The sequence below is a fragment of the Musca domestica genome, unplaced genomic scaffold (genome assembly GCF_030504385.1).
Source record: "Musca domestica strain aabys unplaced genomic scaffold, Musca_domestica.polishedcontigs.V.1.1 13, whole genome shotgun sequence".
Classification (NCBI taxonomy): domain Eukaryota; kingdom Metazoa; phylum Arthropoda; class Insecta; order Diptera; family Muscidae; genus Musca; species Musca domestica.
Window position 1 is genome coordinate 6,530,150 of NW_026712172.1, and position 123,129 is coordinate 6,653,278.

The following is a 123,129-nucleotide window of genomic DNA, read 5'->3' on the forward strand; positions in this document are numbered from 1 at the left end:
TTTCCAAGCAGAATCACTACACATTGACCTACATTTCACGGCCCAGTATTCACCATTACGCAGTCCCTGGACATAGACGTACATGTCCCTGAAACAAGTCTGTGTTACATTCCACTCCTTGTCACTGAACTCAAAGAATCGAATGAGAGCATATGGACTAAATGTCTCGAATGCATAATTCACGCTAGTCACTATGGCTGCATTGCTATAGACGCCCAGCCTTGTTGTAGACGCGACCAGAAAACACACTGCCACAAGCTGAACTGGAAAGCGAGATACTAAACTACATTTGTTCATAACGAAAGCTAATAACAGACTACAACTACCACTCTGTGCCAAGGTCTTTGTTTAGTCTTCCAGTCATCTTCACCGAAAGGAAGAGTAACAGACATACATGAATATTTTCATTATTTGTTTTCCTCTTCTTTAATCTTTGGAACATTTTAAAATTAGTAACGTGAATAGAAGAGAAAAGCAAGATAAAATTGAAAAGTCTCATCGAAACAAATATGCATATTATCCAAAGTATAAATTACGTGCTAACGGCAGCACATACAAGCGGGATGATGTAGCAGAAATTAATCAAGAATGGTAATGGTTGAAGCCTCAAAAATAATAACTTTTCTAGTAAAATTTACTCAGTAAATATGTCAAGAAGTCATAGAATAATGTTCCGCAAAAATCCAGGAAAGAAACAGTTTATTTTCCCAAAGTGTATATGTTCAACTTATAAATGCCTGAGAAACTTTGTTCAAAATTGGAATTTTTGAAGTGGTGGTCATTCAATGGTACAATACACATCATGCTGCAAGGGTACACGCTCTAGGAATGTGGATAGATAGATCTTACGGACATGCCTGCGGGCTTCTCAAACTATCAAATTAGAAACTCTGATTCCTGCACATCAGGAATAAATTTTGATCAGCAAGCATAAAGAATGTATTAATAGAAAACCACGGGATCAAGGTGTACACGGAAGGCTCGAAAATGAACTATGGAGTCGGTTCTGGTGTCTTTTAAGTGCCATATATGACACATATATGTATATTCATTTAGGAGTCTTTTTGTCTTAAATTCGAGTCATTTATGAGTGTTTACGATTCTACGAATCACGTAGGTGATTCCTAAATATTTGGATGTACCGTGAAAAAAAAAGAATATGTTTATATAAAAGTTTATTTAAAATAAAAATAGTTCAGCTTTAGTTATTATAACTGTCCATGTTCATTTTCATGTGTGATATAAACAACGTTCTTAATTTCAAAAAATCCCTTTTTTACACTTGGTAAAAAACTTATAGTAAAAAAATTAAATAAAAAATTAAAAATCTAAAAATTAACAAGTTTAAAAGCAGTATATTCGGCCGGGTCGAACATTGAATACCATCCACCATTTAAAACGAATTGGGAATTTTCAAAAAATAAAATCCTTAAAAAAAATCTGTTAAAATTTTAAAAATACCGAATATAGCCGATATATTGGGGTCTATACGACGTGGACCTACATAGGCATTGTTTGTCATAAGTAATATTCAAATTCAAAACTTGAAATAAACGGTAAATAATGTAGCTAAAATCATCAAAATATCGTACATATGGAGGTACCGTTATATCAGAGCTGTGCGAAGACCTAGACCAGCACAGACAATTTTCTGTCATAGGCTGTAGCATCCATTACGAACTTTAAATACGACATCTCGAACAATTTCGGTGGGTATTATACCTAAACTCGTCAAAATACCGAATATAGGGAGGTACTAATATATGGGGCATATACGAAGACCTGAACCTGCATAGACAAGTTTCTGTCACAGACTGTAGTTCCCATTACGAACTCTAAATACGTAATTTAAAACAAATCCGGTGAATAATGACACTAAAATCATCCAAATACCGAATATTGGGAGGTACCGTTATATGGAGGCTATATGAAAACGTGAGCCTACGTGACCCATTTACGAACTTACTTAGCCATTTATCTCAATTCTTTCGAAAGATAGCGTGATTACAACAGACAGACGGACGGACTTTGTTGAGTCTGACATGAATATTTCGAGAAGTTACAAACGGAATGACTAAGTTTGGTGGAGGGTATAAAAATCAGGGACTGTAATTGGATCGTTTTTTTCGTAACTCGGTCTCTAGCGTGAACAAAATGTTTCTGAAGGATTGTGTTCATATCCTTGTCGTTGCTAGTGTATGTATATGTACAAGTCTGTCCATTTTACTAATTCTTTATATACGTGTTAAAAAGACAAACTTACTTTTGATTACTGTTGATCACCAAAATGACTCGAAGAAGACTCAGCAAAGTGATTTTTTCAAAACAATCTTCCAAATGCTAGCTGGGTAGCATTGAATTCAAACATATCACAACACTAATTTGAGTAGATAAAGTGGATATTGTTAAATACTATCTTGCACAAGCAGAACTCAGATGAGGCAAGACTGAAACTGTTAAATGGCTACATTACAAGTTCAAACTCACAAAGTTCCTGATTAGCCAAGACAACACTAATTGCGGTGCTAACCGGTAAGTTAATTAATGGTTTAATACAATTTTGAATGCTTATTATCTGAAAAATGATTTTAATAATTAAATTGTTGCCTCAAAATTTTAGCTTATCGATCACAAAACAGCTGATTTTCAATCAGCTACTGATACTGCATAATTTTGCAAACTCTCGGTAACTCAATTGTCAAATGTTCTCTTTACTCGCTCTCATTTAATGGGCATTTGTGTCGATAATAGGTGTGTCTGGTTCAGCGGTGCTCAAAACCGTGTTCTAGAACATGAACAGAAAAAAGAGATAATTTAAGAGAAAATTAAAAATCTGTTTTTCTTTATATTTTACGATTCAATTTAATTATTTTTAACATGAATGTTTGCCTAAATAATTTATAAAGCAAATGGATAAAAAATATTTGTATAAATAATGACTTAACACTGTTTTGTTCTTGATTTAAATAAGCAAAGAGAAATTTGACTGAAAAGAGATATTTCTTTTTGAGCACCCCTGGTCTGGTTACTTTTCCTGCAGGAATTGTCCAGCAACTTCTTTCTGAGAGAGTAAGGTAGTTTTATTCTCTTTTGCAAGCAAAATGCGAAAAGTAAACAGACGCTATTCCTGCAGAAGCTTGCAACTAATCAGCTGATTTGTCAAAACAAACCAATTTGTCCCCCATAAGGAGAATTAAAACAAAGGAAGCAATACTAATTTTAATTTTTTTTTAAATAAAAATGTTGGAAATAGTCTTTTATTTTCTTATTACATATTAACATTTACGTTTTTCACATTTTGTAAAGTTGTTCTCCAAAAACAATTAGTCTTGCTAATTCCAAAACAATATTTTCAAATTAAAATCACAAAAAGAAATAAATAAACAATAGAAAACATCTGATTAAATGTCGATGAATGAGAAGAAGAAGAGTTGCAAGAGATTGCAAGAAGAAATTTTTCCAGCAAGAATTTGCAAACTCTCACTGAAGGAACTGTCAAAATTTCTCTCTCCAACCGCTCTCTTTTGCAGAACTTTCGGGTTAACAGACGACTTTCAGTAACAATTTGTAACAATTGTTACAAGTTTTAGGGTAACCAGAAACACCTAATTTGAAGCGCGAGAAGAAAAAGGAAGATGATCCTGTTGTCTATGATGAATAGTATTAAATGTTATTTTGTTGAATACATGTGTTGAATAGTAAAAAAAACTAAAAATTTCCCAATGAGAAATTAGCTTTGTCCATTGCGTATAATCGCTTGTGCCTTGACTGTGCTACTGTAATTCCCATAACTGCATTACGGCAGATTATTTGATATTTAATTTTTTTATCAATGGGAGGGTCATCACAATGGAAATGGAAAGTTTCCAATGATAAATACTGTCTGTTCATCAATACTTACTGGACGTTTGGTTTATCGAACAGCAGGAAAGACTTAGAAATGCTGCCGAAAATTCTCCTTACAATATCATCGACCTACCGTGATAATTGAACGTTCGATTTTAAAGACATCTCCATTTTTTAATTAATCAAATCAAACTTGATGTTTGTCTATTTACGAATAGTACTGACACCGATAAGACATGGATTTCATGTTAATTTAGGGTTCCTATATTACGATATGGAATATGTTTTTATACCCTCCACCATACTATGGAGGGTATAATAATTTTGTCATTCCGTGTGTAACTCCTCGAAATACTCATGTCAGACCCAACAAAGTATATATATTCTTGATCAGCCATGTCCGTCTGTCTGTCTGTGTGTCTGTCTGTCTGTTGTAATCACGCTATCTTTCGAAAAAAATGAGATAGAAGGCTAAAATTTTGCACACATGTATATTTTGCCAGTGGGCAGGTTAAGTTCGTAAATGGGCCATGTAGGTCCTAATTATCATATAGCCCCCATATAACGGTACCTCCCGATATTCGGTATTTTGATGATTTTGGCGACATTATTCACCGGAATTGTTTCCAATTTGGCATTTGAAGTTCGTAATGGATACTACATATTAAGTCAAAAAAATGAGCCATGTAGGTCCACGTCTTCATATAGCCCCGATATAACGGTACCCCCCGATATTCGGCATTTTGATGATTTTAGCGACATTATTTAACGGAATCGCTCCAAATTTGTTATTTGAAGTTCCTAATAGATACTGCAGAAAATGGGCCATGTAGGTCCACGTCTTCGTATAGCCCCCATATACCGTACCCCCCAATATTCGGTATTTTGATGATTTTAGCGACATTATTTACCGGGATTGTTTCAAATTTCGCATATGAAGTTCGTAATGGATACTTCAGCCCATGTCAGAAAATTGTCTGTGCAGGTCCACGCCTTCGTATAGCCCCCATATAACGGTACCCCCTATATTCGGTATTTTGATGTTTTTAGCTACATTATTAACAGATTTTTCTTCAAGGTTCGCATTTAAATATTGCAAAAACTTATGACAAAATTTGCCTATGCAGGTCTACGTCGTCGTATAGGCATTCGGTATTTTTAAGATTTTAACAGAATTTTAAACGGATTTTATTATTATTATTATTTTTTTTTTTTTTGGAAATTGCCAAATTTGTACCAGATGGTGGAGGGTATTAAAAGTTCGGCCCGGTCGAACTTACAGCTTTTTTACTTGTTATAACTGTGTTTTTTATGTTAACATGCCTCTGTCATGATCTGTAATTCTAGATAGCAAAGCCATAAGCCATTGTCTCAGAATGCATTTTGCCTAGTCTTTACCATTTTAGGTCTTTGTGTAAAATTAATATCCAGTTTTGTGAGATTTGTGATCTCTTAATATCCAGTTTTGTGAGATCTTTTCCGGCAATAATTGTATAATGCTGCATCACCAACGTAGGCAAAAATTCATTTCGTGATCATTTTCAGGGGCCCAAATATATACGATTTTTCAAGTAAACTGTTCAAAAGAGCTAAAAACTTGTTTCGCTTGGCCGAAAGTGGTGAGCTGCCGAATTTGGTTTTCTCCGATCTGAAAACATTCGTTGTCCAGCAGTTTGTAAACAAACAAAATGATCGTGTTTACTTGCCAAAGAGGCCACCAGGGCCTCAATTCTGGTTCTATTAAAATGTTAAATGAAAACTTTTATAAAGTAAAGAAATGTCAAATGAAAAATTTTATAAAGGAAATATTTTTCATTTCATAACCAGCACCAGAACTCAAGCGCAGGCCATGGTGATGGTGTGGGCTGATGGTCGCACTCCGCTCGTATTAATCGACCATGGCTTCAGAATAAATGTCAAATATTATAGCGAAAATATTCTGAAGAGTTTATTAAAGCCTTGGCCTCGCAAACATTTTGGCCGCAGACCTTGGACATTCCAACAGGACTCAACACCATCGCACTCAGCACGCGCCACCCAAGAATAGTTAAAAAATTAGGTTCCTCGCTTCATTTCCAGCGCACATTGGCCACCAAAATCTCCGGATACCAATCCGGTGGACTATTGTGTCTGGAGTATTTTGGAAAGCAAGGTTGGCCCTAAAAAATACCAATGTGTCGATCACCTCAAGCAAGCGCTTCGCCAGAAATGAGCCAAAATACCGCAGGGCAACATTCGGGCAGCGAGTGACGGTTTCGTTGGCCGTTTGAAGACCGTAATTCGAACTAATCTAAACTTATTCTAAAATTTGATGCTATTTCCAAAATGTTTTGCTCTCATTAAATAAAATTAAAAAAAAAAATAATTAAAAATTATGGCGTTTGACTTCGTTGCAGTTATTTTATCTCACCCTGTATATGTTTGGAAAATGCGTCTGAAACCGAAAATAAATAGCGGGCCTTTATTGAATATTTTTGCAGCGAGAGAGTCTAAGAATCTTTAATGTCAATTAGAATACATTCGGAAAATTTCAATGACATATCTAAATCGAATCTAATGTGGGTCAGAAATATAAACTTTATGTGGTCTCAGAGACATTCTGTTAATTATCTTTTCAATTTGTCTATAAATTTCAATTATTTTTGAAAATAAAACATTTGCAGTTACTTTAAATATCATTTATTTCTTTTCAACACTGAATATTTATTTAATTCAATTGATTTATTGTTTTTCTTTTTTGTTTTGAGTACAATACACAATAAAATTCCGCAAATAGTACATATAAGAACGAAGTCCCAAATTTTGTTTTTTTATATCGTTTACATTCTATTTTTATATGGACTTACATATATATATGTGTGTATATATAATTCAATCGTAGTATATACTATTACTAATATAATAAAATGTAAATATGTAGCATGAATAATAAATATCGTTATTATCCAAAAAGGAAAAAGAAGAAGAATCAGTTAGAACTCCCATTTATATATTATCAGAATGCTGCTATGCTTTATAATAAAATCGCTAAAAATAAGTTTTAAATATAAATAACCCTATTTATTTAATGATTTAAAAAAGATTAAACAAAAAACATTTGAATACGAGTAGTTTTTAGAAAAACAGTTAACTCGATTTTAAAAGGATACCAAGTTATTAGATAAAGCGTTTATGTAGTTCGCGATTCGGAACTGCAATGGAATCGTTAAGTGAATATTAACTGCGATGTAAACGCCTTTCAATGTTCAGTTTTAGTTAGTTCATTGTTTTCTGTTTTGTTTTGTTTTTTTTTTTTTTTTTTTTTTAATTTTAACTTTTTATTATTGTCATTTTAATTAGTTAACATGTATGTTATTCAACATTTGTGTCTTTTCTTTTAACGTTTTTTTATAATATATTTTATTATTTAATTCCCATTCATAGCATACACACGGAGTAAAGACTTTCGTTCAGAGGAATCGTCCCACTGAATGTGTCAAGACTCTTAAGCTATATGACGAAAATGGTGAAACATGGAATATTAAAAAAATATGAATTTTTAAAGCTTTCAGAATATGAAAATTTGAATACATGATATTTGTGAGGTTTGTCCGAAGGACCTTCCCAATATCTGTCAGTCTCAATAGAATATTTTCTACCCAGTATTAGAAGCAGAAGCCCTAAATATGTGCTGAAATTGTTTGCCTTTGTCGTGGTTTGACTGAAGCTTTCGTTTTGAAGTTCATTAAATACCGAAACCACAAAATCAATAATTGGCGGCAAAACTTTATCTTGCCTTTGCCGAGTTTTGACCTTTAAGTCATGGGATGTGTAACTTGGCGCACTAACCCCTGTATTTAATAACAACTGTCTCATAGTTTCAAACCCTTTCTCTTGCGCTAATTCTGTGAAATTTATAGCATCCAAATTACGTTGTTATGGAATAAACGGTTCTGCTTACTTTACTCAGAAAACGATCCAAACTCATTCATAAAGTAGCTATGTATTCATCATAAACTACACTTGTCTGCAAGCAGCCCGAGGCTTCCAATACCTTCGCTCCTCAAGAAAATAGTTGTCAAAGGTGAATAAGCGTGAGCTGAACATATCGCAATATTACATTCGGCAAATATTAGTTGATTCGCCTGGCCGAAAGTGGTGAACTGCCGAATTTGGTTTTCTCCGATGAGAAAACATTCGTTGTCCAGCAGTTTGCAACCAACAAAATGATCGTGTTTACATGCCAAAGAGGTCAGCAGAAAATGTGCACCTTCGGTTGGCCACCAGAACTCAAGCGCCAGCCATGGCGATGGTGTGGGCCGCCATAACAGCCGATGGTCGCTTCGCTCGTATTAATTGACCTTGGCATCAGTATAAATGCCGAATATTATCGCGAAAATATTCTGGAGGGTGTATTAAAGCCTTGTACATGCAAACATTTTGGCCGCAGATCTTGGACATTCCAACAGGACTCAGCACCATCGAACTCAGCACACGCCACCCAAGAATGGTTACAAAATGAGGTTCCTCGCTTCATTTCCAGTGCACAATAGCCACCAAAATCTCCGGTTTCAAATCCGTTGGACTATTGTGTCTGGAGTATTTTGGAAACCAAGGTTGGCACTAAAAAATACAAAGTGTCGATCACCTCCAGCAAGCGCTTCGCCGGGAATGGGCCAAAATACCGCAGAGCAACATTCGGGCAGCGTGTGACTGTTTCATTGGCTGTTTGAAGGCCATAATTCGTGCCAAGCGTGACCAATTCAAACAAATCTAAACATATTCTAAAATTTGATAATATTTCCGAAATTTTTTGCTTTCATTCAATAAAATTTAAAAAAAAAAATCTAAAAATGATGGCGTATGACTTTGTTGCAGTTTTTTTATCTCACCCTGTATATGAAAAATGCATATAACTCGAAGAAGAAACCCGATACCCCACCCTGCGCTCATCACTGTTTTATTATTAGTTAGCTGAGCAGGTTGGACACCCTTGGTTTTAAATATGTTTATTATAGGCTCTATACCATTTTTCCACCGCAATAAGGGTAGACTAATGTTTCATCCCACTGGATCTAAAAATTCTACTGAAAAACAATCATTTAAATATTCTAAAATAAATATTCTAAAAAAATAATGTAGAGTGACTAGATTATTGAAGATTTTTTAGTAGGTAAAGAGCCGTGGCACGTGAGTTCCTTGGTGAAAAATTCACCCACAAATAAACTGTCTAAAGAAAATACTCAAATCTTATTATGGACATAAAATCTAAGATGGTTCTGGGTGTGCAATTAACTTAAAACAATAATATTTAGTAATAAATTTATTTGTTTTATTTATTTCCTGACAGAAAGAAAATTCTTTAGACAAAATCAAGTGAGAAAAAATTAAAACACACATTGGTTGAAGGAAATACTATTATTAAATAATAAAATATTTTTAAACAAAAAAACAATTTAATTAACATACAGCTGTACGAATAAAAGTAATAATAGTAATACATAATAATTAAAAATGTGTAATAGTAAGAACTGCAGAATTATAAATATGTAAAACTTAGTTTTGTTGTTGTTTTTATACATGCAAATAAATGTAGTTGGTTTATCATTAGCTTATTTTTAAACGGAGAAGAGGGTGGGTTTTTACAAGAAATAATACGGTAATCCTTAAATTATTTTAAAACTCAATTTTAAAATAACTAAGATTTTACAAACATAAGTGTGTGTGTGTGGTGGCGGGGTAGCTATGGGTTGGGCAAAGTTTAATGTTTATGCAAATAAAACTTATATAAATGACAAATAAAACGCTAAAACGACTAAACAATATTTTTTACAAATAAAAAAACAATCAAAGGGACTTTCTCAAAAGTATTTTTTTGTTCAACTTAAAAAAATAAGAGATTCATAAAATTCAGTTTAAATTATTATTATTATTTTTTAATCATCCTAACTAACCACGTGGCGTGTTGAAATCTAATTTTTTTTAAAACAGAGAAGAAAAAATTCTAATAATATTCGAGCATTTAGTTATCTTTGCACCAGAACAATTTATGACTTCTGGCAGTCACTCACTGTCTTGTAGGCTCTATGAGTTTCTGTCTTTAGAATTACAAGTTTACAAGTTTTATAAGTTTACTTCGATTTCGTAAAAGGATGAAAATGCAAAACAGATTAAATTAAGAAGCTACCATAAACACACATTCTTCGACCATACGAAAGAGAAGACAAGGCTTTCAAACATTCACAATTGAGAGAATATTTTTTTTAATAAATTACATAAATATTGTATTCTGTTTAACTCTATATTTAATATTTAATTAACACATATGTATGTATTTGAATTTGTTAAATTAACAAGTATTCTAGATAAGTATTTAAGTTGCTGCTGTGAATATGAACAAGCCTTTTTGTCTTAATAGAGAGATTCTATTTTCTGAGATTATTTTAAGACACTCTTTGTAATTGTATGTGTGTATGAAAATGGTAGTGGGATTCATTCCTCTGCTTTTGTATATATGTGTGTGTATGCTTTACAGTATTTAATTAAGTTTCGGGTTCTTTTTGTTTTAATTAATCGACATTTTTTCTAGATAATGACATTATATGGCATGTAGTTGTTGTTGTTGTGGACTTGGATGAGCAGGAGTAGTTTGGTTTTGTAATTTATATGGGTACATAGTTTCCTTTTGGCTTGTAAAACAATTGACCACGCATCAGTCGGCGACGTATTTCGGCAAGCAATAAACGTTTCTCCTTTTGGATTTTCTTCAGTACACCCTTGTTTTCTTGTGCTCTACGCGAGAGATATGGCAAGACTTCCTGTACGGGACCGTACGGTATGTACTTATAGGCCGAGTAACCAGCTTGACCTGCAAAGGAGATAATACAAAAGCGATTAGAATTATTTAAAACATGGATTCAAGTTAGAACTTTAATTTATAAAAAAAAAAAACATTTTAAAAAGTATCAACCGCACCATAAAGATTGATAGTACATATCCCATATGTACCCTAAACCATATGTTAGTACAAATATCGGAATGTGCATTCTTTGAATGGAACTGGGGAACATTTCCGGATTTTATAAACGGTAGCAGAAGGAGTGGTCCGATATATCCATTCTTCGCACCAGATCTGGTGTTCGTAAAAATATTGGGATGTGCCAAGTTTGTATTTCACGGCGGTTATGAGTATTCAAAATTTAGACCCGTTGTATGAGAAGAAGGTAACCGATCTATGCTATCTTCACCAAAAAGATATAAGACTGGTCGAAATATTTGGATATGCGAAATTTTAAGATACCAGGCTCTTCCTTCACTTATTATAAGCGTTGTGATTATAAAAATGTTTACCCTTTTTGGGAGAGGTACCAGAAGATATAAGCCGATATTGTACTTTTTCACACCAAGCTTAGGTCAAATTGTATACTTCGTCAATTTTTACCGCTTAACAAAAAAATATAAGGATGTGCCAAGTTTGGACCAGATCAGACACTCATTTCGAGAGTAATAGTGCGCACCAGCCAACCAGACATACATAATTGTTTTCCTTATCAAATGATATATACCATATAGCTGAGGGTATAACGAGAGGAAGTCCCTAATATAGATTTTGTAATTAAAATCATCTCATGAGTTGTTAGGATTAAATGAGCCCCAGAATGCCTCCTATAAACAGAACAGCTTCAGGGAGTGTTTTGCGATTTTTAGGTGTATTAAAGAAGTTCCTCTAGCTAAAGAATATCTCAGGAAAGAGTTTTATCTAGGGAAGTTCATCATAAATTTATTTCATATGTAGAATATGTAAGCAATGTCTAAAGAGTAACTCTGGATGATCTCCTATTTAACAAGTTCTACCATCTATAGCAAACCTGAGAAACATAGAAAATGTTCAAATTCAATCCCCAAGTTCATACGGCATAGTCTCCTCCAAAAAGAATGCTTCGAGATGTGTCGGTAAACGTCACACTTACTTATATTCCCATCATTGGGAACCAATGGGCACCAATTAATCAATATTGCTTCTTCTTAAAGAGAATCTGAGCCTTCTCAACTTCAAATTAAATCTGCGCTGTCGTGCTAAAGGACAGATCTGTCGTGACATAGAGAAACATATGGGAAATATATTTTTTAGATTAAAAAAATTATTTGGCTAGGAGCGCTTAGATTACTAGAATAACGAGTCTGATAGTGGTCAAACACTCGATAAAAACACCCCAATACCGATAACGATAAGTCTTAGAATGATGACTCAACGACTGAGAAGCAATTTGAACAAAAATCATTTTCGACGAGAAAACAAGTACCTACAAATAAACGGAATTAACTCACCTAATGGGAAAGTAATATAATCGCACATGCCCAACAATTGACCGAAACATATGACCTTATCCTCGGGTGAAATACCGATTTCCTTCATTTTCTCAATGGCATAACGAACAGTGTCCTCGTTGTGGGATGCTACCATAATACCGATCTTCTTTGCATCTTCACCATTATCTTTGAGTATCTAAAACAAAAGAAGAACTCTTTTATTAAAAACAAACGATCTCAATTCAAATTGTCCAAAACTCACTTTGATTCGTCTCAAACATTCAGTTAATGTTTTGTGGTACATTTCGGTTGTAGCTTCATAACTGGGATTCACTGGATCGGGATAGCCTAATGCTTGGGCTCGGGCACGCTCTTGTTCCATGTAAGCGCCGCGCACTAATTTAGCACCAAAATAGAAATCTTGGCGTTTGGCTTGTTCCAAATCGGTATTAACCTATAAAAGAATAAAAGATGTTGTTTAAAAGAAAGCCTTAAACAACAAAGGCTTTTCTTGTTCTAATGCTTACCTCGCGGAATGCTTCGCGCAAATAACACTGGTATGTATTGAATACAATTGCCTTTTCTTTATTGTATTTACGCATCATTTCAAGTGTAATACGGGAAATGGCCGGTTGGAAGTAAGTTTGTTCGGCATCAATCATAATGCGAACATCCAATTCAGCTGCAGTCTGCAATGGGAAAATGAAAAAACAACGTTTATCTTTCAAAAGTTCAAACGAAAGATGAAATTGAAATAGTGGAAACCTTAGTCATATGTAATGTGTCATTTTCATATAGTAGTATAGCATACTTTAAGGAGCTCCCAAAAATTTTAACAATTATACAACACTATACTTCCCTACAAAGATCTGTCACCTTTAATCTTTCTTAACTTATAATATATGTCAATGTAGTTCTTTGAAACGCTCGAATAATTTAATTAATACGTATGCTTTATTTATATTATTATATTTATATCCTCCATAGTATGGAGGGTATATAAAGTTTGTCGTTCCATTTGTAACACTTCGAAATATACATTTTCGCAAAGTATAAAATTATATGTCGATTTAGCGATGTCCGTCCGTCTGTGGAAATTACTCTAGCTTCCGAACGAATTGAAATAGATTGATAAAATTTTACTCAAATGTATATTATGTCTGCAGGACTTTTGGTATTGAAAATGAGCCATGTAGGTCCACGTTTTGGTATAGCCCCCATATAACGGTACCTCCTGATGTTCGGTATTTTGATGATTTTAGCGACATTATTCAGCGGAATTGTTTCAAATTTGGTATTTAAAGTTCGTAATGAATACTTCAGCCTAAGACAGAAAATTGTCTGTGCAGGACCACCTCTTCGTATAGCCCTCATATAACGGTACCTCCCGATATTCGGTGTTTTGATGATTTTAGCGATATTATTCACCGGAATTGTTTCAAATTTGTTATTTGAAGTTCGAAATGAATACTACAGCCCAAGACCGAAAATTGTCTGTGCAGGTTCACGTCTTCGTATAGCCCCCATATAACGGTACCTCTCGATATTCGGTATTTTGATGATTTTAGCTACATTATTCAGCGTTTTTTTTAGTTTCGCCTTTTTTATATTGTAATGGCTTATGACAAAAGTTACCTATGCAGGTCCATGTCGTCGTATAGACCCGAATATAACACCACACTCGGTATTTTTAAGATTTTAACAGAATTTTTAACGAATTTTATTGTTTTTGAGAATTGCCAAATTCGTTCCAAATGGTGGAGGGTATTCAAAATTCAGCCCGGCCGAACTTACAGCTTTTTACTTGTTTTTACATAAATATATTCATGTATTTCTCTTTATTAATTTATTCAATATCATAAAGCGTCTCCATTTAATTTAATAATTCTAGGGAACGTCTAATAGTATGCTAAAGAATAGTATTCTAAAGAAATGTGGAAAAAATAACTTTTCTCAACCTTGATTAGAATGTTGATAGTAACTAAGAAGTGTAATTAGTTAAAATTTCCAATGTCGGAAAGCCAAATTCTAATATGAATTCTAAGAAGGCATACCGAGAAGTAGTTCAAACCGTTACTTCAACAACCTGACCATTATGGAAGGAACAAATTTTCTAGATTTCTCCAATAATTAACACCGATGATTTGTCATGAGAATAACGATAACAATTTAAATCTAATCAATGCATATAACTATTTCCAAACTACATGAAAAAGCCTATCCCATGTCTACACAAGTCTTAATGAACAAATATCGCCACACGTGAGTACATACATACCTTAACAATAGTATTCAAACGACGAATCATATTTCTAAACATTTCTTCCTCTTTGGGCGGAATTTGTGAGATCAAACGACGCATTTGACCAGTTTTGGGATCGGGTACTCTGAAGGTGTCACTAAGCTGTGAGTCTTCATCTACAATACCGGACCAGGGGAACAAATGCAAAATACTGAAATAAAAAACAACAAATTCGAAACTTATTTCAAATTTCAAAACACAAATAATATCAGATTGTTTACCCTTCTTTGTCGGAGGTAACATTTTTCAAGAAATCCTGAACATTTTTATTGTCGCCCAAACTGGCATAATATTTTTCCAAATCCTTAATGGTCTTGTGATGGGTTAAGACATTGCCTTGACCACCCACCATATCTTCCATGTATTTACGTGTGCGCATAATAACCTCGGACAATTGCAGCTGAAACGAAACAAAAAACAACAACAGTAATATTAATAAAATGAAAACGCCTAACTAGCAGGACGACCAGGCATAAAATATGAAGACCATGGGTTTGCGTGCAGACCCATGTTTATTACATACCAAGAGTTGAGGACGACCCAGGGCGGTTAATTTGATGGCTGTAATACCAGTGCCAAAGGTAGCGCCTAAAAATAACAGACATCATAAAAATAAGAATACAATTAGAAATAATGATCATAAAGTGTGCAGAATATCGAGGGCAAACATGGCCAGAGAGACACTTAGCAAATTAAAAAAAGGAAAACAAGGGAATATTAAAATACCCAATGATGAATACATTTTAAGTAGCTGTATGTATGTTTCAGCATTACTGTACAATATTTCATTTCATGTTTCACATGATAAAGGCTTGTTCTTATACGTATATGTATGTACATATATAATACAAAAGTTATATATGGAATATATAATGCAAATATAGGTCAAGGTTCTCAAATGTATGCTTATCGAACTTTTTTAATCTCTGCCGACATGTTCTCGTCCATAGATCAACAATATTTTTGTTTGTTGCCTAAATTCTCCTATTTTTTATTGTTTATAATTTGCACGGGTACATGCGTGTGCGTGGTAGGCATTTAAATATAAATAATGCGGCCAAAAAAGAAATAAAACTAATAAAAAAGCATGAGAAAATTTTAAATTTAATTTTGTTTTAGTCGTAATATTTAGATTTAGACAGGCGACGGTCTATCCCATATAATTGCACCAAAGCAACCCTGAGTGGGTAATATATAATACATAAGAAAAATAATATACATATAAGAGTAGAATCTTGACATTTCGCACGAGGATTAGACTTGATGCCTCGTCATGTGAAAAAGCTGAGTTTTTGAAAATTCTTACTTAAAGGGAACGAAAAGTATTAAAATGTACTCAAATGTAATAGTTTGTTTTGAACATACGGAATGTGCTAGAATTCTGAAATTTGGAATGGAAGTCAATGATAGAGTGCGGGATAGATGTACCAAAGGGTTTTTGGAAATCCCAACTTAAAAATTACGACAAGTTCTAAAATAGAACTAAACTTCTTAAATAGTACCATTTAGTATTATGTGATAATTTATTTGGATATATCTTCAACCGATTTCGGGTTAATTGAGCACCAAATGGCCAATTTCAGTCCAATGGACCTGAATTTTGGCACATCCGACCGAATTCAGTCTTAAAGCAAGTAGATCAAATTTGGTGAAAATCGGTTGAGACGAATTATGGCCTTGAAACGGCCAATAAAACCGTCACATGCTGCCCGAATATTGCTATAGCTCCCATATGTATGTTTCATCCGATTTGGTGTTTAAGTCCCCCACATTAGTAACATGCACTCCACAAGAAAGATATTTGGTACCAAATATCAGATACAGCGCATAAATACCTCTGCCTGATTTTGGAAAAATCGGTTCAAATTTAGATATAGCTCCCATATATCCTCAACCGATTTCGAGTTAATTGAGCACCAAATGGCCAATCAGTCCAAAATTGGATATGCCTTCCATATATTAGTTCCCTCTGGCATCAAACTGCTCTTAAGCCAAAATGCTCTTAAGCCAAATGAGCAAACGAATGGTTTCTGAAACTGAAGACAGACCTATGTTGATTTATGTTAGGTATAATTTTAAGTGACCTTTTGTGTCATACTCTTTTCATACGTCTCAAACATTATCGAAACAAATTGATGTAAATATATAAGAAATCTCTTCCTAGTTGGAAACTTCGATAACTACTATATTATATTGCATACTTTGAGGCATAATCGTTATTTAAGCAGAGCTTAAATTCGTCAATAGGTAAGGCGTACTTAAATCTTGTTTACACAGGACCGTCCATATTTAATTGATTTCTTATTTCAGAACATTCTGGAATTTTTTAGAATATTGAAATTAACAACAATTAATTTTAATCCTTACATAAAAATATAGTCTAATGTTCCTATTCATAGTCCATCAATGTTATTTAATAAAATGCAAATGTCTACAACGTATATGTATAACACGGCAATGAGAACAACGCAGAAAGTTGTTATGTGTCACACCATCAGTCAGTCAAGCATGCATGATTGCCAAACTGTCATTTGAGGCATTTGTGATGTACCTATACTAATGCAGGTGAATTACCAAGCGTTGGTGTCTATGCTATTCTTTTTGAAAAGAAAAATTCCAAATGGATTTGGGTATTATATTTTCTATTTCAGCAAGTCAACGTAAAATGGCATACAAATCGCTGGGTAAAATATTCAACTCAAGGTTCTTCGTTTTAAATTTCTATTGTTTGTCTATAGTGCCAATGAACTTTAAATTCTTTGTTGGCAAATAACAATTTTTCAATTATTTCACATTATTTTTCCTGCAATTGCGTGGGATGTTTGAAAATATTTTGGACGTGTTAATTTCTTTTATTTCTTTTTTTTTTTCTTTTGTCTTGGCCAAATAATTAGAAAGAAAATTGCTAATAAATTTAAATTTTGTCAAAAAACCACACAATGGAACAAAAAATTTAAAATAAAACCACAAAAGAGCCGTTAATTACATTTTTGATCTACGTTGGGCGCCATGTTTGGGGTCTAAAGTCTTATCGTTTCGGTCTCATGTTTGCATGAGATTCGATATAGATATGATCACATGAGGAAATTGTTTTTAAATCAACAAAGCCTAGATAGTCCATCCACATATTAAAATATAAAATATATTTTGTTAAATGTTCTTCTGATGGAAATCACAAAAAGAACAAGTTAAAAAGCAGTAAGTTCGGCCGGGCCGAACTTTGAATACCTTCGAATTTGGAAATTTTCAAAAAATAAAATCCTTAAAAAATTTTGTTAAAATTTTTAGAGTACCGAATATAGCCGTTATATTAGGATCTATACGACGTGGACCTACATAGGCATTGTTTGTCATAAGCCATATTCAAATTCGAAACTTGAAATAAACGGTGAATAATGTAGCTAAAATCATCAAAATATGGTATAAAGGGAGGTACCGTTATATTTTCTGGCACAGGCTGTAGCATCCATTACGAACTTCAAATACGACATCTCAAACAAATTCGTTGGGTATTGTACCTAAAATCGTAAAATACCGAATATAGGGAGGTACTGATATATGTGGTCTATACGAAGACCTGGACCTGCACAGACAATTTTCTGTCATAGGCTGTAGTATTCATTACGAACTTAAAATACTAAATTTGAAACAATTCCGGTTAATAATGTCGCTAAAATCATGAACATATCTAATATAGGGAGGTGCCGTTATATGGGGGCTATACGAAGACGTGGACCTGCACAGACAATTTGCTGTCATAGGCTGTAGTATTCATTTTGAACTTGAAATACTAAATTTGAAACAATTCCGTTGAATAATGTCGCTAAAATAATCAAAATACCGAATATCGGGAGGTACCGTTTTTATGGGGGCTATATGAAAACGTGGACCTACATGACGCATTTACGAACTTAACTACTTACTGGGAAAATAAACATGTGTGCAAAATTTTAGCCTTCTATCTCAGTTCGTTCGAAAGATAGCGTAATTACAACAGACAGACAGACGGACATCGCTAAATCTACATAAATCTAATAAATCTAATTTTACGCTAATCAAGAATATATATACTTTGTTGGGTCTGACATGAGTATTTCGAGGAGTTACAAACTACAAACCCTCCATAGTATGGTAACTTTTGTCATAAGCCATTACAATATTCAAATGCGAAACTTAGAAAAAACGGTGAATAATGTAGCTAAAATCATCAAAATACCGAATATCAGGAGGTACCTTTATATGGGGACTATACGAAGACATGGACCTGCACAGACAATTTTCTGTCATAGGTTGTACTATCCATTACGAACTTCGAATACAAATTTGAAACTATTCCGGTGAATAATGTCGCTAAAATCATCAAATAAAAAGCGAATAGAACAATGACGGACAAGACTAAAAACAAACAAGTAAAAATCAGCTAACTTAGGTCGGGCCGAAATTTTAATACCCTACACCACTTGGAACGAACTTTCAAAATGAAAAAAAATTCGTTAAAAATATGTGTCTAAAATTATCAAAATACCGAATATCGATTGGTACAATCGTGAAAATGCCAAATATAGGGAGGTACAGTTACAGGGGATACACGAAGACGTGGATCTGCTTTGGCAAGTACCAAATTTTAAATAATTCCTGTAAAAAATTGGACTTAAACCTTGAAAATGCCGAATATCTGGGGTCTAAAATGCTTATATCGAGGAGTTAAAAACGGACTGCCAAACATAATATACCCTCCACACAATATATGATGGAGGGTATAAAAATGGTATATCAAAGGTGTTATATCCTTTGCTGTTGATTTGTCAGCAGGTTCCGCCTTCAGATTTTGAAATAGACCTTTCGAGTGATCTGCAGCACATGACGTATTTCGATGATAATTTCCCCCAAATGTCCAGGAAAATCATGTCTTTCTCCGTACCCCCAGAAAAGAGACTTTCGAAGGCGGCATACCTGGGGAAGAGTCTTATAAGAAGTAGTCTAAAACCGGTTTAGGTCTAAAACAAAGACTAGAGATTATTAAAAGAAGAACATGATGAGGTCACGAAATATCAAAAACATTTTTTAGAGTCGATTTGAAACAGTTAGCGCATGGTACAATGAAATAAAGGTAACCTCATTATACCCTCCACCTTGGAAAGGAGGATATATTAACATTGTTATTCCGTTTGTACAATCCCTAAATCTTCGTAGTAGGCCCAATAAAGTATATATTCATAATCAGCATAAAATTCTAAGTCGATTTAATGATGTCTTTCTGACGTAGAGCAAAATTTAGCAGAACAATTTGTATTGTGCCTAGGATGGTTGGTATTGAAAATGAGATATGTCGATCCACGTTGTGGTATAGCCTCCATAACGGTACCTCCCGATGTTCGGTATTTTGTTTCACTGATTTATCTGAAAATTGGTATTTTTAGATCATAATGGGTCCTAGTTCGTGTGGCGAAACATTGTATGTATAGGTCCACGCTTTGGTATAGCCCCCATATAACGGTACCTCCCGATTTTTGGTATTTTGATTATTTTTGGCACATTTTCCCATGAATATGTCTAAAAATTGGAATTTATGGGTCATAATGGCTTCTAATGTTTCCTTTACTGTAAGGTGGAGGGTATTAAAAGTTCGGCCTGTCTTAATGTTTATACCCTTCACCACAAGGCGGTCAGGGTATTATGTCTTTATGCATTTGTTTGTAACAGGCAAAAGGAAACGAGATAGACCCACAGTTCCTTTTGATGATCTGCATAGAATCACGTTCTGAGTTGATTTATACATGTCAGTCCGTCTGTCCGCCCGTCCGTCTGTCCATGTATTCTTGTGAACAAAATGCAGGTCGCATTTATTATCCGATTGAGATGAAATTTTCCAAACAATATTTGTTTGGCCCAAGGACGAACCCTATTGAAATTGGAGATAATCGGTAAAAATTTAGATATAGCTCCCATATATATCTTCGTCCGATTTGCCTTTTATTGTGCACCAAACGTGTAATATCAGCCCGAATAGTATGGAATTTTGCACATGCAACCAAATTAGGTCTGAAAATAAGTATGCCAAATTTGATCGAAATCGGTTCAGATATAGCTATAGCTCCCATATATTTTGTTCATCCGATTTGTAATTTTTGTCCTCCGCAGCCGTAATATGCACTCTGTAACAACAATATTTGGGGAAATGTATCAAATGCAGCTCAGAAATATCTTTGCCAAATTTTATCGAGATCGGTTCAGATTTGGATATAGCTCCCATATATAATTTCGTCCGATTTACCTTTTATTGTGCACCAAACGTCTAATATTTGCCCAAATGGGATGGAATTTGGCACATACGACCGAATTGAGTCTAGAAGCTTGTATGTCTGTTCATCCGATCATATTTGTTACCATACAGCCGTAGTATGCACTCCGTAACAACGATATTCAAGGAAATATATCAAATACAGCTCAGAAATATCTTTGTCAAATTTAATCGAGATCGGTTCAGATTTGGATATAGCTCCCATATATATCTTTATCTGATTTCAAATTAATTTTGCACCAAATGGGCAATACAAGTCCGAATTTAAAAGATAGAAATGCTTCGGCATATTTAGTCCTTTGAACTTTAAATTATAATTATAATCATAGCGTGTATGATTGCATTCTCTCATAAAAACATTTAATTGTTATGTGGAGCTCTACTAAATTAGCAAAGTGGTGTAGGGTATCATAAAGTCGGCCCCGACTTTAAAACTTTCTTTTTTTTTTTTAACTTGTCTTGACATAACATTGTTCCCAAGCGTTATGCATCTACCTGTATTCTTCTATCATGCTAAATGACGTTTCCCTTTAGATAACAAATTGTTTGAGAGCGCCTTAAAATATGTTATAAAAATGCTCAACATAAATTAAGAAAAAGTTGATTCACATATGACGCTGGCATTACGTGGAAAGCCTTTACAATAATGAATTTTAAACCAAAATGTTTTTGTCATTCTCATTCGAAATAAAAAATATACTAATATTTACAAGTCATCGTGCACCTTTTATATAATTTGACTTCAAACAAGAGCATTTCAATCAGTTTCAATATCACACCAAATTAAATGCTACACCTTTAACATCATAAGAGATAAATTTAATTACTTCACCTTTGGAAGTATGTATCTACCCTTTACCAACATTCTTACGGGATAACGTTTTATATGCAACTACAATTGTATACAGGCCACTAAGGAAGCAATAACAACTAGCAGAGACACGCGCGTATTCTAGATTACAAAAAAAAAATCAAGCGCAAAAAAAATTAAAAAAAAACTGCAATTGGATTAATGTTTACAAACAACTACAACACAAATGGTACATACGGAGGTCATACAATCAAGAAGTAGATGAACAACACTAGTCTACCAGGCCACACTTATTAACTTATTTCGCAACCGATCGTTTACACATATCTTTGCTTTTTGAACTACAGTATTAATTGAAATTATTTTCATATTTCGGAATCTAACAATTCAGTGATTTGCATAGGCTCTAGGTTCTCTAAGCTTTGGTATATATTTCATTTAGTATCGATGTGATCGGGTGCAAATGTCAATAATCAATCAACTAACATTGAAGTTGAGAACTCTTTTACACCATTCTTGTGCCACTTCTTTTGTGCGATACACAAACACTAGTTCGAGAGATTCCAACCAAAATTGTAAGATGTAAGTGGATGTACTGTCCCTATAATCTCCGAGAAGAGAACAAGATCGCTCATCTCCATGCCGCAACCTGACCTAAAACTTGTCATCACAAATCACGGTAGCGTGAGATCCAGAACTTCTAAATAGAGTAGTGACGATATTGATTGTTGTAGGATCTGCCAAGATGAGGAAGAAATTGAGACAGTCGAACATTTGCTCTGCCACCCTCCAACTCTCCTTCATGTGAGACACATACTTGTGGGTGTACAAATATCGCACGACCTGTTTGTCCTGTTCTCTAACATAGAGCCTGCAGTAATTCTACAAATAGCCAAAACATTTAAATGGCTAAAGACTACACGATAAATTATTAGTCATCGATTACTATTTATCTATTATATTCTTTCTCCAATTCCTCCGTTTTTAAACCCTCTACCATTCTGGATCAGTGTAAAATTCTAAGACGATCTAGCGATGCCCGTCTGTCTGTTGTAATCACGCTATCTTTCGAACGAATTGAGATATAAGGCTAAAATTTGGGATACATACATACAGTAGGCAGGTTAAGTTTGTAAATGGGCCATGTAGGTCCACGTTTTGGTATAGACCACATATAACGGTACCTCCCGATATTCGATCCTTTCATGATTTTAGCAACATTATTTACCAGAATTATTTCAAAGTTCATATTTAAAGTTCGTAATGGGTACTACACCCAATGACAACAATTTTTGTATGCAAGTCCTCGTATTCGTATAGACCCCATATAACGGTACCTCCCGATATTCGGTATTTTCATGATTTTAGCGACGTCATTTACCGAACTTATTTCAAATTTCGTATTGGAAGATCTTAATGGGCAGTACAACCTATGGCAAAATACTTCGTATGTCTTCGTATAGTCCCAATATAACGGGTTTCATTTATGTGGTAGTTTTTGGATTTTTGTTTTTTAAATTTTCAAGTTCCTTCCAATGGAGAGTATTAAAATTTCGGCCCGGCCGAAGATGCTGCTTTTTTACTTGTTCAAATTTAGGATGAACGAATGGACCCTGAGGCATCCATTGACCCAGCCTAACCAAACTACTTACAAAACAGCATCCTAACCCCTTATTTCAATATGGACATGTCATGTGAAGTAGGTACTAATTAACTACCACCAAGAGTCAATAAAAAGTTAAGATCCAAATAATAATTTAAAAAAGTGACATGTGAAATGTTTATGAGAAGATCATTGTTTGTTGAAACTTAAAATTAAATTATTTGGGAAGTTTCTGAATTCAGATTTTTATATTTTAAATATATTAATTATGTTATACTGAATTTTGAAAAGAAATCACATTAAATTGCGTAACTAAAGTAAACCGTAGTTCAAAAAACAAACCAAACTAAATGAATATATATATATATTTACATACTATTTAAAAATATAAATTAATTACATTTTAATTGTATTTGAATGCTCCTATTTCAAGTTAAATCTAATGATTTCCATAAAAACCGCCTCCATTACTTTCGTTAAATGATATCTCAAAACAGTGGCTGTAGACTAGTGTTTTAACAATGTACACAACACAAAACTAAATTAGTAGAAAAACATCTTTGTTGCTTACCCTCGGAAGTGCGTCGTGGGAAATACTTCCCATCATCGACTTTAAAGGGAGGTGTTTTTTTAATGAATTGACATTAAGTTACGTTAGAGGGTGGATGGGTTTGGTTGGTGGCAGCGTTCATTTAAAGATTAATTGCCAATGGTATGGTTGAAATGGAATGGTAAATTGATGATGGCCAGTCCAAAGCGTTGCAGTCGGTATTAAGGACACCAAGTGAATTTCGAAAAAAACAAAAACAAAGGATGGGCCGACGACGATTGTTGTTTTATTTATTTATTTTTAACCGCAACACCACAATTTGATAATTGACAGTGACGTGTTTCACCAACGCATACGTGCCAATTAATTTGAAATACATTGACGGGGAAATGACGCATGACACCAGGACCAGGACAAAGGATTACAATGGGAATAAGTTGTTGGGATGCGATGATAAAATTAAGGCAAATTGCGATATTGATCAGCCAGGATTTTCATGTGTTATTGAATGCATTTTGATGTCGTTTCAAAGGTTTCGTATTTAAATTTTCCATCAAATTATAATTGTTAGTAAATGTTCCAATTTCAGTGACACGGATTTTTTTTTTGTTAGTAAAGGTAAGTTTATGAAATGAAATAAAGAAATAGATAAAAATTAGTAAAATCAAAAGAATACAGATATGATTTAAAGATTTCTTAATATAAGGCAAAAGATTTACAAAAACATTTTATTTTCGCAGGCGTCTCTTGTCAGTGTTTATACCCTACACCACATAGTGGTAAGGGTATTATGTCTTTGTGCATTTGTTTCTAACATGGAGAAAGAAGCAAGATAGATCCATAGTTACTTTTGAGGATCTTCATATTCATATTCTTGTGAACAAAATGCAGGTCGCATATTTTATCCGAGTGAGATGAAATTTTGCAAACAACCGAACCCTATTGAAATTGGTGGTAATCGGATCAGATTTAGAAATAGCTCCCATATATCTTCAACCGATTTCGGGTTAATTGTGCACTAAATGGCTGATATAAGTCCAAATGACCTGTATTTTAGTACATCATACCGAATTCAGTCTAGAAGCAAGTAAACCAAATTTGGAGAAAATCGGTTAAAATATAGGTATAGCTTCCACATACATGTTTCATCCGATTTAGGTTTTTAAGTCCCTCACATCCGTAATTTGAACTGGATCAGATTTAGATACAGCTTCCACATATCTTAAACCGATTTCGGTTAATTCTGCACCAAATGGCTTATATTAAATGATTTATACTGGCAAATGGCTTATACTTCAATTTTGGTGTAAATCAGTTCAAATATAGCTGTAGATCCCGTATCCCACGTTTTACCATGTAATCCACTAGATTTCAAATGTCAATTCAATACGCCAAGTCTTAAATACAGTAGAATATATTTGACGTATACGCAATGAAATTATCAATTGAAGTCCACGTGATATATTAGGTGTGTCTGGTTACCATAAAAAATTGCAACAATTGTTGCAATTGTTACTGGAAGTCGTCTGATAGCACAAAAATTCTTTATAAGATACCGATTTGAGAGAAAATTGTTGAAAGTTCTTTCATTGAGAGTTTGCAACTTCTTGCCGGACAATTTTTTTCTTGCATTCGCTTACAACTTATCTTCTTCTCCATCTTCTTTTGAGATCTCAAGCCTAAGTGTTCTGTTAATTTTGCGTGCTTCGTTCTGACAATTCAGCTAATTGCTGACATGTTTATGTCTACTTTCCACAGTTTACTTGTAAAAGAGAAAACTACCTTAAAATACATTTGCACGCAAAATCTCTACCCGTATTTACCCTAATAATTGTCATAAGTCACAATAAATTTAGGGAAAGCTTTCTATTATCAAATTTATTGTGATTTATAAATCATCAGGATTCATCCGTGTAGAGATTTTGTATGTAAACGTACTTTTATTCTTTCAGAGTGAATCTGCTCGACAATTCCTATAGGAAAAGTATGGGTGGAAATACATAAAGCGCATATTTGGCTGGCTTAAGTCATCGTCTGGCTTCTTCGGAAATGGATAAAGAAGCCTAGGGGCAAAATCGAACTATGTCAACCTAAAACTCCTTGGTTCCTCTACGAAGAAGCCAGTCGATGACTTAAGCCAGTCAAATAAGCGGTTTATGTATTCTCCGCTTAAGCGTTGTTTGTTGTTTACTGTTTGTTTTTCTTTCGTTCTGTGATTTCAATCACAATAAGTTGATACCACGTTTAGATGATCAGCAGTGGTGAATAGAATACATATTTCTTGTATCAGTTCGTTCGCTGTCGAAATAAGTAATTCTTATTTGAAATTCAAAGAAACTTAAATCACAATAATATAAAGCCACTTAGTCTAAGTCCTAGTGAAAAGCATGGCCCATCCGATAAGGGAAAGTGAGTTCCGCTGAGTTGTCACCAGACATCCCAATTGTAAATAATCTATTGAAACGGTGAAAATTAAAAGAGAAAGACAACCGAATGGTTTGGCTGTTGATTCAATTCTCTATCCGGCTCGAAGGACCAAATGTTTACAGGAGAATACAATTATAAGACTTGTTGAATCGTTTGTCAGTCTAATTCTAATTTTATTGAGCAAAATGTATTACTTAAGTTCTAAGACACAACAGAAATCTTAGGGGGGGGTTTAGATTTTTGCATCTGCTTAAGACTACAAACACTTGACATTTCTAATTCCATGCATAGGCCTGACACAACACACAATTTTCGTGATCTATATTTAATCCCCAGCATGTTTATGGGATAATATTATTTATTATTGATATCCAGCAGCATGAAGTGTTATCATCACTTATGCTCTTATCATACAGGCACACACATCTACATGTACTCCAACATATTGGGCTAAAAATACATAAAACTGTATAGCCTAAATCACGTAAAGATCTAATTCATTACAATAGTCTATCGTATTCATAGTTTTATGAACAAACGGCTTTGGTTTTACACGACCTGTTTAACAGACCTTTGTCATAAATACTATTATTGTCCATTTATGCGGCTTGTACAAAATATAAAGATTCTACTGTAAAAGTCATTTTAATCTGTCAAGATTAAAAAAAAAATCTTCAGAAAAAAAGAAAAAATAAGACACATATTTCTAGTATATACCCAAAAAAAATTTGCATCTGTCACTACAATGACTAAATCAGACATCGATATTCAACACAATTTCGTATTTGCGTTTCAGATGCATGTATGTGTTTATAAATGCACTTTGGTCAAATTATATTAGCCAAAAATATAAAAAATGCATTTGTCATAAGAATATTATTTTATTCAGAATTATGTAGATAATTCAAAAATTGGAAATATATTTTTTTCTTTAGCCTAACATTATGTTTACATTAGAGCCTTTTACCGGGTTATAGGGATTTATTTGACCTTTTAGTGATGGAATTGGAATTTAAATTCACTAGGTTTACAAATCCAGTGGCAATTCGCTGTAAACGACCTATAAGCTTGTAGACCTTATTACTCAATATATAGATTGAGATGAAAAAACTGCAAACAACTTCAGACTGCTGGCATCGGTTCTTCTGGCTCCTCCCCACAAAACCTCAATAGTTTGAATCATAAATCATATAAAATGTGAAGAGAGTGTTGCCTTCAAATTTCGCACATCCCTTTATTTCTAGATGGGACGCAGCTCCGTCTGGAAAATTGTACGATGCCTGGCCCAAAAATTATAAGCGTCACATGCTTTAGACCACCATTTACGGTCTTCATCGAATTTGGGAACAATAAAAATATATCCATTCCGACTTGCTTGTTTTTTTTTTTTTTAATTCAAAAGTTTTGTTTTAATTTTGAATTTGAATTTACAAAACAAACTGCAACCAACTTCAGACTGCTGTAATTTCTAAGCCACTCGTCCGACAGCTGTTAAAATTAATCCAGTGACAGCTCATTATATTGTTTTCAAATAATACAAAAGCATTTTGGTGATAATTTTCCAGAAAATAAGTTATTCGTGATGGAATTCAAGCGTGATAGTGTGATTTCTTTATATTTGGCTGGAAAACCACAAGTGGCTATCGTTAGAGCACTCCAGCATTTAAACGTGAATAAATATTTTGTGTCTCGAAAACCCGCGTCGTCGGGCGTATATTTCGAACTTATTGCAAATTAGCATATGCGAATTATACACTAGAAACTCTCCAGGTTCGACTCAAGTTCTATTGGCAGATCATTTTCACAGCAAAGTTTTGTTTTTGTAGTGATGGATTTTTTTGTCCACAACAACTACATTGCTTCCAATGCATACGCTTGTTTTAGTGCTGCTTTAGGAAGACGGGTTAATGGCTCTGAACGTAGAGACGGCAACTTCTACTTGGCTGCACACCGAGGGCCGCGGTTCAAATCCCACAATTCGAAAAGTAAAGAAGCGACTTGATCGAAACCCGCGTCGCAGTGACAGAAAAATGGCTCGTGAGCTGAACATATCGCAATATTCAATTCGGCAAATATTGAAAAATGAGCTCGGGGTAAAGCCATTGAAATTCCAAAAAGTGCAAGAACTTACACCTCAACAGAAAGAAAATAGACTCAAAAGAGCAAAAGACCGAAAGTGGTGAAATGCCGAATTTTGTTTTCTCCGATGGGAAAGCTGTCCAGCAGTTTGTAAACAAACAAAATGATCGTGTTTACTTGCCAAAGACGTCAGCTGAAAATGTGCACCTTCGATTGGCCACCAGAACTCAAGCCCGGGCCATGGTGATGGTGTGGGCCCCCATAACAGTCTTCGTATAGTCCCCATATAACGGTATTTTGATGATTTTAGCTACATTATTCGCCGATTTTTGTTAAGTTTCTCATTTGAGTATTGTAATGGCTTATGACAAAAGTTACCTATGCAGGTACATGTCATCGTATAGACCCTAATATAACAGCTACATACGGTATTTTTAAGATTTTAACAGAATTTTAACGGATTTAATTGTTTTGAGAATTGCCAAATTCGTTCCAAATGGTGGAGGGTGTTTAAAGTTCGGCCCGGCCGAGCTTACAGCTTTTTAATTGTTTTTGCCAAATTTGTTTAGTAAAAAATGAACGCCACATTTCTTTATTGAAATCTTTGCATAATTTTGCACATATACCTTGGTAATGTGAATCAATATCCAAGATCCTAGGCGAGGATTTATAGCCATTGAAACTATTTTATTTTCCCCAATTAAATTGAAATTTTCCTCAAAATATATTCTCAGAAATGGAAACGAACAAACCTAATTCTATTTGTTTCACATACCTATTGTATTGATAAAGCCCAGTACAGTCTAGCACATACTTTCTGGCTTAGTGTGGACACTTTTGTCAATCAATGCCAAAAAATGTGAACAAACAAAAGTATAGCATAAAACAAATGCTTCTTTGGGTATTTTTTTTATTTCATTCCTTTTGCATTTCGATTTCATATCTTATTCGATTTTCGCTGTTGTCTTCTACTTTTACTATTTTTCGCCTTGTCAAATGGCCAAGATTACGAAATGAAAGGAAAAACAGATGACAATCGTCACACGAGTTCTGATGCCATTGGCATCGAGGTCTGGCAAAAATCGGCTGACAAGATTTTTTCCCACACACACACACACTGACATATGTGTCGAGCAAATGCAGACGACACTTGTACCTCAAACGAAAATAAATTATTTAAATATAGTATATTATATATATGTATATAGATGGGGGAGAACACACGCCCATATCGTATTGATATACATATATGTACGTATATAGAAATATATAAGGAATATGCGATGAATGAAATTAGTTGTGCGCCACGTAAATTTTAACAAAGTCCTAATAAATGTTCGCCAAATATTTTGTGGTTTATTTACGAGATTTTATTTGCCATTTGTTATTCGTATTTCTGTTTTGGCTAATTCGAGTTACATTGACAGCAGCATCACCCGGTGTGATGTTGAAACAATGTAAAATAAATTTCTTGGCAGCTTTCCTAGAAGTTTTTTCGCGCGGATAAATCAAAATTATGATAAGGGACTTTAAATAAGATAGGCAGGACTTGTCACTATGCTTGTTTTCTTAAACGATTTTGAAATAGTTTAGTTTTGAATGAGGGTTTTAAAAGGAAAGCTATTGTTATGAAGAATGTCAACCAAAAACCTTTAAGGGCTAAACAGAATGAGAGCCTTAAGCCATTTTAGATGCCAAGTATTTCCAATACTATAGTTATACCCTCCACCATTCTATGGATATATTAACTTTGTCATTTTGTTTGTAACTCCTTGAAATATTCATAATAGACCCTATATTCTGGATCAGCATAAAATTTTGTCCGTCTGTTGTAATCACGCTATCGTTCGAACGAATTGAGATAGGAGACTAAAATTTTGCATACATACCTAGTTTACCAGTAGGCAGGTTAAGTTCGTAAATGGTCCACGTTTTCGTATAGCCCCCATATAACGGTACCTCCCGATATTCGGTATTAGAGCGACATTATTTACCGAAATTATTTTAAATTTCGTATTTTAAGTTCGTAATGGGTACTACAGACTATGACAAAAATATTTGTATACAGGTCCACTTTTTCGTATAGCCCCCATATAACGGTACCTCCAGATAGTCAATATTTTGACGATTTCAGCAACATTATTCAGCGAAATCGTTTCAAATTTCGTAATGAAAGATCTTAATGGGTACTACACCTTATGGCAAAAAATCGCATACAGGTCCACATCTTCGTATATCCTCCATATATCTCTCGATACTCCGTATTTTCATGATTTTTGCGACATTATACACCGTAATTGTAACAAATTTCGTATTTGAAGTTCGTAAAGGGCACTACAGCCTATGACAAAAAATTTCGTATGCAGGTCCAAGTCTTCGTATAGTCCCCATTTATTTAAGTGGTAGTTTTCGGAACTTTTTTTTTGAAATGTTTCAATTCCCTTCGAAATGGTGGAGGGTATTAAAAGTTCAGCCCGGTTCAGTCTGTTTTTAATTTAAGATTTTTTATGGATTTGTTTTTGAAATTTAATATCAATTTTTCGTAAAACATTTTTCAATTTGTTAGCTATAAACATACATACATTCGAACTATTGCTACTCAAACAAAACAAATGTTTTGCTCCAAAAATGTTTAAAACCAACTTTCAATTCCCTTAATCGCAAACCAGTAAATATTTAACATTAAAACGTTAAATGCATGCAATTTCTAGAATGAGATTTTGAAAGCTAAACGAGCGCACACACAGCCACTCAACTGAAATTTCATTTATACTTTAATTGGCCCTAATTGATGAGGAGGGTCTGTTTTTGTACTGTGTGGGTTTTTTCCTATTATTATTTTCGTTAAAATGTGTTTTTTGTTATTTTTGTTTTCGGAAGGTTAGTTGGTGTTGATTTAATTTACCTGAAACAGCTTCCAAACATTTAATGAACGTTTCCATGTTACGCTCACATGTAGCTTCATTCAAATAGAAATAGGTTCTGGCACTGTTGACCTTGTAGCGACGATCTGCAAACGACTTATCGACATGGTATTGGGGCATGGCATCGTCTTCTTTAACATCGCCGGCACTTGAAACTGAGGATCTATTAACAAGAAATAGCGTATATTATTTTTAGGATTAACATTTTTTAACGTAATAAATTTATATTCCTAAGAAACATAAGCTCCAATTTCTGAAAGTGACTTCTCAAAATGTAATAATAAAGGTTGATTAGTCGTTATAGAGAGAAGGAATTACAATGGAATTACCAACGGGCTGTCAATTCAATTAACAATTCACCAAAAGGAGGGTCTAAACTAGGTCACATCAAAATAGCTCATTGTCACTTACTAAAGAGTGACTAATATTTGCTTTACACCGACACCTAAACTACACGCTTTACGAAGATTCGTCATACATTCAACGTTTAGTCAAAGAAATCGGTAATTTATATCAAGCTTTTTTGAGCGGCATTGCTCGAAAAGTGGGAGTTTTATATACAGGTTGAGATGAAAAAACTGCAACCAACTGCAGACTACTGTCATTTCTTATCCACTCGACCAACAGCTGTTAAAATTATTCCAGTGACAGCTCATTATATTTGGTGTGTCTGGTTACTTTTCCTGCAGGAATTGTCCAGCAACATCTTTCTGAGAGAGTAAGCTAGTTTTATTCTCTTTTGCAAGCAAAATGCGAAAAGTAAACAGACGGTATTCCTGTAGAAGCTTGCAACCAATCAGCTGATTTGTCAAAACAAACCAATATGTCCCCCATTAAAAGAATTAAAAGAAAAGAAGATCACCAATTTTACAAGTTTTATAAATAAAAAGGAAATTAGCAATAAAATAAAAATACGAAAATGTTGGAAATAGTCTTTTATTTTCTTATTACATATTAATATTTTCGTTTTTCACATTTTGTGAAGTTGTTCTCCAAAAGCAATTAGTCTTGCCAATTCCAAAAAGATATTTTCAAATTAAAATCACAAAAAGAAATAAACAAACATTAGAAAAAATCTGATTGAGTGTCGATAAATGAGAAGAAGAATAGTTGTAAGTGATTATTAGAAGAAATTTGTCCAGCAAGAATTTGCAAACTCTCACTGAAACATTTGTCAAAATTTCTCTCTCCAACCGCCCTCTTTTGCAGAACTTTTGGGTTAACAGACGACTTCCAGTAACAATTTGTAACAATTGTTACAAATTTTAGGGTAACCAGACACACCTATTGTTTACAAGCGTACAAAAGCATTTTGGTGAGAATTTTGCAGAAAAAAAAAAACAGTTATTCGGGACAAAATTCAAGCGTGCATCCGCTCGACTTGAGGCAATTTTCACTCTTTTCTCGAATTCGTGCGAGTTTTCGGAAGTCTGATTTCGAATGAAATCTACACGATTTCGATTTCACTTGACAGTGTAACCAAATGAAATAAAAAATCATATTCAAGTGTGTGATAGCAAGAATTATGAGTCATATGTAAAATAGTAAATTTGACATACGCACGGAAATACACATGGATAATAAAAGTGACAGCACATATGTAAAACCCTGAGGGCTAAAAAATGTTTTCACCAATTAGTGTTTAAAGAGGAGTGAAGGTAAAGTGATTGTTTGATACCAGATTTTAATAAAATTTCCGCAAATGTTCGTCTTTCTATTACATGGACAATATTCGATGTGTATTTATACACATTTCGCAGTTATTCCTGAAGAATATTCGACATGCTCTTGTCATTACGTTATGAAAGTTGTCATTAATATGTACATCAGAACTTTACAAAAAAAAAAAAAACAAAAAAATAGAAATGCATATTACTTCGATCCGACAGCACTAATTTCCCCTTCCGAATTTCCCATGGGTATCCATGCGAATTCGGTTCGAAATTCGGCTAAAACTTCCGACTTTTATTCGACGCTTTGGTCTGACAACACGTCAACCACTCTATATAACGTTCGGTCAGACGTCGGACCTAATTCGCATCCGACTTTCGGTTCGAAGTTTAAGCGAACTCGGATAATTTGGTTCTGTCATAAACAAACATAGATTCTCAACTGAATTCTTGCTTCCCATTGCTATTATTGATTGTCCATAAAGATGATTTCGTTTTAGGGATACATAAGTCGACTTTTGATTGATCGATTAATAAAGTTTTGATCTAAAAGTCGTAGTCCACATTTGACAGTGGTAAAAATCTATGGTAGAAGAATAGAGATAGTCGCATCGACACAGCTGCTGGGACAATGAACTGTATCTGTCATATACAAATCTACTTATTTTTAAGAAACATTTAAAGATTTTTGACATATTAATGTTCCCAAGTGTTGATCCATCTAGCCGTATTATTCTGCCATGTATAAATCTCAAAGTTAACATTGAGTAATAGATTTTGGATTTTCAGATTATAGAGTTTCGATCGACTTTTCGTGTGAGACAAATTAAATTCAAAATTCGATCTTATTATCTGTTGGCAGCACAACAAACTAAAATATCGACTTTTGTCGACATTGATTTGAAAAGTTAAAACGGAAAATCAATTTTTATTGGGTTAAAAAGAATCTACATGTCGAGCTATGTGCCCTCTCGACGAGTTCAGGGGCAGTAAATTTAGGTTTTCACTATGTTTTATACTTAACATATTGCAGGCAAATCTTTTTCTTCTGTTTTATATATTAGTATTAATGTTGCCAATAACTAATTTAGTATAGTAGTTAAAGAGAGATTACCAAGAGAGAGAGAGAGAGATTACCAATAATTTAACGAAAACATAAAAACAAAACTTATGAGAGGTCACAGAGCTCGAAGCTTTGAACTAATTACACACTGCCTAACGACAAAGGTTTATGGAGAGATCTTTCATAGAGCTGAACATTTTCGACGCATCTAAGTCGTCGCCTGTAAAATTTTCAAAATAATAGATACTTACTCAACTTCACGTTTCTCCGCCTCTTCCTGGGACAAATCCTCTTCAACGGAATAATCCAAAATTGGTTTAACACCAAATGAACGCAGCCTGTAATTTTCATTTGCCAAAAAAATAAATAAATATTAGTATATTTGTTGGAAATTGTTAATCATGATATTATTAATGTCAACATGCTTTAATATAAACAAAATATAATTATGTGGGTATGTAATTGAATGGAAAAGTGTTTGTGTTAAAACTATGACTCAATGAGTATCGATGAACTCTAATGGAGATATTCGATCATGCTGAAAAAGGTTACGGTTTTTTTTAGTTGTGAAATGTATTTGCTATCGCTTACTTGAACATTAAGATGGAGAGATTTAGTTGGAATTGATAACGAATTGAACTTTTAATAAACATTTTAATTTTTCCAAAACAAATCTAAAGCAATTTTCGTGTTTGTTGTGCTCCACTTTTCAAGCAGATAGAATTGTGCCATCTAGTTCAATGATAGGAACTAGGAAGTTCACCTAGTTGCTTAGTTCATTTCAATTCAATTTTACCATTTTCTTTTATTTTCCCGTTTCGTGTGAAAAGAGTGAAATAAAATAAACAAACTAAAATACATAATACAAATTTAGATTCGTTTTGTAAACCATCGGTAAATCTACGTTTAAACATTGTTTTACATATAAATTTCAATAATTTATTGTTACTAATATTGGACAATATTGATAAGTTTTAATTATCTATTTTCCTATAAAAATATAAAAAATGAACTACATGAACTAAAGGAAGTAGATCAACGGAAGCGTTGGTGTAGTTTCGATTGTACATTTCACAGAATAGTTTATCTAAGCTAGTTCTTTTCGCAACTGCACAACTCTGCAACTCGATCATCATCCGCTGATAATACTATTAGTTCGAACTATTAGAACGGTTCAACCAGCTAAACAACTTCATCCCTTTTTCTATTCTGATCAAAAGAACTAGATCAGCGAAAGAGTTGGTTATAGTTTCGATTGTACCATTCTTCGAAACACAACTCTGCTATCCGATCATCATAACACTTCTTTTATGGAAAAGGCATTACTTTTCTCACAGATGGTCATCAATGTGAATTAGCTTAAACAGGGTGAGATGAAAAAAACTGCAACCAAATTTAGACTGCTGTCATATCTAAGCCAATCGTCCGACTGCTGTTAAAATTATTCCAGTGACAGCTCATAATATTGTTTACAAGCGTACAAAAGCATTTTGGTGATAATTTTCTAGAAAAAAAAGTTATTCGTGATGGAATTAGAGCGTAATAGTGTGATTTCTTTATATTTGGCTGGAAACCACAAGTGGCTATCGTTAGAGCACTCCAGGATTTAAATGTGAATAAGTATTTTATGTCTCGTACCATCGCTCGTTACCGTGATACTGGTAGCGTAGCCCGATGTCAAAGAAATGGACGGAAGAAAACAGCAACATCAGCAGAAATGGTTGGAAAAGTAAAGAAGCGACTTACTCGAAACCCACGCCACATTGCCAAAAAAGGCTCGTGAGCTGAACATATCGCAAAATCCATTCGGCAAATATTGAAAAATGAGCTCGGGGTAAAGGTACTGAAATTCCAAAAAGTGCAAGAACTTACCCCGCAACTATGAGAAAATAGACTCAAAAGAGCCAAGGCGTTGCTCGCTTAATCGACCGTGGCATCAGAATATATGCCAAATATTATGGCGAAAATTTTCTAGAGGGTGTATTAAAGCCTTGAGCACGCAAACATTTTGGCCGCAGACCTTGGAAATTCCAACAGGGCTAAGCACCATCGCACTCAGCACGCGCCACCCAAGAATAGTTAAAAAATTAGGTTCCTCGCTTCATTTCCAGCGCACATTGGCCACCAAAATCTACGGATACCAATCCGTTGGTCGTTCGAAGGTCATAATTGGTGCCAAAGGTGACCAGTTCGAACAAATCTAAACTTATTCTAAAATTTGATGCTATTTCCGACATATTTGCTTTCATTCAATAAAATTAAAAACATGTAAAAATTATGGCGTTTGACTTTGTTGCAGTTTTTTAATCTCACCTTGTATATAAAATAAAATCCCCTGGATTCGAGTGGTTTATATAAACAAGCATGGTAGAAGAATACAGGTAGTCGCATCGACACGGCTGTCAAAAAATTTTGGAAGCGAAAATTTTGAATGAATAAGTACTCAAATTTATAAGAACCTCCGATTGGCATCGTATAGGAAAACATATTCAAATCTACTTATTTTTGAAAAAAAGAAATAAATTTTTAAAATATCAATGCGTTGATGCATCTACCTGTATTCTTCTACCACGTAAAGAAGCAAGGTTAACCCACTAGATCTATTAAACCCAGTGGGTTAATCTTTAATCGTCTAAATGCGCTATAAAATACTTAAATGTATGTACTTCATTTAGCTATTTTATCTCAGCTCAGATTTTTCTTATTATTTTCTACGATATTATTCAAAATTCACAATGAACATTTATCTCAATCCGGCGAACGATTGGAGAAAAATAATCAAAGGAACGCTTGAACTATTGATGCTATGGTGTGAACTAAATGGAGCAAAGAAACTAGTTCCACTTAAGGAAAGGAAGGACGTGAAGAATATAAAAAGCTCGATCCGTCCGACTTTCAAATTTTGTTAGGTAGTTTTTTTAAGGTGAGAATACATAAAACGGTTTTTACTGACTTAAGTCATCGGCTAAACATTATCTGCAGGAGCCAAAGCAGTTGCAGAAAAAGGTAATATTCGTTTAATTACCACTAAGTGTGGCCAAAACATTATGTGATTGTAAGGTAAATTTCTTTACAACGTAGATCCGGAACTTAATTAATGTTTTTAGTGACTGGACGAAGTCAAATATTCAAGGTTTCCATTATAGGTTCTTCATTATAAAACTGTATGACATTCCAAGTTGGTCTATAGTCTCTGACTTGCAGAAACCCGATGAGCCGCTTCATCAATTTCTTTCTAAAGTATTGGTAAATATGATTTTACTTAGTTAGAGAAAAGCAATTCCTCTACCTTAAATCCATTGACATATGTATAACAATAGGCTATAATTTTGACTCAAACTAATAATTTTCCGCAATATTCAATATAAATCGCCTCATCTTATTGTGCAACATAAGCGGTAGCTTCTCAGGTATGCATGTGTGTGTGTGTCTAAATGTGAATGTGTCAACGTGTTATTTTTTTGTCGAAATGTTTATTAAACAAATTGAATAACAATTGAAACGCCGGGGTGCCACATACACTTGGATTTAAATGAGCATGGGGTGATGATATACATTCATTGCCACATAAAAAGTATGATTTCTCTTGATGCTGGATGATGGTGATGATGTTGGGTAACAGGAAGAGCGAGAGAGAGATGTCATAACATCTGTCACCGTGACATAATAATAAACCAAAGAAACGTACAACATATACATACACAGGAATATTAGTTGTGTTCCAGAACCTGCAAATTAGTACTAATTAGCACTAATTCTGCTACAACGCGTTCCCGTACTCCAAAAACTAGCAAAACTTGCAGCTCTCTCGAGAAAAAAATGGCGCTGAGTGGTGCACATTTCTGCTTGTTTTAGCTACATGAATTTGGCCGAGCAGAAATGTGCATATTGTAAATTTGACATTTAATTCACAGGGCTAACAAGGTTGAAAAATGTATTGATACATTTCAATAAAGAAAATGATCAACTTGAAAACTAAAGGAAAAACTAATATTTGTCGTGCAAAAAACAAAAAGAGAAAATATGGAGCAACTGATGTATTCACTTTTGGATGATTCCAGCAGTGAAGAGGACTGGCTGAATGAGGAATCAGATTATTAATTATTATTATAAATTATTAATTTTAACCTATCGTCTTCAATACTCATTTTTTAAATGTTGGCGATCTTTTCAGTAAGGTTTCACCAGTCCGATTTAGGCTGTTTACTTTTGGAATTTTGAATTTTGACATTTTATCGCATTTCTGCTAATTTTCCGTTCCCTTATTTTTTGAGCAAACCTAAATGAGAATGACATTTCGAACTGTTCTCTCTTCTGCTAGTTTTACTACTAAAAAAGTACTGGAACACAACTATTATTAGAGAGAAAGAGACACATTTTACAAATTATGCACGTCCTTGACAGCGAAAAGTTAGATAGACGAAGAGATTGATTGACGCACACAACGGAAAGAATGGAAGAAGAAGAAGAATGTGGAGAGTGTTGCTGATGAATCGTTTAAATTTTGATCAAATTCAATTTGAATTTATGGATCCACACACAAAAAGTTTTGAAATTTTGTGGAAAATAACGCCACCAACAGTTCACCAATTCAAGTCAAATTTGTTTGCCAATTTTTTTTTTCATTCTGAAAATAATTGAATTTGATTGTTTGTTGTCCGAATAATAGAATTTTTGAAGTTTGTAGATAAACTTTGGATAGTTAATTTAGAATATAATGCTGCAATTTGGAAGTGTAGAAGATAGGGATGATAACCATTGTGTGATTTAATTTAGGAGAGATTTGATTGTCATCAGGTGGTCAGCAATTTTGTGGAATATTCCTTGGTGCTTTTAGCCCTTGGCGAGTATATTATTCACTCGAAAGAACAATGTATAAAAGAGATTTTGAAAATGAAAAAATATTATAGTAAGTTCACTTTACCCTTCGAATAGACATTGATCTTCGCCCTAACACGGTGGCTAAGAATAACATATCTCAATTGCTGCGACGGTACCACCACCAGTCATATTTTTTTTTTTTTTTTTTTTTGTTAAAATCAAGTTTAGAGCGCCGATTAACTCAATTCCTACCACGGTACCATGAGATACAACCTTCAGTCATATGTATTTTCATCATGAAAAAATCTAAAGCAAGAGTCTAAACAGCGGATGGGTTAAAGATTTAAGACTAGCTGGATAGAAGCTAAAGTGGTAAACCAAAATTAGAAGTACTCAAAGTTTGTGAAACTTTTAAGTTTTAGCAAGTGAGGAAGCGGTAAGTTCGGTAAGTTTAATACCCTCCACCATTTTGGAACGATTTTATTATCAAAAAAAATAAATCCGCTAAAAATTCTGTTAAAATCTTAAATATACCGAATGTAGCCGATATATGAGGGTCTATACGACGACGTGGACCTTCATAGGCAACTTTTATCATAAACCATTACAATATTCAAGTGCGAAACTTGAATAAAAAAATCGGTTAATAATGTAGCTAAAATCGTTTATTGGGACTATACGAAGACGTGGACCTGCACAAACAATTTTCTGTCATAGGCTCTAGTATTCATTACGAACTTCAAATACGAAATTTGTTACAACTACAGTGAATAAAGTCGGAAAAATCTTGAAAATACCGAGTATCGGGAGGTACAGTCATATCGGGGCTACACGAAGACGTGGACCTGCATACGAAATTGTTTGCCATATGTTGTAGTACCCATTAAAATATTCCAGTTCGAAATTTGAAACGAATCAGGCGAATAATGTTGATGAAATCATCAAAATACCCAATATCGGGGGGTACCGTTATATGGGGGCTAAACGAAGTCGCGGACCTGCATACAAAAAATGATGTCATAGGCTGTATTAGCCATTGCGAACTTTAAATATGAAATTTAAAATAATCATGAAAATACCGAATATCGGGAGGTACCGTTATATGGAGGCTATACGAGAACGTGGACCGACATGGCCCGTTTTCGAACTTACCCTGCATACTGGTAAACTATGCATGTATGCAAAATTTTAGCCTTCTATCTCAATTCGCTCGAAAGAAAATGTGATTACAACAAGACAGACGGACAACGCTAGATTGTCTTCAAAATTTTACTGTGATCCAGAATATATATACTTTGTAGGGTCCATTATGAATATTTCGAGGAGTTACCCTCCATAAAATGGTGGACGCTAGAAAAAATTGCGTAATTTGTTGAAACACATTGTCAGTCCCCGAACGAAAACATACCGAGGTCATGCTACTCTCTTTTAAATCAAGGGGTGTCTATTTAAAATTGGGTAGCATAATCACCTAGCAGTCCCTAACAATGAGGAGGTCAACACGATGGCTGAAGAAGCAAATGAACGCATTGCAAAGTCCACCAAAAAACTAAAGACACAAACTGTCCGAAACGGAAACTAAAATCGATTACGAAAAGTCGATATAGATTTTTAATCTTTTCAGAGACCCAAGATAATTAAAACTATAAACAATCGAAATTCGATTAACCTTAGACGACTTTGCATGTTTTCCCACTATCAAAAGTTACCAATTGATTGATGGATCAATCGAAGGACGACTTACGTATCTTACATAGGACGGTACCAAATTAAAGCTGTTCTAAATCTTTAAAGCTGTTCAAAGTTTGTTGGCCTCCAAAATAACGCGTCGAACATGAGAAGATGGGAGGTCCACCCCAGGGAGGATCAGCTGCATGGCAACTCTTCTTAAACGATCAGACAAAGACTTAGGGTACAGCTTTCTATGTTTCGAACGCATTGTTCTTACGTTCATGTCAAAAAAAAATTAATGTTGAAATCATACTGCGTTGAACAATAAAAGATACCCAACAACTAATTGTCCTTCACAGAACTCAGACGGCAAATGGTGTTCTGGGCAATAAATTCGGCGTCTTACACTTATATGGGGGCTCCTATGTATGATATGTCACAAAGCTTTCTATGAACATTTCAATATGTAACATTTCTCAATAACTCTGTCCAGTTATTTGAAAGAAGTCGAACGAAATCAAATTAAAATGAGTAGAAAATGACAAATCGATCTTTCGTTCATTTTGCCTGTATAATAAGGAGTCTTGAAAATCTCATGAAGAGTTTGGGGCATCAAAATGGTCACGTTCATATTTTGGTTTTCAGGTGGTATTAATCCTCCTTACAAAAAGGTTTCCACCTCTGTTGTAGGTACATTGTAAGTTGAATCCAAATTTATAGTCGTTTTTGATCATCAGAAGGTAATTCTAAAAAAATCTGCAACAAAATGTGTTCCGAATTTAGAAAATTTCAACTATCTTCCGTGAATTAATTGTCAACATCAAGATTACGTGATACTCAACTATTTGATACATTTTTTTTTCAAATTTACCCATCTTCTCTTCCAAATTGACAGCTTAAATCGAAAAAAAAAACTTCACAGCATGCATGGGGGAGTAGGTCACATAGATGTATATGCAAATGGACATTTACAAAACATATGGTAATGTAAATAAAAATCAATATAAGGAAGAAAAGAAAAAAACCTCTCAAGTGTTGGCACAATTTTATGACGATCCTCGCCAGCGACGAAATGGCCATAGAATGAGGACTTCATTAAAAGGTCGAAGAGAGTGCCACCCAGGACAGTTTTGGCAAGTTTCATCAACTGTGGTTCAAATTGACAACGACAACAACAGCAGCAATGACATGTCATTGCCCCCGCAAAAGTGCAATTGATGTTGCAGGACATAGTAGATAGATGTTTGTACGTGTGTTTGTGTATGTGGACGCGTATGTATTGTAATGGCATAAGCGGGCGGGGTCAAATCAATAAATAAATAGAATCCAAAATATCAAAAGCATTGGAAATGGAGTAGATGTTGATAAATCAGCCCCAGGTTTTCAAAAACAAAACATTATCCCGAGCATCAAAAAATATAAAATAAAAAAGAAGAAAAGATAGAAAAAAAGCGTTAATCAGTTTCTGTAAAAGCTTTTAAAATTACCTTTCGAGTGTTGGTATGATTTTGATTTGATCTTCGCCAGCAACAAAGTGTCCATAGAATGTTGCCTTCATCAGAGCTGTAAACAATTTTTCTCCCAGTATTGTATTTGCCACTTTCATAAGCTATACAATATTTCAATTTCAAAATTCATTTCAATTTGCGTTTTACGTAATAGCATTTTCGTTTTGTTTACAAGGGATGAAATACGAGCAAGCAGAAGAAGAAAAGAGAAGGATTTGTGTTTTTTTTGGAAAAGAAAAAATTACAATTTTGAATAGTTATTTATTGAAAAAAAAATACATATTTTTTATTCAATCGTTCACACAGGTTCACACATTAAACCAATTTTAATATTTTTGTTTTTTTAAAAGAAAACTCATATTAAACAGAACGAAAATGAAAAGTTAATAATTATAAAAGAAAATCAATTAAGGGCAGAAATGAATAAATTAATACAAATTATGTTGATCAACTGACACTTAAAAATGCAAATGAAGTCAATTGATAAATTGTTAAAATCATACATAGACATGTATGTTTGTTGGTTTTCATAGAATAAAAAAATACTCCCATACAAGCAACATTTGTTGGTGGTTTCACATTCAGAGGGGGGTTTATGAATATAGAGTTTTTATATAGAATATAGAAAATGTTTCTACAAACAATTGCTCTGTTTCATAAAGAAACCAGTAAGGAAAAGTTAAAAGCCGGGCGGGCCGACTATATGATACCCTGCACCACAATGCATATTTCGTAGAGCTCCCGAAACAAAATAATTTATTTGAAGTAGTTCATACCAACAACATTTGGTTAAGAGGGAACTAATATGTATATGGTAAGCATATACAATTCTGAATCGATTTTTACTAAATTTGACGGAGACATTTTAATCTTTTATACCAAATAACATTGCCATAGAGTGCACGATATCACTTCGGTAAGGAATATATTAAACAAGTAAAAAAGCCGGGCCGAACTTTGAATACCCTCCGCCATTTGGTACAAATTTGGCAATTTAAAAAAAATAAAATCCGTTAAAATCTTAACAATACCGAATGTAGCCGTATATTAGGTTCTATAAGACGACATGGACCTGCATAGGCAACTTTTGTCACAAGCTATTACAATATTCAAATGCGAAACTTGAAAAAAAATCTGTTTATAATGTAGCTAAAATCATCAAAATACCGAATATAGGAAGGTACCATGGGGGTTATAAAACGTGGACCTGCACAGACAATTTTCTGGCATAGGCTGTAGTATCCATTACGAAATTCAAATGCGAAATTTGAAAAAATTCCGGTAAATAATGTCGCTAAAATCTATATGGGGGCTACATGAAGACGTGGACCTACATGACCAATTTTCAATACCAAAAGTCCTGCAGACATAATACACATTTGAGTAAAATTTTATCAACCTACTTCATTTCGTTCGGAAGCTAGAGTGATTCCCACAGACGGACACTGCTAAATCGGCATATAATTTTATGCTGATCAAAAATATATATACTTTGTGGGGTCTAAAATGTATATTTCGAGGTGTTACAAACGGAATGACAAACTTAATATACCCTCCATACTATGGTGGAGGGTATAAAAATTTGTATCGGAGCCGAGTTCCACAAAATACGAACGTACGTCCCGAAATTCACTCCATATGGGCCGATATTAGCCATTATTTGCACAATAATCCTGAAACCGGATTAAGGATATATATGAGAGCTATATCCAAATGTTAAGGTATTTCCGAGATCTATAAGATATCTGATATCAAATATCATTGTTGTCGAATGCATTTTACGAATGTGGGGGACTTAACCAAATCGGATGAAACATATATATGGAAGCTATAGCTAAATCTGAACCAACCCATTGCAAAGTCCCCAAAAACTAAAGACGAAAGGTCGATACAGATTTTTAGACTCTTCAGGGACCCAATATAATTAAAACTAAAAACAACTCTATCTTTGTGATCAGTTTGACTTGTGCAAAAATGAAAAGACGATCAACAAATCGAAATTCGATTAACTAAGTCGACTTTGCAATTTTACTCACTGTCAGAAGTCGGCTAATTGATTGATCGATCAATCGAAAGGCGACTTACGTAATTTACATAGGAAGGTACCAAATTAAAGTTGTTTTAACTCTTTAAAGCGGTCCTAAATTTGTTGGACTCCAAAAAAAGCGCTGAGTATGAGGAAATGGGAAGTCCACCACAGGGAGGATCAGCTGCATAACAATTCTTCTTCTTAAACGATAGCCAATCAAAAAAGACTTAGGGTAAGGCTTTCTATGTTTCGAACGCATTGTTCTTACGTTCTGAAATCATATTGCGTCGAACAATAAAAGACACCCAACAACTAATTGTCCAGGTGATATAAAACAACCTTCACAGAAGTCAGGCCAACAAACACGTGGACCTGCATTAGGAACTTCAAATACAAAATTTGAAGCAATTCCAGTGAATAATGCCTATTAAATCCTCAAAATACCGTATGTAGGGAGGTGCCATTATATGGGGGATATACAAAGACGTGGACCTGCATAGACAATTTTCTATCACAGATGGTAGTGCCCATTAGGAACTTCAAATACGAAACATGATACAATGCCCATGAATAATGTCGCTAAAATCATCGAAGTACCGAATATTTAGGGTACAAAAATGTATGGGTGCTTTACAAAGACCTGGACCTGCATGTGAAATTTTCTGTGAACGAGACGAGAAGCTTTACAGGCGATTTTCAGTCATAGGCTGTAGTACCCACTACGAATTTTGAAACAATTCCGGTGAATAATGTCGCTAAAATCATCAAAATATCGAATGTAGGGAGGTACCGCTATATGAGGGGGCGTGGACGTGGACCTATATGTGCAATTTTCTGTCATATGATGTAGTATCCATTAGGAACTTTAAATTGCAATTTTGAAACATACCGAATATTTGGAAGTACATTTATATGGGGACTATATCAAAACTTCGACTTACATTGACAGTTCTATGCAAGAAAATTTCTTACATAAATGGTACATATTCTGCCAAATTATAGCAAATTTGGGTAACAATTGTGACTTAAGCAGCCATATACAGTTATATAGCGGCTATATCAAAACGTGGAACTACATGGCCCATTTTAAATACCAAACGTCCTGCAGACATAATATAAATTTGAGAAAAAATTTATCAATCTACTTCATTTCGTGCGGAATTTAGAGTGATTTCCACAGAATATATACACTTTGTGGGGTCTTAAATTTATATTTCCAGGTATTACAAACGGAATGATGGAGGGTATAAAAAGAAACGCTCAATAGTGCAGTTTATGCACTACAGTTTCAAGTTTAAAATTAGGTGGGAGCTCCATAAAATATGCTATATAAATGTAAAATATAAAATACGAATAAAACATTTTACATATGACTCTAACATAATGTGTAATCAGGCCTTAACTAATACATTATCATACATATTGTTTGGTCTTAATTTGTTCGACCATGTTCTATACTTTTTTATTGACGTCCATATAATAAGGAATTACTATGACAATATTTTACAAAAACAAAAAAAAAACATATTTTGTCAGCCAAAAGTTTGTCCACAGCGCTTATGAAATATGAATCTGCGCCAAATTGAATCCATTTAGGGGCAGCCAAAACTATAACTTCAATTTCACAAACAATTAAATATGGAATTGCAGATTTATCGACATATTTGTAAGACGTCAACGTGTCTGCCACCACCCTCTATTTTAGATATGCCAATGCACCAAGAAATGGGCGTTTTCACCAATATCGTGTCGTTATGTAAGAAACTGGTAATGGATTTGCCTCCTCTTTTTATTGTCGAACCTATCTGCCAGACAGGTTTTTGGCAAATAAATGAAGCATCTTTTTCAAATCCGAGAAAATAAATTTGTGAAAAAAAAAAAACAAATTTATCCCTGATTCTTTACTTCTTCGAAACATTTGACTGACAAGCGACAGCTGAATTGTAATGTGTGGCGAAATAAATGTGCCGGCTGCAATTGCTTAATGTCACGAGCGACATACTAAAAATAATACACCCCCTTCTTTCACATCTCTCAGACATAACCCACCCATCTGTCCAACCACCTCACTTCCTCCCAGTCAGCCAGCAGCGCTGAAACGCTGTTCACCTGATCGAAAGCCATTAAAATTAAAACAGCCCAAACAACAACAACAATTCTGGTCATTTACAAATTACCAAACAAACGGAACAAATTGACACAGACACACTCACATCTGAGAGAGACATTTCATGCCAGTAATGACGATAATAAAAATAACAAACAAACAAACAAAACAATTTCAAAATTTGTTTGAATTTTAAAAATAGTAGTCTATATATTTCAGAGATACGTCGTGCTGTATACGTACAGCTGTCATCCATTTACATACAAACATAAACAGAGAGATACATACATATATAGTACATCGGATGAGTGTTGTGTTCTTGGCAGCAATTATCCAATACATTGTATTTGTCGTTTACGAACGAAAAAAAAATCATGTACGAACGATTGCATACTCATCTATATACGTGGGTAGTAAGCGAATTGTGACAGGTTTTAAGTTGAGGATATAGGAGGGCATCTTAAGAGGTTTCCAAAGCTAGATGTTCGACATTGTGCTTGGAGAACGCCAGATATTTTATACATAAATCCCCGTAGATGCTAAGGAATAGAGAGCTGTTCAAAGAATCATTTGTGTGATTTGTATACCCTCAGCCATATGGCTACGGCCAAAACGTGCCTTATCGAAATAACGGTTTTAGACCCTAGATCTCTTTGGACCGTTTCAGAATATTTGGAGTCCATCCGTCCGTCTGTCTGGCTGGTGCGCACAATAACTCTCAAAAGAAATATACGATTTAGTCCAAACTTGGTACATCTTAATTATTATTATCAAACTTGGATCGAGTTCGGAATCCTTATATTTGCATCAGTGCTAGGTCAGGTGTGAGAATGGACATTACCGGTCCACTTCATCAAGTACCTCTCCCACAAAGCGTCAAAGTTTTGAATATTCATGAAGCTCGCACAACGTGAAGTTAACATCCGGTTCCATTCAGACTTGGCACATCTCAATATTTCTATCAACACAAGACGTGTTATAAAGATGGCAGAGATTGAGCCATTCCTTCTGGTACCTTCCCACAAAGGCTCACAGACAATTTTCTGTATAAACTTGAAACAATTCCGGTGAATAATGTCGCTAAAATCATCAAAATACCGAATATAGGGAGGTACCTTTATATGGAGGCTATACCAAAACGTGGACCTACAATACCAAAAGTCCTGCAGACATAATATACATTTGAGTAAAATTTTATCAATCTACTGAAAACTCAAATTAAAGTCAAATCAATTGTCCTCAGTATTCCTAAAATTTGGGGTAGCATTGCGAGGCAATAAGTTTCAATAACTGTAAAAACTGATTATTTTAGCCAAATAGTTTTCTACCAGTTACAAGCCGTAATAACCAATTTTATCACTATATGTTCAAAATACTTATAAATGCGGCATACATTTTTTGCGAACCTGTATTCTACCTAATAATATTACAAAATATCATATGAAGCCACTTCGACAGATTATGTGACCTCTTTACCAAACTTTAGTCAACACTTTTCGTAGGTCAGGTTTCAGTTTGAATCCAATATGCCAAAATAAATCAATTCTGTTTAAAACGACAGCTGACATGTGAGCTAAATGAGAGTTAAATGAGAGCTTTACCAAAAAGGACCTATGATAAACATTCTATAAATGGAGAGTTTATTTTTTCTAAGAACTTGAAATACCATCTTATTTGCAAGGAAAAAGGGTCTGAGAACTTCGAGGTACGGAAAATTGTTTGCTCCCAAAATGGGATTTTTGATTTCGAGTTGAGCGGCCACCGTAATATTAAGAACACCCTTTAGATCTATCGCGATTTCTTTTTTTCTCGCATTTTCAGATAATGATACATAAGCAGCTTGGCAACATGGCATGACATATTAATATTCCTGACAACCCTTTCGTGTCATGTAAACAATTATGTTATCCAAAGCTGCTTCTGTACATCACCTTTATTATGGCCTTGCGACAAATTTTCCAACTTCACAGTATCCCTTGCGGGGACTTTACATTTCGATGAGTGGAAAAAATCATTTGGAAGTGGCTTCTTCAATTCAATCAATTAATTCTCATTGCTTCGCAGGCATCATCAATTGTTTACGCGTTTTTCTATGGCTACCTGTGGAGATGCGGCAGTTCGTTGACCTCTGGTGTACTCACAATTTCCCCACTAATGGTTATCAGTGTGTGATTCTTTATTAGTTCAATCACCCAGTTTGTCACACAAAAAAACGTGTCAACATCTTCCTCGATCTCCTGCCGACAATATTTCCTTCCTTCAGAGCCTCGGTTGCTCAAATGATCCTCTTTATTGAGGCAAATGCAGGTGAATCATGTCCAACTTCGTTCTCGGTCACTTTTCCGGTTCGAATAACTAATGTAAAATGAGATCATATTCCTTCATAAAAAAGACAATACGTTTTTCTTGGTTGGCTGATTTTGAGCCACTGTGTTTGAATAAATCACTGTTAAACTAAAGTCTATCTCTTTATTTTCTACTTATTTTCAAATCAAGTTCATATATCCGTGACCAGAGACTAAAATATAATACATAATAATAATACAAATAAATAACAGGTATTGGCACAACGATCAATTAACACAATTCTCAAGGGTTAGTAATTTTGAGGACAAACGAACTTAACACTGTTTTTAATTTTTCAATACTAATCAATAGGTTTTTAAGTTAAATTTAGCGCTATCTTCTAAATACAATGTATATGTTCACTGATTGTTTTGCCTATGTTGAGCATGGTCTTCCCTGCAAACCCTGTCTATTTGTCTTAATATACAATGTTAAAAGGCCTTACAATGGTAAAATGTCATTAAACCAAATCGAAATACACAATATAAAACTCCCATAGCGGCCCTCGTCTACATTATGTGCAAAAATACACAATATAAATTCAATTTATCGATTTTGTTTAAATCGTTTCTCCTCCCTAACATCTCGTCTCTTAAAAAAAGAAAACGCCAGCCATAAATCCATGAGACATACATATAGGTGGTATTCAGTACTAACGTTAGGCACACAAAACTGTAGAAGATCATACATACATACATACATATAAATCTCGATATAGGTACATGTGTAAGTCTAAACTTTCAAGTACATATGTCGGAATATACATACATATATATCTATAACGATGTAGAGCAGTCAATAAGCAGCATTGGGGGATCAGCTCTTCCCAAGTAAAACATTCGCTGAACCTACCCAACAATAGCTGCGAATGTTGCCACTCACATGATGTTCCATCTTGCCAAAGAAGAAAGAGCGGTGGGGGACTGTGGGCTTCGGAAAACTTAAACGTATATATGAATAGACTCTCAGAGAGTAAGAGCGAGGCACTATCAGAGTAGTCGTGAGTGCGTGCTGGCCTGTTGGTTCATTTCTGGGGGCTTGTCACTAACCTTTGACTGTATGTGTGTGTATTAGCTGTTCGTGTGCGCCGGATAAATGGGGGTTTGAGTTGTAGTCTTGCACATTCGGTTTGGCGTTGTTGTTATTCTCTTGTGTTTTCTTATTCATGCAACACCGCCGCAACAACACATTCGCATACAACAACCCTGCATTATACATGTCGAGAGCATCTTAAATGGCTATTATAAGACCGAGAAAAAAGCACACTTGCCGGTCGTTTGGTCAATTGTCTCAGAACGAGACCCGGCAATTCGCACACTGCCAAACTATACACTTGGTAGGTGTATGTTTGCATGAAGATATGCACATTTATACCTTTTACGTATCCGTGTCTTGTTTTATAAGAGAAAAATCTTGTTGCCAAATTGTTTTCCGACATTTTTCTTGGAAAAACGTGAGACCTTGTTGTTGGCCTTCCTTATTCAACCAGTCAGTCACCCGAGTTTATGTGTAAGATGAACAGAGCCAAAGGAAACAGTGGGCTCATGGCCTTTCTATTAGGTCATCCGATTTCATTCGTATTTTCAAAATAAATGCGAATAAAACGTAAACAAAAATGTTGAAAGAATGACACAATGTTAGTATTTCGTTGGGACTTGCACGGGCTCGTGGACTTGTGTTAATATTGAAACAGACACCAAGGGGTTTCAAATGTGTATGATCAAGACAGTTCTTGGTCGACTATGGTTTAAAACAGCGTCGGACATACAGGTGAGATGAAAAAAATTGCAACCAACTTCAGACTACTGTCATTTCTAAGCTACTCGTCCGACAGTTGTTAAAATTATTCCAGTGACAGCTCATTATATTTTTTACAAGCGTACAAAAGAATTTTGGTGAGAATTTTCCAAAAAAAAAGTTATTCGCGATGGAATTAAAGCGTGATAGTGTGATTTCTTTATATTTGGCTGGAAAACCACAAGTGGCTATCGTTAGAGCACTCCAGGATTTAAATGTGAATAAATCTTTCTTGCCTCGTACCATCGCTCGTTACCGTGATATTGGTAGCGTAGCCCAACGTCAAGGAAGTAGACGGAAGAAAACACCAAAATCAGCAGAAATGGTTCGAAAAGTAAAGAAGTGACGAAACCCGCGTCGCAGTGCCCGAAAAATGGCTCGTGAGCTTAACATATCACAATATTCCATTCGGCAAATATTGAAAAATGAACTCGGGGAAAGCCATTGAAATACCAAAAAGTGCAAGAACTTACACCGCAACAGAAAGAAAATAGACTCAAAAGAGCTAAAGAGTTGCTTCGCTTGGCCGAAAGTGGTGAACTGCCGAATTTGGTTTTCTCTGATGAGAAGACATTCGTTGTCCAGCAGTGTGTAAACAAATAAAATGATCGTGTTTACTTGCCAAAGAGGTCAGCTGAAAATGTGCACCTTCGGTTGGTCACCAGAAATCAAGCGCCGGCGTGAGGTGTGGGCCGCCATAACAGCCGATGGTCGCTCTCCGTTCGTATTAATCGACTGTGGCATCAGAATAAATGCCGAATATTATCGCGAAAATATTCTGGAGGGTGTATTATAGCCTTGAGCACACAAACATTTTGGCCGCAGACCTTGGATGCGCCAGCCAAGAATGGTTACAAATGAGGTTCCTCGCTTCATTTTCAGCGCACAATTGCCACTAAAATCTCCGGAAACCAAACCGTTGGACTATTGTGTCCGGAGTATTTTGGAAAGCAAGGTTGACACTAAAAAATACCAAAGTGTCGATCACCTCAAGCAAGCGCTTCGCCGTGAATGGGCCAAAATACCGCAGAGCAACATTCGGGCAGCGTGCGACGGTTTCATTGGCCGTTTGAAGGCCATAATTCGTGCCAAAAGTGACCAATTCAAACAAATCTAAACTTATTCTAAAATTTGATTCTATTACCGATATTTTTTGCTTTCATTCAATAAAATTTAAAAAAAGTGTAAGAATGACTTTGTTGCAATTTTTTCATCTCACACTGCATATGCTATATATCTCACCCTGCATATGCATATGCTATATCTCCAATTTCAAGTGGAATTTAAAAAATTTATATAGCCTATGTTTCTTTCAGGCAATGTTGTACTATACTTGGAAATTTGGAGGAAAATCTCTACAGTGGTTTTCAAGTCCATAAATTACAAACAAACAAACATTTTCCTCTTTTAAAGATATAGGAAATCAGCCCAAAATTAACAGATTTCTTATATTCAACCGAATTTTTCCATTTGTTGAAACTCGGTCCGGTATATCTATTGCTACAATAAATATGTTTTAATATAATCCTTATGAAAGTCATGCCATGCACTCTACAGCAATTTTATTTGGTCCATAGTTGGTATAATCTATTTCACATAAATTCGCAATATAATCTTGTTTGTTATTTGAGCTCTACTAAATAAGCATAGTGGTATCCGATCGACTTTTGACGTTTCCTAACTGGTTCTCACTGTTCCGCATCGTCGATTTCAATCACAATAAGTATTTTAACAACTAATCCAAAACTAATCAACTGTGATAAATGGTATAAATATTTGTAGCGTAATTATCCATGGTTCACCTCGTTATATGTACTTATTTCCAAATAAATTGCAGAATCTTTATTCCCATGCAATCGAAATTTCTTGTAAGTTGGTGTATTTCCGTTGTCACATCTTTCCAAGTTAATGTCTGAAATCACTGTGCTCTAAAAAACCTCAAATCTCCTACTCTTGTTTTTTTTTTTAACAACAGCAAAGTCAACATGCGCGACCAGCAGCAACTGGTTTCTATAATGTTTTGTGTCACGTGAGATTGCTGAAATGAAAAACGAGTTCTCATCATGGCAAATGTTCCGATGCAATACGGCAGAGCGACTGATTTATTAACTTTTACCGGTTTTATTGCTTTGCGAACAGTAGAATCCAAATAAATGCAAATGGAAGTGAAATAGAAATAATTGAATTAATGCATTTTGGAAGAATCCTTAAATCTTAGTAATTGAAATTCCAGAGACGTCATTTCACTTAGCTGAATACCAAAAACGCAGTTAATGGAAATTACGAAATGATAGGCGTTAATTTTCTTCAAATAGAAATTGCCTTACATTTAAGTAGATTCGACTGTCAATAAGTCTCATCATCTGTATTGTCTGTCAATAATTAGCAATAATAATGCGAAAGAGAGAAGGGTAATAACGATAAAGGGTGGGTAAAGTGGGTAGTAGTTCTTCTAGTTTTTGTTGAGAGTCTGACTTTTGGTCTATCTCTCTCTTTCGATAGTTTCACATGTTTATGCGTTAAATTAGTTTCGTTTTTAATACATAATATTTAAAACAACAACAACAATGTCAAAAATTTTAAAAGAGTTGCCCTATAGAAAAATAATGCCAAAACTCGGTTTCTGCCAAATATTTGAAGAATTTTAGTAGATCTAAGGGAAGCCTCTTGATGGCTGAAACTTTTCAGAATGCAATAAAAGAAATATAAAACCGAGTTATAATCTTGAAATATTGTTAGAAATTCTGAAATACTCGCTTCGTCCCGGTCTACACCCACGTAATTTCGTGAAATAGAATTTCATGAAGTTTTGTTTTTTGGATTGTTAAGGCGAACATTATATATTTATGATTTATTTATTCCTCTCTCGAGAAGAGCTTACTGATTTGAAATTTGCAGTAAAAATCATAATAAAAAACTAAAGAAATCACCTACTTTGAAATTATTCATGCGTCGACCATTAATTATTATTCAAATTAATTCAATACCGAACTTCCTGGCTAGCCTCCAACTCACTCGTATTTACAGGTCCTCATATACAGGGTGAGATAAAAAAAAATTGCAACCAACTTCAGTCTGCTGTCATTTCTAAGCCACTCGTCCGACAGCCGCTAAAATTATTCCAGTGACAGCTCATTATATTATATAATTTTGGTGAGAATTTTCCAGAAAAAAGTTATTCGTGATGGAATTAAAGCGTGATAGTGTGATTTCTTTATATTTGGCTGGAAAACCACAAATGGCTATCGGTAGAGCACTTCAGCATTTAAATGTGAATAAATCTTTTGTTGGTCGTACCATCGCCCGTTATCGTGATACTGGTAGCATAGCCCGACGTCAAGGAAGAAAACAGCAACATCAGCAGAAATGGTTCGAAAAGTAAAGAAGCGACTTGATCGAAACCGGCGTCGCAGTGCCCGAAAAATGGCTCGTGAGCTGAACATATCGCAATATTCCATTCGGCAAATATTGAAAAATGAATCGGGGTAAAGCCATAGAGATTCCAAAAAGTACAAGAACTTACACCGCAACAAAAAGAAAATAGACTCAAAAGTGCTAAAGAGTTGCTTCGCGTGGCCGAAAGTGATGAACTGCCGAATTTGGTTTTCTCCGATGAAAAAACATTCGTTGTCCTGCAGTTTGTAAACAAACAAAATGATCGTGTTTACTTGCCAAAGAGGTCAGCTGAAAATGTGCACCTTCGGTTGGGCACCAGAACTTAAGCGCCGGTCATGGTGATGGTGTGGGCCGCCATAACAGTCGATGGTCGCTCTCCGCTCGTATTAATCAACCGTGGCATCAGAATAAATACCGAATATTATTGCGAAAATATTTTGTAGGGTGTATTAAAGCCTTGGGCACGTAAACATTTTGGCCGCAGACCTTCGCCATTCCAACAGTACTCAGCACCATCGCACTCAGCAAGCGCCACCTAAGAATGATTACAAAATGAGGTTCTTCGCTTCATTTCCAGCGCACAATGGCCACTAAAATCTCCGGATACCAATACGTTGGACTATTGTGTCCGGAGTATTTTGGAAAGTAAGGTTGGCACTAAAAATACCAAAGTGTCGAACACCTCAAGCAAGTGATTCGCCGAGAATGGGCCAAAATACCGCAGAGCAACATTCGGGCAGCGTGTGACGGTTTCGTTGGCTGTTTGAAGGCCATAGTTCGTGCCAAAGGTGACCAATTCGAACAAATCTAAACTTATTCTAAAATTTGATACTATTTCCGACATTTGTTGCTTTCATTTAATAAATTTGAAAAAAAAATGTAAAATTATGGCGTTTGACTTTGCTGCACTTTTTTATCTCACCCTGTATATATGAGGACCTATAAATACGAGTGAGTTGGAGGCTAGCCAGGAAGCTCAGTATTGAATTGCGATTTCTAAACATTGATGCAAATCGCTTTGGTGAAATAAAACAGATTCTGGGGTAAAATCTGAATTTGGTAACATTAGTAGTGAACCATTTTTGCTCAAATGTCGTTTGTTTATAGTTAAGCATCTCAATTCTCACAGACATCAGGCAAACACAAACATTTTTGTGGGGAGCAGCACAAATGGTAGTAAAATTTCAAAACTTAGATGTACCAGACCTGGCAATATTGTTCATATATAGCATACATTGTATATAGGTGAAGAACCGCATATAATTACACACATATGTATATATGTATGTAGTAACACCACCACATTACAAATGACTATTGTCTGGCCTTAATGAGGGCTATTTAAACTTTTTTCACTTTTCAATTGTCATTTTTGTCGTTTTAGGTTTGTAAAACGGCGAAAGCATTTGTTGAAATGCAAGGTTAATTGTTGTTGTTGTTGTTGTTGGTAAAATGTTACAGCATAACAAAATATTCTGTCATTATCTAGTGGAAAAATTATAATTTTGCTTTGCAATTCATTGAAAACTGGGATTTTAAATGAATCATTCGATAAAGTGGATATTAGGTTAGATTTGAGGGGGAGGAGGGGTTAAGTGGTAACTATGTATTCTTTGAAAGTGGAATTTAAGTCCACTTTCGTTTGGAAAAATAGTAACTACGGCTTATTGTCCATTCGAAAATTGAAGTCATAATAGCATCCAAACAAACAGTGAAAATAGAGTATGATCTGAATGTCAAGTCGTAGAGAACAGAAAAAGTTGGATTTTGAGATTTAAGCTCTGTAGGATAAAGGGAAAGCAATTATTGGACAAAAAATACAAAACTTGGTTCAGGACTTGGTTGAAATATGTGCTTCGTTGGGGAGGGCTAAAATGCGGCAAGAAGTTTCACAAGAACCCATTATACCTAAATACATCCAGGTTGTTTTAAAATTGTGATAATCATAAGTTATCGTTATATGAGAGGTCACACCAATAAGTTTACCGAAATTTAAATTTTTTTGCTGCAACGTTTCATTTTTTCGGAGAAAATTCCTGAGAAAGAATGTTCTGAGCAAGCCCTCAAAATACGTCAAATATGTGTGTGTCAAATGGAAGGGGACCGCTATAGCAAATAGCGAACAGTTGCTAGAATGTGAAATTGCAGCTGATTCTGTTGAAAAATACCTTGAATCGGGCGGTACGTTATATTGGACCTGTATCAAAACGTTGACCTATGTGGACAGTTCTTTGCAAGGATATCAGATGCAGAGTATTACGACTTTTTGGCAGGTTTTGGCGCTCTCCAATCGTAGTAGCGACCAAATTACAAGCACAGGTTCTTAAACCTAATACTAAACACTTATTTGGCGGATCTGAACCCCATTTCAAAAGTAATTTCAAAAGCTTTTTCTTTAATGGATTCCTTACTAACACATCCGGATTCTTTGTGATAGCATCTAGAAAATCTGAAATAAATCGTATTTCAACCACCATCAAATGTTGCAGTATTGGGTAAATTACAAAAAAAAAACTAAAACTTTAAATAAACAATTTCCGACAACATTCATTCATTTCGTTTCGGTGGGAAAAAATAATTTTGTCACTGAAAGGAAGATCATCAATCATTCGCAGGACTTGAACTCAGACCACTTACCTTCATATTGTGTTCGACCAACTTCTCGCTGGAGCAGATCATGTAGACCAAATAAGCTCGCACTAACTCCCATGTTGTTTTGCTCTTGAATGCTGCAACTGGATCGTTGAAACTTACATCCAACGGATCCCGTTGGGGATTCTCGGGTACATTCGGTGTGGGGGGAGTACGACGTAACTGAGATTTTGAATAGACAGATGATTTCTGCTCATCCCCGATGGTTTGGGTCGCGGCTACCGTCTGCGATTTAGTGGCATTGGTGTGGACGCCACGTTGTTGCTGGCCATAGATGGAGGCGAACAAAGTCTGGGGAAAAACACGTTTCGATTGATACAAAGCCGTCGAATAATTCAATTCATCGTTAGACCAGCTATTCGATGCTGCTGCTGCTACTCCAGTCGTTGGTTTATTGGAGCCAAATTGACGTTTGCCCGCGCCAAGACTGCTGGAACCACTAACGCTACAGCTATAAACTAAATTGGTACGTTGAGCACAGATGAAACGCAAAAACGCCATTACACACGCGCACTAGCTTGGATTCACTGAAATATGGATGGTTGTTGTTGGTCTTTTGGCGGCGTTTCCCAGAGGATACAATTTTCTTTTCAAAACTTTTCGTTTTTTTTTCTTTATTGTTGTGATTTGTTTCACTAGTTTCCGTTTTGTGGGGAACGTTTATTTTTCAACACTTTTATGTGATATTTTCTTTTTCTCTTATGAATGAAACAGGACACAAATTTTCTGTCACAAGAAAATGTTAACACTGCAAAAAAAAAAATAAATAGATAAAAAATTTAACAATTTTAAAATGGGAAAACTAGAGAATGGAAGAGTAATATTAAGGGGTATTGATAGCGTAATAATTTGTAAGAATTACTTGAAATTGTTACGGGATGTTGTCCGATAGTTGAAAAGTTAGCTAAAAGAGAGCGATTTTGGGAGAGATTGTTGTTACTCAGCATGGCCTACATAGGGTCGGCCAGGAAAACTATTTGATTTGACTATTTTTGAATTTCAAATCACAATTTTGTTTTTGACAGCAAACTTAGTTGTCAGATGGACTTTCTGGCCCATCTTATGTAGGCCTCATTCCTGAGAATTTGCAAATTCTCAGATCTTTTTTGTTTGATCGGCTGATAATTCATCAACTGTTTTGTGGCCGATGCGAAAATCTTTTAAAGTTTCCGGCAATAATCTAAATATGTAAGACTGAATTCAGCCAGATGTGCCAAAATTCAGGTCATTTGGACTTATAATGGCCTTTGGTGCACAATTAACCCGAAATCGGTTGAAGATATATATGGGAGCCATATCCAAAAGGTATTTCTGGGCTGTATCTGATATCTAATAATAATATCATTCTTGTGGGGTGCATATTACGAATGTGGGGGACTTAACTACCAAATCGGATGAAAGCTATATATGGGAGCTTTAGCTATTTCTGAACCGATTCTCTCCGAATTCGATGTACTTGCGTCTAGTCTAATTTCGGCGGATCTGATCCAATTATCACCAATTTCAATAGGATACGTCCTTGGGTGAAACACATATTGTTTGGAAAATTACATCTCGATCGGATGATAAATGCGACCTGCATTTTGTTCACAAGAATACATGGACGGACGGAGGTCAGACGGACTGACATGCATAAACAGACTCAGAAAGTGATTATGTGAAGATCCTCAAAAGTAACTATGGGTCAATCTCGCTTCCTTCTCCATGTTACCCTTACCACTATGTGGTAAAAAGACAAGTAAGAAAGCAGCTAAGTTTGGCCGGGCCGAACTTTTTATACCCTCCGCCATTTGGAAGAAACTTGAAAAATTTTAAGAAAGTTCCCCTCAAATGAAATTCGTTATATGGGGGCCATACGAAGAAGTTCAGAACAGTTACTACAGCCTCTGACACAAATAACTTATGCAGGACCACATAAGTAATTTGTGTTAGAGGCTGTAGTAACTGTTCCGAACTTTATATACGAAATTTGAAACAATTCCGGTGAATAACGTCGCAAAACTCAAAAAATCAAAATATCGGGAGAAACCGTATAGGGAATATATGATATCGTGGACCTATATAGACAATTCTCTTCCAGGGGATAATGTACTCACAAGGAACTCCTTTTGTGGATTTTAATACAATTCCATTGAAAATTTTGCCTGAAATGATCAAAATACTGAATATGGGGGGTAGCTTTATATGGGAGGATACCTATATATACGTGGATCTATTTAGACAATTCTCTTCTAGAGGATAAATTTCTCACAAGGAACTTCTTGTGAGAATCTTCAGACAATTCCATTGAAAAATCTGGCTAAAATCATCAAAATACCGAATATCGAGAGTTGCTGTTGTATGGGTGATATACGATTTCGTGAACCTATATAGACAATTCTCTTTCAGGGGATAAAGTACTCACAAGGAACTTCTTATGAGAATTTTCAGACCATTCCATTGAAAAATCTGGCTAAAATCATCCAAATGCCGAATATAGGGGGGTACCGTTATATGGAGGCTATACGATATCGTGGACCTATATAGACAATTCTCTTCCAGAGGTAATGTACTTACAAGGAACTCCTTTTATGGATTTAAAGACAAATCCATTGAAAATTTTGGCTGAAATTGTCAAAATACCGAATATCGGGGGCACCGCTATATGGGGACTATACGATGTACATATATAGCCCATCTTCGAACTTGAATTGCCTGCAGAACTGCGCAACATTTTAGCTTCCTAATCTTAATTTCCACAAATTGGAGTTTTAGATAGAAGGTAAATATTGATGCAACATAAAACTAGATAATTAGTTACAATGATTTTAAATTGTCTACTTTATTATTCAAAACATATATAAAAAACTGTGTATATGTTTTAACAGAATAGGAGCAGCAAAAGAAAAAAATGTTTCCTTTATTATTACACCATGATAGGATTTAAATCAGAATGGTTATGAAAATGTTAAAAATTCACCCACATATCGCCGCCTTTAAACATCTACTCACAAATGAAACTTCTACTTTAAATCAAATCATAGGAAGTCTGTTATGTATCAATCGGTCGATAACTTAATAATTGCACTTTTAATTCAAAATTAATTGCATGGACAGTTTTTGTTCTCCTCCATTCTAAAGAGACCCGACTCATAAAAATGCACTTTTAAAAACATCGTTTTAATTATAGCAATTTAAAATTCCACAGAATATGTCATTGGATAATTGTTTGTTATTTAACTGTAGAACGGTTATTATATTTATAATAGAACTTTCAGAATCTTCATTTTAAAGCCAGTAGAGTGCTACAGTAAAGTCCGTAATAATGTAAAATAACCAAAACTAACGGATAGCTGCTCATCGACGGTGCAACTCATAAGGAGCACCGGCGGCATCAACTGCGTTCATAACCAGTAAGGAAAGCTCAAAAGTCGGGCGGGGCCGACTATATGATACCCTACACCACTATGCATATTTAGTAGAGCTCTCGTAAAAAGGTTTATACAGGGCATTTCAGAGCTCTATTAGATATTTGGTACAAAATCAAAATCTATCTAATTCTATCGTGCATTTTACGAACTATAGCTATCTCTGAACCGGGTTTCTCCAAATTTTACGTATTAGCTTCCAGACTGAATTCGGTCTTATTTACGAAAATGCAGGTGATTTGGGCTGATATTGACCATTTAGTGCACATTTAACCCGAAATCGGATGAAGACATATATGGGAGCTATATCCACATCTGAACCGATTTCGATAAAGTTTAAAACAGCTATTCCTGTGCTCCATCTAATACCTGGTACCAAATATCACGGTTGTGGAGTGAATATTACGAATGTATGGGACTAAAACACTAAATCGGATGAAACATATATATGGTTGCTATATCTATATCTGAACCGATTTTCACTAAATTTGATATACTTGCTTCTAGGCTGAATTTGGTCCGATGTACTAAAATTCAGTCCATTTGGACTTATATCGGCCATTTGGTGCACAATTAACCCGAAATCGGATGAAGACATATATGGGAGCTATATCCACATCTGAACCGATTTCGATAAAGTTTAAAACAGCTATTCCTGTGCTCCATCTAATAGCTGGTACCAAATATCACGGTTGTGGAGTGAATATTACGAATGTATGGGACTAAAACACTAAATCGGATGAAACATATATATGGTTGCTATATCTATATCTGAACCGATTTTCACTAAATTTGATATACTTGCTTCTAGGCTGAATTTGGTCCGATGTACTAAAATTCAGTCCATTTGGACTTATATCGGCCATTTGGTGCACAATTAACCCGAAATCGGATGAAGATATATATGGGAGCTATATCCAAATCTGAACCGATTTCGATAAAATTTAAAACACCTATTTCTGTGCTCCATCTAATACCTGGTACCAAATATCACGGTTGTGGAGTGCATAGTAGGAATGTGAGGGACTTAAACACCAAATCGGATGAAAGATATATATGGGAGCTATAGCTATATCTGAACCGATTTTCTCCAAATTTGATATACTTGTTTCTAGGCCGAACTCGGTTGGGTGTGCCAAAATTCAGGTAATTTGGGCTGATATTGGCCATTTGGTGGTCAATTAACCCGAAATCGGATGAAGATATATATGAGAGCTATAGCTGTTTCTGAACCGATTTTCTCCAAATTTGTTGTATTTGCTTTAAGGCTAATCTCGGTCACATGTGCCAAAATTCGGGCCATTTGGGCTGATATTGGCCATTTGGTGGTCAATTAACCCGAAATCGGATGAAGATATATATGGGAGCTATATCCAAATCTGAACCGATTTCGATAAAATTTAAAACACCTATTTCTGTGCTCCATCTAATACCTGGTACCAAATATCACGGTTGTGGAGTGCATAGTAGGAATGTGAGGGACTTAAAGATCAAATCGGATGAAAGATATATATGCTAGCTATAGCTATATCTGAACCGATTTTCTCCAAATTTAATATACTTGCTTCTAGGCCGAACTCGGTTGGGTGTGCCAAAATTCAGGTAATTTGGACTGATAGTGGACATTTGGTGCACATTTAACCCGAAATCGGATGAAGATATATATGGGAGCTATATCTAAATTTGATCCGATTCTCACCAATTTCAATAGGGTTCGTCCTTGGGCCAAAAAAATATTGTTTGGAAAATTTTATCTCAATCGGATAATAAATGCGACCTGCATTTTGTTCACAAGAATACATGGACAGACGGACGGACGGACGGACAGACGGACGGACATGCATAAATCGACTCAGAAAGTGATTCTATGAAGGTTCTCAAAAGTAACTATGGGTCTATCTCGTATCCTTCTCCATGTTACAAACAAATGCACAAAGACATAATACCCTTACCACTATGTGGTGTAGGGTATAAAAACTGTGAACGTACTATAACCTTACAATTGTGTCTTAATTTACCAAATGTTAGGCAACAATGATTATAAAATTTTTGTCGTAATTATATAGGTTTAAATAAGGTAGTCGCATCAACACAACTGCTGGGACAATGAACTTTCAAAGCAATTTTGTAATTAACAATTTTGAATGAGAAATTTTTCAAATTTGTAAAAGTTGTTAAAAAAATGTATATCATAGCAACCTCCGTTTGGTGTCTTATAAGAAAACTTATAACTGTCAAAAATTAAAAAAAATAATTTTTGACATATCAAGGTTCTTAAGCGTTGATGCATCTACCCGTATTCTTCTACCATGGTACCCTACTATTTGACACAATAATATCCGCGGATTGTCCGATTTATAATTAAAATTTACTGAAAAACTTGATCTGTATATAGAAACGAAATGTTAAAATGTATTTAACCTTTTAGAAATTAGAGTCAACCTGTTCACGTTAAAGGCTGCTGGAAATTATATCGTTCTATGCATTGAACGTCTCGTTCTAACATCGGAAGATCCATTGGAAGATCAATAAATTTTAAAAATATAGAATTTTATCGGATTTTCAGACTGCTGCCACTCCTAAGCCACTCGTCCGAGAGCTGTTAAAATTATTCCAGTGTCAGCTCATTATATTGTTTACAAGCATATAAAAGCATTTTGGAGAGAATTTATCAGAAAATAAGTCAAAAAGCAGTAAGTTCGGCCGGGCCGAACTTTTAATACCCTCCACCATTTGGTACAAATTTGGCAATTTCCAAACAAAAAATAAAATCCGTTAACAATTTTGTTAAAATCTTAAAAATACCGAATGTCTATACGACGACTTGGACCTGCATAGGCCACTTTTGTCATAAGTTATTACAATATTTAAATGTGAAACTTGAAGAAAATCTGTTTATAATGTAGCTAAAATCATCAAAATACCTAATATAGGGGGTACAATTTATATGGGGACTATACGAAGACGTGGACCTGCACAGACAATTTTCTGGCATGGGCTGAAGTATCCATTACGAACTTCAAATGTGAAATTTGAAACAATCCCGGTAAATAATGTCGCTAAAATCATAAAAATACCGAATATCGGGGGGTATGGTATATGGGAGCTATACGAAGACGTGGACCTATTTTCTGTTTTATGCTGCAGTATCTACTACGAACTTCTAATACCAAATTTGGAACGATTCCGTTAAATAATGTCGCTAAAATCATTAAAATACCGAATATCGGGGGGTACCGTTATATGGGGGCTATATGAAGACGTGGACCTACACAGATTATTTTCTGTCTTAGGCTGTAGTATCCATTACGAACTTCAAATGCAAAATTTGAAACAATTCCGGTAAATAATGTCGCTAAAATCATCAAAATACCGAATATCGGGAGGTACCATTATATGAGGGTTATATGATAACTTGAACCTACATGACCCATTTACGAACATAACCTGCCTACTGGCAAAACATACATGTGTGCAAAATTTTAGCCTTCTATCTCAATTTGTTCGAAAGATAGCGTGATTGCAACAGACAGACAGGCGGACAGACACACAGACAGACAGACGGACATGGCTAAATCGTCTTAGAATTTTAGGCTGGTCAAGAATATATATACTTTGTTGGGTCTGACATGAGTATTTCGAGGAGTTACAAACGGAATGACAAAATTAATATACCCTCCATAGTATGGTGGAGGGTATAAAAGTTATTCGTGAATTGAAGCGTGATATTGTGATTTCTTTATATTTGGCTGGAAAACCTCAAGTGGCTATCAATAGAGCACTCCAGCATTTAAATGTGAATAAATCTTTTGTGTCTCGTACCATCGCCCGTTAGCCCGAAAATGACGGCAAGATAATAATGCGGCCCTGGCATTCCTTTACGATATGTCATAAAATATACCATGCGAAGACCTTAAGCTGCTTATGCACACATACCTAAAAGGTGAGAATACATTACACGCTTTTTTGACTGGCTAAAGCCATTGGCTGGCCTATTCGTAGAGGAACAACGTAATTCTAGGTTGAATTAGTTCGATTTTGGCCCTACGCTCCTTTGTTCTTCTCCGAAGAAGCCAGCCGATATTTAAGCCAGCCAAAAAAGCGTTTTATGTATTCTCACCTTAAGTTTACAACTTCCATTGTATAATCGATCACTCTTACCATAAATACTTCAATAGAAATAATAGACGAATGCGAGTAATATTTGGGAAAAGTTACAATGGACCATCGTCATTATTTTGGAAGTTTTTAACCAAAAAATAAAAAAGTGACATAACCATTAATATTTGTCCGGTTAGTCGAGGAAATCACTGCACATTCTTGGATCTTTTTCAAGAATCAATAATTACTTCGTGTTAAGGGATTTTATAAACCAATTTCGGATTTTCTGTTCGTTTCCGACATATCCCACATGATTTCTTTTTGTGAAAATTCGCTTTTGACAAGCTGTTTAATAAGACCAATAACATTACGCAAGCGGCCATAAACAAAAATTTTGTTTTGAAAATTTTGAGCGACATTTGAAACAGCTGGTTTATGTACTCGCCGCTGCGAGTCATCGACGTCATGACTGAAACAAAAAAAAAATAGAATATAAATGAGTTGAAAGTACGGCCAAATCCCTTCAACCCCTTTTATTTGATAACTGCCAACAGAGTGGCAGACAGGCGGCAGCCAACAAGGCACCCTGTATTTTTGGGGCAGCAAACTTGTGGTGTTTCGTTCTTCTTGTGTGGGAAAAAAGAGAGTACACGTCTGAATTTCGGTATGTATTTGTGTGTATGCGTGTGTCTTTGCTTGGCATCGCATGTGTATGCGAATTGTTGGTCTGATTCAATGGATTTCTGTCGGCACCGAGGAATCTGGTTGGTAATGCTCCTATAACTTCTGCCATCGACAATTGCTCTTTTTTTTTGAAGCGTTTTTCTCGCTGCTTGTTATGTTATATAACGACCATTATGTGGGCATTTAAGTCCTTATACGTGAATAAATTTTCACCACACTCATTTCTTTTTTTGTTTTGTATTTTAAATGCAACTAAATGAACAAATTATGAATTCACATTCAGGCATTTCTCTGAAATTCGTTTCAAAATCAAAGACATTTCCCCCAAAACCATAGCCATGGGGTTATTTATAGATGAGACTTTTCGCTACGAAAGTGGAAGTTGGATGTGTTTTGTTTTGTAGTGCAAAAATTCGCATGGCCATAAATTCTTTTTTTGAGAAATTTTCAAATTTAACAATTCTCAACTGGACGACATGTGCTGATGAATAATTACAAAGTAATTTAATTTATTTTTCGATTTTCAAACTTATTTCGCAGAATTTGGATAGGTATAAAATTCATTTCTTCGTTTTGCCAATTCAGCTAATTTTTGTTATTTTTTGTGCAATTATTGTCGAACACACATCAAGTTTTATTGTTGTTATTTCGATTCGAATTGAAAAAAAATATATATATATATATTTGTTATAGTTGCTGTTTCTGTTGTTATTGTTGTACAACAGAGTACAAAATGTATGGATACCCAATACAAAATGTTTTAGAAAAGAAGCAAGAAAAAGTATACCTAAACCGTTTTCGGGTCTGTTTTCACACTTTTTTTATTTTTATATCACAAACACACACCACTGTACACGGGCAAAAGGAAGAATGAATTCAAGAATCACGTCGCGGCGTTCAACGTCAAACGACAACTGACAGAACAAGTCTAAGGAATCGAGTACCAGAGCAATGAGTGCCGTCGCCGCCACATCCACATACCAGTCGAACGGAACGAAACGAACGAGAACCAACCGTACCACACAATAGAGGCGGTGGTGGGGTCGATGATGATGATATTTTTCTCTGAGAGACAATATGTTTGGTTGGCTTTTGTGCTCTTCATTTGTCTCAGCTTTCTCTCTGACAAATTATCCCCCAAAACAAGGTGTATGGTGAATGCATCCAAAAGCAATTGTTTAGGCGAAAACGAGATGTTCCGAACTCTCAGCAGTATGTTCGCATGTACGAATGTGTTGTTTTAATCATCATGTGCTTTCAGAAAGTAAAATACAACAGCGAAAAGGGCAAGACCAGAGTTGGGATTGTAAAAAAGGTTAACTTTGCAATCAAACAGTGGCAGGTGGATACGGAAGACTTTTGAAAAGATTTGACTCTATTTTCAGTGTACCAATCGTTCAAGAATAGTAAAATAATTTATTTATTTTTGTATAAGAGCATTACAGGATGATGTCAAACGCCATAATTTTTACATTTCTTTTAAATTTTATTCAATGAAAGCAAAAAATGTCGGAAATAGCATCAAATGTTAGAATAAATTTAGATTTGTTCGAATTGGTCACCTTTGGCACGAATTGTGGCCTTCAAACGGCCAATGAAACCGTCACACGCTGCCCGAATTTTGCTCTGCGGTATAGGTGCACATTTTCAGCTTACCTCTTTGGCAAGTAAACACAATCATTTTGTTTGTTTACAAACTGCTGGACAACGAAGAAACCCATCTCATCGGAGAAAACCAAATTCGGCAGTTCACCATCTTTTGAGTCTATTTTCTTTCTGTTGTGGTGTAAGTTCTTGCACTTTTTGGAATTTCAATGGCTTTACCCCGAGCTCATTTTTCAATATTTGCCGAATGGAATATTGCGATATGTTCAGCTCACGAGCCATTTTTCGTCCACTGCGACGCGGGCTTCGATTAAGTCTTCTCTTCACTTTTCGAACCATTTCTGCCGATGTTGCTGTTTTCTTCCGTCGAGCGATGGTACGAGACACAAAAGATTTATTCATTTATTCAGTGCTCTAACGATAGCCACTCCAGCCAAATATAAAGAAATAACACTATCACGCTTGAATTCCATCACGAATAACTTTTGTTCTGTAAAATTCTCACCAAAATGCTTTTATACGCTTGTAAACAATATAATGACACGTCACTGTCGGACGAGTGGCTTAGAAGTGACAGCAGTCTGAAGTTGGTTGCAGTTTTTCCATCTCACCCTGTATGGACATTCAAAAATTTGACCTCTTGTTGTTGACCTTGGATTAAAAATATTGGGGTGTGTGAAATTGAAAGACAATCGAACTCTTACATTACATTTTATATGCATTATAATTTTTTAAAATGTTGACCATTTGTAGGGTAGGTACTTGTTAAAATGGACCGATATTGTCCATTTACGCACCTGACCTAGCACTGATGCAAATATTAGGATTTTTCTGTGCAGAAAATATTTTTCTTTTTTTGAAAATTTCGACCTTTTGTGGTATCTACAAGGAGTGGACCGATATTGTGCATCTCCGAACTCGATCTAAGTTTGATAATAACATTACGATGTACCAAGTTTGGACCAAATCGGATACTCCCTTCGAGAGTTATCGTGCGCACCAGCCAGCCAGACAGACGGACGGACATTGCTAGATCGACTCCAAATGTCCTGAAACGGATTTGCTTCAAACCGTTATTTCGACTAGGCACGTTTTGACCGTATCAAATGATATATATAAATGAGGGTATAAAAATAAAACGAAATTGCAATTAATTTCGTGAAATAAATCTTTAATTCAGTTCTTCAATATAAAACAAGTAAAAAGCATTAAGTTCGGTCGGGTCGAACTTTTAATACCCTCCACCTTAGGGTAATGGAAACACTAGAACCAATTATGACCCACAAATACCAATTTTTAAACATATTCGTGGAAAAATGTGGCAAAAATCATCAAAATACCGAATATCGGGAGGTACCGCTATATAGGGCTATACAAAAGCGTGGACCTATACATACAATATTTCGCCAACGGAGCTAGAACTCTTTATGACCAACAAATTCCAATTTTTAGACAAATCCGCGATAAAATATGACAAAACCATCAAAATACCGAATATCGGAAGATACCGTTATATGGGGACTATACCAAAGCGTACAATGTTTTGGCGCACGAACATACAATGTTTTGGCGACGAAATAGGACCCATTATGATCTACAAATACCGATTTTTAGACAAATCCGTGAAAAAATGTGGTAAAAATCATCAAAATACCGAATATCGGAAGGTACCGTTATATGGGGGCTATACCAAAACGTGGACCTATACATGCAAAGTTTCGCCACCGGTGCAAGAACTCATTATGAACTTCGAATACCAATTTTTAGACATATCCATGAAAAAATGTGGCAAAAATCATCAAAATACCGAATATCGGGAGGTACCGTTATATGGGGGCTATACCAAAGCGTGGACCTATACATGCAAAGTTTCGCCACCGGAGCTAGAACCCATAATGACCTACAAATACCAATTTTCAGACAAATCCATGAGAAAATGTGGCAAAAATCATCAAAATACCGAATATCGGGAGGTACCGTTATATGGGGGCTATACCAAAGCGTGGACCTATACATGCAAAGTTTCGCCACCGGAGCTAGAACCCATAATGACCTACAAATACCAATTTTCAGACAAATCCATGAAAAAATGTGTCAAAAATCATCAAAATACCGAATATCGGGAGGTACCGTTTATGGGGGCTATACCAAAGCGTGGACCTATACATGCAAAGTTTCGCCACCGGAGCTAGAACCCATAATGACCTACAAATACCAATTTTCAGACAAATCCATGAAAAAATGTGGCAAAAATCATCAAAATACCGAATATCGGGAGGTACCGTTATATGGGGACTATACCAAAACGTGGACCTATACATGCAAAGTTTCGCCACCGGAGCTAGAACCCATAATGACCTACAAATACCAATTTTCAGACAAATCCATGAAAAAATGTGGCATAAATCATCAAAATACTGAATATCGGGAGGTACCGTTATATGGGGACTATACCAAAACGTGGACCGATATATCTCATTTTTAATACCAACCATCCTAGACACAATGAAAATTATTCTGCTAAATTTTGACGCTCTACGTCAAATAATGTGGTATCGTGATTTCAACAGACAGACAAACAGACGGACACACAGACAGACAGACGGACATCGTTAAATCGTCTTAGAATTTTATGCTGATTATGAATATATATATACATTATGGGGTCTACGACGAATATTTAGGGATGTTACAAACGGAATGACAAAGTTAATACACCCTTCTTTCCAAGGTGGAGGGTATAAAAACATGATTTACGTTATTCATATTTTTATTTGAACAAATTTCGAACAAATGAATATAATACATGTTGACCTTTTATGGGTCCGAATTTATACCCCTTTCAGAGGCATGCCCAATATACTTATTAGCATACGTCAATGACATTTCGATTGCAGCCAAATCAAAACAACAGATAAATGAAAATTCTGAAATAAAATGTTGAAATTAAAAATCTTGGAGAAGTTGATCACTACTTGGGTCTTAAAGTTAGGAAAGTCAATGGTAATTTTTACATTCGTCAGAAATATTGTATTAACAAACTTCCAAAAGAATATGGTCTTCAAGAAGCCAAGATAGCAAAGTTTCCAGTTGATTCAGTCCTTGGAAAAAAACGATCTCATAGAAATAAGGTAATAATAACTAGTATCGGAAACTAATGGGATCTTTACATTGCAGCAAATTGTAGACCAGGAAGTATTTCAATCCTGTCTCGAAAAAATGAAACTCTAACAAAAATATTGGAATGAATTGAAGCGGTTAATAAGGTGTCCAAAATGAACGAGCGAACTTTATCTAAAGTTAAGTTCTGATAATTCCCAAGATAACTCTCCTATAGGATATACTGGTGCGAATAGGGCCGAAAACGAAACAGATCTAAAATCCAACACAGGATTCATTTTTCAATTTAACAGTGAATCTATATCATGGCGTTGTCGGAAGCAAACTCATGTATCTCTATCATCTACAAAGTCCGAATTTATATATATTTCAGAGGCATATAGAGAAGCAATCTAGATACGAAAACTCCACAACTAAATGCCACAAAATTTGCGAACATAATCAAGGATGTCTTTTTATGATTGAAGAAGTGAAAATCAGTAATAGAAGGGACACATATTGACATCAAAATCTATTTTATAGAGCAATATATCGCGAATCGTGGCATAATATGTGAATCTAGATGAAACATCTCAGTATTAAAACAGGAATACTAGCCATTTGAGGACTGATATTATACTCTACCAAATTCGACTTGTGATACGAATCATACAATTATATCATAATAGGCTTCCGTAGTTGGATTTAGCAACTAAGCCTACCTTCTCTTCATTGTACCATGGTTTTTATATAATCTTCAATAAACCGTACAACACAACGTATCCAAGATTTCTTCGGAGACAGCGAGGTCCCAAGGTCAAATTTTCAAAGTCATCATTGTCCATTTTCACACTCCTCTTCACTATAGATCTATGGTTGACAAAAATATTGATATACGTGAAGTTTGAAGTAATTTTCGATTTGTTTCGCATTTTATGATATAATTATTCAGAATTTTCACCCATTCTGGAGGAGTGGGAAGCTAATAATACGATAATAACCAAATTTCATTTTTTTATAATTACAGGAAAAACCCAGTGCTATGAATATGCTAAATGCTTTTCATTATATGAGAACATGTTTTTTTTTTTTGCAAAAAAAAGCAAGCAAGCTGGAATGGATACATTTTTTGTTCCCAAATTCGAAGAAGGCTGTAAATGATGGTCCACAGCAAGTGACTCTTATAATTTTTGGGACAGACATCGTAAAATTTTCCCATCTAGAAATATTGGGATGTACGAAATTTGAAGACAACTCCCTCTCCACATTTTATATGATATACAGGGTGAGATGAAAAAACTGCAACCAACTTCAGACTGCTGTCATTTCTAAACCACTCGTCCGATAGTTGTTAAAATTATTCCAGTGACAGCTCACTGTATTGTTTACAAGCGAACACAAGCACTTTGGTGAGAATTTTCCAGAAAAAAAGTTATTCGTGATGGCTGGAAAACCACATGTGGCTATCCAGCATTTAAATGTGAATAAATCTTCCATCTTAAAACCATCGCTCGTTACCGTGATACTGGTAGCGTAGCCCGACGTCAAGGAAGTTGACGGAAGAAAACAACAACATCGGCAGAAATGGTTCGAAAAGTAAAGAAGCGACTTGATCGAAACCCACGTCGCAGTGGCCGAAAAAAGGCTTGTGAGCTGAACCTATCGCAATATTCCATTCGGCAAATATTGAAAAATGAGCTCGGGGTAAAACCATTGAAATTCCAAAAAGTCCAAGAACATACACCGCAACAGAAAAAAATAGACTTAAAAGAGCTAAGAGTTGCTTCGCTTGGCCGAAAGTGGCGAACTGCAGAGTTTGGTTTTCTCCGATGAGAAAACATTCGTTGTCCAGCAGTTTGTAAACAAACAAAATTATTGCCAAAGAGGTCAGCTGAAAATGTGCACCTTCGGTTGGCCACCAAAACTCAAGCGCCGGCCATGGTGATGGTGTGGGCCGCCATAACAGCCGATGGTCGCTCTCCGCTCCTATTAATCGACCGTGGCATCAGAATAAATGCCGAATATTATCGCGAAAATATTCTGGAGGGTGTATTTGTCACGCAAACATTTTGGCCGCAGACGCTGGACATTCCAACAGACTCAGCACCATCGCACACACCACGCGCCACCCAAGAATAGTTACAAAATGAGGTTCCTCGCTTAATTTCCAGCGCACAATGGCCACCAAAATCTCCGGATACCAATCCGTTGGACTATTGTGTCTGGAGTATTTTGGAAAGCAAGGTCGGCTCTAAAAAATACGAAAGCTTCGATCACCTCAAGCAAGCGATTCGCCAGGAATGAGCAAAATACCGCAGAGCAACATTCGAGCAGCGTGTGACGGTTTCTTTCGCCGTTTGAACGCCATAATTCTCGAACAAATCTAAACTTATTCTAAAATTTGATGCTATTTCCGACATGTTTAGCTTTCATTCAATAAAATTAAAAAAATGTAAAAATTATGGCGTATGACTTTGTTGCAGTATGATTATTCAAACTGTTGAGGTTTTGTGGGGGAGGAGCCAGAAGGAAATTATCCCAACTCGCACTAGGTCCTCTATTTTCGGAATCCCTTTCAGAGCTTGCAAGCTGGTCAGCTGATTTATGCAAACAAAACAAGTTGCCCCTCATAAAGGGAAACAAAACACCTACAAATGTTTCATTATATAAAAATTGAAAAGAAAAGTTTTCAACAATAAATCGACGTATATCCAAGAAGAAGGAAGAGGAAGAGATGCAAGTGATTGCAAAAAGAAATTTGTCCGACAAGGATTTGCAAACTCTCAGTACAAGAACAGTTAAAATGTTTCTCTCTCGAATCGCTCTTGTTTGCAGAACTTTGGTGTTAACAGACTTCTTCCACAATCAATTGACAACAATTGTTTCAATTGTAACCAGACAGACCTAATATGCCTTAATGTTTAAAGGTGGGAATACATCGGCTGGCTTCTTCGAAATGAACAAAAGAGCCTAGGGCCAAAATCGAACTAAGTCAACCTAAAATATCTTTGTTCATCTACGAAGAAGCCAGCCGATGACTTAAGCACCCAAATATGGGCTTTATGTATTTCCATCTTTAACTAGTATGATAGATGTACAGAATAATGAAAGAGAAATTCATAAAAAAATTAAATGTATGTGTTTATTTCTCCTTCGAGATGAAGTTAATGAACTGAAATTTGCACTGAAAAGTAAAGTCAGATAGACACTTGGTAATATTTTTCAAACTAAAAAATAATCCGTGCGTTTATTGATGTTTCAATCATGACGGAGGAATGTTGTACACCTTTCTGCATAAAATCATCTTGACAAGTACATTACATACGTTACATGGTAGAAGAATACAGGTAGATGCATCAACACTTGAGAACATTGATATATCAATAATTTTAAAATGTTTTGTCAGCACTAAGTGGAGTTTTATGCGTTTTCTTATACGACGTCAATAGGAGGTTATTATAATACGCGTATTTCAACAATTTTTACAAATTTGAAAAAATTTGCATTCAAAAATTTCAATTTCAAAATTTGTTTGACAGTTCATTGTCCCAGCAGCTGTGTCGATGCGTCTACCCGTATTATTTTACCATGATACGTTCCACCTTATTTACACAACATATTTATTTTAAAAATTTAAAGTATTTCCCGCTGCCAAAAGATTTTATATGTAAACAATTTAATATGTTTTTATATTTTTTATAACAGATCATAAAATTGCCGTAATGGACTGACTGACTGACTGACTGTCTGGATCCCTAAACCATATGCTTACAACTGATAAGAGTCCAATATTCTCTTGCGCGAGTACTTCAACTAGATTATTGCAAGTGCATTTTTGAGTTTCATCGAGTTGCAAAAAGTTAATTTTTATTTAAGCAGACGAATTCAGACGTTAACCTTAGCTTACGAAAGACAAGAAACCCGAGTTCATGTATTGGCATCCATATAGTTACAAAAACAATAAAAATGCTCTGCTCCATAACCTGCAAGTATCTACTTGTTTTGCAATTATTTTTTCTATATCGCAAAGGAAATATTAGTTGTCCTAGAACCAAATTATAATCGGGAATTCATTGTACAAAACTTTACAAGTTAAGCCATATGAATCACCAAAACACCCTACGCATTACCAGACGTACTCCTTTGACGTTTTCACCTCCAGATTTGAATGCATGTATTCACATGAATGCTATGGAAATACGCCGAGCGCACATAAATTTCAAAGTTAAACAAGCTGACAGAATTTATTTTTCTATGATCAAAATAAAATCTATTAAAACCAGTAAAAAGAGTCCTAAAGTCGGTCGGGGCCGACTTTATGATACCCTACACCACACAAAATCTGTTCAGATTTGGATATACCTCCCGTTTATATCTTCATCCGATTTCGGGTTAATTGTGCACCAAATGGCCAATATCAATTCAAATGGCACGAATTTTGGCAAATCCAACCGAATTCAGCCTAGAAGCAAGTACACCAATTTTAGTAAAAATCGGTTCAGATATAGCTATAGCTCCCATATATATGTTTCATCCGATTTGGTCTTTAAGTACCTCACATTCGTAATATGCACTCCACAGGAATGATATTTGGTACCAGATATCAGATAAAGCCCAAAAATAGTTGTTTTGATTTTATTAAAATCTGTTCAGATTTGGATATACCTCCCATATATATCTTCATCCGATTTCGGGTTAATTGTGCATCAAATGGCCAATATTAGCCCAAATGGCATGAATTTTGACAAATCCGGCCGAATTCAGCCTAGAAGAAAGTACAGCAATTTTAGTAAAAATCGGTTCAGATATAGCTATAGCTCCCATATATATGTTTCATCCGATTTGGGCTTTAAGTACCTCACATTCGTAATATGCACTCCACAGGAATGATATTTGGTACCAGATATCAGATAAAGCCCAAAAATAGTTGTTTTGATTTTATTAAAATCTGTTCAGATTTGGATATACCTCCAATATATATCTTCATCCGATTTCGTGTTAATTGTGCACCAAATGACCAATATCAGCCCAAATGGCATGAATTTTGGCACATGATATAAATTTTCACTGTAGGGAAATGTGAACATAGTTTTTGCCTAAGAATACAAAAAATTGTCGTTGTACCTAACAAAACGCCAAAAGCGATGGTTCGGATTTTTTTTCGGTTAAGGAACAGCGACACCACGTTCGATAATATATTCGTATATTTCATGTTTCCTAAAATTGCAAAATGTAGAATACTTTATGTATGTATGCTGTTTGGTTTAATTTGAAAGGGATGTTGCATTTTCCACAATTATCTAGCGATTGCTTGAAGTGTTGAGAGATTAGGACCAACAGCTAACAACTATACATTCAGGGGAATGATGTGAAAGCATTAAAATTAAATATTTTAGGAAGTATTCTTTTGCATTTTTAATTAAATAAAACAAATTCCAAAAATGTATATTTTTGAAATTAAGATAATTTATTGAAAATTGTTTGTTTACATTTTTGGACATATAACTATGACACTTGTATTACGTACAAAAACAAATTTGGATGTGGTTGTTGTTACGATTGTTGTATCACAACAATTGCTGTTACCTGTATTTTTCTACCATGAGTGTGTCTGGTTACGTTAAAATTTGTAACAATTGTGGCAAATTGTTACTGGAAGTCGTCTGTTAACACAAAATATCTTCAAAAGAGAGCGATTTGAGAGAGCAATTTTGACAATTGACAAATTTCTTCTTGCAATCACTTGCAACTCTTCTGCTTTCGGCGATATATATTTTGACAAGAAATTTTAAAAAATATTTATTTAAAAACAAGTAAAAAAGCTGTACGTTCGGCCGGGCCGAACTTTGAAAACGCTCTACCATTTGGAACGAATTTGGCAATTCTCAAAAACAAAAAAAAATCCGTTGAAAATTGTGTTAAAATCGTAAAAATACCGAATGTATCTGTTATTTTAGGGTCTATACGACGACATGGACCTGCATTGGTAACTTTTGTCATAAGCCATCACAATATTCAAATGCGAAACTTAAAACAAAATTGGTGAATAGTGTAGCTAAAATCATCAAAATACCGAATATCGGTAGGTACCGTTATATGGGGACTATACGAAGACGTGGACCTGCACAGACAATTTTCTGTCTTCCGAACTTCAAATAACAAATTATACGAAGACGTGGACCTACACAGATTATTTTCTGTCTTAGGCTGTAGTATCCATTACGAACTTCAAATGCCAAATTTGCCGTTATATGCGGGCTATACCAAAACGTAGACCTACATGACCCATTTTCAATACCAATATATAGGGAGGTACCGTTACATCGGAGCTATACGAAGACCTGGACTTGCATAGATAATTTTCTCTCACAGCCTGTAGCATCCATTACGAACTTCAAATACGACATCTCAAACAATTTCAGTGAGTATTGTATCTAAAATCGTCAAAATACCGAATATAGGGAGCTACTGATATATTGGAACGAAAACCTGGACCCGCATAGACAACTTTCTGTCATAGGCTGTAGTATCCATAAAGAACCTCAAATACTAAATTTGAAACAATTCCGGTGAATAATGTCGCTATAATCATAAAAATACCGAATATCGGGAGGAACCGTTATATGGGGGCTATATGAAAATGTGGAGCTACATGGCCTATTTACGAACCTGCCTCTGCAAAATTGAAGCCTTCTATCTCGATTCGTTCGAAAGATAGCGTGATTCCAATAAAGAGACGGAAATTGCTAAATCGACATAGAATTTTACGCTGATCAAGGATATATATACTTTGCTGGGTCTTACATGAGTATTTCGAGGAGTTACAAACGGAATAACAGAGTTAATATACCCTCCATAGTATGGCGGAGGTTATAAAATATTGCCTATTAGTGGGCGACGCCAACAAGGAGCAACATATTACAAAATCGTCAGTTTACACAAAATAGCAATAAACGGTTGTAACTAAATTGAAATTAGCCCCAACATCAAAATAACTCAGCACCAATAAAGCTGCACGGCAGCTGGTGCTAAGCTCGGTTTTAGACCAACAACAACAAAGACAAGCATTCATTTTTGAGTTCAATGTTGGTTATAAAAATTTCACAAGGTATGAAATGCGAAAAAATGCGTTTTTATACATTTGACATTTTTATATACAGTTGCTCTGTTTCAGAACCTGCAAGAATCTACTGTGTTTGCATTTTTTCGATGTCATGAAGGAAAATTTGTTAATCGAAGTAATTTTTTTTTATATTTCTTATTCCTTAAGATTTTAGATCTTTTAGAACCGGCAAGAGTCTACTATGTTTGAATTTTTCGATATCATAAAGGCAAAATCGGTTATAGTAGTAAATATTTGTACATTCTTGCAGTTCTTGAACAGGCCATTGAATTTTTTTATGAATAAAACACTAAATTACAACAAAAATTAAAATTACTATAATTTTCAGGTGTCACAAACTACTTTACACAAATCATATGTTTTCGTCGATATAAACGGGTAGTTCCGGGAAGAACTAGTTCAAATGAACTACTCTGTGAAAGGAACAATCGGAAATAGATCCAGCGCTTTAGCATTTCAAGTTCCTTTTGTCTATATCCTTATGACGATCTCTTTTCGTCCGTCTATATTGTTCTTTTGACTGCCCATTTTGCATATTTCAGCATCATCATACATCAATTTATTTTAATATCGTTATTTACTTGTATTTTAAGATGCCGCATTGCAAGATGTGGTCTGTTCCAGAACTGCAATGTAAAAGTTTTTACTATGATAACCGATTTTCCCTTTATGCAGCGCTGTCCAAGAAAAATATCTCTTTCCAGTCAAATTTCTCTATGCTTATTTAAATCAAGAACATAACACTGTTACTATTTTCACTATTTATACAAATATTTTTTATCCATTTGCTTTTTAAATTATTTTGGCAAACATTAATGTTTAAAAACACCATTTGGAACGAATTTGGCAATTCTCAAAAACAATAAAATCCGTTAAAAATTCTGTTAAAATCTTAAAAATACCGAATGTAGCTGTTACATTAGGGTTTATACGACGACATGGACCTGCATAGGTATATTTTGTCATAAGCCATTACAATATTCAAGTGCGAAACTAAACAAAAAAAATCGGCGAATAATGTAGCTAAAATCATCAAAATACCGAATATCGGGAGGTACCGTTATATGGGGGCTATATGAAGACGTGGACCAGCACAAACAATTTTCTGTCATAGGCTGTAGTATTCATTTCAAATACCAAATTTGAAAGAATTCCGATGAATATTGTCGAAAAAATCATCAAAATACCGAACATCGGGAGGTGCCGTCATATGGTCCAAAACGTGGACCTACATGGCCCATTTTCAATACCAAATCTATTTCAATTCGTTCGGAAGCTAGAGTGATTTCAACAGACGGACGGACATCGCTAAATCGACATAGAATTTTATACTGATCAAGGATATATATACTTTGTGGGGTGTAAAATGTATATTTCGAGGTGTTACAAACGGAATGACTAACTTAATATACCCTCCAAACTATGGTGGAGGGTATAAAAACAGAATTTTAATTTTCTCTTAAATTATCTCTTTTTTTGGCTCATTTTCTAGAACACGGTTTTGAGCAGGGTCGCTTTATGATATCGAAAAAAAATTGCAAAACTAGGAGATCCTTGCAGGTTCTGGAACATCCCTATAAATGAATGTATGTATGTCAACACACTATTTTTACTGTAGATGGAAAATTAATTTTAATTAGAAACAAAAAACTACGATAGAGATAAAATGAACTATGAAAGAGAATGGTTCTAATCAGACCTCCGAGAAACTCCCTCGATTTTGCTCAAAGAGTGAAACTCACTAAAAATTCGAGCGAGTGTGGTCCTGGGAGCAGAAAAAAACTTGAGCAAACTTTATTTTTTCGATGTCACCTGAATAGGAGTGTGCATGTTTTCCTCGTTTTTGAGTGGAAGAAAAAATTCGTTTAAAATCGGGCAGATCTCTTGCCGAGCAAGGAGTTGTGTTTGTATGTGTGTGTATTTTCGCAACCACCAGTTGCAAACGTAACAAAAATAATCGAATCTGCTGTTTTCTTTAATTTTGTACACGAACAACCGAAGCCCCGCCTCCCTCGCTTTAAAATTCACAGCATCATCAAAATTGTTACAAATTATTACTGGAAGTCGTCTGTTAACCCGAAAGTTCTGCAAAAGAGAGTGAAATTTTGACAGTTCGTTCCTGCTGGACAAATTTCTTCCTGCAATCACTTGCAACTCTTCTTCTTCTCATTCATTGACATTCAATCAGATGTTTTCTATTGTTTGTTTCCATGGTAGAAGAATACAGGTAGATGCATCAACGCTTGGGAACATTAGTTGTGTCCCAGTACTTTTTTAGTAGTAAAACTAGCAGAAGAGAGAACAGTACGGAATGCCATTCTCATTTAGGTGTGCTCAAAAAATAAGGGAACGGAAAATTAGCGAAATGCGATAAAATGTCAACATTCAAAATTCCAAAGGAAAACAGTCTAAATCGGACTGGTGAAACATTACTGAAATGGACGCCAAAATTTAAATAAAATAAAAAAGATGAGTATTGAAAATAAGTTAAAATTAATAATTATTTTTGAATGCTGTTTATTTAGAAAGTTTTGTTTTCAGAATGCGTTGAAGAGTATTTAGAGGTGGAGCTTTCTCAAATCCCAACCCCGGAGATACTGACATGGTTAGAGGCGCCGGTTAAATTAATGTTAAATCTGCTAGAAGACTTAATGCCACAAGTTGGGAAGACAGCCAACCAAAAAAATAAAAAGAAAATGTTCGCAGTAATAAGCGAACATCTTTGATTTTAAGCTTAATTTTTCAATTTACCTTTCACTAATTTTGCACTGTTTTCCAATACGTTTTCTTCATCTGATCCTCATTCAGCCAGTCCTCTTCACTCCTGAAATCATTCAAAAGTGAATACATCAGTTGCTCCATATTTTCTCTTTTTGTTTTTTGCACGACAAAGTTTTTCTTTAGTTTTTAAGTTTATATTTTTTCTTTACATTTGTTGTGACGCGCGAACATTGAAATGTATCAATACATCTTTCAACCTTGTTAGCCCTAACAATTAAATGTCAAATTTAAAATTTGCACATTTCTGCTCAGCCAAATTCATGTAGCTAAAGCAAGCAGAAATGTGCACTACTCAGCGCCATTTTTTTCTCGAGAGAGCTGCAAGTTTTGCTAGTTTTTGGAGTACGGGAACGCGTTGTAGCAGAATTATCACTAATTACCCGCTAGCAATGAAAATTCCAATTAACTAAATTTCGTCAGTCTTGTACTAGTTATAAGCCGTACTAGTACCAAATGTGTCCCCAAGTAATGCGAATGGAACCAATTGACACCTTTTCGTCCCCATGTAAACGAAGAGGCGACAGTTGTGCATAAATAAAAAACCACCACCAAAAAACCAACCAACAGACAAGTTAAACGAACATTTGAATGAGATCTCTACGAACAAGAATCACTTTGAATAGTTAGGGGTTAGTCTTTTGTCTCTGGTATATGACTGTAAACCTGGAACTAGTACAATACCATCTACAGGTAATGCAAAAGGAGTCAATTGGTTACCTCGTATGACATCCCCATGTTAAAGTTTACAGTTGTTTGCACTGTGAGGGGTCTTAAGTGGAACTAGTTACTGTAATCCTAAGAATCGACGAGTATACGGTGCCGAACTAGTCCACATTGCTAGCGGGTAGTACTAATTTGTAGGTTCCGGAACACAACTATTGATATGTCAAAAATTTTTAATGATTTTTGTATAAATAAATAGATTTTTATATGTTTTCTTATACGACGTCATTCGGAAGTTATTATAATTCGCATTTTTCAAGAATTTTTAAAAATTTCAATAATTTTTCATTCAACATCCCAGCAAACATCCCCATTGTCCCAGCAGCTGTGTCAGTGCGTCTACTTATATTCTTCTACCATGGGTAGAACTAAGAAGGTAATGTCATGTAATCATATGTTTACAATTTTTCCAAATTTATTCATTTGACAACATCAAATTGCTATGTTCATAAATCCATTGAATACAAACAAAATCAGAGATGGAATCTGTTTTTATGTATTGAAATTTGACAAGCCAGATTACATTGTACCACGTTTATTTCTTTTTGTGCTTTGAATTTAATTTTTTTTTGGAATCAGCAAGACTAAAGCTGGGAATACATAAAGTGCTTAGGGTGAAAATACATAAAGCGCTTATCTGGCTGGCTTAAGTCATCGGCTTGCTTCTTCGTAGATGAACAAAGGAGTTTTAGGTTTACCTAGCTCTATTTTGGCCCTAGGCTCCTTTGTTCATTTCCGAAGAATCCAGCCGATGACTTAAGCCAGCCAAATAAGCGCTTTATGTATTCCCAGCTTTATTTGGCTGGCTTAAGTCATTGGCTGGCTTCTTCGGAAATGAACAAAGAAGCCTAGGGCCAAAATCGAACTAGGTCAACCTAAAACTCCTTTGTTCATTTACGAAGAAGCCAGCCGATGACTTAAGCCAGCCAAATAAGCGCTTTATGTATTCCCAGCTTAAGGGCGCAAGTACATAAGAAGCTTGAAGTCATGACTGGGCATATTTTGTGACATTTCATAAAGGAATTACAGAGCCGCACTAAAATTCTGCCGTCGTTTTCCTTTATAATTTGACATTAATATGCCTAGCCATGACTTCAAGCTTTTTATGTACTTGCTCCTTAATTGTTTTTGGAGAACAACTTTACAAAATGCGAACAACGTAAATATTAACATGTAATAAGAAAATTAAAGACTATTTCCAATTTTTTAAACAAACGCCACGTTTAAAGCATTCCGGGGAACACATCAAAACTATCTTTCTTATATTGCTCATATTTTTATTTTAGTGCTAATTTCCTTTAAATTAATAAAACTTGTAAAATTGGTGGTGCTTATTTTGACAAATCAGCTGATTAGTTGCAAGCTTCTGCAGGAATACCGTCTGTTTACTTTTCGCATTTCCCTTGCAAAAGATAATAAAACTACCTTACTCTCTCAGAAAAATGTTTCTGGACAATTCCTGCAGGAAAAAGTAACCAGACACACCTTAAATATTAGGTGTGTCTGGTTACTACAATGTTTCTAATCATAAGTTTTGTTTTGATTTCTCATCCATTCATAGTCATAGTCAGATTGGCTTACTGGCCGACGTTATGTTGGCCATGACTAAGATGGTCTGTTCCAGAACTGCAAGAATATAAAAGTTCTTACTACGATAACTGATTTTCCCTTTATGATATCTTAGAAAATGGCAAAATTAGTAGATTTTTGCAGGTACTGTAACAGAGCAAGAGTTTGCAAGTTCTTACTTTGAAAATTCCCCAAGAATTATCCATCATAGCAAGTATGAACGCTAGCGTTAATGTCTCTTATTTTCCGTCTTGAGTAGATCATCAATAAACAAACATATAACAATATTTATCATTAATTGCGTTCAATAATTATTAAATTAGTAAAAATTCAACTACAATTCATTTTTTGCCGTGATCGAAGTCGAGCGAACTTTACTTCAAATCGAGTGACATCGAAAAAAAGAGTATGCTGATCTTTTTCTATTGCAAGGAGGGCTCCCTCAAGAAAAGTTCACTCTCCAATCGAATGCGGCCGAGCATTTCAGAGATATGCCTAGTCCTTACCTTACTTAAATACACATACATACATACAAAACAAAATAGTTTATTGAAAATAAAATAATAATTTATTGAAAATAAATTATTTTGATTTCAAAAATATGCATTTTTGGAATTCGGATTCTTAAATTTAAAATCCAGAAGAATAGTTTCTCAATTATTTAATTTGAATGCTTTCATATCATTCCCCTGAGTGTATAGTTGTTAGCTGTAGGTCCTAATCTCTCAACACTTCAAGCAATCGCTATAAAGTCGTGGAAAATTCAACATCCCTTTCAAGTTGAAACCAAACAGCATACATATATAATGTACTAGCTGACCCTGTCCGCGTTGCCGGCCCGTATTTTTAGTCTATTATGCATATTTGTCAAAGCATAATTATTCAAAGATATGACTGTTATAAGTGTTCATGTACTGGTCGATTAATTTTTAGTTTTTAGTCAAATGAGCAGTAATTTGGAATTTACTGTATTTTGTACACCTCATAATTGAGGGCTGAATGATTTAAGAATAGCCAAAGTTAATTACTTTTTTAAACCCATTAACACCTCAGATTGTGCATTAGAGTTCTCATAAGTCCGCCAAAAGGTGGACTTGTGGGGGTACTATTACATGGAGAAAATTCTAAAATTTGTAGATATGTTGAAATTTTTGTGTACGATTTTCACAACCCCCCCAAATACACATTTTTAGCCAAATCCTTTGAAATAAGGTAAAATCAGAAAGTACCTTCATATGGGCACTACTGCGAAACATCGACCTACATTGAAAACTTTCTTCACTCCTTATAATCCAAGATGACAAATAGAGGCCAAATCGAAAATATAGCAGAACAACATAGCATGTCAAACTGAAAAAAATTCACGTGATTTAAATAAGTAAAAATATTTTTATCCATCTCATAATTGAGGGCAGACTGATTTCAGGATAATCAAATATAATTACTATTTTACTCCAATTACCGTAAGATGGGAACTAATTTTATTTGTCATTTAAATTGTAAATTGGAGACGCCATAAAGTCCATATTTTTCATCATAGTATAATTCAATGACGATTCAACAAATATTCGGTCCCGTGCTACTTTCTTATATTTATAATTTGTTCTTGTTTTTCACAATTTATTTGATTTGGGATGTACATCTATATCTACGTTCCCAACCAATATTCTCTTGGGGGTTACAAATTCAATAGAATACAAAATTTTCTTTTCTGACCACACATTATATGTGAAAGTGGACTTGGGATACTCCAATGTGGGGACTTTACATGAATAAATTTCTATGTGGCAATTATCTGTACGATGGTTCCTTACGCCAGGGTAGCATAAATACAATTTTTTAGTGGTCAAGACCAATATGAGCCCTACTCCGAGAATTTTCTACTCCCTTAGAAACAAAGATGCCAAATAAGGTCCCAAAAATAGAAGAAAATGACGAAGACTCCAAAAATAGCTTAAATCATACAATGGTTATTTATGATCGATATCATATATCATATTGCAGGTCATGCAAAAGCGATTTAAGGTATCTTAAATGTTCGGGAAGAATTTTTGGAAGGATAGAAATCCTTTTCTTACTAAAAGTCCCATTCGCTCTACTATTTTGCACCCTTTATATTTGGTACTTTACTGATTGTAGTTCCCAAAATTTTTGCATTTTGAGCTCTCATTGGACGGATTATTGTCACATGAAAGAAGTAGGTCCACGCTTTGAAATGAGCCCCATTAGTATTTTTCGGTCATTTTTGTTTGTTTAAATGTCTGCGCATCTTCCAGCTGAAGCACGATGTAGGCCCTGGAGTTAAAAGGTAGATGTTAGTTACAATCGTATTTCGCACTTATTTCATTTTTTGGTGAAAAATTGTATATAGTGAAAAATTATTCTTTATTTCGTTCACAAAAAATCCACTGAATTCAATATGATAATACAAATTGAAAAAAAAAAAAAATGACAAAAGAATAATTGAAAAAATCTTCAACTTGTTCGCTGATTTTTTACAGCAACTGTTTAAAGATCCTTACAAAGTTTGTCAATAGAATGTACTTTTATTTTAAAATTCAATTCCATTGGACATTTTTTCGATATTTTCCCGTTTTGAGAATTTTTGTAATGAGATCTCTTTTTTTCGTAATTTTTTTAGCGATTTTGAAAAGGTTATTATCTTCTAACTTTGGTGTGACCGCGTTAAATTATTTCGATATCATCTATTCCGTTTCGCCACCACATAATTCGGTACTACACTTCCATGTAACCCGTCATCAATTTCAGTTCTCAAGAAATCAAGTCAATTAAATAAATTGATATTAATATTCGAATTCAAAAATAAAATATAAAAAACACTACAAATGTACATTAGAAAAAAGTAAGTCAAAATGGAAAAAAATCATGCAAAATAAAACATTACTATTGTACATTTCAAAAGTCAAAATGAAAATGTTAATATATCACATTTTTATGTGATTTTTTTTGTATATTATCCTTTTCGGATAGGAGACAATTCCGAATTTGTATGAATCATTAAAATCAGTTCAGCGGTTCTTAAGTTATAAGCGTAGTAACTAACACAACTTTCATTTATATATATAAGATTCTACATTTTGCAATTTTAGGAAACATAAAATATACGAATATGTCGCTGCTTTTTAACCGCGAAATTAGTTTTCGCACCATCACCGTTGGCGGTTTGTTAAGTTCAACGGCAATTTTTTTTCTATTATTTGGCAAAAATATGTTCCCATTGCCCAGCAGTGAAATTTTATATCAAAAAAGGGTATACCTATTGTATTTAATTTAAATTTAATTTTTTGATTTAATAATTTAAATCAAAAAACGTCATATCGAGTTTGACTTGCTGCTACCAGTAATAATTATACCATGAATATTTCTATCAAAATTTCAATTTTTAGCAATCTAAAATGAGCATACAGAAATTAATTTCTATCGATTTTTTTTCAATATCGAATGTAAGACTTTGGTCTTTGGGTTCAATTGAAAATTTTGGTAGAATAGAACAAAAATCCGATTTGGTCCAAACTTGGAAAATGGACAATATCGGTCCACTCCATAAAGTACCTCCCCCACAAATGGTCAAAGTTTTGAATAATCGGCCCTATTACGGTTGTCGTCGTCGTCGCAAAATGAATTCGAGGCGACAATAATGATATTAGGGTTGTCGTTTTTTGTCGATAGCAACAAATGATTGCTATTATCATTGTCGATACAACAGGCGACGTGAAGTCGATTTTTGAGAATATCTGTCGCCGTAAAAAATTGTGACGACATTGTATTTTTTAGGCGACGTTGATATTGTAACCATTTTGTATTTGATATTTAACCATGAAAATAACAACAGCAAAACAATTTGAAATGTTGTTTTCCGAATTGGAAAAAAACATGTTTGGCAAAAGGTAATGTTTCAGCTAATTTTATACCAGATTGGGGATCTATTGCTACAAAATTAAATGTAAACGGGCTTCCGATTAGAGACTCCGATTGCTGCAAAAAGTATGTTAAAATTAAAATTATTTTTGTATGTTTTTATTATTTAGTTTTCTAAATTCTTTTAGGTTTGAAAAGATTTTAAATTTAAAACTTAAAAAACTTTGCCCAATAAGGGTGAAGCCAGCAGCACTGGAGGTGGCATTTTTAAGCAAATGACTTTGTCGCCTTGGGAGGAGTCTGTTGCGAATGTAATGCAGTTTCAAAACTTACTGAATCCACCAGGTCGTGCACTTGGAAGAGAAAATACGAAAAAAATAAGTGTATCAGACGTTATAGTTCATGAAAATGAGCAAGTGGACAATGCTAATCACTAGACTGATGTAACTACTATTGAAGCTTCTGGGTCGCCTACTAAAAATCGTTAGGGAAAGAAGAAACTATTGAACTCTTAAACGATCAGTATAAACTTTTGGAACAACACAATCAAGAGTGGGACAAAGCAAATATATTTGTTTGCTGCCTTAGCACTCGCCACTGCACTATTAATACATTCTCCACTTCATCCTCACTTGAACTTAAGATTTGTAATGCATTTATGATATTTATTTTTTCACTATTTTTATTTTTCCGAAAAAGACAGAGATACAAACAAATGTTTATCTTTTTTGTCAATAACAAGGGAGTGTTGTCAACGATTTTTAATTGTTGCCAACTTTTATTTTAAATTGTCGATGTCGCTTCTATGCTTTACAGTAATAATATTTTTTAATCGAAGCAACGCCGAGGGCGTCTTGCACATAAAGTCGACGATTATAGAAACGACAACCGTAATTGGGCCGAATATAATAATATCCGATTCCATTCCCGAATTGGTACATCTCTATATTTCCATCAACACAAGATCTGTAAAAGAGATGGTAGTGATCGGACAATTTTTTTTGCTACCTGTCCTACATAGGGTTCAAGATTTTGAAAAGCAAAATGCTCAAAAAAAGCGAAATAAGCATCCAACTCTCCTCAAATTCCACACATACTAACTTTTTTGCTAATACAATATCTGTTGTGAAGATAAAGATATATCTGCGAACCTCTTCTGGTACCTCACCCACAAAGGGTCACAATTTTCAATACTTTTATCTGTTATTATGAGGTTTTTACCAATTATTTCCGTAAATTAGAAACTCCCAAAATAAAACAGCTGATTATTTTAGAGTACACAATAATTAATTTAATTTGTCCGTTAAATGTTACTTCCGATTTGTTTATTTTTGTTTGCTTTTCTATAACAAAACTAAAACTATTAATGTGTTTTGTGTTTTTCTTTCTTTTTGTATTGAAACTTAAAATTTACAACATCATTCCTAATTTGTTACAATGATTATAGTCAAGTATGATTATAATGGTCATATTGATGTGGATGCAATTGAATATGTATTTGTATGGGCTAATTTGTAATTATTTTACAATCGATCTAAACTACATTTATGATATTTGTTGTATTAAATTAGTTAGTGTATATCTATGTCTAGTTTAATTTTCTTCGTACTTGTAATATAACAAATAATTGGTCGTATAATGAAAATTTAAATCAACATAAATCCAATAATACTAATAAAATTGGGTAAAGTTTGCAATAAAAACATTTGTATATAGAGTTTTAGGATAGCAAATATTAAGTATAACAGAAACAGAATTTGTAAAATTGTAAAGAATGTAACAATTCTTCGAGTTTCAGTGTGGAGGTGAAAGGGGCCTTCATTGTTGAAGACACAATTAGTTTTCTTAACAAGGACATGCATAAAAAAGTATTGGCATGGTCAGCAGTTTAATCAAAGCTACAACTAATCAATTCGCCATAAAATAATGCAAAATATGTGTACACAGACGTTGTACCAAGGGGCAAATGTAGTGCAAAAGAAATTGAAAGACTGGACGCAACGAAGGAAACAGCGAACACAAATGATGCTGCACTGTCTCCACCAGTGCAGTGAGTAAATGTCAGTTATTCGAATCTACATTCAGTTGTATGTAATAGTTTTGCTGAGAGCCAAATGGTCGACTGCAACTGCTGCTGTCGTCGTCGTCATCATCATCATCACTGTCGTCATCTTTGCGTTTGCTCTTGTCCGGTTGTTCATCTTCCTCATACGCCCATTGCATTTCCTCGCCAAATTTATTTAAATGTGCTAGATTTTTGTATACATGTAGTTGTCTATTGTCAATGTACGATTCACAAGGATAACACCACACGGATAAATCACTAAAGCTCAAAGCCATCGGATGGGATGTTTCTATATTGTGGAACATCATATGTTCCATTACATAACGACCGCACAACACTTTGTGGCAACTGAGACACATCCAGTTTTCTGCCACCGAGGAACATTCATTACATGGTTGGTTTGTATTTATTGCTGTGGTTAAAGAGAAAAAGGAGAGAATTTAAATGTATTATTGAAAAATATTCTTTAAAAAAATCCAAAATAATAAACACATAGAAAGAATATTTGGGCACATTTACAGAGCACAAAAATAATAATTAATAATATTAAAATAAAGTAGATAAGTGCGAATTGCAGCAATGAAATCCTGATATGAAGCGATGAAAAATTTGAATAATGAAAATAAAGAAAATATGTTTCTATGGACTCTAGTGCGATTTTTTCTTTACTTGCTCTTTCCAAGGATTCAAATGATACGGAACCTATTCAAATGATGCGGATCCTATTGACCCTCCTTATCTGTAACTTACCAAATTATTTTATTATTATTTTACTTTTATTAACTTCTTAATGTAGTATTTTTGTCATGCTCGGATGTGTTCCAATTTTGTAAAGGAGTATATATATAAGCCGTTGTAGTTACAAACTAAACCTACCTTCCAACCTTATATATATATTTTCTAGATGACTACCAACAATCTTGTTTTCCTACAGTATAATTGCAGCATAATTGAAACAGTATAATTGATCGATAAACAATAATTTTAATACCCTCCACCTGAGGGTATAGGAAACATTTTTATATAAAAATAAAAACCATAAAGTGAGTGGGCCGTTATATGGGGCCATTTCAAAACGGGAACCTCTATGGAAAATTATATATACTTGAAGGATTGTCATCTATCAAATTGTCTAAAATACCAAATATGAAATAATTTTGTGGGTAAATGTGACTAGGATACCAAAATACGGCGGGTATCGTTATATGTGCGCTATAGGAAAACGTGGGACTAAATATTCAATGTTCTGTCACCGGGCTAGAACCCATTGTGAACTACAAATACCAATTTTTATCACAATATTGAATATCGGCAGGTGCCATTTTATGGGACGTGAACCTATACATACAATGTTTCGCCACGCGATATAGAACCCATTATGATCGCAAAAAAAATGTGGCAAAAATAATCAAAACATCGAATATCGTTATATGGGACTATACAAAACGTGGACCTATACATACAAAGTTTCGCCATACGATCTTGAACCCAATATAACCTACTAATACCAATTTTTAGACAAATCCGTGGAAAAATGTGGCAATAATCATCAAAATATCGAATATCGACAATTACCGTTTTATGGGGGGTATACCAAAACGTGGGTTTTCAAACCCAACCATCCTAGACACAATACAAATTGTTCTGGTAAGTTTTGACGCTCTACGTCAAATAATGTGGGCTGTATCGTGATTTCAACAGACAGACAGACGGACATCGTTAAATCGACTTACAATTTTATGCTGATTTATGGGGTCTACGACGAATGTTTAGGGATGTTACAAACGGAATGACAAAGTTAATAAAGCCTCCTTTTCAAGATGGAGGGTATAAAATCGAAAGAAATAGAAGACAAATGATTGAAAAATTAACAAAACAAAAGGTTCCAATTCTGCAAGAGAATAAAAAAACTTCATGTAAGCAAAGAAAATGTATTAAAATTAGTATGAGTCCACCAAAACACAAATTTTGAAGCTCTACCTTATGAAAAATATGGAAGTTAGAAGCATAATACATATATAGGAACTATGAATGCGTAATGAATGAAATTATAATTACAATAATCCGATAAACACAGAACCAAATTAAAAAAGAACACATTAACGTTTATCATGTCGATATATCTTGCTTACATTTTGGCGCATCCTCAGGATGCAGCTGTGACAAATGAGGACAATGCTTTAAGGGCACAACAGCAAACATTTCATTATTTTCAAATGCCTATTGGAATGACGTTGTGTTGGTTTAAATTGTCAAGTAAGTAATTGTAGGCGATGCATTGCAAGAAATGAAACAGACAAATGTTATATTTGGGATTAGACAATCAAGTTTGAATCTGACATAGACGTTAGAAGTTAATTACCTGCATGTGCTCTGTGAGAAATTCTGTTAGGGTTTTAACTTTTACCTTCGGTTTACTGCCACTTGCCTCTAAAGATATATCCTGTTGGGCGTCGCCAGAACCACCAGCAGCACCCTGAACATCATCCCTTGTAATATCTAAATTTTGTAAAGTAGCAGAAAGAAAATCCTCGTTGTTGTTTTCGCCCGACACCTGGGGTAACCGTTTTCCAAAGGCTAGACTTTTCCAATAGCGCTCCTGAACACTTATGCAGTTCTGTAACGTTTCGATGCAACTTAAATAGGCCGCCGTAGGTGGACGTATATAACTGCCATTTAACTGCACCGGAGGTATGGGATCTCCCAACAATGACTTTGTGCACATAGTCATGGCATATGATATTGAATTGACATTATAACCGCCTTCCAGGCAGACTATTATCCGGCCATTAGCCAGTGCCGATAACCAGTGTGTAAAAAGCCCATAAGCTTCCGGCGTTACCTTGCAACCGCCAAGTGGATCTCCAATGGCAGCATCGAAACCGGCCGACACCAAAACTAATTGCGGATCAAATTCATATGCAATTGGCATGATTATGTGCTGGAAGGCCATTATGTATTCCAAATCGCCCATGCCTTTCTGTTAGTAGCAAAAAAAGAATGATTTATTATAATTGCAATGACATTGCCTACAAAGCTAACCTTATTCCATGGAATGTTTACATTGAATCCAATGCCAGCGCCCTTGCCAACACAATCAAAGTCGCCATCTTTACTCTTGGGGAAGAAGGAGGCATTGTCGTAACGATGTATACTTATGTATAAAACATTCGGATTCGACTCGAATATATGCTGTGTACCATTGCCATGATGAACATCCCAGTCAACAATAAGAACTCTTTTCAGGCCATGATCACGAATTGCGTATTGGGCAGCAATAGCCACGTTATTGAAAATACAAAAACCATGTGGTACATCAGATTCGGCATGATGGCCCGGGGGTCTTACAATGCAAACACCACTACGTGCCTCTCCCTTAACCACCTTGTCCACAACTTGCAATACTGAGCCCGCTGCCAGTGTGGCGCACTCGAATGTTTTAGGATGGAAGTAAACTGAATTAAACTTGGCACCCATATTCTGGAGCTCATCCTTTTCCCCAATACGTCGAATCGAGTTCAAATGCGACCTCGTATGGGCCAAACAAACTTCATCTGTTGTTGCTGAGCGAGATGGCAGCTTCTGCATGCGTTCTAATAATTTGTAATCTTGATGCATTTCGTAGATTTTTTGTATGCGTGCAGGTTGCTCGGGATGTCCCTCTTCGTAAGTGTTGGCATGTTGTAACATAAGTTCATCATAGACATAGCAGACCCGAACCTTAGGCGAAAACAATTTGGTTTCTAATAGAGTTGAGAAGAGGGGAAAGCGAGAATTCAATATAAATACGTTTTTGTTATCTAAATTCACATCATACCTGCTTTAAGTCTTTTTAAACGTTGTGCATTGCGCTCAATCACATCCAGTGGAATTTTGGGAGCCGTATCTCTTGTCGGAAAACGTTCTGGCAGAGGTGAACCTCCGACAAACAACCGGCTTACTTTGTGTAAATTATTTTGTGGATTAACATTGTTGATGTCTTCCATGGTATAGGTACCTTGTGCTTGCAAGCACTTCCAGTACGGTCGATGGGCATAAATGCAATTAAAAATGGACTCTTGTATGGAGGGACACGGTGGCTCCAGTTTCTCTACCAAGGCCGGACAAGGTTCCCCCAAAAGAGCTCTCAGTGTTAAGGCAGCACCTTCGGCTAAAGATTCCAAACAGTAACCTCCCTCTAAAACTACGGCCAGGCGGGAATTAGCCAACTTTAAAAGAGGATTTATTAGATGACTGTAAAAGGCAGGTGTAACTTCCATTTCGCCCTCGGGGCAACCCAGGGCTGCATCATAGCCAGCAGAAACAATTATTAATTCCGGTTGAAATTCACAGGCCACTGGTATTAAAATTTGTTGAAATATGGCTAGGTAATCGCCGTTTGTCATGCCGGTTTTATTCAGTGGTAGATTGAAATTATAACCTAAACCAGGACCATAACCGATGGCATCGAAATCGGACTCCTTGAGATTCGGCCAAAAGGTGCCGTGTTCAAAACGATGAATCGAAAAATATAAGACTCTGCAGTTACAAATACATTTTTTTAAATTTTTATTTAGATTTAATTTGATTTCGTGAGACTTACCGTGGATCGTGATAGAAAAAACGCTGTGTTCCCTGGCCGTGGTGCACGTCCCAATCAATAATCAAAATCTTATTTACTTTAAGTATATCCAAGGCATATTGTGTAGCAATGGCCACATTATTGAAAAAGCAATATCTTTAAAGACAAGACGAAACGTGATTAAGTGTAGATCCTTTTTTATTTTGCATTTTCTTCGAACTTACCCATGGTAGAATAATACAGGTAACAGCAAGTGTTGTTGTACAACAATCGTAACAACAACCACATACAAATTTGTTTTTGTACGTAATACAAGTGTCAGAGTTATATGTCCAGAAATGTAAACAAAATAACTAATTTTCAATAGATTATTTTGATTTCAAAAATATACATTTTTGGAATTTTGTATTATTTAATTTAAAATGCAATCAATTATTCATCAATTATTTAATTTGAATGCTTTCATATCATTCCCCTGAATGTATAGTTGTTAGCTGCAGGTCCTAATCTCTCAACACTTCGAGCTATCTCTAGAAAATCGTGTAAAACAGCAACACCCCCTTTTAAATTGAAACCAAACTGCATACACACATAAAGTGTTCTACATTTTGAAATTTTAGGAAACATGAAATATACGACTATATTATCTAATGTAGCGTCGCCGCTTTTTAACCTTGAAAAAAAAAAGCTTTCACACGATCACCATTAGCGTTTTGTTAAGTACAACGGCAATTTTTTCTATTATTATGCAAAAAATATGTTCATATTTCCCTGCAGTGAAATTTTATATCAAAAAAGCGTATACCTATTGTATATCAAAAAAAAAAAAAAATAAATTATATCACAAAACGTCATATCGTGTTTGACACTAGTATTACTATAGAGTCAAATCAGCGGGGAATTGCTGCTACCTGTAATTATTATACCATGGAACTTACCCATTAAATTCGGCTTTCATGGCATGATGTCCCGGTGGCCTTATTATGGCCATGCCATTTTGTATCGTACCGCTTACAACATTTTCTACTAAATCTATGGTTGAACCAGCTGCCAGTAGTGACAAATCAAATGTGGTCTGCAAAAGCAAAAAGAGCAATTTAAAACCATACATGCTTTGCATTTTAAATGTGTATTGCAGAAACTTACTGGATGTATATAAACTGAGTCATAATGTGAACTAAAATCTTCCATTTTCTCATCGTCATGTACCCCTGATGTCTTTTCCAAAAGTTTGTAATGTTCCTCACTGTGCAAAAGCATGATTTCATCTTTTGTTGCTCGTCTCGATGATATGAGCTGACATCGTTCTACCAAATTCAATTCTCGGCAACTAAAAATTGAGAAGTAAAATTGCTTTAAATCAAGGCTAGGCAAAGAGTATCCCTTGGGATATCTGTGTGTTCACCAACACAATTGTAAAAAATAAATTGTTTTGAATTTCCTGTCAAATTGGTTTTGGGAGAATATTTAGTTTTGTTCGAGCAGTCGTTGATGAAGGTGCTGTCGGATATTTTTATGAATACACCGTAAGAAATATTGGAGCACGAATATATCTTACTACATATTCGGAACAAATATTTCCGAATTTGTAAAAATTATAAATTTTAAGATTTATCTTTTTTAATTGAATTCTATTTGACAAAATTTGCATACGAATTCACATATTAGGAATAGAAATTTATTTCACATTGTTAGTCAAATTTATTGTCCTTCCAAATTACTAGACATTTTCATATCCCTTGATTTCTCTGAAATTATATGTACGTTCTTAGTCAATATTAGGAAAATAACAGAATGTGATGTTTGTCATTCTGTTTGTAATTCACGGACATAATATTTTAGGACCCAACGCAGGATATGCGTTTCTGGTCAGCATAAAATTTTTCAACTATTTGCGTATGTAAGCCTGTGGTAATCGGTATTAATTTTTAAAGGATCAACTTAGATGGTTAGGATGTTAAGTCCGAAATTATTATTTGTGTTTAATAAATTTTTTTTTTAATTTTTTTTAATAAAAATTATATAAATTTTTTTTATTTCAAAATGAAACATAATTGAAATAACTGTGCAAATATATCTCCGAATTGTCTGATCAAAATATTAATTTTTAACAACGAAGTTGTTTTTAAAACAGAAAATTTTAAATTGAAAATATAAAGAGAAACAATTATTTCTCACTCTGTAAAGAGAGGCAAAAAACACTTGCAATATTTTCCCTGCAGCGAGCAGCTTTAGTAAAATTGTAGTGTTTTACTGGTGACATTGTCGCTAGTACTAGTGAAAAAGTATACCACAACCAATGTAATTTCCTATGGACATTTAACATAGGCTTGTCATAGGAGAAGTACCAGTAGACCTTGACTATATTGACTAAGTAGTTCTTTTGGGACTATATGGTGACATTTGAACCAAATAGTCACTAGAAAAAGATTATATCTTTTGAGATTATGTGATGACGTGTATACCAAATAATCACTACATTATATTGGGTTTCCTGAGCTATATGTAGACATTTGAACCAAATAATCACTAGAAAAAGATTAGATCTTTTAAGTTTATATGGTGACGTTTGAACCAAATAATCACTGCATTTTATTGGGTATCCTGAGCTATATGTAGACATTTGAACCAAATAAACACTAGAAGACCATTAGTCCTTTCGAGATCATATGGAGGCATTCGAACCAAATAGTCATTTGAGATTTTTAGGAAAATGCTTGTAATAGAATAAGTATTTAACAACGTTACATTTTTAACGCAGTTATTAAGTAACAAAAACAAAAGTAAAGCACAGTTCAATCTACACACAATATATTTAATTAATCTAAAACAGTCTGCGAATTTTAGGCAAGGTAATAAATTAAGAAATGGATTACATATATAGCTCACTTTTTTCAAGGCTGGCCAAACCTTGTCTTATTTTAATAAAACTGAATAGTGTTAGAACTAGGATTTTAAAATTATATAGTATAACATAAAAACATTCAGTTAAATTTGTGGTTCTTCATCATTTTCATCTTGTTCCTTTTCTTCGGTGCGCCTGCTTCGTTTGTTGATCTTAAAATACTTTTTCTTTTGGCGTTGGAACGCTGCTCGTAAAGTCTTGTCAGGTAATTTATTAAATGTTGATATAACTTCTGTTTTATAAACTATATTTTAGCATTACTTATTTGAAACAAAAACAAACACGTTTTACCTATTATGGCGGCAAGTACATTACCAAAATCTCGTAGACCTTTTTTCCCGAAAGTTCCGTCAACATTAAAATCCATAATAATATTTCTTCCAAATACTTTATGCAAATTACGTTCAGCGTTACCTGCAATGAGATTTTTCATTTGTCGAGTCTGCAATTGTAAAAATTGTTTTAGTTATGAATTTGTTATTCCCAAAACGCAGATACGTACATATAGATCTGCTTGTGTTGCGAGAATTCGATCAAATTCTCGAAGTTTTTCTTCCGATTCAATTGGAAAAATTGTCATAATATTGTCCACAAATGCGTTCTGAGAAATAACACGATCCAGTAAAACTTTATGCTCCGCCAAAATATCAATAATCGTGTCTAGTTTTCTGGCATTTTCTTGGCAGGAAGAACATTTTGCATTAGCTATCAAAAATATGAACTCAATTTTGTTATACTGTTAAAAATTTAGTGATAATCTTTGGAGATTACCTTGTGGAGCAAAATATTTCATTTTTCCTTTGGAAGGGTTGGCATTTTCGTTCGACATGTTTATGTGCGGGAGTTGTGTACTTAGGAGGTAAAAATTTGTGCTTGATATTTCTCTGGAAAGCAGGAATGTAAAATGGGCACGATTACAAAATCAGAATCAATTGGCAAGCATACAAATTTGAACTGAATGTCTTTAATACAAAATGTCTCTTTTTCCCCTAGAGTCAGATTCGTTTTGAAAATACCAATCTCACAAGAATTCACCGGTTCTTCGTAGAAACTTTCTAATGCCAAAATTCGACTGCCTTCAATATATATTTCGCCCTTTTTCTTTATATTATCAATTTTTATTGGAATGCATGAATTCACCGCGCAAATATTATTTGGTTCTTTGCAGGATATGTAGCAATCATTTACAAAAGCTCCAACGATAACACCTTTTTCATATTTTAACCCATCCTGAATAGTGTTGACAATCATGCAATTTTTTTCCTTTTGAATAATTTGTTGAAAGATATGTGATGGTTTTCGAACATGTTTTTTCAGTGTTTGCAGTTTATTTTCAAATGCATATGCAGAAAACGAAATAAGGGGACCATACTTTTCTGCGCAAGAAGCCAAATGAAGCAGATTATGAACGTTAAAAGAAATGCTGTTCGAACCAAATACAGTTGAGAAGTTCTCGACAAATAATTGAAGCAAATTATTAGCTTGAACAATATTTTGATCCATATGTCGTGCATTGTTAAGAAGTCGATAAGCACAATGTAAAGTTAAAAATTCATAATAAATATCTTCGTGTACATTATTATAAAGAGCAATAATTCCTGTATAAGCAAGGAACTGGTGAAATTCAGTCGCTTTCCAATGACAAAGATCATCTAAAGGCCTGGGTTTTCTTGGGAATTCCCTTGGAATGTATTTTTTAAATTTCACCAATTCAGAAGATATTTTTGAAATATTTTGTTTTGAGGTTTTCTTTTCAGTTTTATTATGCATTATTCTGGTTAGCATTTTTTTGGTGACTCCGAGGTCAATGAGATGCATGCTATCTAAAGGAGTCTGATTTATCATACCAAATCCAATTTCTTCGAGAGGAGTTTTTTCTTCTTTGAACATTTGGGAATGGTGGCATGGATACTTTCGCACAGCAAAGTCCTCATCGGAGATTAGGGAACCACTCTCGCTACTATAAGTCAAGACATTGTTTACCTTCTTCGCAATTTGAGTACACTTGGTGCAGCCATGTGTTGATGTATGTCCAGGAACTCCACAAACGAAAGCTTTTGCTGGTGCGTCACATATTAAGCAACGAAACTTCAATTTTAAATGTTTTTGTTGTATGATAAACTGACCTTTTAGTAGAATCACTTCATCAATGAAGTCTTTCAAATACACATTCACACTACCCGGCTTGGTGTTTCCCAAGTATAATCCAACAACAAACGGTTTTGTTTTCTCCTGAATATTAACGATTCTGCAAAGGATTGGCCACAATTGCACACGAGAGCTTTTGAACAGTGGAATTCCATCGATATTTATATCTAGTTCGACTTCCTCATACTTTTCCAAAATGTGACCAACTTTTCGTAGTTGTGTTTCTATGCCAATATGACAATAAATTCCAGGGGCAACATTTCTCGTTAACATATTTTTTGCTCTGCCCACCAAAGTCTCTCTAGTGAGCGGAACATCTAGACCTTCTTCCTTTAATATTGATAAAAGACTTTCCAAACATTTCTTTGAAGGATTCGTTTCCATGCACCACTTTTTAAGTTTGTCCCGCAACATTAATTTCGGAACTGCAAAATCTTCCATTCCATTTTCCACGAAATCATTTATAAAATCTCCACCGTTTGACACAAATTCACTTTCACTATTTTCTTGTTCACATTGCAAACTTCTGTTTTTATACAATATTTTTTGTTTTTTAATTAATCTTTTATAATTTCTTTTACTCATTTTGTTTATATATTTAATAAATAATCACCTTTTTAACAATAAAACACACAAAACAAATTAATTGCCGATAAAAACGCGTTGTTTCGATGCGATCTACAAAAAAATTACATAAAAATGTGTATATATTCAATATGTTTTAATGACAATAAAAGAAAAGCCAACTGTCGACATTGTCAGTAGAAATACACTACAATCAGTGTCCCAAACCAAACTCTACTCGTAAATTGTTGAAATTTGAACTAGTACAATTGTCTGTAGAAATAAAGTGGTAATATAAGATACATGGTTCTTTGCTCGCAGCAGGGTTGTTATTTCAAAACACATACAATCACAAAAAATTTTTGAGGCTCTCTGCCTTGCCCTGCTTTAAATGTTGTACATACATATGTATATATTATAATAAATCAAGAAGGATAATCAGACCATACAATGTAAAACAACAACAAAAAAGGCCTCCATACGATAAAAACACAAGTTAACTAAAATTCATTTAGAACAGGTAATAATGTGAGGTATTAAAACCAAGTATGGACATTTTTTTAAGTTCATTATAAATGCTAATGAACTACAAGTACATACACATTCATACACATGTAAATGAATACCCACCGCAAGAACTATAGCGAACAAACAAAAAAGTCGAAAAAGTTATAAAACGAATGAAAAAATATAAATTAATTAGAACGAAAAAAAGAGTCATGTCTGTTGGATGAGTTTGAATGTGAAGAGAAAATACAATTACACCATTTCAAGTCAAATTCTAAAAAAGAGCTATGACAAGATCAATGTACCTAAAAATGCATGTAATTTTGTAGCGTTCAAAAAAATAAATCTGGTGTTAGAGGAAAGTGTAATAGGGTAAGGGATATGCCACCGAACGTTAAATAATGGCGGATGGTAGAATATAAACTCCATTCTTGTCGTTATGGCATATTAAAAATCTTCATCAAACATTTGGTTTAGCATGTGAATTTTCTTAAAGACACAAAGCATCGACGAAATTTCGACTTTCCTTGTTATGGTACTTGCTTTGAAATTACCCAGAGCTACGCTATGGACCTCAAATGCTGTTAAAACAGACATTCTACCAAACCGACTGGATAAATTGTAAACAGACATGGGGGGAGATCGTGCTAATATACGAAAGGCAGTACAAGGTGAGATACAAAAACTGCAACAAAGTCAAACGCCATAATTTTTACATTTTTTTTTTAATTTCAGTGAATGAAAGCAAAAATGTCGGAAATAGCATCAAATTTTAGAATAAGTTTAGATTTGTTCGAATTGGCGACCTTTGACACGAATTATGGCCTTCAAACCGCCAATGAAACCGTCGCACGCTACCCGAATGTTGCTCTGCGGTATTTTAGCCCATTCTCGGCGAAGCGCTTGCCTGAGGTGATCAACACTTTGGTATTTTTTAGTGCCAGCCTTGCTTTCCAAAATACTCCAGACACAATAGTCCAACAGATTGGTATCCGAAGTTTTTGGTGGCCATTGTGCACTAAAAATGAAGAGAGGAACCTCAGTTTGTAATCATTCTTGGGTGGCGCGTACTGAGTGTGATGGTGCTAAATCCTGTTGGAATGTCCAAGGTCTGCGGTCAAAATGTTTGAATGCCCAAGGCTTTAATACACCCTCCAGAATATTTTCGCGAGAGCGACCATCGGCTGTTATGGCGGCCCACACACACCTGGTAGCCAATCGAAGGTCCACATTTTCAGCTGACCTCTTTGGCAAGTAAACACGATCATTTTGTTTGTTTACAAACTGTTGTACAACGAATGCTTTCTTATCGGAGAAAACCAAATTCGACAGTTCACCACTTTCGGCCAGGCGAAGCAACTCTTTAGCTCTTTTCAGTCTATTTTCTTTCTGTTACACCACTTCTTGCACTTTTTGGAATTTCAATGGCTTTACTCCGAACTTATTTTTTGATGTTTGCCGAATGGAATATTGCGATATGTTCAGCTCATGAGCCATTTTTCGGTCACTGTGACGCGGTTTTCGATCAAGTCTCTTCTTTACTTTTCGAACCAATTCTGCTGATGTTGCTGTTTTCTTCCAGTATCACGGTAACGAGCGATGGCACGAGACACAAAAGATTTATTCACATTTAAATGCTGGAGTGCTCTAACTTGTGGTTTTCCAGCCAAATATAAAGAAATCACAATATCACGCTTGAATTCCATCACGAATAACATTTTTTCTGAAAAATTCTCACCAAAATACTTTTGTACGCTTGTCAACCATATAATGAGCTGTCACTGGAATAATATTAACAGCTGTCGGACGAGTGGCTTAGAAATGACAGCAGTCTGAAGTTAGTTGCAGTCTTTTTATTTCACCCTGTACATCAGAGTGGGAATTTGTTTGGTAATTGGCTTGATAAACGATAAGTCTGACGCAGTTGTGTCATTTCACTGTTCTTAAAGTTTAAATTCAAGGTACTTTGGTTTTTGGCGTTACCTCTTTCCGGGCCCTTCTCATGTTAGTTCAGAGCTACGATATGATCCTCAAACGTTGTCTAAATGGACATAAAAACGTGCTACTATATCAAAGTGTACTTCAGAGTGGGACCTATTTTGTAATTGGCTTGGTAAACGATAAGTAAGAACTGCAGTATATTCCAGGTGTATATCTTTGCTATACTAAGGACCCTAGTCTGATGCAGTTGTATCATTTCATTGAGGAACTCGTCAAGCTCTTATCGAACAATGAATCGCTTCGGATCTGGCCGAATACACTAGAGGTGGTAGAACTTGATCCGTGTTTTCTGTTAGCAAGTTCAAGATCAAATCATGGTTGGATGTTGAACTTTGAAGTGGGACGGAACGGATATACGTTTTGCAAGCTATTTGAGGACGAGGGGAGTCAAAGACACCTGCGTTGTACTTAGCTTAAAGGCCAAAGACAGAGAATCATGGGTGAGAAAAAAATTCAAATTCTAACCTGTGATTAGTTGTTAATTCCCTTTTTAAAAGTGACCAAGATTTTTTACTAGATCTGTTTTGAGCTATATTATTGGACTCTGTATATATATTTCCTGGTTACCGTAAAAGTCACAATATAACTAAGCATTGCCTTTGACTACTCGTCCAAACATTATTTTGGTCGTTATCTTCATGCCAATTTCAGTACATGACAAAAACATAGATTTACAATTTTTTCTGCTTTGTTCCGGCTACAGAATTCTAACATTTTTGTTTTGGTAATCACAAAATACTTTAGCAAATTCAAATACAAGCAAAGTGATGTCTACATCAGTAATAGACTTCAATGTGTATGATATACATTTTTTTGGTAATTGTTTAAAATATATGAGGAATTACATACCGATCCAGTACCCTTATAAAACGCTCGGGACATTCTGGATGTTTGTCGTCCCATAGGCAACGGTGTTGGGACATTGATTCGTCATACACCAAACCCGTGGGACGTTGTTTCATATATTTTGCGTTAACAGCCTGCAATGGAAAAAAAAAACAAGAATAACATCGTTAATTGAATGTAGAAAGCGTCACTGCGGCATTTATTCATATTTACATTTTGAAATATATCCTTAACTGTTCCATCCAATTGTGTGGGTTGTTGCATTTTCAATAGCTTAGCTTTCCGTTTCGCCTCCAGCAATGCTGCATTCGGCTTGCGATTCTCAACTGATGATTTGACCATGGCTCGCGTTTGTATTTTAGCTTTCTGTGCTCCCCGCCTTGTCACAATTGGCGAACTCTGATAAGAATTAAAATAATTTATTTTTATATGTCACAGCAGTTTCTCATCAAAAACAATACACTTGTTGACGATAGATAAGATTATTCCTTTTTTTATTGGGTTATAAAAATTTGCAAAAATAAAAACATAAAAGATTCCTCTTGGAAAATTGTTTATACTTTGCTGTGTTTTAGTTCTTCAGCCGTCTGCCAGAAACCAACAGCTATGATTAAAAGCCGCAAATAAACTGATTCATTCAACAACAAAATGCTCGAATCCAGTTCAGTTTACCTTGTACTTCTCATGCTCCCACATAAACGTGAATGAACAGCTCAACCGCCGGTGGTATCTTTTGTTTTGCCGCAAAATATGCACAACAACAAGACAAGCTTTTGTTTGGGTGTTATGGCGTTCTTAGTTTTGAATTTTACTTTTATAGAGGAGTATGTATGTACATATGTATATAAATATGGTTTATATTAGTTTTAGCCGTCACTCAGTTAGCGGTGAGTTTTCACGCTTTATGATTTATAAAGATATGAATTATTTTGCCACATCTAAAAATGGTATTTTTCTTGACGTCATTATTTTGCTACGTTTTTTTTGGAGAATTAAAATGATGACAATTTCCATACACAAATACATATGAACATAGGCAAGTTCACTTAATTAATTATTAGTAATTTTTCTTTGAGGAATGGAGTGAATGTGAGCCCATAAAAAAAAACTTGAAAAGAAATAGATCACGACTTGCTTCCCGAGCACGTTACCAACAATCCAAAGGAGGGGTTTGTTCCAGTAGTATAAAGAAAATACCAGCGAATGAAAAAATAAGTAATAACGACTTTATGTGAATACTTGATTTATAAACAAATTAGCTACCCTCAAAAATTATTTGTTATGGGCCTTCTAACGCACCACTTTATATTTCGAAAATAAAATATATTCTGACTTTATTATCCGGGTCTATTTTGGTAGAATAACCCCTACCAAAATAGACCCGGATACATATTTCAAATTACAGATCGTATGGTTGGAATTGGTACAGAAACCTACAAGAACCTGGCAAGACAATTAAACAGACGCAGCGTGTTGTGCGAACCTGTATCGCACACTAGGCAGACGTTTCACACATCTTCATCCTACTATTCGGAGGACACGATAGACTGCGCAGGCGTGACACTCTTTCTATCATATAGTTTATTTTTTTGTCTTACGCTCTCATTATTTTCTCTCTTGTCTGGCCAATTGAACGTCACCCACTTTTATACTTATACAGGTCTAAATTGGAAGCTGCTTCTGTGAAGAAATCGAAAAGACTATTACTGTAGTCCGCGGGAAGATTAGTGAAGAAATCGATAAGGCTATTACTGTAGTCCGCGGGATGATTAGATATAACTGTATCTAAACAAAGCAACATTATATCCGCAAGACTATTTCTGTAGTCCGCGATTCACTTAGATATATCTGTATCTAAACTAATCTTAACTACCTATTCAATCAATTCACGGATATAACTGTATCCACAAGCCCACAAAATAACACACATCTATATTATAAAAAAAAACAATAATAATTAAAGCATGAAAAAAATATGGGGTGATTGTATTGACAACCTCCCTATAAAAATATTAGTATATAAGATATGAAACCTTATTGTTATTTTCATTAAATATATGAAATACCCTGATTTGCCAGGGCAGCCGGATGGGATGTACTACAAGGATGACATTTATACTGTAATATTTAACTACATCAGCGACTGCATCTGGATGAATGCTATTCCTCATGCAAATGGTCCACAGAATACTTTTAGCAGGTCTGAATACTTTTCCATTGCATTCCACCCGCATTCGGTTCGGCCCGGCTTATATTTCATATGGTCACTATTACGAGGAAAGGGTTTGGGCCCACAGTGGGAAAATGGTCAAGGATGCACCTTTGTGGTGTCCAATTTTGGAAAGAGCATCGAAAATGCTCCTAGACCACTGATTTGGATAATATTCTGGATGGGGGTATTTAAGCCTTGGGCACGCAAACATTTTTGCCGCAGACCTTGGACATTCCAACAGGACTCAGCGGGCAGCGTGTGACGGTTTTATTGGCCGTTTGAAGGCCATAATTCGTGCCAAAGGTTACAACTTCGAACAAATCTAAACTTATTCTAAAATTTGGTGCTATTTCCGACATTTTTTGCTTTCATTTTAAATTAAAATTTAAAAGAAATGTGAAAATTATGGCGTTTGCCTTTGTTGCAGTTTTTTATCTCACCCAGTATACCTGCTGGTCGAACACCCGAAATAAGACCAAATTTCCCAGCAGAGGCAGCGGGACTAGCGAATAAGCGTGATGATCCCAGAGTCAGTGAACTGACAGTGTAAGTCAACAGGTTGGTAAAGGAGCACAAACGGAAAAAGTGGATTGGAACGACGTGACGTGACTGATCTAAAGAGGTGCCCTAGGCGTTGTAATCGCCAATTTGTCGAGCACCCTGAGAGTGATAGGGCGAAGCGAAGAGTCTTACGACGCATAGGATTTCTTCCAAAACGCTAAGTCATCCAAAGCGTTTGGCCCAGACGCAATATCAATTGTAATGTTGAAACAGTTGGATGCACCGGAAGTTGAGTATCTCACTCAAGTACTGCCATTCGTTTGTCTGATTTGTTATCACTGACATGGTAAGTATGACAAAAATGTCTACGCGATCTCCAAAGAAATCTGGCTGGTCTTAAAAAACCTGACTAAGTCCTTCTGAACGACTAACAACTTCTTTACTATTCCAAACAAAGTGTAGTGGCACCTAAATGATAACATGAATTCGTGCAAACTTTGCTAAGAGTGGATCCGGGACCAGGACGGGTCTTGAACCCGGATTTTCGGGTCAAAAATCTGGGTCAAGGGTCCGTCCCCCAAGAAAAAAATTGTTTCCTGGAATCAGGGTAAAAATACCTACCTCTGGAAAAATATCGAAGAGTTTTTACTAAACTAGAGTTGTTCCCACAAATTATCGGGTATTTACTATTCCACTGTCCAATACTAAATCAATAGCAACAAACATCGCCTCTTCTTACTTCACAAGGAGCAAGTTGAGTTTAGGGGCTATGCTCGGATCATTTTGAAATTTTTACCGCAGGTAGGTATTTGTAACCTGATTACGGCAATGTAATTTTTTTGTGGGGGAAATACCCGGTTACCCGGTTATTCGACCCAAAAGTTCGAATATAACATCCGGTTTGTATCCGGTTCTACGTAACCGATATCAATAAAATGGGTATCATTTGAAAGCTTATGAAAATATCTATCCAACAAGTGGTCATATGACGGGGTTGCTGGAACCGGTTTCGGAGAAATTTAGGAAAATTTGCATTTTTGTATGAGTACTTTTTGAAAAACCTATAAAAACTCGAAAACGGACCCATTATAGGGTCTTAAAATCTATACACTATATTATAGCTAACACTATTGCCTTTCCAAAATGGTGTCATATGTGTTGATATCTTTTGTGGTTCCGTGGATATAAGAGATAGAATTCATTAAATTATATTTTTCTCCAGTCTAGATGCATTTGACTTTGACCTTTATAGCTTTTTTAAGCAACCGGCCTTCGGCCGGGGCTTAAGATTTTCTCCTCTGGGGTATGTCCAACACCGGCTACGCGATCCATAGTTTTTCTAAAAATTGTACATTTTGTAAGTAGCCGGCCTTCGGCCGGGGCTTAAGATTTTCTCCTCTAGGGTATGTCCAACACCGGCTACGCGATCCATAGTTTTTCTAAAAATTGTAATTTTTGTAAGTAGCCGGCCTTCGGCCGGGGCTTAAGATTTTCTCCTCTAGGGTATGTCCAACACCAGCTACGCGATCCATAGTTTTTCTAAAAATTGTAATTTTTGTAAGTAGCCGGCCTTCGGCCGGGGCTTAAGATTTTCTCCTCTGGGGTATGTCCAACACCGGCTACGCGATCAATAGTTTCCTAAAAACTGTAGTTTTCGAAAGTAGCCGGCCTTCGGCCGGGGCTTAAGATTTTCTCCTCTGAGGTATGTCCAACACCGGCTACGCGATCCATAGTTTTTCTAAAAATTGTAATTTTTGTAAGTAGCCGGCCTTCGGCCGGGGCTTAAGATTTTCTCCTCTGGGATATGTCCAACACCGACTACGCGATCCATAATATTCTAACAACACCAAATTAAAAACAAAGCAGATTAACAAGAACGTTAAACCCGACACAAAACTTGGGTTCACTCAAACTGCTTTCATAAGTAACGACTTTAAAAGTCAATATCTTCGGAACTACAAAAGATATCAACACATATGACACCATTTTGGAAAGGCAATAGTGTTAGCTATAATATTGTGTATAGATTTTAAGACCCTATAATGGGTCCATTTTCGAGTTTTTATGGGTTTTTCAAAAATTACTCATACAAAAATGCACATTTTCCTAAATTTCTCCGAAACAGGTTCCAATTACCCCGTCATATGACCACTTGTTGGATAGATATTTTCATAAGCTTTCAAATGATACCCATATTATTGATATCGGTTACGTAGAACCGGATATAAACCGGATGTTGTATCCGAACTTTTGGGTCGAATAACCGGGTAACCGGGTATTTCCCCCACAAAAAAATTATATTGCCGTAATCAGGTTACAAATACCTACCTGCGGTAAAAATTTCAGGTCAATCCAAGCATAGCCCCTAAACTCAACTTATGCCCTTCACAAAAACCGATGACTTGAGTCAACATTTCTTCATCAATCAAAAGAATAAACCAATAAACTGCTGTACATTCTGACTATCCCATAAGCCGTCCCGGTATTCAATGTTTTCAAATGCCAAAAATATAATATAAATAAAACATATACTTCTGTCCGGGTCGGGGATTGTTCGAAACTTCTTTTGACGTTCGCTGTAGTAATGGATTTTATTTCTTTTTGACGTTTGCCAACACTCTCACATTGCAATAATAAACTACAAGAACAATTTTCTGGCGACAATCAAAACGACAAGAAATAGGACAAATGATGAATATTTACATACTCTTATTTTACAAACACACATACACACACATATTTTTCGCTTACCATTCTTGATTCTTGTGCGTGAATTTTCAAAAAAGAAATCCAGACAGACTGGCTGGCAGAAGGCGGCTGGCAGAAGGCGGCTGGCAAAATGGCAGGTGATTTGTTGTTGTTGCTAAATTTTCTATTTTCCACAGATAATATATTGTAAACACTCACGCACGTTGCTCAAACCGAAAACGACCACTATGATTGATTTTGATTACAGAATTCCGAAGAATGTTGAAAACATTGGCTTGCTTGGCTTTCAAGTTGACTACAAAATTATGCGATCAATTGCAGAGACACTATTTCACTATTTATATGCGTATGTATGAAACACCAAAGGGATTATTGATTTTATTATATTCTAGTTGCCATTTATTCTAATTACGTACACACACAATTATTTTCTTAAATATTTTTACTCATTTGCTTTTAATTTCAAATCACAGATAGATATTTTTTTCTTTTTCGGATGTTGTGTTTATAATTGTATCCCCTTCTAAATGTTTTTACGTGTAATTTTGCTCTGCTCACTCCCGGAAAATTCTTTTACATGAGGCAACCAAAATAAAATAATACAGGTATGCGCATCGGCACAGCTGCTAGTGCAGTGAAATGCCAAAGTGTTTTGAGATGTCCAAATTTTGAATAAAAGACTAATTAAATTTGCTAAAATTGTTGAAAAATATATATAATAACAATCTCCAAAGCGCGTTTTGTAAGAAAACATATAAAAGTAAACTTATTTCTGCACAAACACAAACAAATTTTTTTGACAAATCAGTGTTCAGTAGTGCAAAAGCATCTACCTGAATTCATCTGTCATGGAGTTGCCACCATAGACACGGGCTGAACACAAAGAAACCGTTTTTCGCACAGCTTTCATGGCAAATCCGCAATAGTTTTTTTGCTATGGTGTTGGCGTCAATAGCAATTTCGTAGCCACAAACATAACTATTTTAAAATAAAAAAAGACTGCAACTTTTCTAATAAACTTTCCAACTTCTCCCTTGGTTATTTTTTTTAAATTAAAAAAAACTCAGTTCAAGTAGACGACATCAGTCTAAATCATGGTAGAAGACCATGGTCTAACTTTTGCGCAAGGTTGCCACAGTTGGTAGAATGATGCCATGGCGCAATATCAAGGTGTTCCTGCAAATTATAAACATCAGATTAAATGTCAAAATTTGTCCACACCAAGGTAGATCTAACAGGTAACCGCATCGGCGAATTGCTACAACAAAGCAACTTTTGTGGTCCCCTCAAATGTCAAAATTGGCATCTAAGGCGAAAAACATAGATTCGCCATGACATTTAAAGGTTGCGGCAAATTTGTTTCAACCAATCAGAAACGAGGTGTTTGTTTACATTTTATTTTGTGTGCCTCTCGTCGTAAACGAACGTCGCAATAAAAGTTTTTATTGTAAAACAAATAAGAGTAAAATAAGTATTAATTGTAGTATTGCGATATTTTTTAAACCAAGAAACCTATAATGACTATATTTTACTGGTTTAAACCGAAAGTTTTCCGGAACTGCAAATGGCAAGAGTCGAATTCTTGCACTACTTCCCGTGATGTGCTTTGGGAATCTTAGATGTTGCGGCTAACTTAATTCTTAAAGCTGCACTCCATTCTAACCTCCTTCTTTCATTTTCTTTTAATTTTTTTTTCTTGTTGCAATCTAAACTTGCTCTTAAATTATTTGAAATATTTGAATCATATGACCACTTGTTGGATAGATATTTTCATAAGCTTTCAAATGATACCCATATTATTGATATCGGTTACGTAGAACCGGATATAAACCGGATGTTGTATCCGAACTTTTGGGTCGAATAACCGGGTAACCGGGTATTTCCCCCACAAAAAAATTATATTGCCGTAATCAGGTTACAAATACCTACCTGCGGTAAAAATTTCAGGTCAATCCAAGCATAGCCCCTAAACTCAACTTATGCCCTTCACAAAAACCGATGACTTGAGTCAACATTTCTTCATCAATCAAAAGAATAAACCAATAAACTGCTGTACATTCTGACTATCCCATAAGCCGTCCCGGTATTCAATGTTTTCAAATGCCAAAAATATAATATAAATAAAACATATACTTCTGTCCGGGTCGGGGATTGTTCGAAACTTCTTTTGACGTTCGCTGTAGTAATGGATTTTATTTCTTTTTGACGTTTGCCAACACTCTCACATTGCAATAATAAACTACAAGAACAATTTTCTGGCGACAATCAAAACGACAAGAAATAGGACAAATGATGAATATTTACATACTCTTATTTTACAAACACACATACACACACATATTTTTCGCTTACCATTCTTGATTCTTGTGCGTGAATTTTCAAAAAAGAAATCCAGACAGACTGGCTGGCAGAAGGCGGCTGGCAGAAGGCGGCTGGCAAAATGGCAGGTGATTTGTTGTTGTTGCTAAATTTTCTATTTTCCACAGATAATATATTGTAAACACTCACGCACGTTGCTCAAACCGAAAACGACCACTATGATTGATTTTGATTACAGAATTCCGAAGAATGTTGAAAACATTGGCTTGTTTGGCTTTCAAGTTGACTACAAAATTATGCGATCAATTGCAGAGACACTATTTCACTATTTATATGCGTATGTATGAAACACCAAAGGGATTATTGATTTTATTATATTCTAGTTGCCATTTATTCTAATTACGTACACACACAATTATTTTCTTAAATATTTTTACTCATTTGCTTTTAATTTCAAATCACAGATAGATATTTTTTTCTTTTTCGGATGTTGTGTTTATAATTGTATCCCCTTCTAAATGTTTTTACGTGTAATTTTGCTCTGCTCACTCCCGGAAAATTCTTTTACATGAGGCAACCAAAATAAAATAATACAGGTATGCGCATCGGCACAGCTGCTAGTGCAGTGAAATGCCAAAGTGTTTTGAGATGTCCAAATTTTGAATAAAAGACTAATTAAATTTGCTAAAATTGTTGAAAAATATATATAATAACAATCTCCAAAGCGCGTTTTGTAAGAAAACATATAAAAGTAAACTTATTTCTGCACAAACACAAACAAATTTTTTTGACAAATCAGTGTTCAGTAGTGCAAAAGCATCTACCTGAATTCATCTGTCATGGAGTTGCCACCATAGACACGGGCTGAACACAAAGAAACCGTTTTTCGCACAGCTTTCATGGCAAATCCGCAATAGTTTTTTTGCTATGGTGTTGGCGTCAATAGCAATTTCGTAGCCACAAACATAACTATTTTAAAATAAAAAAAGACTGCAACTTTTCTAATAAACTTTCCAACTTCTCCCTTGGTTATTTTTTTTAAATTAAAAAAAACTCAGTTCAAGTAGACGACATCAGTCTAAATCATGGTAGAAGACCATGGTCTAACTTTTGCGCAAGGTTGCCACAGTTGGTAGAATGATGCCATGGCGCAATATCAAGGTGTTCCTGCAAATTATAAACATCAGATTAAATGTCAAAATTTGTCCACACCAAGGTAGATCTAACAGGTAACCGCATCGGCGAATTGCTACAACAAAGCAACTTTTGTGGTCCCCTCAAATGTCAAAATTGGCATCTAAGGCGAAAAACATAGATTCGCCATGACATTTAAAGGTTGCGGCAAATTTGTTTCAACCAATCAGAAACGAGGTGTTTGTTTACATTTTATTTTGTGTGCCTCTCGTCGTAAACGAACGTCGCAATAAAAGTTTTTATTGTAAAACAAATAAGAGTAAAATAAGTATTAATTGTAGTATTGCGATATTTTTTAAACCAAGAAACCTATAATGACTATATTTTACTGGTTTAAACCGAAAGTTTTCCGGAACTGCAAATGGCAAGAGTCGAATTCTTGCACTACTTCCCGTGATGTGCTTTGGGAATCTTAGATGTTGCGGCTAACTTAATTCTTAAAGCTGCACTCCATTCTAACCTCCTTCTTTCATTTTCTTTTAATTTTTTTTTCTTGTTGCAATCTAAACTTGCTCTTAAATTATTTGAAATATTATAAAAAGGTACTTTTAGGGAAGACAACATAAACAAATTTGTTGTTGCATTCATTTAGGGCGAATTCTTCATTACAACAATTTGTTTTGACATTTAATGGTGCCGTCAGCTGGGCTGATGCGATTACCTAGTACATCTACCTTGGTCCACACTTTCTAGCTATTGTTTATGTTTTGTTCTGTAATTTCAATGACAATAATGCATTTTAACATTAAATTTGTATTCAGTTGGCTGTGATTTGTGTGTATACAACAGATTTATCAATGAACATTTTGACAATAAGATGTTTTTTTTTTAATTGTATGGAGTTAAATTTAAGCAAATGTAAGCATATGTGCTTCTCCAGATCTTCTCTCTATGGGATCCTCAATATGCCATATACTCAGATAAAATAGAATCGATGCAAAAACAATTTTCTAATAAACTTTCCAACTTCTCCCTTGGTTATTTTTTCTAAATTAAAAAAAAACTCAGTTCAAGTAGACGACATCAGTCTAAATCATGGTAGAAGACCATGGTCTAACTTTTGCGCAAGGTTGCCACAGTTGGTAGAATGATGCCATGGCGCAATATCAAGGTGTTCCTGCAAATTATAAACATCAGATTAAATGTCAAAATTTGTCCACACTTTCTAGCTATTGTTTATGTTTTGTTCTGTAATTTCAATGACAATAATGCATTTTAACATTAAATTTGTATTCAGTTGGCTGTGATTTGTGTGTATACAACAGATTTATCAATGAACATTTTGACAATAAGATGTTTTTTTTTAATTGTATGGAGTTAAATTTAAGCAAATGTAAGCATATGTGCTTCTCCAGATCTTCTCTATATGGGATCCTCAATATGCCATATACTCAGATAAAATAGAATCGATGCAAAAACAATTTCTGCCATGGTAGAAGAATATAGGTAGATGCATCAACGCTTGCGAACATTGATATGTCAAAATTTTAAAATAGTTTTGTCGAAAATAAGTACATTTTTATATATTTTCTTATACGAGGCAAATAGGAGGTTGTTACAATATGCATTTTTCAACAATTTTTACAAATTTTAATAATTTTTCATGCAACATTTTCAATTCCAAAATCGGTTTGACAGTTCATTGTCCCAGCAGCTGTGTCGAAGCGACTACCTGTATTCTTCTATCATGATTTCTGCTATTTGCCTTACGAGGTTTACATTGGAATAGTGATTTTGTTTTGCCTTCTTATGCTAGCAGGCTAAAATTAATTAGATTGCCTACACTTAAAAGCAGACGTATTATGTTGAACACCATGTTTGTACTAAAAATATTAAATGGTAATATACCTTCAGATTTCCTAATCTCATCTATTAGAATTAATGTTCCGTTTAGATCTAGATTTTTACCGCACGAATTATTCAATGGGTGAACCTCTTAATAAAATCTGTGTTGACTTTAATTCTGTGTACTGTAATGTAGATTTTGGTATGAGTTTAGAAGTTATTAAATCCAAAATAATTTTATTTTTAAACAATTAAAATACATGTTTTATTATTTGACAAACTAGCGGATGAATTAGGTTCTGTAGCTGGTTTTCAATTTCCTACTACGATCCCTGTGTAAAGTGAGGTCGCCCCCTCGGTCGGCAGGGGTGGGAATGTGAGGCGTGGTAACGTTAAAAAAAGATGTTTTAAATGCATAATTAAAAAATTTAAATATTGCTTGACGCTTACTTCTAATTCTAAACTGATATAATTTGAAATTGTTAAATTAATATATTGTGAAAAATCTGTGAAATTAATAAAAAAAATTGTTGCACTAGTTTCGGAGTTGTGTTTTTTCAAAGTGAATTATAATGATTGTTTCATGAATCTATCAATTATTTTTAACTTGCTAGCTAACCATAAAAATATATTTAAGAAAAAATAACCAAGTTACTGAGTTTATGTTACTGAACGAACAGAGCTTTTGTTATTGAACGATCGTAATAGAGCGTTTAGATGCAACATTTTATCAGGATTTATTGCTTAAAAGCGCATCTATACTGTAGAAGATTAATCTTGTGTATTTAGATACACCCTACGAGACATAAGATGAAGGGTTTAAAATCTCTATTTTTATAATTTTAAGCATAAAACCAGATAGATGAATTCGATAAGCTATTATTTATTACTTTTTTTAAAATTTGCCACTGGTCAAACGTTAGTACTACAGTCATAAAAATAAATTTTATTTGAAAAATTACAAAGAGTTACCCTATTCGATTTAGCAAATGAGTCTACCTCTATTGTTTTTCCATGCTACAAAAGTTGCATCCATGGTAGAAGAATAGAGGTAGATTCATCAACGCTTGGAGTCATTGATATCAGAAATAAGTAAATTTTTATATATCCAATCAGAGGTTATTACGATATGTATTTTTCAAAAGATTTTACAAATTTCAATAATTATTCATTCATTGAAATTTTTCAATTCCAAAATTTGTTTGACAGTTCATTGTCCCAGCAGCTGTGTCGATACTACTACCTGTATTCTTCTACAATTTTACAATTACCAAGGTTTTCTCATGCAATTGTATGATTAAATTTTTTTATTTGATGTTCCTTCGATGTCAAATTTACATTTTGTAGTTCTTCGTTAAATATGGGCGTACAGTTGAAAGAAATTTAAATATTGTGAAGATTTTGCCAAACTATCCGAGCACCCAAATAGCTTGGCCCGCCAACTCCTACACTCTTTCTATCTCATAGTTTATGTTTGTCTTACTCTCTCATTATTTTTAGCTCTTGTCTGGCCAATTGAACGTTTTTTTTCGTCGCCCACTGTTATACTTCTACAGGTAGTAGTATGCTAAAACGGAAGCCGCTTCTGTGAAGAAATCGGAAGACTATTACTGTAGTCCGCGTGATTATTAGATATAACTGTATCTAAAGAAAGCAACATTATATCCGTAAAACTATTCCTGTAGCCCGCGATTCACTTAGATATAACTGTATCTAAAATAATCTGAATTACCCACTCAATTGATTCATGAATATAACTGTATCCACAACCCTACAAAAACACACATCTATATCTTAAAAAAATAAATAAAATTAATAATAATTAATATTTAAAGCATGAAAAAATATAGGGTGATTGTATTGACAACCTCTTTATAAAAAAATAATAGTATGTAAGATATGAAACCTTATTGTTATTTTCATTGAAATATATGAAAGATTCAACAAATAATAATAATAAAATAGCAAATGCGTTTACATCTATTGTTTTGCCAAGCAGCGTTACCTATTGATTACCTATTGACGTACTTGGTCGACGTAACTACTGAAATGCACTTACTTTCCGTCAGAATTATTCAAAATGATATACAACAAGTTGTTCTTATTAAGATAATATTTTACCTTGTCTTTTTAAATCAGTTAAAAAGCATGAAAGATGACTGAAATGCCGGGAATTTCTTTCAAAAATATGATCCAAAGCGTTCCTAATTTTCTATTCCAACATTTTCTGTTTTTATACAAAACTGTTACCATAAATTAAAATTATAAAACCAATATTTCTGGAAACAAAATTGTGACACATATTTTGGAAAGGCAAGAGTGTGCACTATAGTTTGCATTGTAGTTCCTATTGTATATTCCCATAATGGACCATTTTCGTCGTTTTGGGGGATTTTCCGATAAGAAAATATGGATTTTCTTCTAATGGAATGGTATTTCATATTATCTTTTTATCCGGTTTACCGGGTTTTATCTCCAGGATTTTCCATATGTGATAGAAAGTTCAGTCAATCAGTTATTTCAGTTCCAATCCTAATATCAGTCATGCATATGCTCTTTAATTCTATTACAGTTAGTTATGTAGTTTTTAAGGATATATTTTATTGTAAAAATTGTTATGCATAAATGGTTGAATTACAATTACATTGTAAAATAAATGTATAAAGTCAAATAATTCAATTCAATTCCCCTCTACAGCAACATCCATGATTGACTGCACATAATAAGGGCCCTCGTTGACATACGTACGCAATTGGTTGTTTGTCTCAACATCAAAAGCACAGCTTTCCGCTAAAATTTTGATAACACAATATTTTGCATATTTCGCTTCTTTGTCGAATTCAATTTTACGATCTAAAAGATATTCCAAAAAGCCAGCTGTATTTTTCAATGTCTCAATACCCCAGGGGTACAGGCATGCAGCACCAATTAAATTCAGTGTAGAAATTTTAATATCCGGGAATGGATTGCGACAAAAGTCCATAAGAAATTGCATATGTTTTTCTCCGCCATTCAAGTGACCAAACCATTTGCGCAAAATATCACTAAACCAAAAATAATTAAATTAATTCGAATTCTAATTTGTTAAAAGAATTTAAATAATCTAACATACCTCACATTATTCGAAACGGGTTCATCAAATGTAAATATAATTTCCAAACTACTAAATGCTCGATTTTTTAATTCTGATGGCAAGTTCCTCAAATAAGAACTATAATCCTCTAAACTTTCCTTAACATCATTACTATAGTGTTCCTCCAACAGAACGACACCTTGTTGAGATTGGCATAGATTAGCTGAAATATGTAAAGCAAAATGAATTTGAAAATATCAACGCAATGTGGAACGGGGTTTCTTATAGGCTTAGATTAATTAATTTATCAAAATTACAAACCAGACTGGTCATGTTTAACCTTCGGATTTTCTCATAGAAATAAGTCACCATTTAGGTTAATTAGTTTCTGTCAGTAATTTTAAACCGACTTTCACAGAACTATATTACTTTAACTCGTCGTAAATTGTATATTTTGCAAATAATGGTGAGTAAGCGATCCTTACCCTAAGGGTAATTGCAATTGAATTCTATCTATGGTCGTGTATGGGTAAAACTCTGAGAATAGCGACTACGTTAACCCAAAACATTTTATATTATTTCTTAAGACTGGAACTTTCGATACCCATCAAATGTTGCAGTGTATTGCATTTTCCGAAGTTTCTCTTTAAAAAAACAGTATTATTTTTGCTGAAAAAAATATTAAACAAAAAATAAGAAATATTACCCAACGTATCGAAAGCTGCTGGCAACAGGGATACATCTCCAGAGTGTAAACACTCAAACAAACATTGTATCATTCGCGGATAACCAGTTATGATCTTCTGCGGTTGTATACTTGAAATTTTACCGAAGAACTTCATTATGCCTGGTACCAATAAACGATCCAATGGATTCTGTTCGATAAGCTCAACTTTTTTGCTAATGACATCAAAAACTTGCTGCTTTTCCAAAAATGTTATACCATGATTTTGTTCAGCCAGCGAAGCAAGAATTTCCAGGATATTTACTTGCAACAAAACATCATCGTTGTCTAGTTCCGACAATGCATGATCAAGTACGAAACCCACTTTTTCTAAAGTTGCAGCAGATCCTTTTGAAAGATTAACAGCCAACTCGTAAAGTCGACACTTGACTACTTCAGAACCCTTTAGTGCTTCTAAAAATGTATCTTTTATAAAGGGCTTTTCCAAATGATCTTCTAAAACAATGGTCAGAATTTTGAGAGCCGGACTGCCTAGTTGTGTCTCAGGTTCTTGCAAGGCTCTTAACAGGTGTCGTAGTAGGTCGTCAGAAATGGCATCTCCCATATTGTCATCACTTATTTGATTTTCTAATTCCTTGAGTATGGCATTCAATGCTAAGGCACGTATTCGTGGCCTCTTGTGCTGCAATGCTCTGTCCAACAGTTTTGGTAAATCGTTTTGCCTCAAGGATAAATTGGACATACATATGGAGAGAATGTCGCTCACCAAGTCCATAGGATCAGCGCTGGCATCTACTGGCGCCTCATCATCCTCCACTTCCAAGCAGTCATATATTTCGGGAGATGTTAGCAAACGGTTTGTAACCTTAGATGCTAAGTTGGGAGTTTCATTAAGACGACCTCTAATCTCCTCCAAGGTAGACAAACGATTCTCCTTTATTTTTAAGTTCTCCAGTTTTTCGCAACACCATTCTTCAGTCATTTTTGGAAACTTTCAAACTGCTTAAAAAGTGGTTTTCAATTCGGACTTTTGAAAGAAAGTAAACTGCAAACTAATCTTTGTTAGGGATCTCAAATTTGAAAATTGACCGTGGGAGTCTGTCTAATAATCTGACAGGCGTACGACGTAAGCGATTACGCCGCATCAGCCGTTACATGGATTTTTGAATTTTCAATGGTTTCTTTAAGGTTGTTATCCTGACAATTGAAAGTCGATTGGTATTAGAAAATCTGACACAAAAATAACTTATGTTCGTAATGAAATAATAGTAACAGCGTTACCTATATTTAAACGTAGCGTACACTTTACTCAACATCCCCACTATGGTAAAATGTTTTGTGAGTCCACATTACCCAAATACGCCAGGTCCACATTTTAGAATCTACCAAACAAAAATATTGTAAAAATTAATACATTTTTCAGTTCAATTCCAATTCCAATTCCTAACATTCAATTTTTTTGTATTATTAAGTTATATCATGATAGAACTAAGAAGCTACAGTCAAGTAACCATATTTTTAGAAATGTATATTTATAAATCCATTGTACATACACATATACATACACATAAAAAAAGAAATTGTATTAATAAATATGTAATATCATGGCTCAATAAGAAAGGTTGCTCAACTTCAAAGAAACTAGAAAAATGCAACTCTGTAACTTATTGCTAGGAACACAATTGGAGCGAACGACGAATTTTTTCGCGGCGTATGTTCGTCGTCAAAAATAAAACACATATGTGTATATGGAAGTGCACACAATCACGGCACCGGCGAAAATTTCGTCGGTCGCCGCGAACTCAATTAGCTTTATTTCTATTTCATACGCCGGCGACCGGCGAACAAAACAGTACAAGGTGGCCATACTTGTACGAATTTTATGTGTTTTAGTAAATAAAGTTACTTTTTACTTTAAAATTTGTTATGGTCACTCTACTATCTGTTACTCGTATAAAAAAAACATAATTAATTTGTTTATTTATTTGTGTACTTGCGCCTGAGTGAAGATGGATATCAGTGAATTTATAATAGAGAAGATGGACATAAGTGAAATTATAATAGAGAACGTAAAGAATTATGTGTTCTTGTATAATTCATTGTAGTCAACAAATGAGCAAAAAGTAAACAACTTCATCAGCTGTTTTATAATTTCGTCGGTATTGTGTTCCATACGACGAATTTTCGCGGCTTATTTTGTCGCCGCGTAGGGCGAAATTCGTCGTTCGCTCCAATTGTGTTCCTAGCATATAGTGTTAAATATACTTTTAAATATGCAACAGTGGTTTTGTTCATATTTAATTTTTTTACAAAATTCTTAAATTTGCAAAAATCCACGATACTAGAATGGGCTTATTCTACGAGATTGAATCTAAAATAATAGGACAATACAGTTTTATTCCAAACTTAAGTCCATTAGCGTCGTGTTTTGACAGAATACAGTACAAAAGAAAAAAAAAGAAAAATAAGAAAATCAACACACAGAGTTTTGTTTTTGTGTCTCCGTAGATTCTTTATGCTATAAAAAGTAAATAGATCGCGAGAATAATGTTATGCACTGTTGTGTCAAATGCCTACTAAAAAACGAAAAGCTATTCAATTCAATCAACATTAGACATCTTTATTTCCAATTTTACAAAAAAAATGCTACTCGTCTTGCGAAAAATATTCATATTAAATTCATGGTATAATCAAGAAGAGCTACCTAATAAATTTTTTATGGTGAGTACATAAACTGCTCGAGGTCTTTGCATGACATATTTTGTGACATACCATAAAGGGATGCCAACGCAGCACTCGAATCCTATTATAATTTGATATTAAAATGCCTATCCATGATCCCAAGCCGCTCATGTACCCTCACCTTAAATATACCCGACTTCTGTCATTGTTGTGTATGTATTTTTTGTTTTGAAAAATAAAAACAACATATTTTCAAACTGATGATTGGAAGAAAAGAACATTGCCGGGCGTGCATTACAGAGATTTACAAGTTTTGTCCATGGTAAATAAGACGTAGAACAGCTTCGTAAAACTACAGAAAAACAGCCCTTAGGCTATGCCCGCTTCCAGTCAGACTCATTCAAAATTATACACAAGTTGTTATTTTCTTTTCATATTTTTCCTTTTTTTCGTATTTTTTTAAAATTAGTTAAATTGCGCCAAAAGTGGATGAAATGCCGGGATTTTCTCTTTCAAAAATAAGTACATTTTATAAGTTTTGTTATACGACACTAATGGTTAATTAGAAATATGAATAATTTTAAATTTAAAAATTGGTTTAACTGTTCATTTTCCCAGCAGCTATGCGATGCGACTACCTGTATTGTTCTACCATGGTTTTGAAGTTTGTTTTGGTTGCAATGAATTCAAATTTAATTGACAGATCGTTTGGTAATCAGCTGAGCTGGAAGGGGACCTAATACTTGGATCATGAGTGAGAGTTTTCAAATTCTTCATGGTAGAAAAATATAGGTAGATGCGTCGACACAGCTGCTGGGACAATGAACTGTCAAACCAATTTTGGAATTAAAAATGTTAAATGAAAAATTATTTAAATTTGTAAAAATTGTTGAAAAACGCGAATTATAATAGCCTCCGAATGACGTAGTATAAGAAAACATATTCTTCTTCTCATTCGTCGACATTCAATCAGATGTTTCATATTGTTTATTTATTTTTTTGTGCTTTCAATCTGAATTTTTTTTGAATTAGGAATACTAATTGTTTTTGGAGAACAAGTTTACAAAATTTGAAAAACGTAAATATTAATATGTAATAAGAGTATTTCCAATATTGTTAAACAAAACCCATTAGAAACATGTTTAAAGGGTTCCGGGGAATACATCTACCACGTCAGGAAGCTACCCCCTGTTTACTTTTCTCATTTTTCTTGCAAAAGAGAAAAAAACTGCCTTAAAGGCTTAAGGGCTAAGTACATAAGAAGCTTGAAGTCATGGCACGGCCTATTTTGTGACATTTCACAAAGGAATTACAGAGCCGCACTAAAATCCTGCCGTCGTTTTTCATTATAATTTGGCATTAATATGCCTAGCCATGACTTCAAGCTTTTTATGTATTTGCAGCCTTAATCATCGGCTGGCTTCAGGGCCTAAATCGAACTAAGTTAACCTAAATCTCCTTTGTTCCTCTACGAAGAATCCAGTCGATGACTTAAGCCAGTCAAATAAGCGCTTAATGTATTCCCACCTTTACTCTCTAAGAAAGATGTTGCTGGACAATTCCTGTAGGAAAAGTAACCAGACACACCTTATATTGATAAAATTGTAAACATATGATTGAATGACTTTATCTTCTTAATTCTATATAGCTTTTATTGATATTAAATAATTATATAAATTAGAGTTGTTATAAAAAATAGTTGCAAATGAATTTATTTTACCAAAATTGATTAAATATTTTTGACATGGCAATCTGCATCTACCATGAACTCTCTTCTACTTTATTTTGCGCACAAAAGAGAAACAAGCAACCCCTTTGTGTGAATCACAACGTAGCTCTAGAACCAGAGTTCCCAGATAATTTTTTTCCGTCCCCAAAATTTTACTTATAAATCCCCATTTGTCCCCAAATTTATTTTATTGATAAATACCCATTTCCCCCCCCAAATATTTTTAATTAAAAAATCCTCTGTTGTCCTTAAATACAATGGAATTTATTTATTAAAAACAATTCAAACATAAAAACATATTCATGTAAATAACTTATTAAATAAAAAAAATAACAAAAGGTCAAATTATATTTAAATGGAGATAAGTTTTCAGTTTCGAAAGAAAAGATTGTTTAATATATATAATATATATAAAAAAAAAACATAAAAATTTAGTTTTTTGAAAACAAGTTACAATAAAGTTGTAGATATGTATTTTAAAAATTCATTAGTTCATAAACTTCTGATTCATTATCATTATCCTTGGTTTGTGAAATACCATACATACATTTGGAATTAAATTTATTTAACATTTCTTTTGAAGGCGTAAATGACTGACAGCAATTGTCATTAATGTTAAAGTATATATTTACTCCTAGTAAAGATTCTAATAGTTCGTATTGTATTCTGCTGCGAAGTTTTGTTTTTGTCAATGACATAATTGAAAATACGCGTTCGATGCATGCATTGCTTGTTGGGATGCTAAGCATATTCAGAACTGCTTGTGCCAATTCCTTATAATAATATGTACCAGACGCGTCCTGACAACTGTATACTGTAGGCCAAAATTCTAACAGGTTTGTAGGCATTTTGTCTTGAAAAAGTGCGTTCCAATCGGAATTGGAATTTTTTTACCCATAAAATTTTGCAATACATCTTTTAGTAAACTGCTGGAATTGCTTAAAGATTATCATATATGTAGGAAAACGTTTTATCATTTCCTTTATTAAATTAATAAAATACTGAAAACAGGTTTCTTTTAACATTGTTTTTTTTTTTTTTTTGACAATTTCCAATTTACTATTTATTAATTCACTTTCGAAATCAGAACCAAAATCTACTGCACTTATCGGAAGTAACATAGTTTCTTCAATAATTAAATCATCGCTTATTTCTTCCATATTTTTTAAGCAGTTCATAGCTGCTGGTGTAAAAACCTTAGCGCAAGTCGAAATAAAAGTTTGATACACTTTGTCATATATGCGCTTTATGTATTCCCAGCTTAAGGCTGGAAATACATAAAGAGCATATTTGGTTGGCTTAAGTCATCGGCTGGCTTCTTCGTAGATGAACAAAGGTGTTTTAGGATGACTTAGTTCGATTTTGGCCATAGGCTCCTTTGTTCATTTCCGAAGAAGCCAGCCGATGACTTAAGTCAGCCAGATAAGCCCTTTTTGTATTCCCACCTTAAATGTGTTTTAAATTCATTATCCCTAAAATATCCCCAAAAAAATTTTATAAATCCCCAGTAAAATCCCCATCCCTAATCACATTTTTTTGTCCTTTTTAGGCACTCTAAATCCCCAAGATTGGGGACAAATCCCCAAATCTGGGAACCCTGTCTAGAACAGGGATGCTCAAAACTAAAAATGAATGTGTATTGGTGCGAGAGAGTGGACGTCCACTCAAAGAAATTTTAGTTAGCATTCATGAGTTGTTGGCGGCAACTAATGCATAATGATATTATTATTATTATTATTACAGCCCCTAGCATATTATTGGGGGAAATGTTTTGTTTTGTATAAATACAAATATATCATTTTAATTTCAAGTGAACTAAAAAACATAAATAAAAAATTAAATTAAATGTAAATAAACAATTCACTGTATGAAAATTGTTAAAACGTTTTTTCATAAACGTTTTACCATATAAAATGCATTGAATATTGCTAAAAGCATTTTTAACCATAAATATGATTTTAGCATTCTGGCATGTAGTTAAGCTGAAATGAAAAATGAAACATGCTGTCGAACGTGACCCCAAGAATCTTGGGGTAGTTCGTGGTCGGTATTAGATTCCCCTCGACCTGAACATTCAGCTGTGTTCTCATCCCGCAGACCATGTGGTAAAGAGTGTGGCCGTTGATTTCGTGGCGGATATTTTCATATTCCTCGCGTGGAAGTATGCGGCAAGCTCCGTGAGATAGGGGTTCAACGTTTCGCGTATGTCATCGACCACTGGACCCGACGCCATGATCGTACAATCATCCGCATACGTTACAATCTCAATGTCGTCTGGAGGGCGAGGAATTCCGGAAAGGTAGAGGTTAAAAAGTTCCAGAGATATCACCCCACCTTGGGGAACTCCCTGTTTCACTCTACGGGCTTTGGACTTCTTGTTCCGGAATTCCACGTACGACTGGCGTCCACACATATAGTTGATTATCCAACGAGGAGTAAATCTCAAGAGTCTTTGCTACTGGATACAAAAGCGAAATCGGCTGTACGATTCGCCTTTACTGGCATCCTTGCCTGGCTTCAGTAGCGGGACCACCCGGCCCATTTTCCAGGTTTCGGGCACTATGTGGGTGGCTAGCGACAAATTGAGAACTTTCGTTAAGTACTCGACTCCCGGCGTATCCAGCTGCTTCAACATTACCATTGAGATTCCGTCCGGGCCCAACGCTTTGGATGACTTAGCGTTACGGATGATATTTGCAACATCACCCATCGTAAACTGTGGTGGTTCCTCCTCGGTGGGAAGAGATCTGATACGACGCAGTACTCTTCGCTTCGCCCTATCGCTCTCGGGGTGATCGACAAATTGTCGGTTAAAATATTCCGCGCACCTCTTCGGATCAGTCACCGTTACGTCGTTAAAAGTGACTGAGGTCCTATCATCCTTTTTTCCAGGGTTCGAGAGCGACGTAACTGTTACCCACAGCTTACTCATATCGGTTCCAATGTTGCAGCACTTCAGATGGTCTAGCCACTTTTTCCTCTTATGCTCCTGTACCAACCGGTTGACTACCACTGTCAAATCACTGATTCTAGGATCAGTAGGGTTGGTACGACGGAGATCATCTCGCTCGTTTGCTAATCCCGCTGCCTCTGCTGGGAAGTTTGATCTTATCTCGGGTATTCGACCAGCAGCTGCAGCCAAGAGAAATGACGGGTTGCCAAGACACGTCATTTATCAGACCGGGTGACACTATGGTTAAGTCTGGCGAACTGTGACACACTCCTCTTATTCGGGTGGGGGCATCCTCGTTAACCGTGCAGAATGTGGAGCAGTCAATCTGCTCTGCCAGCGCTGATCCCCTCTGGTCATTACCTAGGACGGAATGCCACAACTCAGGGTGGGCATTAAAATCACCTAGTACCAGGCGGTTATTGCCTACCAATAATGGGCTAATATCAGGCAAATAACGCGGTTCACAGCTATTAATCGGCGAGATATACACATTAAGCACCTCTACCTCGGCAGTTCCACACTTGACT

At 34.9% G+C, this 123,129-nt stretch overlaps 5 protein-coding genes across 11 annotated transcripts in view; all 5 read right to left on the reverse strand.

Annotated features, from left to right (window-relative positions):
• LOC131800755 (uncharacterized) overlaps positions 1-581 on the reverse strand; it is a 935-nt gene extending 354 nt beyond the window's left edge. Inside the window, exon 1 of the mRNA XM_059118441.1 lies at positions 33-581. Within this exon, the coding sequence (XP_058974424.1) occupies positions 33-297 (265 nt within the window). The 5' untranslated portion in view covers positions 298-581. The remainder of the gene's footprint in view (positions 1-32) is intronic.
• A 6,428-nt stretch (positions 582-7,009) lies between these two features.
• LOC131800826 (proline dehydrogenase 1, mitochondrial-like) lies at positions 7,010-65,318 on the reverse strand. 3 transcript variants are annotated; one of them, XM_059118569.1, is made up of 12 exons: positions 65,172-65,318; positions 56,178-56,940; positions 41,383-41,504; positions 34,117-34,203; positions 31,114-31,295; positions 14,961-15,025; positions 14,659-14,837; positions 14,414-14,588; positions 12,663-12,824; positions 12,398-12,589; positions 12,154-12,331; positions 7,010-10,693 (listed from the first exon to the last, which is right to left on the reverse strand). In XM_059118569.1, exons 2-12 carry the CDS (start codon positions 56,691-56,693, stop codon positions 10,488-10,490), a joined length of 2,064 nt encoding a protein of 687 aa, XP_058974552.1. In that variant the 5' UTR covers positions 56,694-56,940; positions 65,172-65,318; the 3' UTR covers positions 7,010-10,487. The 3 variants fall into 3 exon arrangements, with proteins under 3 accessions (XP_058974552.1, XP_058974551.1, XP_058974553.1); XM_059118568.1 differs by lacking the exon at positions 41,383-41,504 and adding an exon at positions 41,845-41,966; XM_059118570.1 differs by lacking the exon at positions 65,172-65,318 and adding an exon at positions 41,845-41,966 and having other exon boundaries at positions 56,178-56,397.
• A 21,781-nt stretch (positions 65,319-87,099) lies between these two features.
• On the reverse strand, positions 87,100-106,648 carry LOC131800432 (histone deacetylase 6-like). 5 transcript variants are annotated; one of them, XM_059118571.1, is made up of 11 exons: positions 106,225-106,640; positions 100,974-101,159; positions 100,764-100,894; positions 92,936-93,119; positions 92,728-92,864; positions 91,811-91,945; positions 91,046-91,746; positions 90,271-90,971; positions 89,591-90,208; positions 89,361-89,448; positions 87,100-87,640 (listed from the first exon to the last, which is right to left on the reverse strand). In XM_059118571.1, exons 1-11 carry the CDS (start codon positions 106,225-106,227, stop codon positions 87,225-87,227), a joined length of 3,300 nt encoding a protein of 1,099 aa, XP_058974554.1. In that variant the 5' UTR covers positions 106,228-106,640; the 3' UTR covers positions 87,100-87,224. The 5 variants fall into 5 exon arrangements, with proteins under 5 accessions (XP_058974554.1, XP_058974555.1, XP_058974558.1 ...); XM_059118572.1 differs by lacking the exon at positions 106,225-106,640 and adding an exon at positions 101,321-101,593; XM_059118575.1 differs by lacking the exon at positions 89,361-89,448 and having other exon boundaries at positions 87,502-87,640; positions 89,657-90,208; positions 106,225-106,648.
• On the reverse strand, positions 93,999-95,571 carry LOC131800827 (uncharacterized). Its single transcript, XM_059118576.1, has 4 exons — positions 95,466-95,571; positions 95,197-95,399; positions 94,986-95,136; positions 93,999-94,926 (listed from the first exon to the last, which is right to left on the reverse strand). The coding sequence occupies exons 1-4, from the start codon at positions 95,521-95,523 to the stop codon at positions 94,778-94,780; spliced, it is 561 nt and encodes a 186-aa protein (XP_058974559.1). The 5' UTR covers positions 95,524-95,571; the 3' UTR covers positions 93,999-94,777.
• Positions 106,649-114,056: 7,408 nt separating the features above from the next.
• LOC101897632 (26S proteasome non-ATPase regulatory subunit 5) lies at positions 114,057-116,395 on the reverse strand. Its single transcript, XM_005183271.4, has 3 exons — positions 115,260-116,395; positions 114,593-114,776; positions 114,057-114,524 (listed from the first exon to the last, which is right to left on the reverse strand). The coding sequence occupies exons 1-3, from the start codon at positions 116,218-116,220 to the stop codon at positions 114,161-114,163; spliced, it is 1,509 nt and encodes a 502-aa protein (XP_005183328.1). The 5' UTR covers positions 116,221-116,395; the 3' UTR covers positions 114,057-114,160.
• Positions 116,396-123,129: the final 6,734 nt, after the last annotated feature.

What these genes read in the sequence shown, in the direction of transcription:
- LOC131800826 (XM_059118569.1), bottom strand. Translation starts at nt 56,693, where the DNA reads ATGGCGTTTTTGCGTTTCATCTGTGCTCAACGTACCAATTTAGTTTAT. An exon ending in GCGGAGAAACGTGAAGTTGA is followed by an intron (nt 31,296 to 34,116) that starts GTAAGTATCTAT and finishes TCTTGTTAATAG; the next exon opens with ATCCTCAGTTTCAAGTGCCG. An exon ending in TTATATTACTTTCCCATTAG is followed by an intron (nt 10,694 to 12,153) that starts GTGAGTTAATTC and finishes TCTCCTTTGCAG; the next exon opens with GTCAAGCTGGTTACTCGGCC.
- LOC131800827 (XM_059118576.1), bottom strand. Translation starts at nt 95,523, where the DNA reads ATGTCGAACGAAAATGCCAACCCTTCCAAAGGAAAAATGAAATATTTT. An exon ending in GAAATATTTTGCTCCACAAG is followed by an intron (nt 95,400 to 95,465) that starts GTAATCTCCAAA and finishes TATTTTTGATAG; the next exon opens with CTAATGCAAAATGTTCTTCC. An exon ending in TGTACTTGCCGCCATAATAG is followed by an intron (nt 94,927 to 94,985) that starts GTAAAACGTGTT and finishes TTTATAAAACAG; the next exon opens with AAGTTATATCAACATTTAAT.
- LOC131800432 (XM_059118571.1), bottom strand. An exon ending in TTAAGGATATATTTCAAAAT is followed by an intron (nt 100,895 to 100,973) that starts GTAAATATGAAT and finishes TTTCCATTGCAG; the next exon opens with GCTGTTAACGCAAAATATAT. An exon ending in TCCTGAGGATGCGCCAAAAT is followed by an intron (nt 87,641 to 89,360) that starts GTAAGCAAGATA and finishes CTTTAACCACAG; the next exon opens with CAATAAATACAAACCAACCA.
- LOC101897632 (XM_005183271.4), bottom strand. Translation starts at nt 116,220, where the DNA reads ATGACTGAAGAATGGTGTTGCGAAAAACTGGAGAACTTAAAAATAAAG. An exon ending in AGCAGCTTTCGATACGTTGG is followed by an intron (nt 114,777 to 115,259) that starts GTAATATTTCTT and finishes TACATATTTCAG; the next exon opens with CTAATCTATGCCAATCTCAA. An exon ending in CCCGTTTCGAATAATGTGAG is followed by an intron (nt 114,525 to 114,592) that starts GTATGTTAGATT and finishes TTTTTGGTTTAG; the next exon opens with TGATATTTTGCGCAAATGGT.